This window comes from Lathamus discolor, chromosome 21 (assembly GCF_037157495.1).
Source record: "Lathamus discolor isolate bLatDis1 chromosome 21, bLatDis1.hap1, whole genome shotgun sequence".
NCBI lineage: Eukaryota > Metazoa > Chordata > Aves > Psittaciformes > Psittacidae > Lathamus > Lathamus discolor.
The window spans coordinates 1,399,502-1,510,939 of record NC_088904.1 but is presented as its reverse complement, the minus strand read 5'-3'; the positions used below and the strand labels follow the sequence as shown (position 1 = coordinate 1,510,939).

Genomic DNA, 111,438 nt, shown 5'->3' with positions numbered 1-111,438 from the left:
CCGGGGGGATGGACGGCATCCTCCTTCCACCGACTCCTCAAGGGGCTTCTTGCTGCAAGACTGAGGAATTTGTACAGGGTGATGCTTGTGAACAGCGAACACGAAGTGCTGCTGCAGATGCAGGAGTGGTCACGCAGGACACATCTTCAGTGAGCACATCAGACGGGAGATGCTTTCAGAGTCACTAAGATAACCCCTAGTGATGCATCACGCACGTGTGGTACAACCACGGGCCACGTTCATCAGAAGAGCAGTTTAGGGTCTCACCCAACCCAGGTGATGCCACGCTCCTGTTCGAGCAGTTCAATTCCCCCTTGGAGCGTTACTCTGGGCCAAAAGCAGTAACTTGGGCTTTCTCTGGTTTTTAAACAAACGCTCTGTCCGTGTCTATGCACCAGATACAGTCAATGTCACACAGCTTGTTCATCGGACCAATTCTGTACTAGCACACAGGTCTATGTTTAAAGCTGGAATGCTAGCTGCTGCTTCAACCATGAGGTTTGGGGTATTTTAGGATGAGCTTTGTGGCCAGGCTGTATCTTCCCATTTACTACCCTTTATTTAACACAAAACCAGTTTTTCTGGTTTGGAACCCTCTTTGTGTGAATGGCAGGCGCTGTCTCTTCATTCCGCAGCCACAGCCGCCACAGAAAGGCTGTCCTGCTGCAAGTCTGTCTTGGCCTGAAAGCCAGCTCACACAAGAAACTCCTCCATTTCTGTCTTCCCATCTTACTGCTGTACCTCAAAGTGAAAGGCAGGACACAGCGAAACCCATGGGCACAGAGCCAGGGTGGAAACGTACCTGGGTTCTGGCTGTATTGCTCATGGATGCTGTGATGCAAAGAGATGTTAGGGGGGTGGGTGGTGTTGGTTAATGTAGTTTTGTTTCTTTGAGGTATCTGACTCAAAAAAGTGCTTCCCCTGAATACATCCACGTTTTTAGGAATAGAATCCTTCTTATGGAATTAAGGAAGTTCGCTAAAGGCTCAGCATGGGAGAGATGTAACCAAGAACCGCACCAACACTTTACTTTGAGCATTATCATCATTACTTTCAGCATTTTCACTCAAGTTTGCTGGGGGATGCACATCAGATGCTGCGAGGGCTGGAGCAGCTCTGCTCTGGAGCCAGGCTGAGAGAGCTGGGCTGGGGCAGCCTGGAGGAGAGAAGGCTCCTGAAGGGGAGACCTGAGAGCAGCTCCAGTGCCTAAAGGGGCTGCAGGGAACCTGGAGAGGGGCTTGGGACAAGGGCCTGTAGGGCCAGGCCAAGGGGAATGGCTTGAACCTGCCTGAGGGGAGACTGAGATGAGCTCTTAGGCAGAAGCTCTTCCCTGTGAGGGTGCTGAGGCGCTGGCACAGGGTGCCCAGAGAAGCTGTGGCTGCCCCATCCCTGGCAGTGCTCAAGGCCAGGTTGGACACAGGGGCTTGGAGCAAGCTGCTCCAGTGGAAGGGGTCCCTGCCCGTGGTTGGAGCTGGAGGAGCTTTAAGGTCCCAAACCAGGCTGTGATCCTATGTTGCAATCATCAAATAAAATCAGCCAGCTGCACTGGACGTACCTTCACAGTTTCCTACAGATCATTAAGTTTTACATTAAGCTGATCAGGGAGGCTTTTAAAACACAAAATGCACGGCCTTGGTTTTTAATGGAAGTGATTGAACTGCCCAGGATCAGGGTCCGAACAGTCACAGCCAAACTGGCACCCAGGGTCATCCGATTTGTGCAGTACTGCAATAGTCACAGCATGTAACTCAGTACTAGAGTTCAGACTTTAACTGGAGATACTGCATCGAGGAGCTCTTGGAGTTTTTCCTCATTGCCTAACTAAAACCATACTTAAAAACACATGTGAAACTCCCAGAACCATAAGGTGAAGCACAATGCTCCAAGCAGACCTACCTAGGATGCAATGGGGATAAAGCAGCTGTTAAATGCCTACAAGTTAAATGTCATCCATTCTTCTATTTTAATTCAGTTCTAAACAACTGGAAGTGTTTCCTAACCCAACCCACAGCGTATGAGAACAAATGTTAAAACACACGTTCAAGTTGATGATAAAACTTAATACTTCATCATTAGAAAGCTACTGGCTTTTAGGTATATAAAAAGCTATTCCAAGTTACATTATGACCGAAAGACAATCAAGACAAGAAACCCACATCTTTGAGTCAGTCTCCGAACTTGTTTTCTTGCTCTTTGTCAAGTTCATTATTTAAACACAAGATTGGTTTCTTAGTTTAATATACATACTTATACAATGGCTTAAAGTAAGGCATAATCCAGCTGGCTGAAGGTTTCAGGAAAATGTCTCTGTTGCTTTTATTAGTAATAACTGGTTCAGATCACTGCTGGCAAGAGTAACATAGTCCATTAAAGAGGAGACTGAAAAAGAGCTCTCTTTAGTACTGTCTTCCATTGGGTGAGTCGAAGATCAGATGTAGTGCAGGCCTTTGGACTCAGGAAGCCTTTCAAGACATTCACCATTGAATGAACTTAGCATCAGGGCTTGAAGGTTTAAGCAGAAGCTGCTCAAACTCTGAAGCCGTAAATGTGGTTTTTACAGAAAGCATTTTGCATTCCAGAGAAAGGACAGTATCCACCCAACGTGAAGCACAAACAGGAGTTGCCATCCAAAAAGCCCAGGGTAAAGTTTTGGAAGACCTAGCCAAAAAGACAATGGCAGGAACTTAACAGCCAGCCATCACAAGAGAATCCGACTCAACATGCCAATGGAGACTTCCAAGTTAAAAGCATCACCTCTGACCATGTCACTATCATAATACTTTTGCAAACGACACAGACTCTGAAGAGTCTATCTTCCATGCCATTCTAGGATCCTACAATACTTCAGATTCCTCTTTCAGTTTTAATAGGAAGTGTTTGAGGCTCTCTGGGATTGTAACTGCAGTGTAGAACAGGCCAGGCACCTTTGATAAAACCAAATACCCTCGGATGGAACAAATAATCTGCAAATCGCATCATCCCTCTGTATGTACTAAGACTCAATCAAGTTATACAGCAAAATGCCCAATTTCAGGTGTATAAAACAAGACCAGATGCATTCCAAAAAGGTTTAAATTCACAAATTTAGTCCTTCCCAATGTCATGTAGCAAGAGGTGCAAACGAACAGCTCACAGCCTCATTCCAGAGCCTGACAGGTCATGCTTCGGCTGCTCTTGGGACAAAGACAAAGCATGACTGAGGCAGTTACTGAGGAGCAAGCAAGCTTTAAAATCACAACTGACTATAGCACTGTACGTGCTCCCTTGGGAATAAAATCACCAGATGATTTTCTTCAGAACCAGAAATCACAATTCCATCCCTCAAATGAGTAACAAGCAGCAGCTCAAACCCCCAAACACTGGAACTTCTACTGCTTTAACGTTTTCCCAGCAAAAATACTGCCTGTTAAGCTTTGTATAGTACTACTACCTATTTTCTTACCTATTTGGCTTGTGTTTTACTCCTGTAACATTAAACATTCCTAATATGCTTTTGCTTTCAGTGTCCCTGGAAGTGTTCACAAACCATGCAGACAAGGTCCTTAGTGACATGGTTTAGTGGTGGCCTTGGCAGTCCTGGGGTTAAAGGCTGGACCTGATGATCTTAAAGGTCTTTTCCAACCTGGTTTATTCTACGATTCTGTGATTCTATTTTCAGAACAGCCCCTAGAGTTCACACAAGTGCTTAGAAAGCTTCCTGGAGCTCCGTTCGTCCTGCCTTTTAAACTAAACTAGTAACCAACCCAGGTACCTGGAGTAAAAGACAGATGAAAACATTAAGAGATGCATTTAATGCACCATGGTAGTATAAATCCTTTCAGAGGCTGGTAATTAAACCATTCTCTGCATTTCCTGAATGAGTTTATACTAAAGCATTCCCTTATATCAATGGTTTTGACAAGTAGGGAAAAAGCAAAGGTGACAATAGGGAAAGTGCTAAAAAAACCCCCAAACCCTATCATGTTTCTCTCAATTAAGCATTGGAACAGACTTGTTCAATGCTTTTCCTCTGTGTGAACCTACACTATGCTAAAGCAGCAAAATAGCCACACAAGCACAGAGTACTGTGTAAATAAACTTGTAAATACTACCTTGCTATAGAGAAAATGGAACGGTCAAAGGCATTCCCTAATAAAATGAGCATTGAAATCCATACATCAGAACCCTTGTAGAGCACCATATTTCAGAAAGATGTTTGAATTGTATAGCTGCACCGAAGCCGGAGGCAGAACATTCTTTGTTGGATTTGATGATCAGACTCCCAGTGAAGTTCCTCAATGAACGCAAACACTACTAAACCAGTCCTACATACATACTGGTTTTACATGGATATGCTTGTGAGGGAAAAGGAGTTCTTATCCCACTGTTTATTCCAGCTGCTTCTGCTCTGTATTTACGCCTTTGCTTTCACCGTTGTCCTTATTCTGACCAGCTGGTTCCTCCTCACTCTGTGCAATAGGAATTTCTGACTGGTCCCTCTTTGTGGTGGTATCAGGCAGTTCCTCCGCAGGTGAGGTGGGGCCTTGCAGCTCCTTCACATGGAGGGTCGGATTGATCATTTGCTCTGTGTCTTGTTGAGAGGCTGGTACATTGCTGTCTTTGGGTAGCTCAGGGCAGTTGACAGGAGCTATCACCAAGGGAGGCTGAGGTAGGTCTTTCTGTAAATGGAAGATCACAGTCAGCAGGATGGAAAGCAAGAATTACCATGCCCAGGTATCAGGAGTGATGGCTGTACAAGACTAAGATTAAAGGTCCATCATCTCCGTTATCATTGCGGACACATGCATAGTTATCCCATCTTTGTGTTTTATAGTACACAAGGGGATTTTTCTTCCAGAAATGCGTTTAATTGCTTTCTGCTTGATTATTCCCTGCTGATTACACAGGAAGAGGCAAAGAGCACTTTGGCACTTAGTCACACTCTGGTTTTCCCCACACCTATACTCTCAATGCACAACAATAGAGGAAAGTTGTGAAGTTTATCATAAATAGTTGAATAACAAAATAAATACGATGGGGGGGGGGGGGGAAACCTCTAGCTTCATAGATTTGCCCTTCAAGTAATTATTCAGAATCTAGAATTATGCATCCCAATGGAAATTACTCTTTTTGGAATCAAATTAATTTCACTTCTGCCCCCAGCAAAACAAGGGGATAATTTACTATATTGAACTAGATTTCTACCTTCCTAAGCAGAAGACAAATATTTTAAGGATGTATTTAATAACAGAAATCATTATTTTAACATTTAATAATAATTTCAATATAGATTAAACGAGTAAAATTATGTCCCAATCCACAAGGAGAGATGAGATCTACTTTACTTCTCACTAACCAGTTTAAATGGCCATAAACATTAAACTAAACCTTCCTGAGGCAAATAAAAAGTATGTAAAAAAAGCAAAGAATCAAGCACAACAATAATCTTTGGGTTGGTTTGATAATACTGCAATATTTTACTCAACTTTAATTCTAGTTAGGTTTTTATAATATTAGTATTTCTTGAAGACACTCATATCAAACTGGTATTCACCGCAAAGCCGCTGCCCGTCCAGAACATTGCAAGCTCCTTTCTCCAAAAAGCCACAGCAAAGCTTGTGAAGAGGGTACAGGGCACCAAGTAGAGGAGAGCAGGTTGGCCCATCTGCATCATTGCCAAGGCAACAAAGGTCATAAGGAGGCCTATGCCATATGCTGAAGGGAAATAAAACGAGCAAAACCCCGTTATTCAGATATAGCTTTGCTCAAGAACTAAATAATGAGCTAGAGGAGCATTCTAACAGGAACTTTGTTCAAGTAATATGCAAAGCAATATCTCCAGTATTTTTTCAGTCACTTTTATACATACCTATGGTGCAGGCTACAAAATACACTCTGGATGACTGCACCTGAATATCAAATCTATGGCAATAGGCTACCAGTAAGCCTGGGAAAGGAAAGAACAATTACAACATGCTTTCAACCCATTCATGGCTTCAAGATACACAAACCCATCAAATTATCTAGGAACTTCTAAGACTTTCCCCCCCCGCCTTCCAAGCCTTACTTGGGCACCCCAGTGTTTAAGTATCATGAGAGCATCATGCAGGAGGCTGCACAGCCTCCAGAACAGGTCTCCCACAAGCCCAGTGAACAGAAGCACTCTAATAACCAAATTAAGATCTACAAATACACAGATCCTAAATACAAAACACCAGCCCATTCCTAATAAACAGCTGTAAAAATCATGTTCACAACAAGAATAAGGTTAAGTTAATCCCTTCCAGCTCCTACTAAAGACAGAGGAATTTATGGTTAATGTCTATGCCTATTGTAGATCAGAGGGGACACAACCAGGGATGACGCAGCTCATATTTCCCAAAGCCACAAAAAAATACATAATTTCACAGAAAAAAAGTGAAAGCCAGAAGGTGCAAACTCGTTTTCACCTGCAGTGATGCCAGGCAGGCCTCTACACACTAGCTAAAGCCAAAGTTGAGAGGACATGTGGTAGAAACTCTGGATGTTGTGTGACTAACAAAACGATGACACTTTGGGTGGTCAGGTACCTATGTACCCAAATCATGGCCAAATAGATAAATCTTTTCCTCTATTACCATACTACTAAATACATTTTATACTATAAAATTAATTGCTAAACCAACTCTGGAGATTTCTCTACATTTCTTGGCATCACTGCATGTGAAACTGAACCATAAGATTGATGTGCATTGAATTTGTTACAGGAAAAGGTGGCTAGTGCAGCAGTCAAATCAAACTGCCCATTTGAAGCAGAAGTACAAGAGGTACAAACTAGTATTACAGTGCAACAAGTAAAACTATTCACATGCTCACATGCTAAGCAAGAAATACCTGGAACTAAAATGTCTCCAAATCCTAGAAGAGAAAAAGGCCTGTCACACAGAGCCAAGGGTGAGAAGTTCAGGCGTGGAACCTTCAGGACCATGGGGAGCTTGGAATGAGAGACACATGCCTTATGAAAAGCTGTTTCCTCTACACACTGACACCACCTACCAGCATTTGTTCCTGTTGTAGTGAAACTGCAGACTTCAAAATAGAGCAAATGCCTCTTTTTTTTTTTTTACACTATAAATTCTTTGAATTTTATTTTCCTGTTTAAAATATTTTCTTAATGCTACCGACAACAATTAACAAAACAGATTTAAGGTACAAATAATGAAATACTTTCTAAAAACAACCCAAGGATATCAAAGCTGCTGTGATGAACCACTAAAAGCCTGATGGGCCCCCTGTGTTTGGTACAGATTTCCAGGGAGCTCAGGAGTGCTTATTTCCACATTAAATTCTTTTCAGATTGGCATCTCCCTTTCAGCTTTGTGGCCTTTGAATTCTAGAGAAGTCGCAAGTGTAACAGCTGGAAATTAGTGGCATGCTTTCAGTCTACATGTAGTACCTTTTCATGAGTGGAAGAATCAGTCGGACCTGCAGCCACCTCCACCATTATACTCTCCCCAGACTAAAGGAAAAAAAAGGGGAAATTAGAAATCAGCACTTTACTCAGCAGGTCTGGGATCATTCAGGAACACGCTGCAAGCAGCAGGCATTAGAGAAGTACTTCACTTACCTTTGTTAGAAAAGGTGTGATAAATACAAAGAATACATCATACACAAAAAGAACCAGGAGGAGCAAGGTACAAGCCTGAAGGAAGAGACCAGATACGTGGTATTGACATCAGATGCAACAGTAAACAGCAAAGAAATAATCAGCAACTTCAGACTATTCAAGGCAAAAAGCTAACAAAACCAAGTGAGCAAGTTACTTATTCCTAAACGTTTTAGATGGAAGAACTGGCTCTTGCATGCACCACAGAAAAGGTCATAGCTTGGAACAGTATCCACATTCCTTTAGCCAATTTGTACAGGGAAACAAACCTATAGCTGAAGATGACTTGAAACAGAGTTTGAAGAGCTGCCTAAGGGGCAACTAAATGACTAATCTGATTTTTATCTCAGGATACTGAGTAAGTTCTGGAAGGTTTGAAGAAAGCACCAGAATGATGCTTTTTGGGTGTCAAATTTGAGAACAAAAAAACCCCAACACCCAACAAAAACCAAGCCCAAACAACAAGCCTCCCCCAAAACCCCACAAATGAGCGTGTGGTGTGTGATTTACTGGTGCTCAACACTACAGGACTCCATGCATAACAATCACATAGCACTTACTGCTCTACATTTTAGTCATTACTTCACTCTTTTCCAAACCGCATGTGAATGGAAGTGCATTTCCAAGCCAATGTACCCCATTATAAGCAACTCCTCTGTTGAACTATACACAAGCAAACAACTTCTTTCTACACTTAACTTTTATACCTTAAATGTAGGCAGGCGAATTGTTTTCAACATATAAAGACAGAAAGCAATTCCTAAAGCATCTTGCAGAACCCAGGCCCACCTAAAGAGAGAGAAGAGTAACATTTTTGCAGGAAGCAGTAGGAAAACCAGACCAAACCTTGTTCTCACTAAGGACCTACTTGGACAAAAAGCTATTAACATCCTTGCTGTCAGCACGGATTCACAAATGGGAAGTTATGCCTGATCAAACCAAATACCTCCTACAATTAAATGACTGGTAGATGAGGGGAGAGCAGTGAGGATATTGTCTATCTAGACTTTAATAAGGCTTTTCAATGAGAATTTCTGCGAAAGTCTCTAATTTCTTTCTTATCACTCTACAGCCTGCCCAAGTTTAGGCTTCTATGGATGTCACTTATACTATAAAGCATACTATGATTTCTAGCCCAGATACTGAAGTATACACTTACTGATCTTCATTTCTGAAGACTCCCCAGACTACACTGACAGAGATACAAAACACTGCCAGCAGCAACATCCGGACCTGTGGTCGCTTGTGGAAATAAGGCAAGTTGTTGTTTGGGATTCTGAAAATGAAACACACCAAAGCTGCAGTTGTCTATGCAGTTCCCCTCCACCTTTAGAAACATTGTGAAGCCTGAAACCACTTTGTAAATCCCACAGCTCCCCAACATTATATAAAATTAATTCTGCCCATTAAAAATGCAGAAGTTGCCACATACCTACACTTTCCCAAGGGGAATCTTCTTACAAAGGGTGACAGACAACTGTAAAGACCAATTGATGCAGCCAGGCAGAATATTCCTATGATAACGTAGACTGGGAAGGAAAAGGTAGTAAGTTCAAGTAGGATAAGGTAAGAGATGCTTTTTTGCCATATGTTGACTGAATAAAGAACAGACAAATCAAAAAGCCTGAATGAGAATAAGGGCTTACATCTCACTAGGAAAAGTTGAATTCAGAGCCTTGAAATGACTGTTAACTAATCTATGCTTTTTAAGGATCTAATTCTAGCTCAGTTTACTCAGGTGTACTTTACGCAATAGCCACTTCAACAAATCAAGTGCTTCTCTTCTCATTATGAGTATACATGAGCATCATAAGGCAACTCTTAAAATCACTCAGTAGCAAAATGAATTAATACAGATGAGATGCATCTTTTATAACTTCCTTAGCAACATGATGGAAGTTCCAGTGCGTTAAGCTCTGAAGTGCTTTTGTCAATCAATTTAATAAGTGATCAGTAGAAACTTATCTTTATAACAATAAAAAAATTGACCCTGGATCCCATTACTTAACCTCAAATTGAACAATAGCATAAAGACCAATACAGGTGTGAGAATACCTTTGATAAAATGTCAAAGAAGTGATATTGAAGATGTATCAGTACAAATACAACTTTAAAAGTACCTAAGTGGTCATAGAAGAAATACAGGAGGATCAGCATTGAACAGCACATCACTACAAACACACAGATCATTATGGGAGTCACATCAACTGTTTCATCATCATGTTTCTCTGTGCCATCATCACGTTTGTGCTTCATGTACCGCCTGAAAGAGTAACAGAACTATAATCAGTCCATTCCTTCCGCAACAAGATGGAAAAGGGCACTGAACCTCCAGTGAGAACATGGGGTTGGAAAACATGACACAGCACCAATGCCTGTACACTGATTTCCACTCAAGTCAGTGAGACTCCACGTTTCACATGGATGTATGAACATCAGCTCTAATGTGATGCACAAACCAGTAAGCACTGCATTAGTTTAGCAACAGCACTATTTTTCATTCACTAAGAACTCAACAGAAACCCAGAATACTGCAGAATAATTTGCTGACTTCAGAAGAAATCCTCCAGTCAGGTCGTGTATATAAAGCAAATGTTAGAAATCAGGGTGGCACAGGTGACCTCCTCCCCTCACTGGCAAACAATAACCATCATAGAATAGTTAGGGTTGGAAAGGACCTCAAGATCATCCAGTTCCAACCCCCCTGCCATGGGCAGGGACACCTCACACTAAACCATCCCACCCAAGGCTTCATCCAACCTGGCCTTGAACACTGCCAGGGATGGAGCACTCACAACCTCCCTGGGCAACCCATTCCAGTGCCTCAGCACCCTAACAGGAAAGAATTTCCTCCTTAGATCCAATCTAAATTTTCCCTGTTTAAGTTTTAACCCGTTACCCCTTGTCCTGTCACTACAGTCCCTGACCAAGAGTCCCTCCCCAGCATCCCTATAGGCCCCCTTCAGGTACTGGAAGGCTGCTCTGAGGTCTCCAAGCAACCTTCTCTTCTCCAGGCTGAACAGCCCCAACTTCCTCAGCCTATCTTCGTAAGATTTCAACTCAATGCTCATAACAAACATAGCATGTATTACCCATCACTGTTATCCTTTGCTCTCCAAACCTCATTGCAGAGCTACCAAGTGATCTTAGAGAAATACCACATATTCTTTTTTTTCTGGGAAAGACACAGGAAAACTGACTTACTCCAATCCAGGGACTCACTTTTTAACATCTCTGCTTCCTGCCCAGTAGCCTCCAATTGCAACAGTCCCCACAGCCATGACAAATATAATCACCATATTATAGTCCAGCACAGGCTCATTTGGTGCATACAGTGCCCCTCTCACATGGGTGCCAAAATTCTGCAGAGGTAAGTACAAGTTATGAATCACTTCCAGAAAGTTACCTTAGCAAAAGTTCAGTTAGCTAGTTTTCACTAAGCAACCTCAGAATCAGGTTTTATTAGAACTACTTAAGAGTAATCTATTTGCTCTACTATTAGTGATATTCATTTCCAGCACCAGGCTCCAAGGTGAGAAATAGCCTCCCAAGAGATGTGGGTTTTTTCAATATATATTTTCAACATAATAATACAATCTTCATTATTACAGCACTCTACAGATTCAAAGCTCTTAAGATGGACTTCAAAAACTGTTGAGTGACTCATTTAAATGAGATAATACAAACCAGAGAATGCAGTATCGAGTTTACCTTGCGAATATCTAACATATCATCATAGCTGAGCAGAGCCACAGGAATATCAATCTCTTCATACTGACTCCTGTTGCCCCCAGGAGGAACCTGAAAGACAGTTCAGTCCAGGTAAGAATATATTCATTTCTTCTACTGCTTCCAAAAGGTTAAAGTTGCAAACTCCATTTCTATTAATTTGGGAAATATTCCAGAAAGGAACACAATGACAGCAAAAATTCAAAGTAAAAATGTATGCCTGCTTCCACTAAAACATAACTCAATAAAGACTGTAACAGCAGCAAATAAACTTCAAGCAATATCCTTTGCATATCAGACTTTATGACTGATGTGTGCACCTAGTATTGACTGGAGTATTCAAACCCACTAATTTTACAAAACATGCAGTGGTGATGCTCCAGCTGAATCCAAAACACTGGATTCATTGTGATCTAGATCTCATTCAAGGTAGAAGTATGAGTCAATAAACCAACCTCCTTCTTTGATTTCAGTATTTCACACGACAAGGATAATTCTGAGCCCTCAACTTGACATGGGCTCTACACAGCATTTCCTACTTAAAAGAGTACCCTCCTCCTCATTCTCCCAGATGGATTACTTCCATGCATAGCTGTGCAATGTATGTACATGCATAAACACACATATTATTTATTTTAAAGAGGATACCAGCATTGAGCTCTGAAGACAAGACAATATCTAACATCAGAGGAGGATCAGCAATGTGGGAAAGACAGAAGGAAGCTTACCAGTCTCTCCTTACTAACAATCAGCAGCCCACGAGCTCCATTTATCTGAGCAAGCCTCACTTTCTCATAGAAGGTGCAATTCCCTCGCATCACCATGGGGATTTGATTATTAAATCCCCCGTGAGGTACATCAGAAGAAGAACACAAAACAGATGCTGTCTGATTCTGTAGTTCCAAGAGTGACTGAAAAGAAAGAAATTAAATGCATATATATATAAAACAAAATTATAAAAGAAGTCAACAGCAGAAACCAGAGTTTCTAAAGGACAATTTAGAACTCTCAAGTAATGGAGTAATAGAGCACTCTGAGAAACCCAAAAGCTAAAACCAGTGCTGGCCTCTCTATTAGTCAGGGTCCTGCCCTGCTTCAAGTTATTGTACAGAATTCTGCTGGTAATAAGTTTTGGGTTCATGCACTCGCATTTGTTTTCTTCAGCACTGCTGCTGTTCTGATGCATGCATCCAGGATGTAGGAGGAGTACAGCAAAGCGCTGTAATTGCTAGGGTGGCACAGAGTTGCAGGCTGAGAGGATGTAGAGGTATGAACAGCTAGAAACACAAACACAGGCTGGGGTAAAGTACAAAAGCATGCCCAGGTTGGCGACAGCAGTTTTTGAATCAGCTTGGAGCTACTGACAGCTTGAGTCTTACATCAGTAGTCAGCTATACAGCCATCTCTTTGTACAAAACCTCCTTTCCAACGACAGGTAAGTGCCATTCTCATTTAATTGGTCACATAGCACAAAAGGAAGATTTTTGTTTTGAACCAGGAATAGCTATTACCTTAGCATGCTGTGTAGAAAAGAATATTGCCATCATAGCACTGCCTAGGGTGATCTTAACAGACAGAAATATCTTCTAAGTAGAGCAAACAAAGAAGTTATTTCAAACCCTAAGAATTCAAGTTAGAAATTAGAAATTTCTCTGTACCAAAGGCATTTCTGACCCAGTTCTTCTGCTTGGCCAGGTACTTACAGCTTTACCCAGATCCTGTGGCAAATGGGCCCACTGAGAGTTGAAGAGGATACAGTAGTCTTTTCCTTTGCTGCCCGGCATCTCTGAAAGGACATGTACCATCCCATACTCACAGTACACCTGAAAACATAGTAAAAGATTCCCAACAAGGTCACATGAAATAGAAGTGATGGGTGCAACTTGCTGCTGACTGCCCTGCTTTGTATCTGAAAGAAAAACAAAAGATTCTACAAAGTTTCAGTATCTGTGCAATGAGTACAGTGGAATTTGTTCTTATTTTTATCATACTTCAAACAAGTACAGATAAATTATGCAGATTCCATGTACCCACCGACCGGTTTAAGAATCAAATGAAACCTCACTGGATGTCTATCAGAAAACAAAATGCAAAACCCCCCAAAACAATCCCAAACAACACAGCTACAATGGTGCATGTAAGTATATAACCGGAGCAATAGTAAGAAACTGGATTACTGCAGAACACATAAGAGACCCGCAGTCCTGCCCCTGTGCTTATCAGAACTGAGGAAACCTTGCTCTGGAGAGGAACACAATGTAATATCCCTAACCGCTGCTGCTTTCGAATGAGGCAGAAAGTTGTGACAGACTAATCTGACAACATCTAGTTTAACATTCATAAGCTAAACAGGCTAATGAGTTGATAATTATAGAGTTACACCCTTACAGCTACATCTTACATATTTGTTTCTCCAGGCAGCAGCTGAGAAACAAGATGCTGAAGATGACTGCAGGCAGCACCAAAGTTGCATCTTGCTCAAAAGCGCAGTCAAAGAACCAATCACTCTCATTTCTCCCTCTTTATTTCAAACCCCACTACACACAAGTTATTCTGCACCCTGAGGAGACACTTTTTGGACACTAGTGTTCATTAAGTGCTCTAAAACATATTCCACTGGTCCTGAAGTGTGCTCAGCATAGCAGGTGACACAGTTTATTTCACTGCAGATTAAAGCCACTTAAGCCAAGTGCAAGTTCCCAAGATACGAGATCCTATTGTGTGTATGTGATAAGGAGAAAACATATTTAGCAAAACCCAACTACTTGCCAAGGCGGATTTTTTAACTCCTATCTCAGCTATTTATCCAGAGCACCTAAAACTCTCCCACCAAAAGGAACACACAGCAAAAAAGAAGCCATTATTATCATCATCTTGAATTTTCCAAGAGCAACAACTTACAGAGATCAAAATACAGACCCAGGCAAAAGACCAGAAGAAAAGCATTTCCTGCTTCTTGTTACAGGATCTGACTGGGCTTAAACAAACTCTGAGTAGCTTGGGTTCGAATATCGCGTGTATCCAAACTGCATCCAAACTCTTCAGGCAGCTTTGCAGGAGCAGCTCCCTGTGATCCAACACTTTCATGCATTTGAGAAACAATCAATCTACACAGCTAAAAGTGCTACATTTCTAAGATACAAACTACAGATCTCTAAACCAAGGGAGTAAGTACCGGGTGTGTTGCTACATTTCCATTTCAATAACCATCACTGGGACTCAGTAATAATCTCAAATGGAACACTGGGGACAGTAATACCCAATTATGCTTTCTGAGCAACTTAATGGATGTTCTTTAAAGAAGTATTAAGGGAGTAAAAGGTTCTTAATGTGAAATGTTCAAAGCATTTTAGAAGCTCTGTGTTTTCGTATGCCAAAAGCCAAGTGAAGAACTCAAGGATGAGAGGAATTAAGAGGGGATATGAGCAGGGCTAAAAGCTGAAGAGGGTGTACAGAGCTTTAGGAAGCCCCCAGACAACGGAGTCCATGGAGAATGTGGATTAACAGACATTGTTACAAAGCGATTCTCACTTAGCATCTAAGCCTACATCTGAAGTCTGTCAACAGCAGAGGTTCTTGTTTCAGTACCACAGTGCTTTGATGCTTCCAGTTTTGTTTTTCTGTACGGCACCAGGTAGCAGAGAACAAAAGTAAGTTCAAAACAATGCAGCTGATGCACTGGGATGCTGGCAACGTTTCTGATGGTTCTTAGCTCCTCGAGTTCATTCCATATGCTACATTAACCCATAAGGAAATGTGATCTGTGCAGACCCTGTTCCATGTTCCTAGAACCCCAAAGGGCATTCAGAAAACAGCAGCTCTTGCAACTATACGGTGTTTTAGGATACTGGCTTCTTACAGTACATAATAATGTAGGAAGCACTACAACAAGCTTCAATAGGAATGGGCTTCCAAGCCTTAAATAACAGAATTAACATCTCCCAGTTAATTAGGGAATTACCCGCTTCCCCTGCATGAATAAGGGGAGAGTGTTTGCAATTAAATAGCTCACCAACCAGGCATCCATACAAACGACAGCGCCCTGGCACCAGCAAGACCTCTGCAAAGCTGGAATTCAGTAAGAATGCCAGCTTTATGGGGACTGTGTACAACTAACACATAGCAAAGTGCTTTATATAAAGCTGCAGAAGGTTTTCACACAACACAAGTGTAAAGCACAACTTACCAGGGAACCGAGCCAATCTAATTGTGGCATTAAGAACGCACTTGTTTGCTCTGAACCTCACAAGACCCTTCCATGGCTCATTTAATACATTAAAACTGCAGAACGCTCCCTGGGTTTTTCTTACTGAGTGAAGTTTTTGGTGATATTGGTGAATTAACACGGCTCAAAAGTCAAGTTCTGGGGTTCGGAAGGTAAAACACGGAAGGAGATGGAGAGGAGGAATTCAGCTCACCCGCAGCTCAAAGAAGCTGCAGCGTGAGTGCCTGAGCCAACCCAGCGGCTCAATCTTGTCCCTTCCTCCCTGCCTCTGTCCCGAGCTCACCCCTGCGTTTCACTGGCTTTATCAACCGATTCAGGCACCGGACCCTCAGAGAGATTTCACAGGCGCAATGCGCTGCGTGCTTCGCAGAAGAGATAATCAGATCGGGGCTGCTCACGGGAACAGCAGGGGCTTGGAACTGGCCTCTTCCCACCCAAGCCATCCCATGGCTCTGTTACATAAACCCGCTGCCGAGCAGCGGAACGCGCGCAGACACAGGCTGCAGCCTCACGTCCAAAAGACGCCGTCTTCTTTCCAGCAGCACAAGCGGCCGCCACTCCACCATTGCCCCCCTCCAGCCCCCTCCTGCCGCCGGGCGGCCCCAGCTCTGCGCTGCTCCTGCGCACCGCAGCCGCCCCTCACACCGACACGCACCGCCCGGGGCCTCCGGCACCACAGACCCCGCCAGGGCCGCAGGACCAGAGCCGGGCCCGCACCCGGCTTTGTCCGCCCTGGTCCCCCCCGCGCAGCAGCAGGGCACGAACCCCCCGGAGCTCACCTGCGGCAGGAGCTGCAGGAGCAGCCAGACCCGCAGCCGGGGCCGCCGCGCCGCCATGCCAGGCCCGCCGCGCCGCCGCCCGCTTTGTTTCCGACCGGGCCTGGGCCGGGCCGGGCCCCTTCCGCACCGCGTAACCCAGCAACCCGTCCCGGAAGTCCCGCCCTGCGTTCGTCATTGACCAATGGGCTTCGCCGAGGTACGACGTAACTTCTGGCAGCGGCGAATGAAATGGCGAGTGGCGGCGGTGGCGGCGGGAGCAAGATGGCGGTGAGGAGGCCGTGGGGGGGTCCGGGGTCCGGTCCCGGTTACCTCAGCGCGGTTGGGCATGGCCCGGGTTACCTCAGCACGGTTGGGCCCGGCCCGGTCCGGGTTACCTCAGCACGGTTGGGCCCGGCCCGGTCCGGGTTACCTCAGCGCGGTTGGGCCCGGTCCGGTCCGGGTTACCTCAGCGCGGTTGGGCCCGGTCCGGGTTACCTCAGCGCGGTTGGGCCCGGCCCGGTCCGGGTTACCTCAGCGCGGTTGGGCCCGGCCCGGTCCGGGTTACCTCAGCGCGGTGGGGCCCGGGGGTTCGTGGCTGTGGGTGCTGCCGGGCCCGTCCCCCGTCCCTTCGCGGTGTCTGTACCCGCGCGGTAGAAAGGAGTGTGAGGGGTTTCTATGTGGGAGCGGGTGTAGGGAGAGAGCGCGGGGGGGGTTCTTCATTCAGGTGGGTTTTGCTCCTCTCTTTTAGGATAAAGAGAAGAAGAAGAAGGAGAGTATCTTGGATCTCTCCAAGTATATCGATAAAACGATCCGGGTGAAGTTCCAGGGTGGGAGAGAAGGTGAGGCGGGGTGAGGCGTGCGCCTCTGCAGCATGGAGCTCATGGGGCTTCTCCTTGTCTTCCGTGTGGTCCCGTTCCTTTCCTGTGAGGGCAGACCATCAGTGGGTTTTATTTGTCGTTATTTGCTGTTACCGGGGTAAAAGCTTCTCTACTTTGCCGTTAACCCCAGGCTGCGGTGTTATCGCAGTGTTTCGTTCCTGTGCCGTTCTTTCATCTCTCACTGTCTTCAGCTGTCGTGTTTCTTTTAGCTGGTTTTTCCACACTGCAAGGGTGCGCTTAGAGCAGCAAAGAAAGACTTATGGGTGCTACAGTTAACTCGCCTGTTATCCCTTTCATTTCTTAATGTGCGAAATGTGCCTGGAGCTCACAGAATCCCAGCCTGGTTTGGGTTGGAAGGGACCTTAAAGCCCATCCAGTTCCAACCCCTGCCATGGGCAGGGACCCCTTCCACTGGAGCAGCTTGCTCCAAGCCCCTGTGTCCAACCTGGCCTTGAGCACTGCCAGGGATGGGGCAGCCACAGCTCCTCTGGGCACCCTGTGCCAGTGCCTCAGCACCCTCAGAGTTAACTTCATCCTTGTTTCAATACATTTCCCCAGGCCTTCTCATCGCTTCCAAGGCTCTTATGTCACTGTTCTGCCTTCTCCTCCCTTGCTGTGTATGTGCAGTTGTCCATTTTATGCAGCTGGCAGTGCCACCTCATACCACTTGCTTGTCTCAAAGTTGGCAGCAGGCTGTTAAAACTCTGTTAAAACTTGCCTGGCTCCTGATGCTGACAAGCTTACTTGTCCTCCTTATTCATAAGTGGACAATAGTTACTGTATTACCCCCAGAAGTGGGTTTGGGGGTCGTGTGGTTTTCTTTGGTGGTGGTCTGGGGGCAGTTGTCAATTCCATTGAATCCCTTGGCTTAGATTTGCTTCTCAAACAATTCACACCAGGTTCTTTCAAGATGTTCATTGACACCTGGGATTGTAAATCTCTCGTTTGAGCTGGGCTGTTAGTGATAATGAAAAGGTATTTTGTCGTACTGGGAGCTCATTCTGTGTAGTCTTATTCAGTGAACTCCTCTGTGCACACAAATGTTAGTGTGTTTTGAAGAGCATTTTGAAGCATTGGTTAAAACCCCCTGTGAGTTCCAGTTGACCACACAGACAGAGTGCCCCTGCATTGGCACTTTGCTAAAGAGCACACTTGTTTCATGGCAGTGGTCTCGTTTGTTTCACAACCTTGATTGAAGGAGGGAACAGCACTGGAGAACTGAACCTGCTCTTCATGCAGTTGTGTGTTGCTGTATATCTGATTTTGGTCTCTAATCTTTGTTTTATGTGTGGGCTTCAATAGCAAGTGGTGTCTTGAAAGGATTTGACCCTCTTCTGAACCTTGTGCTTGACGGTACCATTGAATACATGCGAGGTAAGTAACCTGCTGCCTGTATAAAGCTCCTTCCCCTCCCCAGAATCATTTTCATCACAGAACTCACACAGCTCTGAGTGCCTTTTGTAGTTGCTGCAATTTGGTTTCTTTTCCTTATGCTGCCATTTTAACTGTGGATCTCTGTTCTTCAGATCCAGATGATCAGTACAAATTAACAGAAGACACACGTCAGCTGGGACTTGTGGTCTGCAGAGGGACTTCTGTGGTTCTTATTTGCCCACAGGATGGGATGGAGGCTATACCAAACCCTTTCATTCAGCAGCAAGATGGCTAGTGCTTGCTTTGGATTGTCTCTGATGACTTCAAGGGTGCAAATCATCAGAGAAAACTTATCAGTGTGTTGAGAAGCTTCCTGAGTTGGGGAAGGGGTTTAAATGTGGGTTTGTTAGTGTGAAAGAATGGTTAATTCTTATGTTTGTGGCTTGCCATAAATGATGCAAGGATGGGGCATGGCGTGTAAGAAGTACGTTCTGATTTCCCCCCTCCCAGTAAATGTGTAGCTACACTGTTCAGAGCTGCCAGGGGGTCACATATTGTCATGGAATTATCTGAGGCCCTCTTGATCTTGTGAGTTTCGAAACGACCACATAAAATTAGTAAAGAATGCCCTGAATATCGGTTATATTCTTTATGTTTTTAAATACATTAAAATGTATTTAAGTTAATCTATAGCCTAAATACATTAGAACATGGTTTTCTTCCTCTTAGAGAGCAGTACTCGGCTAAGAAGCAATATGCTACAGTCTTCCTGCTGTTCAGTTCAGTCTCTTTTGCCTGCTTGCTCCACATGCAGGAAAGCGACTGGTATTGTATAGCACCTTGTCATCACCTGTACAGGCTTTGTAGCTAAGAAGAACTTTTCTAGCACTTGTTTCAGGCCTTGGGGCTGGGATCTGTCCATCAGAAAGCTCCCATGTTTCTACAGGAGGACTGGACTAACTTCTAGGATGATTCTTGGCTAAAGGACATGAACCTTGTGGAAGTACCTATCTGATCCTGGGAATTTTAGGGGAAGAATATTTAAGATCCTAATGTTCAGTCGTAGGCAGCGTCTGGAAATACTGCGTATTTTTATATTGTGGCTATCCACTTGTGGTTCTGCTTGTTGGAACTTGATTTGTAAGTAAACATTTTTATTTCTTTTATACTGAAGAAATAACAGGATTTGAGGATTTTTTGAGTAAATAAATACAACTGAATCTGTTCCTAAATGTCTGGGCTTTAGTCTGAAAAGGTGCTTTACACCTGACACTGCAGTCGTCCTCAGCTATAAATCCAGTCACATTTGTTCAGGAGGGCTGTGAACACAGCAGAGTGAGGAGGGACCAGATCAGAACCTATGCACCCCTCTGAGATGGGAAATCAAGGAGAGATGACAGCATCTGGTCCCTTGTCTGGTGGGTATTTAAAGAGTGCTGAGTAGAGGAGGTCATAGGTTCACAGCCTGGTTTGGGTTGGAAGGGACCTTAAAGATCCTCCAGCTCCAACCACGGGTAGGGACCCCTTCCACTGGAGCAGCTTGCTCCAAGCCCCTGTGTCCAACCTGGCCTTGAGCACTGCCAGGGATGGGGCAGCCACAGCTTCTCTGGGCACCCTGTGCCAGCGCCTCAGCACCCTCGCAGGGAAGAGCTTCTGCCTAAGAGCTCATCTCAGTCTCCCCTCGGGCAGGTTTAAGCCATTCCCCTTGGCCTGTCCCTACAGGCCCTTGTCAAATGCATAAATCCAGAACAGCCTCCCTCCTTCTGCAGTGCTTTCCAGCCTGGAATAAAGGTAATTTTAGCCAGAATCATATAACCTGGGAACCTTCCTTATTTCAGGCTGAAATGATGCTGTCACTGGGTATGGCTCCACTCCAGTGGCTGGTTGGGGTTTGTTTGCTCTGTCCTACAGCACTAAGAGCTCATCCATCCTCCCAAAGGTTCTCTTGACACACATTTGATTTCTCATTTCACTCCTACACTATTTTCCAGCACTGATGCAACGACTTTCCTGCCTCTCCAAGTTGGGCAATGGACAGGGCACCACAGAGGTTCAAGGTCACAGCAGCCCTTTATTTAGCATCAACCCTGAGGTGTTTATGTACCATGCTAGCACTGACCACTCTTCAATGATGCCATCCTTATGCAGACACAACAGCTCCAGGAGCTTTTGCTTCAAGTTCATTTGCCAGGTAGCAAAAATAAGACAGTTATGAAAGAACAGAGCTGTTCTCCAGCTCATTCCTTAGCCCAAACCTGACGCAATCTGACTCCCATCAGCCGGAAAGCACTGGACTTTTTCTTCCTGGTCAGGCTGGATCTGGCCTGGCTCATGCCCTTGTATCAAATCTTCGCACAGAAACACATCCATTAATAGGAAGGGGACAAGGGAGCTTGTTATCAATGACCTGGCACATATCAGTGTAGGGATCAAAGAGGACTACAGTGGGGAGGGCACCGTTCCCCTTCCTCTGGCCAAGGAGATAAATTCGTCCATTCACAGTGCTGCATCCCATGAAGAACTTGCGGGTCAGGCATTCCTCATCCACCTGGGTCCATTCATCTGTCTCCACATCGAATCGAAAAGCTCCTCCTCCTATGGTGTATAAAGCACCATTTAGTGATGTGATGCAGAGATCATACCTGGGAGGGAAGAAACCCTTGATCAGAATCAACAGAAAGATCTGGCCCTGAAGCATTCAGTGGGACCTCGGTCCTCAAATCACGAGTCCCTTTTAATGGAGAATCATACAAGTGTTGGTGGACTTCTGCATTTCTCTTCTTGGAGCAGGAGCAACACTAGAACCTCTCCTCTCCTGCCAGGCCCCCGAAGGTTCTCTCTTACCTTGGAAGCGGGGAGAATGAGATGACATCCCAGCTGTCTGTCTCCGTGTTCAGCCGCTGCACTCCATCATAGACATGTCCGTTTTCATCCAGGCCGCAGACCACATAGATCCTGGTTCCCATGCTGACCGCGTCTCCCCTCTCCACAGGCTGAGCCATAGGACTCATGCTTTCCCACTCTGAGTCCACCAAAGCCATGCGCTCCACTGCTGGGATTATCCCTTCATCCGTGCTCCCTCCGAGCACGTACAGGTAGAGCCCTACTCCTACTGCACAATGGCTGTTGCGGGACTTCTTCATGGCAGGGCCTTCCAGCCAGCTGTTGTCCAAGCAGTTGTAGGTAAGAACCCAATCCACACTATACCATACAAACTCATCCCGGAAATATCCTCCTGTCACAAACAGGAAGCTCCCTGGAAAGACAACAGGGGAAGGTATCTGTTACAGGAAGGCTAAAAATGGCTCCCAAGAGCTACAGCTCTCATCTCTGCCTGGGCTGTACCAGTGAGGTGCAAGATGAGGAGAGAAAATGACTGCTCTTTCTATCGGTTTGCAGTATTGGAGTCCTCGCAGGAAGTGTCCTCCGAGGTCTGCTCCTGCTCTTCAACAGAAGCATGCAGACACTGCCTGCGAAGAACCTCTCGGGATCTGATAGCCAGGCTCCCACTTGAAGTGGCACCATCACCAGCACTAGATGAGGGAAGCCACGGCACTGAGCTGTCCTGGAAGTCTTCAAAGCATGAAGATTTCACAAAATCCATGGCAAGTTTAAGTTCATGGCAACTACAAATTGGAAGTCACCGTGTGTCAAAACCACCATGAAAGAGGGGGCCAAAAATACCCCTTCAGTGAAGTCGTTGGACTCACTGCAGATAACGCTAATGGAGGTAATGTATTAGGAAGAAGCTCTTCCCTGTGAGGGTGCTTGGAGCAAGCTGCTCTAGTGGGAGGTGTCCCTGCCCGTGGCAGGGGGTTGGAACTGGATGGTCTTAAGGTCCCTTCCAACCCAAACCGTTCCATGATACTCTGCTTCAATAGTTTCTGCTAAATGAAAAGCAATATTCACCCTTCTCTAACACGCTCCCAGGACTAAGGAAAACAAAACCATTCTTTGCCTGAATATAAGCACAAATACGAGTGAGGTTTTAGCAATGCTGAACAGCACCGATCTACCGGAAAAGCGACTGAATTCCCTACCCTTGGGGCTCTCAGCCTCAACTTCTGTCTGCATTTGCTCAGTCCCACTTCTCTGGGAGTTACCTACTGCTGCCACTGCGTACTGGGTGAGGTTCCTGCGCTGCAGTGGAGAACAAGCCTGCCAGGTCCCCGTTTTAGGGTGAAAGAGGAATAGTTCTTGCTGGTCCTTGTCATGCTTTCCTCCCAGCACATAGAGGGTGTCATAGCTCCGACCTGCATGAGGACGCAGTTCTGTGCTCTGCCAGCTGGGCGGAGGGGACAGCTCTAACTTCTTGATGAGGCTGGAGAAGGCGTCTGCCTCCCCAGAGCGCTTGCAGCGCTTCACCAAGAAGTCGAGGAAGGAGAGGCTCAGAAAAGCCACCCTGACGTGGCCCACGAGCTCCAGGAAATGCTCCTCTCTTGTCGCCGGGTCCTCCAGGACCCACCTCATCACACTGTCAAAAACCACATCTTCCCGGGAAACAAAGAGCTCATCGCTTCGTAGGAGCTGCAGCAGCGTTGCTTTGGGTAGCGCCTTGAATTCCTCCTGGCACACCACGTCCCCCCAGTGAGTGAGAGCCACGTTCATAGCAGAGGCGTAGAGCTCGACGAAGGCAAACTGCTGCGCGTAGCTCATGAGGCCCAGGCAGTTGGAAACGTGCAGCTCCCTCTCCAGAAACTTCTCACACAACAGTTTCACTCTGTCAAACTGGAAGAAATCGGCTGCTTCCAGTAAGCTGGTCACCGTTTCCTGCTCTAGGAGCACTTGGGCTGTGCGAGTGAACTCAAGCAGCGCCCGGAAGACCACGGCCTCGACCCCTCTGATCACAATGTGGTGCTGAGAGCTCTCTCGTGCTCCCCCGAAAAACATGGCTTCGAAATAACGGCTGTGGATGGAAAGTGCCCTGCGGCTGACCTGGAACAGGCTCCCTCCGACCTCCAGAACCGTGTCCGCAGCCGCTTCTGCCTGAGGCCCCAGCTCCTCCGGTTCTTGTGCAGGCTCCATGCTTCTTGACCGCCAGGCGGTTAAAATTAACTCAGCCTTTGCTCCTGTGAGGTCTCTGGAAACATTATCCCCCCCCCTGCCCGGGGTAAAGACAAGATAAGGCAATCTCGTGCTAAAAATAAAGTATGGTTTCTGCCCTCCTGCGTTGCTCTTCAGTCTTTCCTGCTGCCTTCAGAGCAGCAATAGCAGCAGAGCTGTATATCCAAAACCCCCCACTTTTAACTGGCACCTACCTCAGCCAGGTACGACCACAGTGAATCAGGCAAGCAAAGAGCCTGGAGGACAAGGAGGAAAAAGGAGGAATCACAGAATCCCAAGGGTTGGAAGGGACCTCAAAAGATCATCCAGTCCAACCCCCCCGCAAGAGCAGGGTAACCTACAGTACATCACACAGGAACTTGTCCAGGCGGGCCTTGAATATCTCCAGTGTAGGAGACTCCACAACCCCCCTGGGCAACCTGTTCCAGTGCTCTGTCACTCTTACAGTAAAGAAGTTCTTCCTGATGTTAACGTGGAACTTCCTATGCTCCAGTTTACACCCATTGCCCCTTGTCCTATCACTGGATATCACTGAAAAAAGCCTAGCTCCATCATCCCGACACCTACCCTTCACATATTTGTAAACATTGATGAGGTCACCCCTCAGTCTCCTCTTCTCCAAGCTAAAGAGACCCAGCTCCCTCAGCCTCTCCTCATAAGGGAGATGTTCCACTCCCTTAATCATCTTTGTGGCTCTGCGCTGGACTCCTTCAAGCAATTCCCTGTCCTTCTTGAACAGAGGGGCCCAGAACTGGACGCAATATTCCAGATGCGGCCTCACCAAGGCTGAGTAGAGGGGGAGGAGAACCTCTCTTGACCTACTAACCACTCCCTTTCTAATGCACCCTAAGATGCCATTTGCCGCCTTGGCCGCAAGAGCACATTGCTGGCTCATGGTCATCCTCCTATCCACCAGGACCCCCAGGTCCCTTTCCCCTTCGCTACTTTCCAGCAGGTCACCCCCCAACCTGTACTGGTACATGGGGTTGTTCTTCCCCAGATGCAAGACTCTACACTTGCCCTTGTTAAATTTCATCAAGTTTCTCCCCGCCCAACTCTCCAGCCTGTCCAGGTCTCGCTGAATGGCAGCACAGCCATGTGTGGCTCCTTTCTTCCAAGAAGAATGGCACCCGAATGTGTCTCCTTGTCACACATCCAGCAACAAGGTGCAACCGAGGCAGGTTACCTCCTGCTGGCGAAAGCAGCACAAAAGAGCCCAGACTCTCCAACCTTTCAAAAGTCATTTATAAAGACTGTTTACAATCAGTAGTACAAAATGATCCGCAACCATCCCTCCTGCACGCATCACCCGCAGAGGAGTGGCAGGGTTGTGGACTCAGATTAAAGGAACATGACGGGATACAGAAGATGTGCTTTAAACATCAAATTAGCTCAAGGCTTCAGAGAGAAACTATCTTCAGCAAATACGAATGTAAAGGATGATGCAGGAACAGATGCTCTCCTCCCAGAGCATGTTACCGCCCTGGAATGCCCCCCCACTGGAACCACTTTTCCCCCTGTGAAGGGATCCAGAGTACTTTACCTGAAACCCAAGATGAGCACATACAAGCTCAGATCAAAGCTCTCTCAGCCACATCTCAGGTGAACCAAGTGGGTTGCTGAAAACCCCCTTCTATGCTGTCACTTGCCTTTCAAACACGTGCTTCTGAAGTCAAGTGTTTCCTTGGTGCATGTCCTTCCCCAGTGAGCACTGGTTCTTACTGGACACATACAGGAAAGTGGCAGCATGGCCTTGGCAAAGTCCCTGCACTCATTGCAATGAAGCTGTAAATACTTTGGTTTCATAGAGTAATTGATCTATAAACCAGAAATTCATGTCATACGAATTTAACTCTTTTAAGGTATTACAGAATTCAAAGTCTAAGACTACACAGGATGTAAGACCTAAGACATCTAAAACTGAATCAGAACTGCATCATGACTTCATGGACTACTGCTTTAAACTTGCTTTTCTCGATCCATCTAGGCTAAGGCCCTAGAGTTAGAAGGCCACATTAAAGCATTATTCCATAAGGTTCAGCAGACCTTCTCTGGATCCTTTTTCCTCTGAGGACAGGGGAACTGTATTCCCTTCTTGCCACAAGCTGACTCTGTAAACATTTCCTGCTGGGCCAATCACACTAGGTGAAAACATGAGCACTTAAATCAGTGTGGACTTCTAGAATACCTCCTTTCTTGTCACCTCCCTCCTCCTGCTGCTGCGTTTACCTCCAAGGCAGGCTTAAAGGATTACCTGACAGTTGAGACACAGCTGTCTGGATTTTCCAGCTCTTCCAGCTATGATTTGGGTGGGCACTTTCTCAATCTGGCCTCTGGAGTTCACACTTCTGTGCCAATAATGCTGGTAACAGAAGAGGCCGAGATCCATGCCGTTACAAAACTGGTCACGGGGCACACACAGCAGCATTTCCTTTGAGAAGCAAAGGTATTCTCCTCTGTGTTTCCAAAGCTTCCATTTCACTGTGCTCAGTTTTAATCTTCTGTGTAGGGGCACCTGCCTTCTCAAAGGTTTCCCCACATTAAGATTTGGAGCCTCACACTTACTTGTTAGCCATAACCATTAGTGGCAATGGGCCAGGGCCTCCAGGGGCTGGTAAAGGCCCTTTCACACAGCATTAGGTGGTTCAAACTTGACGCTGTCAGAGTTTATCCACCTCTTTTTTTGTTTTTAGAAAGCATTCTTCAAGATTAACACATTTAACAACGAGTGTGGCACAGCCTAACCCAAGTCAAACCGCTTTGATCCCTTTCTAGCTGCTTCAAGGCTACCAGCTACAGTAAGCTTGTATTGAAGAAAGACCAAAAACGTCCTTCAACTATCACTGACCTTAAACACTTCTGTTTGCAGGAAGCAGGAATTCAGCTATGATACTGCAATTGCACTCCAATTTATCTATACAATAAGCAAAACTGTTTCTAAAGACACTGAACTGGGCTAACGCCAGAGCAGATCAGAAGCATGGGCGCAGTAGCTATCTTTCCTTGACATGGCCGTTGGTAAGATGGGTTCTGTTGTTCAGTGGCTCAGACCCATTCCTCTGGATGTAACTGTTGCTTGTGACGTTGCTGAAACACGTGATCCCGTTTTTCTCCTTTTCCCTAACCTTTTCTGTTTCTTCATCCTTGTCGCTTTCTTCTGTGTCACTTCTCATGTCCTTTTCCATCTAAAGAAACATATAAATGAGAAGCAATACAACATACAAGTCTGCACAAGAAGCAGTGCTGGCTGAGCCACAGGACGAACATTCATCTGCTGCCTCAGATGAATGCGTGCCTCAGCCTTTGGCACACAGTCCTACTGCGTCCCTTCAGCTTTTACATCACCTTTGGAAACAAGATTCTCTCTTGTCTCTTTGATTTCAGTCCCAGTGTAATCCTAGCTGTGATCATGGAATCATGGAGTGTTTTGGCTTGGAAGGGACCTTAAAGCTCACCCATTCCAACGCCCTGCCACGGGCAGGGACACCTTCCACTAGAGCAGGTTGCCCCAAGCCCTGTCCAACCTGGCCTGATAACCATTACAAATTACAGCACTGGCTGAGAAGCAGCATCAAAACACAGGCGGCCAGGACTGAGGACAGTGACAGGAGACTGAGGAGATCCATACTGCTGCTTTGGGCGTAAGCATTTGGAAGAAGGATGGGAGAGGCTCTTTCACATGTTGCAAAAGCGCCAAGGCAACAGCTTCTGACCACGGCTGGCCTGGATGGCTGCAGGTTGAGCACATCGCTCTGGCCAGGAATTAGGAAAACAGTAAAATTAGGATTAGGGAAACAGTAAAAGGGCATCTTCAATTGTGTCTTCATTTTCTGCCCGTGAAATGTGTGTTTCCTGGTTTGCAAGGAATTTGCTCTGCACAACCTTAAGGGAGGAAAAGGGGACAATATGGATGAAGATGAGCCTTTAATGCTTTTTCTCAGTTCCCATAACACAGAATTCCCCAGTTGGATACTAATAAAACAACTCATCTTAGGCTATGAGGTCAACTCCCACAAGGCCCTGACTTTTTACTCCTGGCCTGTATCTTCAGCATGTGGCCAATTTAAATGCCATTAGGTCACGCCTTTGATTTTGGGAAGAATTTCATGCTGAGCAGCAGTTTGGTCTCACAGCAAATGATGGGTCAGAAAGAGTGGGAGGCCCTTCCCTTAAGTTTATACAGCTGCATCTCAGACTTCCATCTAGGGCTGCTCTGTGACTTATGAACAGCACTACCTGGGTGCAATACTGAATGGATTATGGTCTGGACTTCTCTACTGCTCCAAACAGCCCAGACAGCTGGTTCAGACAGAAATATCTACTTGTAGATATCTACAGCACTGTAAGACAAGCCATATGAAACATGTATTAATGTTTTGTTACAAATGCAAATCATTCTGGAGCAAGTGCTGGGACTGGTGGCAAGCAGTCGAGGTGGATCCTCCCTCCCCACGTGATGCACATGGGACTACAAACCCATCCATACCGTGCCTCTGAGGATGAACATGTAGACCATGTGAATAATTAGGCAGGACCAGAAGACGTGGAGCAGCTGCAGAATTATCAGGAGAGCATTCACAAAGTAGTATCCGAAGAAGGGCTGGAATATCTCCATGGAGTAATAGTAGGTATTATAGAGCACTCTGCAAAAGAGAGGGAGTTGCAGTGGAGGGGAAGTATGTTGTTAGTATGGCTGTAATTAAGCCCTAGAAAGCTCTGGTCACAGAGGAAGTTTAATGGCAGTCACCTTCATATATATAACACATGTGAGCCAACTCCCCATTTCCCACCAGAAATAAGAGGGTAGAGCCAAGGACTCCTCCTCTGCAGCATTCTTCAGGACTTTAAGACTACTCTATGAATTCCAAGGCAGACCACCCTACTTTACCCCAGGGCAGCTGCAAGAGCCATGTGCCACTGTGGCCTGTGCAAAGGGCAGGGACATATGCTCAAGGCCTGACAAGCAAAGGCTGCAGCAAAAGATTCAGCACCCAGCTGAACGATCCTGTCCCTTTGAAAGGCAGCTTTTCCGTTTCCCTCTCCTGCAGCAGACTCACGTGTAGGGGAAAACGACCAGGCGGCTGATGAGGAAAACAGCTGAGAAGATCATGAAGAGGCTGTCACAAGTTTTTTTCCACTTCATGTAATTGAATATCTTGGTTGGCTGGAAGGAGAAAGAGCAATAAAACCGCAGGCCAAGACAGTGAATGCATCTGCACGTGCTCCAGCGTGCTAAAGAGCCAGATATGACACAATCTGCATGCAGTCAATCATGCCTCTTCCTGGCTGGTGGCAGAGCACCCTAGGCTGGGTCAGAGCAGTCCTGAGTTAGCTGGGAAACACCATAATGCCAGGCCCACACTGTGCTAGGTCAAAAGGCACCCTTTGGCTGAAGAGCACCGTTGCCTGGCATGTAAACTGTGGAGCTCACCTCTAGGAAGCAATCAGAAGCATCATGAATGATCATCACCAGGGTCCCAATGCGGATGTAGTTGGCACAGTATGAGAAGCTGATCAGGAAGATGGTTGCAGCATGATGAACTATCTGCTCCTTGAAATCCTGATGAGAAAGGGGACAGCAGTGAATAGAAGCCATAATGCACCTTAAATCTCTCTACCCAAATGACTAAGAAACCTCCACTATAAGGTATTACCCATAGAACTCTTTTACCAAACACATTCCAGAAACCCAGGCAGCCAAGAGACCAGTTTATGGTGTAAACCAAGGATCTTACAACAAAGAACACTCTCTCCCTCCCCCAGTAATGGTCCCATGATGATACAGATCAGAAGACAGAAGAATAAAAGCCAATGATTCAACATCAAGAGAGCTTCCTCTCCATCACAAAGCAGTGCCCCAGTTCCTACCTGTTTGCACAATCATTTCATACCCCCTTCTCGCTGGTGGAGACTCAATCTCTCTTTACAAGGGTATATTTGCAGCCTCAAGTGTATGTAACCATGCAGCACCCTCTCTGTGGGGCACTGGCACTAAGGTGCACATGCAGCTTAACTGGCAGAGAACCATCTCTTTTGCCCTTTCAGTGACCAGTGCAGCAAAGACTGAGAACTCTGCAGTACTTTGTGCCTTTCTGTGTCAGGGTTTGTATTCTCTACTTCCCAGAGGAGAGGGAAGCCAGTGACTGGGAATGGAAAGTCCTGGGAATGAGCAAGGAAAGAGTCCCCCAGCACCTCAGAGCAGCACTATACACTGCTCTTGAAGACCACTGTCCCCAGCGTTCAGCCTGTTTGTGCTTGATTCTTCCCTAAGCCTTGCCACTCACCTTCCTCTTCACATCAAAGGGCAGGGTGAAGACCAGTGACCAGTAGAAGGAGAGCTCCAGCATGTAGTACCAGAACAGGGAGGACTGGAGGGGCTGTGAGAGAGGGAGAGACCGAGAACTACCCATCAGATAAAGCAGAGCAAGGGCTGGAAGTGAAGGCTCCTTCCTAGGCCAAAGAACATCAGAAACCAAACCAACCAGACTGGTTCTTGCAGCTTCAGGGGGGAATACTTCCATTGAACAAGGCAGTTACTTACGAAATGTCATCTGTGATGAGGCAAAAGCAAATTGCTGGGGAAATTCCACTTTGCTGAATCATGTGGAACATTTAAGGAACCACCGGGAAGATCCTGAATATTTTGTGTGTTTCTTTAGCACTGTGCAGATTCCTGAGCAATTTAGCCCAGTGCTCTTTCTTTTGTCACTAGTATAACCTGATTTGCAATGGCAGTACACGGTTTATAACAGCAGTTTTCCCTCTTACAGGACTCACCTGCTGTGGATATCCTGTCCAGCATTCTCTATGGTCCCAAAGCCAAGGCTTCTGCAAAGAGAACACAACCTGAATGTGAGAATGCCAGAAGAATTCTTCTCTCATCACCCGCCTAACTCCTTCAGTTTTACTACTCCAAACCTCGCTGTGTTTTATTAAAGGCAGAGATGGCCACACTGTCTGGAACTCAGTTGCAAAGAGGTTTCCACAAGAACTTGCAGCTGCTTGTGACAGTACCAGTTTGTGGCTGTTGAGCTGAATTTTCACAGGCCATTCAGCCCAGTCCCAAATAAAATAGCTCAAAGAGGATTTATACCAACTTGTTCTACAAGTTCGGGGTGGTGATGTTTTGAGCCTATTAAATTACAACTATTTCATTAAGAATCTCTGTGGTTTGGACAACACCACTTAAATGTGGTAAAAAGGCTGAAAACTTGTGCGTCAAGAACAGGGTTCCTCCTCTAAATGTGAGGCTCATGCTGCAGTCTGTTAAGTGCTGAACCTCTGAGCAGATCTGTGTCCACACTTCATATTTAAAATTGGCAGTTGAGAACCTGACAACTTAGAAACTTCCATAAAACCATGGCAACTAAAGTCTCCCAAAGTTCTTCCTGCACAGAGCATGCTCTGACCCTTTGATTTGATCAGAGCATACACTGATGGAACATATTCTATGCTCCATCTGAAAGGGCAATTGTCTAGAACAGCTCTACAAGGCTCCAGATAGCAGAGCTAAGGAGGTATTTCTTCTCCCACTGAGCACCTCCTGGTGCATGAGCAGTACAGGAGGGAAGCAGTGGCTTTTACAAGCAGTGGTAATGAGGCTGTGTAGACACAGCCTCCTGCTGGCTGGAAGTAGGGTTGGGAGTAGGATTTACAGCAGATACAGGTACAGAACCAGAAGTGTGATATAGAATCAGAGAGGACTAAGCAAAAACTCTGAAACTATGGCACACTGTGTTACCTGAACTAGAAAGGAACCCCAGGTCCCTGAATTTCATCGTTCCTCTACTCTCAGCAAGTAAAGCTGTTTTCTGGTGGCCTACTGTGAGATAAGTAGGCCCAGAGGAAGCCACGAAGATGCTCCAAGGGCTGGAGCAGCTCTGCTCTGGAGCCAGGCTCAGAGAGCTGGGCTGGGGCAGCCTGGAGAAGAGAAGGCTCCTGAAGGGGAGACCTGAGAGCAGCTCCAGTGCCTGAAGGGGCTGCAGGGAACCTGGAGAGGGGCTTGGGACAAGGGCCTGTAGGGACAGGCCAAGGGGAATGGCTTGAACCTGCCCGAGGGGAGACTGAGATGAGCTCTGGGGCAGAAGCTCTTCCCTGGGAGGGTGCTGAGGCGCTGGCACAGGGTGCCCAGAGAAGCTGTGGCTGCCCCATCCCTGGCAGTGCTCAAGGCCAGGTTGGACCCAGGGACTTGGAGCAAGCTGCTCCAGTGGAAGGGGTCCCTGCCCGTGACAAGGGGGTGGAACTGGATCAGCTTTAAAGGTTCCTTCCCTGCCCAAACCATTCTATGGTTCTGTGAGTTCCTACTGTTGCCTGGTATTTCTGACTCATGGGACAGAAGTCTTCTGCTTTCAGCTGCTAAGATGAGCTTTAAATACTTGCTTTTTTCCTAAAGAAAGGTGTTCCAGAGGAACAAATGCAGGTTAAAATACTGCTCACATTACAAAGTAAACATGTAAAAGTCAGGAAATGTCACATGTAACTAAGCCCTGTCACATTCATTCTTTGTCCTTTTTAATGCAGTCATTTTGTTACAACCTTCGCTAACAGAATAACATGCTATCTGCCACACCATCTAAAGGTGCTGTCTGTAGATGCCTCCCTCTCTTGTGAAAATTGGAAGATGTGTACTGAAGAAAGACTTCTGAAAAGTGAAGATCTTTTCTTCCTAGAATGGTCAGAACATGCAGAAGAACAGGATTTTGCCTTCAGTTTGGATGTATGGATTCACAAAACACTACAATTGGGATTTAGATACTTCCACTCCTCTGCTAGCTCATAAGGTACCTTAAATTCTGACTTCAAAGTCAGTCTAAGTTCAGAAGTTCTTCACTTCTTACCATAATGAGAAGTCACAAGCATAGTTTGTGCCTGCAGGCTTGGGAGCTGCAGGTTTTCCATTCCTTAACCCCTCTGAATGTGCCAATGTAAAGCTCACCTAGGGAAGTGGTTCAGGAAGAGAGCCAGGAGAACTTCTAATATACAGTCAGAGGATGGCCAGTGCCCCTAGTGTCAGCTCACTGATCAGAGCATGTTCATGGCTTCTATTACCTCTTCTGCCTGTTGAGGCAGTTCAATTTGTGTTAAGAGAACTCATTATTTATTGGATTGGAGAAAAGGCAGAGGCATGAGCTTGAACCAACCACACCTTGGGCAAGGAAAAGAAAACCAATACATAAAATGATTAAATTGCAGTCCATGCTCCAAAGGAAACCTGGGGTTTTTTACCTTAACAGGTATCAGATACAACACACTACCAGGCCCTGCAGCTTCCATCTCAGGTAAGTGACCCCTCTCCTAGCCCACAGAAGTGTATTTTTACACAATCCCAATTGTCTTCTGCTTTGCCAGGAGAAGAGGAAACCTCTTGGGTCTGAGCTGGAGCGTTTAAAACGAGCACGGGCTGATCTGTGTGTGGTCTCATAGATGTGCTGTGTAGAGGATACACACTGACCTGCTGAGAAAACCTCTACGGGAAGGTCTGAAAGGACATGTTTGACAACACAATCTGCCGTTCTCGCAGGCATTGGCTGGGGAGAACAGCAGGTGGCACTGCTCGTGTACTCACATCGTACAGGACAGCGAGTCCAGTGATGAAAGAACTGATGTAAAATGTAAACCTCCAGCTACAAACGAACAAAACAGAGCAGGTTAGAACGCCATTCATTAACCACCCCCCTGCAGCTCTGTGCATCAACCCCACCCCTTCAAAGAAGGGCACTATTAAGGTAGACATATATCAATATGCCCGTAACAGGAGTGGCTCTTTGCATGTCACTGGCACATCCACCAGGTCACAAAGAGCAATTGTTCTGCTTTAAAGATGAAAATACAAGAATCCTGCTGACTAAAATGTCCCAGATAACCATTCCAAACCTTCCCAGCTCTGGCAGTCAAACAACACCAGTCTCTCTCCAAGGCTTTGGAGATAGGGCATGCTTAATTCATTATCATGTAAGTAATGAGTATGTCATGCTCGAGCTCAGTCAGAAGCTGGTAATGGTTTAACCACATCGAACCCACATACAAATACATATGAACTGCTTGCCAAGTTCAGTGGGCAGAGGCGGGTCACCCAATCATACACACGTAGTAAGGAATGAAGGAATTTCATCCCAATGGGATAAACAAGCCGTTAATAAACAAAACACATGAAACCTTCAAAGGAGTCCAACAGTCTAAACCAGTCCTTACATTTCCAAACATCTCCATAACAAATCAGAACTCCATTCTGAGAGCAAGACCCTACCTGCCAATGACACCCCCAGGAGCTCCAAGCCAGACATAACCTGTGCAAAGCCACTCCATCACAGACAGAGATTCCTTCTACAGACTCTGCATGGTGACAGAGGGCAGGTGGAAGGACTCCATCCTCACTGAGTCGAGTCACAAAAGTATTTACTGTTTCCTATTCATTGGAAGTGCAGGGAGAACTTAGATTGCATCTTCATGGAAGGAGATGAAGCAGATTGCTTTACAACTCCTTGTCCACAGATTTTGTATGTCTAGCTGCAACTACCTGGAATATTATAAATCAATGAGGGTTTTTAAGCAGGGGTTTTGAATGAGAGATTGAGTACTAAGTGGGGCACAAGGGGATTAGCTCAAAGTTGATGCCTACCCTTTGGTGACACACTTTTAGACAGATACATTTTAGGCAGAATACAATCTAGCCCACTGCCTGTGACTTCTGAAAGCAACAGCGTGCAGAACAGTTGGAGAAAAGATGCAGCAGAAGGAATTAGCTTGCACTGAGGCAAAGGGATGTCATGGGAAAGGCAACAGAAAGGCTATTTTGGAGGCAGCAAAGCGGCAAGAAGCAGTAAGATGCGAAGCAGTAGGGAGTTTTTCAGGTACAATTGTGTTTCAAAGCAGAATGCCGACTCAGAAAGTCAAACCCAGAAGTAGTATAAGGAATAAAGGTGAGACAAGAGTAAAAGGAGACTTGGGAGTGAAAATAAAGGGGAAAAGCAGCTCTGTTTCTGTAACAGAGAAGCAGTAGAGAGTTGCAGAAGAACTGCAACCCATGTAGGGCAGGGAAGACCCAGGATGCTCTCTGAATAGGAGTGGAGGGCAGGCTGGGGAGATGCTGGAGCTGGGATGCTCTCTGCATAGGGGTGGAGGCCAGGCTGGGGAGCAGTGAGCTGCCCATGGAACTCAGCTGTGGTGGAAGGCCCCTGCTGCTCATGGTTTGTGCTGCTGCTCACCAGGCCTCGCAAAACTTCTTGGACAGGCTGGGTCTGTCCGAGTTCCTCCGGCGCCGGAACCACCTCTCCACCTTCCTCAGTGGCAGGTCGCACTGCTTGGCCAAACCGAGCAGCTCGCCCTGGAAAAGAGGTGAGAAAGCAGGGTTCAGACCCAGCCTGGAAGGTCAGATGTGGCAATATGGGCATCCTGTCTGACCCAGCACAGAGCCCAGCTGGAGGCTCCTGGCAAACCCAAATCCAGTCAATCTGAGGCAATTTCAAGGCCAGGTTGGATGAAGCCTTGGGTGGGATGGTTTAGTGTGAGGTGTCCCTGCCCATGGCAGGGGGGTTGGAACTGGATGATCTTGTGGTCCTTTCCAACCCTAACTATTCTATGATTCTTTTGCAGCAAGCTGTTTGGTCTTAGTGTAAAGATCTCAGCGGAACATCTCTGCTCCTGGGGCTGGCTGGTGTTGGGTGGCCAGTGCTTTAGCGGTTCCTGCTGCTTTGTTGAGCTTCCAAATACGAGTGGCATTACCCAACTTCAGAATTCTGTGTGATGTTATCTGGCACAATAATAAGACACAAGGGCTAAACCTAGAGGAAAGCAAAGGAAGAAAGGACTTACCTCGCCCGGGTTCTTGCAGCGTGTACTGTAGAATGTTTCCAGCACAGGGTTGGGCTGAGCTTTTGGTCTCTGCTTGTCTCTCACACCCAGTTTGCGACTGAGGGGCAGGGCTATGGCTCTGCAACAGAAAAGATAAAGGCTCAACCAAAAACAGAACAGTGATTTCTGATATTGCAGCACTGTTTAAACATGATGTATTACATCCCAGCTGCCTCCCACAGTTTGAATTGAAGCACAAGTATCATGCCAAGCAAGTAAGATGGATAAAGAAACAGAGAAGAAAAAAAAACCCCGAATTTACAGCAAAAACAGTGGGACTTGGCCTGAGCTCTGTGCTCACGTAAGGTTGGGAAATGCTATATCCTGCTCTGTCAACTTCTGAAGCCACCGTGCTTGGTCATCCAGGATTATGGCATTAAGCCCAGGCACACAGAGCCAGCCACGATACCTATCAGTGCTCTCTGGCTTGCTTACAGCTTATGCACAGCTACATGTTGTTGATAAGGCCTTAATGATAAGGCCACTGCTCCATCTAAAACCCTGAACATACACAGCATCCACTTGAACTCAGGACTTGGCACAGGATCGAGATGGAGTCTCTATTAGATGTGTGATAGGAATGCAGAAGAAAGATCCTGCTGAAACAGGAGGTCACTTGGTCTCCACTGGAGTAACTTAGCTCTGTTTTCCTAATGCAAGTCAAACATAGGTTGTAAAACAAAGACATAGCAACCAGAAACATAGGCGCAAGGATGCTTGTGCTAGCTGTGCATCTTCAGCCCTTCACAGAGGAACAATGCAGGGCCAAAGTACTGCATAAACAGAAAATACCAAGTGGTAACAAAACTGGGCATGGAATTGCTGTGCTCAACAATTCAACTCCTCCATTACTCACACTCTTCTCTCCCTCATCATTGGTGTGAAGTGAGGTCCAACCAATTTTCCACTAGAGCAGCTTGCTCCAAGCCCCATCCAAGCTCTGCAGTAGGCCTTGGCTCTTACATTAAGTGGTTCCTTGAAGTGGGCCTGAGCTTTCGTTTTAAAAAGCAAGTCATTGAATACAAGCTTCTCTGAAGAAGACGTAACCAAGTTCCACTGCTGCAGAAGAACCTTATTGCGCCTTCTTATCAGTCCACATCAGGAACTGAAAGGTCTGAACTTTTCCAGACACATTAAAGAGAATTTTCCTGCCAGGTGTCAGGGCAGTTTGCCAATGAGCATTTTAATGGGAAAACTATTTCAATTCTTCGGACCAATTTCTTAGCTTTGTTTAATCCCTGTCTTCTCTTCTCCTTCCTGCCGGTTTGTTACGGTCATGGCATAAAATCTCACTATAACAGAAACAAGGCAGGTGCAGCTGATGAAGACAGGGTGTAATTAACCAAAGTTACAATTACTTTGTTGTTAAGGTTTTAACCATCAGTTATGGGACCGATCCTATTTTTATGACCATCATTAGGAAATCAAGGCCTGAACTTCTTCCTAAGGGACGTTTGTACATGTTGGATGTATGCTCTGACTCATTGACTCAGTTTTCATTTAAATCTGGTTCCAAGCACAAGCCTAAAAGGATGATGCTGGTACTGATTTCAACATCACAGATTCATCATCTCAGCTGCAGGGATGGTCTCATCATGGCAGCTTATCAGCTGTCTGGAAGACAGAAGGAGGAAGTCTGGGGACTCATCAGTACCACTGTCCACAGGTAGGCAAGGCAAGACACAAGAGACAATTCTCATCTCAAGCCTACTTCTCCACCAATGAGCTTCTTGCACTCCCTGGTTTACACAGGAAAGTTCACACTAAGCCATTTCATTCAGCAAGCACCAAAGAACAAACTGTCTCGTGCAAAACCTGCTCCAATTGAGACTAAATGGATTAATCAGGAAGGGGCATAAAGGATGCTCCCCCACCGTGCAAAATGAGGCCACACAGCTCCTGCAGAGGCTTCTGAGTTACCACCAGATACAAGAAATTACTGAACTCTGGGGAGTGGGGTTTTTGCCCCTCCCACAAATGTTTTTGAATTTACCAGGATGCCCCTCTGTAAGCATCTTCTAGTAGTAAGAAATGCAGAACCAGGGACAGCAGCAACTGGAACTTGTGTTCTTTGAAGTACTATCTCTTTTAGCTTCATGCTTGCCCTTTCAGAGGGAAGGGTGCCCTCTTTTTTCTTCTCATTCTGAGTTCAAGCATCTGTTCCTTGCAGATCAACAGTATCCCTTTCTTCCCTTGGTCATCCCATGGCTCATGTGCAGTTGCAAGCCTCCTAAGAGACCTCACCTGCTTGGATTCAAATTCACCCACCTTGGCTTTCAGTTCCCCAACATCCCAAAATCACTGGTCAAGTCTAAAATCACATCATTAAATTGTAGGTACATCCTGGCTTGCAACTTCCTGCTTTACTGTCCCTCAAAAGCACTCCAGTTCCCACATTTGCCTAACCATACAGGCAAGAAACACTCTGCAATGGAAGCTCTGCTTCCTTCATAATCGTGGCACTCCCAAGAATTTGGTTTTTAAAGAAAAGGGCCTCAAACATTATAGAAGAGAAGCAGGGTGGAGTTCTGCTAAGGTATATGTGCCTAAAACCAGCCTCCAAATCACGGGTGCAGGACGTATCACCTACTCACAAGCATAATCTGGAAACATCAAAGGAAGAGGTGAGGCTCCCAAATTCCAGGCCCCCTCTTTTGTCACGACATCATCACCAACTCCCTTGCTTCAGAGTCATGACAAAGACCACAGGCACTGCAGAGGTAGGAAGGTTTCTGCTCTCCAGCACTGCATGCCCCAGTTCTGCGCCTTCCCAGGAGCAAACAGCCTGCCAGAAGAGTTGCTTCACCCAAGCGTGAGCTGTTTCTTCTCCCCAAGGGCTGCACCCACGTCCCCAGCTCTCCCAGGCCCCACCCAGCTATCGCATGCCCTCTTCCCACAGCCACCACCTAATCCACAGCATAAATGATTCTTAAAAGGATGTCAGTCTCAGTTTATCCCAGTTCGGCCAACAGATGCCAAGGAGAAGGAAATCCATGCTCAAGGAAGCGGGGTCCTTGCAGGTTTAATCTCCAAACAAGGAAGATGGATCCATTGGCTAAACACAGTGGCTGATGCAGCTGCTGAATGAGGGATTGCAGAAAACCCTCTGGGCTTCTCCTCCTTTTAGTATTTTCCTGGAGTTCTGGCACAGATGAATGACATGAACACATTACAGTGTTTCTGAAAGCCCAGAGCAGGTACAAGCAGGAACACAGAGTGTCTTTAGAGAAAAGAAAATGCTTTGCATCCTTGCAGAGTTGCATGTAAAATAGGTGAGGGCAGAATAAACTGCCAGAGGCCAGGCTAAAACCACCAAACCCAAACTTGTATGCTGGTTACATACAACCCATTTTGACCTACAGACCAGATGTACAAAGCCACAGAGCCAAGGCCATTTACATGGAGAAGCAGAAATAACACACACAGTGTGCAATTCGCAACCTTTGTGCAGGTTGTTTTAAAGAGGGATACTGTCACTGTACACAGGAGGTAACGGAGCAACAGAAGACCTGGTTCATACCTCCCATTCACTAGGGGAAGCTTTCTTCTCCAGGATGAACTGCATATGACACAGAAATGATTGAGAATGAGAAGATGCCATGCTGAAATACATGACTGCAGAAGAGTTAGGACAAACAAGAACACAGCTCAGAACACTGGCTTGTAATTTGCATTGGTAAGGTACTGGTATGATTATAGGCTTCCTGGGCTTGAGATACTATCTTTTTCTAAGGGTGTGACAAGAAGCTTTTATTTAATGAAGTTTGTGAATCAAAACAGCTTTAAAATTAATAAGTAGTACCAGGCCTGGGGAAACTCTGCCAGCTGAGACATCGCCTGGATGGGAAAGCAAAAAGATCTTTGAACCTGGCCTCAAGCATCTTAAAGCAGATGGAAAAGATATTTAGATTGACTAGCAGCAGTGTGGCAAAAGGAAGGGGGATAAAGGATCAGAGTCACAGAAGCACAGAATCGATGCTGAAAGGGACCTCTGGAGATCACCCAGCCCAACTCCTGCTGCTCAAGCAGGGTCAGCTCCAGCAGGCTGTAGAGGGCTGTTTCCAGCTGGGTTTTGAGTATCTCCACAGATGGAGACACCATTCCTCCTCTGGGGAACCTGTTCCAATGTCTGACCACCCTCAAAGCAATAATACATTTTCATATGTCCAGCTGGAGCATCACACATTTCTGTTTGTGTCCATTCCTTCTCCTCCAGCCGCTGGACACAGAATCCCAAGGGTTGGAAGGGACCTAAAAAGATCATCTAGTCCAACCCCCCTGCAAGAGCAGGGTAACCTACAGTACATCACACAGGAACTTGTCCAGGCGGGCCTTGAATATCTCCAGTGTAGGAGACTCCACAACCCCCCTGGGCAGCCTGTTCCAGTGCTCTGTCACTCTTACAGTAAAGAAGTTCTTCCTGATGTTAACGTGGAACTTCCTATGCTCCAGTTTACACCCATTGCCCCTTGTCCTATCACTGGATATCACTGAAAAAAGCCTAGCTCCATCATCCTGACACCTACCCTTCACATATTTGTAAACATTGATGAGGTCACCCCTCAGTCTCCTCTTTTGCAAGCTAAAGAGACCCAGCTCCCTCAGCCTCTCCTCATAAGGGAGATGTTCCACTCCCTTAATCATCTTTGTGGCTCTGCGCTGGACTCCTTCAAGCAATTCCCTGTCCTTCTTGAACAGAGGGGCCCAGAACTGGACGCAATATTCCAGATGCGGCCTCACCAAGGCTGAGTAGAGGGGGAGGAGAACCTCTCTTGACCTACTAACCACTCCCTTTCTAATGCACCCTAAGATGCCATTTGCCTTCTTGGCCGCAAGAGCACATTGCTGGCTCATGGTCATCCTCCTATCCACCAGGACCCCCAGGTCCCTTTCCCCTTCACTACTTTCCAGCAGGTCACCCCCCAACCTGTACTGGTACATGGGGTTGTTCTTCCCCAGATGCAAGACTCTACACTTGCCCTTGTTAAATTTCATCCAGTTTCTCCCCGCCCAACTCTCCAGCCTGTCCAGGTCTCGCTGAATGGCAGCACAGTCCTCTGGTGTGTCAGCCACTGCTCTCCTTCTTCCTGTTCCTGTCTTGTACTGGGGAGCCTAGAACTGGAGAGTCCTGGTGAATGCAGGACACAGGGATTAATCTCCAACTTCACACTGCAAACGTGTCCAAGGCACTGACGGACAGTGAGTACCTGAAGGAGTCCTGGCTCCGGCCCTGTCTTGTGGGCCAGCAAGATGAAAACAGGAGTCACTTGTGTCTTAATGGTTACCCTACAGCACCCTGGTTCCCATACCAGTGGACATCTCTGTCCTTGGGAAAGTGCACGGTAAAATCTGTGGAATTCCTGGAATGAACACTTAACACATTGTTTACAAAGAGATCTGGATTCCAATTTTGTATCATTGTAAAATGATTATTTAAGGAATCATTGACGTATCTGTGTTTACAGAAAAATCCTGGCTATAATTGGGGTTTTCATTAAAACCATTTTCATCACAACAGAGCTCTGAAGCATTTCAGCTTCCACCAACTTTTCCAATCTGTCCCAGTTAGCACAGAGAATCTGCAGAAGAAACATATTCCTAACCTGCAGAGGTGTGCTTCCATCTGTTATCTTTCTTTTTAAATGGATGACATTTTCATTGTCTTTTTTTGCCTTTTTCTAAGCTTCAAACCACTGTAGATTTGACTAAACTATTTCAGATTACCTCTTCCATCAGCAGCAAGGAAGAGCGGATTTTTCAGTCCAGTGAGAACCCCTTTGAAGCGTATTCAGGATCATGAAAGGGGACTTTGCAGTCTTGACAATGGCTGACACTATGGTAAACCTCAGTTACCCACCAGCAAATCATATTGTGTTGCAGACACCATGCACACTATGGACTAAACTGCATAAAGCAACAGCACCAGCTCAGGATCTTTAAGAAACTCTGAGTCAATGAACCCTGCAGGATTTCTTTGCCATAGCCCCCAAATCTTCTGTGCTGAAGAGTAATGTGCAAAACACTTACATGGTTCTGCAAAGAAAGAAGCAGCTACAAATCTCTCTACATGGCTCTCCCAAGGGAATGACACTCCTGAACCCGGAGCAGTGGTCTGTGACATGCACACATTTGTGTAGCTGATCCTGAGGTCAGATGACTCAGCCCAATCTAGTGCATCCTACTGAGGCTCGTCTGTCAGATGCGATACCCCAGGTCCCCATTACCCAAGATAAAGGAGACTTAACTGTATTCGGGTAGTCTCAATACGATTCCCACTGCACTTGACCCAGAAACTGTCATTAATATGCAATAAAACACAAAACAGCTTGTCTGCCTTCTAAAACACAAGCATAAAGCTCATTCAGGGCCTACCTGTTTAAAGTGTAGGAACTCACATGGCTCATAATCAGACCTTAAAGGTAGGTTTTGTGTTCTATGTTCAACGCAATTCTTTAGCCAGTATACGTGGCTGAAAAGGAAGAGCTGAAAAATGTCCCTCTGCAGGCTTTATGAGCTGGAATTTCTGTGGACCTCTTCAGCCATACATTGGCCCAACCACTAAAGTCAGCTTTTGGACCTGAACTGCCAGCATTAACCCTAAAAATCCCCAAAGAGCACTAAATAACTTACCTTTCAAAGACACGGCGAATGACAACCAAGATTAAAGCAAAAGGGATACTGAGCAGGACATCACGAGGCTGAGGGTAATGGACATCTTCAGACTCTTGCATGTCCTCCCAAGTGATTCCTGGGGGCAGCCAGAACTCATGGTGCCAGAGCCACTCATACAGAGAGTGTGCCATCCTGGAAGGAAGAGAGAGCAGAATGAACCGAGGGCAGCCTTGCACCCAGCAAACCTGTCAGCACAAGCCACTGAAGCCAGGAAGGATTACACCCTCGCTGAGCTTGCATCTGGCTGTGAAAGCAGAAGAGGTGTGGATTGCACCAGTGCCCAAAGAACTGATAACCTGCTCCCAGATTTTTTATCAGGTGCTCCTTGAGTCCTGGCACAGAACCAAAAAAAAGGGCTAAAATGGAGAGAAATGCCTCAGAATTCAACAGGCTCATTCTCAGCAAGGTGTAGCTGAAGGTTTTCAGTTGAATACTGCAGCTTCCTCAGTTGACAGCTTCCTTTGTAGAGACTGACAGCTTGGTATCAGGAAGACGCAGCAAGTCTGCTCCAGGGCTGGCTGCCAGTTGTCCCTTCATATGCACATATCTGTGTTTTTTAGTCTTTGATCTTTTGCATTTGTTTCTATTTATACACTGTGGCTGCCCCATCCCTGGCAGTGCTCAAGGCCAGGTTGGACACAGGGGCTTGGAGCAAGCTGCTCCAGTGGAAGGGGTCCCTGCCTGTGGCAGGGGTTGGAGCTGGATTAGCTTGAAGGTCACATCCAACCCAAACCAGTCTGGGATTCTACAACTGCAATTCCACTTTGTGTACGTGTGCATGCATGATAACTAAAGTCATTCTGAAACTTCACCTTTGAAAAAGAAGAAAAGATCCTTATTTTCCTTGAAATGATTAGGGAAAATACTTCCAGGTAAGAATTTTTGTGCTACGTGGCGAGCTGGATTTGTAATGCAATTGCAAAGACCATGCCTGAAGGTGGGATTTACATACATGATCAGGGCAGCATAAAAGGCAGTGGAATGGGTGTAACAAAGAAGTCAACATGAAAATACTGTTGTGAGATAATTCTACCCTATACACAAGTATGAACTGCACCACCCTCCAACAGAGGCTGCTCATTCTAGCTGATACCAACAAATATCCCAAACACAAGCTCTGAACAGAAGCTTTGGGCAGGCACAGAATGAGGAAAGAGGAAACACGGGAATGAGATGCCATTGAGCTCATCTGAACAGCACACATGAAATGCTACCTTACAAAACAAAGGGGAAAAGCACGTAACTCAGCTCATGCATGTAATTGAGACAGCAAGTGTCTGACCTGAATATCACAAAGCATCTCACCTAGTGGAGGCCCAAGCCCTGGTCCATTTTCTGCCAGGAGAACTGTCTAACAGCCTGGCTGCTGTGCTCAACCTCAGAGCCTGGGAACCACGCTTACAGGATGTCCCCAGATCACCTATAGACTGTGTGAACACAGCTCTGCAGGTGCAGTGCAGAAAGTAGCTATGTCCAAATAAACTGTGCAAGTATGGGCTTATCCTACAACGAATTCAACACACCAGCACTACGAAGCATGGTGACAGTGTTCCAGAACGGCTCATGCTCTTCAGATACGTACTGGATATCAGCTTGGAGAAGTCAGGTCCCTAAAGCAAGGTGTCTGAATTACAAAGAGCTTTACAAGGCATGAAAGACGCCAACCTCAGAGGTGTTGGTAAACTCTGCTGTTAAAAAACTCAGCTCTTGTCAGGAAAAGCATCAGGAAAAGCATCAGGAATACCTAGAACCTCATTTCCCCCCCTGCTTCAGCTCTGCAGGAACCACGTGGTCAGTAGTCCAGGGTTCTCTGCCAGTGCAAAGGCAGCAGGCAGGTTAGGGAAAGCTGCCACAATAGCAAGCTTTGCAATTACACAACCAAGGAGTCTCCCTCCCGAACACGAGACGTCTGGCAGCAGCACAAAAAGCTGCAGCACATGCTCGGTAAAGCTGAACTCTGCCGAGGGCTCTCTGTGGGGAGGATATAAAGCAAGTCTTCCAATTTGCTTAGGGGAAATATTCTTAGACTCAAAGTGCTAAGGAAGTAAACAGCCATTATCTAATATACTCTCATCTGCAAACTATATATAGCCAGGATCACCTTCCTGGAAGACTTCCTTATGTCTGCAGCTATCTTTACACATGATGGAAGTACAGAGATGGCTTCATACAGTAAGGGCAGAACTTACCTTCTGCAATTCACCGAGGCCAAGTTCCGAAGTGGAGGCAGCTGGTTAGCTGAAGACAATGGTGTGTCTAAAATGTCCTTTGAGCACCCACAGCAAAGCATCAGCAGGCCCCTTGCTTTCTGCAAAGTTCTTTATGCCTCACAGAGCATCCTGTGTTATTGGTTGGAGCTTTGTAACAATACACAGCACCAAGCCCTCTAGCACTGAATGCAAGCGTAACAGAGACAGCCCCTCACACAGAGGAGTTCAGCAGGAACAGAGGGAAAACAGTGCAGTACATGTTCCCCTACCTGACACTGAACACATCAGCGTTAGGAGTTCACACAGTGCTCAAGGCCAGGTTGGACAGGGCTTGGAGCAACCTGGTCTAGTTGAAGGTGTCCCTGTCTGTGGCAGGGGGTCCCTTCCAGCCCAAACTATTCCATGATTCTATGACAAAGCTAAAAGGTATTGAAGCAATTGGACGTGGTGCAGCCCAGCAGCCCTATCCACATACTTACTTTGTTCATACTTGCCTTTCCTTTGTTTTTAATCTTGGGGGTTTTATCTGAATCCTTAGCGTTACAAAGGTCTCTGCTGACAGGCTGCACTGAGCTGCTCCAAGGAAGCAGGAATTTCCGTGGTGACCAGCAGGAATGCACCTGCAGCATCTGCACATTGCAGCAAAGAGCAGCACTGAAGGGCTTCCTGAACCCCGAGCCATAGACAGGAACTGGTAGTGAAGCCCCTTAGGGAGAGATTTATGTCCAGGTTCATTTTCAAAGCACAGTATCCAGCTAGAAAGGTCACTCCTTGTCTCATAGGGAAAATGGCTAAGCAGGTTTAGCCAGAAAATGTAACTGTGCTGACACGGTCAAAGAGTTATTCTGCTGATGCACTTAGAGAATCAATTCCCAAACTAAACATTAAAATATAGGCACATGAATACTCATGTGTATTTACATATGTGAATATTAGAGATAAGGGTGGAGAAAAAAGAGAGAGAAGACTGATGAGTCTTTGTGGCAAACTGGATAATCACCCTCTCACTTTTATGATGACCTGGTGTAGGTACCTACCCTGCAGCTTAGACTCACAGAGTGGTTTGGGTTGAAAGGGACCTTAAAGCTCATCCAGTTCCAACCCCCGCCATGGGCAGGGACACCTTCCACTAGAGCAGGTTGTGATGGTAAATTTGGTCTTTGCTGCAGGAATTCTCACCCCGATAGCACAGAGCTTCCAACTTCTCTCCAAATTCCAGCATAGCCCTCACTAAGTTGTTTCCTCATCCTTTCTGCCTCAGGAACCTGTTTATTTTAGGAACATCCAAGATATCATTGGGCCACTTTCAGCTGTTTGCTATGACAAGCAACAATGATCCTCTCATTAGGGGTACCAAGCTGTATTAGTGGTGTTTCTGCATCAATTGTTCATATTAGAAAGCTGTTCCTAAGCCCGCTAGTAGGTACATAATAACCCCAATAAAGAATTTGAATGAGAGGAGTGTCTAGCATTAAGATCCACATTTTTCATACAAAGCTCTGCTGTTAGTCCCCAAACACAGAACTTAGCCCACCGTGTTATTTCATTCCTCTTAGTCCGACTGTGAGGGCCTTCCAGTTCTTGATACCAGAGCTGGTCCATTGTCTGCAGGTGGATTATACAGGCTTGTGGGCGAACAATGCCACAGGCACAAACAGCTCCAAAGTGGCTCTGGGCCAAGCTTAGGCCTGCCAAGTCTTATTTAGCTTACGCACAGCATCATACTAATGACACTGCTGCCAGAACCAGCACAGGTATTCCTGCCAAAGACTTCCTGGTAAAGCCAGTTTTCCAGGACTTAATTAAGCACCAGCAGCACAGTGCTGCCATGGGGGAAATGCTCAGCTGATGTGGAAGCAGCCACATTGCTGCTCCATTCAAGTTGCTTTATGTTTGTCATGGGGCTAGGGCTGAGATAATGAAAACCCACAAAGCCACTTAGATCTTGATGTGCTGGAAACCACAACGGAGTGGCTTGTCCTATCTGTCTTAGAAGAAGCTGGGGTCAAGAAACAAGAGTCCTCTGGTTCTGAACAACCTGATCTAGTTGAAGATGTCCCTGCTCATTGCAGGAGGGTTGGAGTAGATGACCTTTGAAGGTCCCTTCCAACCCAAACTATTCTATGATTCTATTATATTCATAATGGTTCCCTGTTATTTCAAATTGGAAGAGCCACTGTATTCCAGTCCTTCTCTGGTCAATTCTCCCTGAACAATGTCCAAAGGCCACCGCTGAAATTCATTCACCAAGAAAAATGCCTCTCTAAGAATGTTCTCCCACGGCAAACAACCAAACCAAACCACCACCAAACCCAAACCCAGACCACTTTCCCTATAGTTCCAGCCCATGAATCACCCATTGACCATCACTCTTGTGGCATGCCTTCTCCTCACTCTGTCCAAATAACTTCCCTATAAACCCACCTCCATCTCTTTGAATGTCTTTTGGAGATGATTAGAAGTCTGTTTGCTCTGGCCATAAGCATCCCCAAAGACATGGATGGATTCTGGTATGAACCAGAAGGTGGGATTTACATACATGAATTTGGTACATACATGATTTGGGTACAAATCTCTCTTTACCTGCAGCTAATTCTACTTCATTTCTCTTCTGTTCCTGAGCTTTCTCATCTCTCTTGCAGTGACCAGTAATCTTCAACTTCCTGGCTTTCAGATGTTCGCCTCATCTAGATCTATCAGCTGACATTTCCTATTGATCTATTTCATGTCTGCTGCCCACCCATGCATCAATTCATTTTGCTGTTCTTCAACTGTTTCAAGGAGCTTCTCACCATTTGCTTACTTCCACCACCAGTCCAACAGAAGCTTGATTCTTCACTGCTAGCTTTAAAAGCAGAAAGGTGAAATTCACCTCCAAAACCCTTTGCCTAAGAAAACATCTCCTTTTAGCCCTCCAAGAGCTGGCTTGCTCTGCCTTGCTTCCTAGACTTCCCAGCTTTTCATCAACATTAACCCTACCTCACACGTTGGTGCATGCTGGACATGTCCTTCTCTGTTCCAAGGCAACAATTTTCATATACACCCTCTTTTGAGAGATCTTTGTCCCAGAGAAAGCATAAAATGCCCAAAACAAATGCTAGAAGCTGCAAACAAAAAGCCCATCGAGCAGGCAAACTTGCTTACCTAGCTCTGCAGTGACCATCTTCCTTAGCCAGCATAAAATACTTACGAACTTCCATACCTTGTGCCCTGCTTGGCAGTTCCTTTGCTGCTGGGTTGCTCTGCCTGCGAGTGTCTGACTCCCAAGCAGACTGCCAGGTCTGACCCACAGCGCAGGTGCCAGGCTGATGTCACCCATCCACATCAGGATGCAAATCAGACAGCTCTACTCATTCCATCATCCCTCACTGAAGGGGATGAGTACAGCTCCCTGGGTTTGCCCAGGAAAAAACAAGTACTGGTTTAACCAGTTAAAAACAAGAAAAGGCACCGAGTGCTTTCTGGCTTCACCATGTCCCTGGTCAGAAGGTACTCAGAGCAGCAGGCCAGAGTTCTCTTATCCTCCCTCTTACTGCAAATGTACTTTCAACAGGACCCCTTCTGTTTGCTCTTCACATCCCTTGCTCCAGCTGCGGTCTGGCTTTCCTATCTCCATTCTACACACAGGCAACACTTTTATATTGCTCCTGGCCATTCACCTCCACTTCCACCTTTCTGATACTTCCAACGTGTGTTTGAGCTCAGCTAACAAGTCCGTGTTCATCTCTGCTGGCCTCCTACCATTTCTGTTTGCCTTCTCGCATGCTGGGATGGACACCACTTGTGCTTAGGTGAGGCTGCCCTGGAGGATCAACCAACGGGCTGGGCCCCTTTGCCCACCACTCTCCCATGAGATCCCACCAAGTAGATGCCAGACCAAGCCAAAGCCTACCTGCCTGAAATGTTAGGGAGTACATTGGCCATGACTAGTGTCCAAGTAAGGCAACTGCGGCATCTGAAGTACCAGCTAGAACATCTCCACAAAATAAAGACACACATTCCCAGAGCTACGTGTGTACCTTGAGAGAGTACAAATGTAAAATGCAAGAAGGAGGCACCCAGAAAATCCAGAGGAGCTACTCAACAATTTCTCTGGGTATTTTCTTCCATTCTCTCTTCTAATGCCTGCTATTTCCTCCAGTCTTGCTGTAGCCTGGCTGCTATCACATGATTTAACTGAAGAAGAAAATGAAGTGATTGGTTTCAGGCCACAGCCAGCTAATTCAGGTAGCAAAATCACACAAAGAAATCAAGAAGGAGCTTACTTCTACCTGAACTGCCTATGTCTCCTTTGCCTGAGTTCATCAGTACCAAACTCAGCAAGAGGCAGGCAGCCCCAGTGAGACCTTCTCCTTCAGTTTTCACAGAATCCTAGACTAATTTGGGTTGGAAGGGACCTTAAAGCTCCTCCAGTTCCAACCACAGGCAGGGACCCCTTCCACTGGAGCAGCTTGCTCCAAGCCCCTATGTCCAACCCGGCCTTGAGCACTGCCAGGGATGGGGCAGCCACAGCTTCTCTGGGCACCCTGTGCCAGCGCCTCAGCACCCTCCCAGGGAAGAGCTTCTGCCTAAGAGCTCATCTCAGTCTCCCCTCGGGCAGGTTAAAGCCGTTCCCCTTGTCCCAAGCCCCTCTCCAAGTTTCCTGCAGCCCCTTTAGGCACTGGAGCTGCTCTAAGGTCTCCACTTATGGAGCCTTCTCTTCTCCAGGCTGCCCCTTTAGGCCCAGCTCTCTGAGCCTGGCTCCAGAGCAGAGCTGCTCCAGCCCTTGCAGCATCTCAGTTGTGACAAATGGAACAAAGGGACAGATGCCTGTGACTTCTCTGCCCCAGATTTAGCAAAGATATAATATCAAAGTGGAATTGGATCATCTTGAATGCCAGCACAGATTAGGAAAGTTCTTTATCGGTTGGGATGCATGTGGGAAGTGGAGGGAGGCATCCTGTACTACAACCGACTACACCTACACAATGCAGAGCAGGACTTTTCACACAGTCCTCATTTTCCTCCCTCCTGCAGGAAACACACAGGCTTTAATTACTCTGTATGAGCTGGCTGTGAATCTCAGTATCACCACTTCCATCAGTTTCCCAGGTATTTGCTCCCACAAACTCTCCAGCCTGTTCCAAAGCTTAGAGAAAATAAAGAAAAAGGAATTTAATCAAGGTTGGTTTTTTCTTTAAATTATAATTTTCCACCTGTCAAACCAGCACGTTTTCATCATTTTTAATTGCGAAACATAAAACCTTATCTGAGAATGACATCTATGTTCCCAACTATACTACAAATGCAAAACACATTCAAAACCATTGAGAAAGAAACAGCAACCAACAGAAAGCTGTGCCTTTCTCCCAGATCAAAAGAATTGTGACTCACTTTAAACAATCGTTACTGCTTAATGAGAAATGCAATCTATCGGATGATGATGATGACTTAAAAACAAATCTGGACGTGAATTAGTCTTGATTAGAAAGATAACGTGAAAGCCCTGTAATACTGTCAGGACCCGCGGGAGCAGGTCTTGGCAAACACGGAGAGCTTATAAAGCCGAACGTAACAAGTTCTTTCAGCAGGCACTGTCCTCCTCGTTGCTGAAATATTATCTAACATCAAAAGAACCTGTCTCCAACCGTGCTTTACCGCTTACATAAATAAATCACAATGGGACAGTATGTTATTTGTCAGGATATTGAAGGCTACAACCACACCATGGTTTTTACCCAGCAACTCCGGCGTTATGGGATGGTCTGTGGATGTGATGTACACTGGGATATCTTCGCAATCGCTCCTGCACCACATTTGTTCCACGCTGGGCCAATCTCTCTCCAATACATGGATTAATCCCTCTGCACTGCAGGCAGGTGTTTGGCCCTGCCTCAGCTGAGACAATCAGGCCTGCACCAGCTTCCGCCCAGAGCACAGGCCAGAGTGACAGCCACAGCCATTTGGATCCCCCTCACAAAGTCAGAACCTCCCAGCCCTGGTTCATGCTGGCTGAGCTCAGGGGTTATTTTTAAAACACAAGATACCAAGGATCACTTTCTCTTTGCTTCAATGGACCACAAATAACTTGACGAGAAAAATCACGCAGAAATTATGATTTTGGGAGTTCTGCCTTCGTGCTTTTACCTCAGCATCATCTCTGAACAGAAAACTCAACCTTCTCTTTTGAAAAGATTACACACACATTTTGACATAACATCTCAGACCCTCTAGAAGGAGGTGACCTTTCTTGTATGTATGACAAAGACAGACGAACAACCAGGAAGCAGCTGCCCCAAAAGCTCTGATAGTACCCCAGGAGTGAAAACACCACCACTTACTACAAAAACATCACCTAAGCACAGCCTGCAGTTTATCTCTTTAAAGTTTTTTTTTGCCTTATGTATTCTGATTCGAAGCCTTGGTGCTTGTGGGGCTGGAAGGCCACGTCATACATGTCACACCTGTGTGCGTGGCCATCTGTGCAACAACCTCCCACAGCAAAGTACTTGAAGAACTTCATAGACTCACAGACTGGTTTGGGTTGAAGGGACCTTAAAGCTCCTCCAGTTCCAGCCCCCTGCCATTGGCACAGACACCTTCCACTAGAGCAGCTTGCTCTAAGCCCTGTCCAACCTAGATGGGAGAGGAGCTCTTAGTCCTTTCACAGCAAGGATGCAACTGGTGGAAAGCAACACTTTGCACACCTCAGCCCTTCAAGGCAGCTTTGCACCAGACATCAGTCTGGCCTGGCTCCTAGAACTGATCTTCTGACAAAATCAGAATCTGCATTGTGTCTCCCAGGGCTTCCTGCCCTGCTGGGCAAGGATGCAGAGACCAGAGCACCAGCAACCACAGCAAGGGAAGAAACAGATGTGTTTCCCTTAAGAGTCTATCAATGGGTGGAGAGATCCACTACAATCCTTCAAATGAAACCGCTGCTCTTTCCAGTGTGAAAGGACTCCCCTGCTGAGATGTGTTCCTTATAACACAGAGCCAGTGTAAACCAACACTGCCATCAAAGACTAGAGCCCGGGCTCCACCCGTTCCTGGCCATCACTCCCACCTCGCTGCACACCCCCTACTCAACACAAGAATGTGTAAGGTTTCACAGAGAGCCAGGCTGAAAAACAGACTTAAACCTTGCAACTTCTTTTCTTTGACTTGGGGTTCATTTTACTCCCTGCTGGTTCCTCAGTGCAATTCGCTACCTGGCTTCAAAATCATTTGTGCAGGCTCAATGCAAGGTAAAAGAGAAAAGCACAAGTGGCTGCAGAAATGCAGCTCAAGCTCAGCAAACCGTTCTGTTGCAGAAAACACCTCCCTGAGCTCCAAGTGTCCAACTGCTACACCATACCTGGAAATATCCAGATTCATAGCTTCAAGTCTTTACTGGCTTCTGAAAAAGGCGCCTGAAAACAAAACACAAAATTAACCCTAAATGTATCATATATGCAGCCCCAGGCATTCTCTGAGTGTACACATGCGATGAAATTGCAGCGACCCATAGCATCACATCACAAAGAATCACAGAATCCCAGAGTGGTTTGGGTTGGAAGGGACCTTAAAGCTCCTCCAGCTCCAACCCCTGCCACGGGCAGGGACCCCTTCCACTGGAGCAGCTTGCTCCAAGCCCCTGTGTCCAACCTGGCCTTGAGCACTGCCAGGGATGGGGCAGCCACAGCTTCTCTGGGCACCCTGTGCCAGCTCCTCAGCACCCTCACAGGGAAGAGCTTCTGCCTCAGAGCTCATCTCAGTCTCCCCTCGGGCAGGTTCAAGCTATTCCCCCTTGTCCTGTCCTTACAGGCCCTTGTCAAGAGATCCTCATCAGCTGCCTTTCAGGAAGATTCTCAGCTGCAGGAATGATCGATATGGGTGTTTCGGTGTTTACTGACACTGCTGGGTCTATAAAAAATTGGCTGTTGCCATGATCCTGACTCTTCAGAGCTCAGGCTCTCCTTCAGACCCAACATCATTTCAGTTCTGCACTCAAAAGGATGCCAGAAAAGCCTTCGAAACCACAATAAGAACATCTTACATCAAGCTGGTGACTCCATGAAGAGAAAAGGGACTCCCTCAAGTGGAAAAGTTTTAAAAAGGAGCCTTCCTTAATTCTGCCAAAAAGAGTGCATGGTAAAAATGGGCCCTTTGAAATCTGTGATGATGTCTGCACAAATACAAAACCTTCAGAGTTTGGAGAGGTCCATGTCCCGAAGTAAACGTGGGAGGTAAGAGCAGAGAATTGACACATCCATAAGCAACACCATTTGTCCCTCTTGGTGGGGAAGGGTCTCCCCAGCCACTAAGAACATGGCAACAGAGACCTTTGCATTCCAATCAGAGCTGAAAGGAGCATTAGCTCCTCAAGCACAGCCTGTGGAGTTAGCAGCAGGAATCCAATCTTTGCCACATGTGAACAGAGAAGCCGAGTCTCTGAATCCCCTGTGTGACACTGTACAAGTCAACCCAGCTTCTGCAGATTCAGGTGGGCTATAACAGGAGGGCGATGTAATAACCACTTCTCGCTGTGTGTATTTGCTCTCCTTCTTGCCGGGAATGCTACCAGTCTGAGAAATTGCCACTTTATCTCCCTAGTAAAACTCTAACATGAGAAGGGAATGAGCTTTGTAAAAATCCACATTTTATAGGAATTTCAGAGTTTGCACAAGCTATCGGGGACTCCTCACTCAGCAGGTCAAAAGCACTGTGGGCTTAACATCAGATGCACTTTTCAGTGTTGCCAGCTTCTTCGCTGCTCTGAACACAAGCATCTCTCTCGCAAAGCCTGTTACCTTCCAGCACAGAGCCTCCAGTTAACAACACAGCAGCTTTTCCCTTTAAGTAACAAACACAAAACCCCCACATAGGAACTGGGGAAAGCTCCTCTGCATGTTTCTGTCTCGCTAAGTCTCCTGTATTGATAAACCTGAGCTTGGAAATGCATCAACGCCAGCACAGCCTCACATCTCGGAACCAGTCGTCCCTGTTGGCCACACAGGAGAAGACTGGTCCATCCTTTAGAAGACAAACATCACCACCTCTGTCCTCTCTAATGCACTTTCCGCCCGACTCCTGCAAAACTGACCTCAAACACTTTGCATTACACTTGTAAAACAAGGAATTACCTTTAAATGCTGATAAATGGTGTAGATTAAGCCAGCATTTCCAAGCCCGGCTAACTAAAATCCGGATGTCTGACTTCATAGAGCATCGGTGTCTATCCCAGGCACGCTCATGCTCTGATCCCTGATTTTATTCTTACTCTTCTTAAAACCTAGCATCCCGCCTGGCTTCCAACGATCCCAGAAGCGCAATTTGCCATCGATCACTTGGTTTTCTGGCAACTTTAACGTAAGAGAACGACTTCTGATTTATCCTCATGCTACCTGAACTGCGACCACGACACAAACCCGTTGTTAAACTATTAAACACGTTTTCTTCCAGCCTCACGGCTTCGCCATCCTGGCAACCGTTTTTGTTGGCAGCCAGAAAACCTTCCCCAAGTTCTTCATGCGAACAAAGTACTGAAGCCTCCGCTAAAAGCTACCTCAGGAGGACAGAACGGCTGCCCCTGAAGTGCCGCTGCGGTCGGGCGCCTGCCCTGACCTTCCTCAGCTCAAAGGCAGCCCGATGGAGCCCCTTCCTCCTGCGCTCCTTTCCGTACAAGAGCACCAAAGGGTTTTCCTTCCCCTCGAGGCTCCCACAAGACCCCCCCGGCCGGGCAGGGGGGAGCCGGCTCCTCGCCGCCCTTCCCTCGGTCCCGGCGCAGGACCTCCATGAGGAGCCGGCCCCCGACGCCCCCTCCCAGCGCGGTTCCTGCCGGCCGAGCGGGACCCCCCGGCCCCGCCATCCCCTCCCCGCCCCGGCCCCGCCCGCTGCCTCCCCTCCGCTCCCGCCGTTACTTCACCCGCTCACCTCCAGCCTCCCCCGCCGGGGCGGCGCCGACCCGGCCTCCGCAGCGCCCCGCGCCGTGCCCGGCCCCTGCGCGCCCCGGGCGGAGCGAGGAGGCGGCGGCCGCGGGGCGGGGCCGGCCCGGGCTCGGCTCCGCTCCGCTCCCCGCCGGCGCTGGCCGGGCCCGGCCTCTCCGCCCCCTTCCCGCCCGCGCCCCCCGGCTTAGGGCGGCCCGGCTGCGGGTGCGGCAGCGCCGAGGGCCCCGCGGAGGGGCCTCGCTCAGGCGGGGCAGCCCCGGGCCTGCTGGAGCCGGGGCGCTTGAGCCGGCCCGGGCCTCCGGGCAGGGGACGGGGCTCGCAGGGGGCGCGCCCACAGGAAGGGGAACGAGGCCTGGGTACGAACAGAGTGCGGTGCAAGGGAGCGTACCCCTCCGCTAAGGCCCAGTCGCCCCAAGCCCCGTCGCCCCTGGCCTTGAACGATGCCAGGGAGAGCTGGAAGGTACGGCCCACGCTAGGCCGTGGCTGAGGTGACACCGGTGCCACGGCAGCCCTAAATTCAGATGGAGCCCACACAGACTGTCACCAAAGACCTGATTTCCTCTCCCATCACAGCAATGTAATACAGCCCTTTACCCGGTGCCACTTAGAGCTGCTGCAGTAAGAATGAAGTGGTGATGAACTCACTGAGCGGTTACTTTATAGGAACCTTCCACAAGTGCAAATAAAACCCCAAAGGAGCTGAATCTTCTTCACGAGAAAGAACCACAGAATGGTTGGGGTTGGAAGGGACCTTCGGAGGTCATTTCGTTCCAGCCCCTCTCCAATGGGCAGGGACACAGTGAATTAGATCAGTTCTGGCTCCTGCTGCAATCCTGCCCCTGCTCTGCTGAACCAGCTTCTGCTCCTTTCCCTCTTGTGCAAGCTTCCCCCCTTGCTTTGTGCCTGTACCTTCTTGCACCACCATTACTCTGCTAAAGCTCTTTACAACAACTCTGCTACTTCCATGCCTGAGCACATGCTCTGTCTCTTGTATAACACCACATTTAAGTACATGAATGCATGCACACACTCTAAAATCCAAACATCACACATCAAGCAGGGCACAAATCAGCCTACAACCCCCTGAGTGGGTAACGCTGGAACCCATTCCTGCAGCTCCTCATTTCACCTTTTGCCAACAATGAATGGCTTTAGTTTAACTCAGGGTTTTCTCCACAAGTGGAGAAAAAGAAGGGAACAAAAAAAAAAATTGGGTCCTTGAGCAAATGGCAGCTGCTCTTTATATGGAAAAGCTGTTAAAGTACTACTTACTAGTTCAGTCAAAACAAGGAGCAAAAGCTAATCCTGTGGACCACAGCTCTGGAATCCCTGCAGCACAGCTGTGAGGAGTTCAAGGCCAGAAAAGAAGTAAGAATCTCCTTAAGATGATGTATTCCATCCCCCTGCCTTACATAGGCCAGAAAAAATCCTACCCCATCATTCTTGCTTTCAAGCCTCAGGAGGACAGGTCATGTGTACTATTATTGTTTGCCAGTGTGCAATAATGCTTTCCTGGAGCACTTAAGACTGTTCTCTCATCTTACTAAAACGCTGTCCATCAGCTCTTTATTTCCAGACTCTTCTAAAGCTGTTAGTCAGCACAGTTATAATAAGCATGGTTATAAATACCTGTGTGGCAGGAAAGGTTAATTTGAAAACAAATACAGTGACTTGTTCGAATTTTCTCGCTTACACGTTTCAGTCCCCACCTTCCTTTCCAATCCAACATTACACAATCAAGCTCGCAGCAGAGTGATGGCTTGAAAACAGTGTTTCTGCTTCAATAGCCAGGCTGACACAAACAGGTTGGTGTTGTGACTATAGTTGCTCATAGCTGCTTAGACACCTTCCACTAGAGCAGCTTGCTCCAAGCCCCTGTGTCCAACCCGGCCTTGAGCACTGCCAGGGATGGGGCAGCCACAGCTTCTCTGGGCACCCTGTGCCAGCGCCTCAGCACCCTCACAGGGAAGGGCTTCTGCCTAAGAGCTCATCTCAGTCTCCCCTCTGTCAGGTTAAAGTCATTCCCCTTGGCCTGTCCCTACAGGCACTTGTAAGAAATCCCCCTCCCGATTTCCTGTATGCCCCCTTTAAAGAGTCACCAGCACACTGCCCTGCAGCACCAAAGCATAGAATCATAGACTGGCAAGGTTGGAAGAGACCTCAAGGATCATTTGGTCCAACCTTTCTACTGAGTTACCATCAAGATACTGGTGCAGTTACTGAGAGCACAGCAGGAAGAGCTTCACTGGGGTGACCATTCCCCATGAGCTGGAGCAGGACCACCAATACTGTCTCAATGGCACAAGCCTGTAAAGCTCCCTCTAAGAATACAAAGCCTTGTTGAAGAGCCCTGAACCATGCCTGTCTTCTGTTGTATAAATCAACAGTTTTGATCTGTGACTGCTGAATATTGCCCCTCACTCCCACAGCCATAAAAGATAAGTTTTTTTGGATATGTACCAAGACATCCAAAAGGGTCTGAAACAAAGCTGGACTCAGTCCCTTAAACATCAGGCTTTAAGTTGTTCCATTAAATAATCCGGATTTTAGGTACTTAAAAAAACGTCACTTATTGTAGAACGTCGGCCTTTGCCAATGGGGACAGCACCCTCGTGTGGAAAACCAAAGTCCCTGCACACCCAGCCTGGCTTGCTCTGATCAAACCAGAGTACTTGGTTGTGAGAACATTTGTGCAAACAAAAAGGAAAGCAAAGACTGCAACAGCAAGCAACTTCAGCCCTTCTACATTAAGTTTAAACTGCAGAAGACTGTAAAGTTCAAAGTCCCAAATACCCACCTGGGAGAAAGGTAAGCATGAGAATTTGTGTTACCTATTGATACTCTAAATCCGGCAGCATTCTCTTTCTGCCCCCTACAGCTGTCTCTACAAAGCGTGGTTAAATATCCTGTTGGCAGCAATGTCCCAGTTCAGTACAGAAAGCTGTAAAGACAGAAAAAGTTCTGCAACTTCAGCTGTTCCTTATATTTGACTGAGTAAATGCCTTTTAGGAGCTGTACCATTTGCTACAGCCACATTAAAAGCAGGACTGTATGGATCCACTAAAGAACTCATTAACAGCTCAACATAAATTGCCATCTTTATCCCAGTTCTCCCCTGAATAAGCAACAATATTCACAAGGTAACAAAAAATAACCAAGTATCCAAGTGTAGAAAGCCCCCCCCACAAAACCCTTCCCCAAATCCCGTAATTGAGCAAGAAAGAGATGCAAGGGTAGGCCATGCACAGCCTCTCTGAGGACAGGGTAGGTGGCAAGGACATTGACTGCTGACAGTTATCATAGCAACTGAGCTTTCCAACTGCACTTCTGGCAGTTTTAAGTAAAAAAGTAATAGTCATTTTAGTTTGGGGAAAATCCTAATGAAGAGAATCATGCCTATGAAAATAAAGCAAACTACAATTAACATTATCCATAAGAGCCAGTTGACTGATTTCTTTGCGTGCTGCTCCAGGCGGTCAGATTCATCCTTCAGCTTCTCAAAGTTCTGGTCTGCCATCCTCAGAGAATGCGACAGTGTCTGTGGAGCAAAGAGAACAAATGGTCTCTGTCGTGGTTTGAACCCAACCACAAACCTCTTTTACTCACTCCCCCCCTTCTTGCCCTCCCCCTGCTCCTGGAGGGACGGAGAGGAGAATCAAAAAGAATGCAACTCCCACGGGTTGAGATAAGAACAGTTTAGTAACTAAGGTATAACATAGATCACTACTGCTACCACCAATAATAATAATGATAAAGGAAATAACAAGAGGAAAGAATACAACACCTCAACACCAGCTGACCAATAACTCGCCCCACTCCCCCCAGCCCAGCACCGACCGATACCTCCTCCAACCCTGCAGACCCACCAGCCCTTCCGGTTCACCCCCGTTACATCCTGGGCATGACGTGCTGTGGTATGGAATATCTCTTTGGCTAGTTTGGGTCAGGTGTCCTGTCTCTGCTTCCTCCCAGCCTCCCCTCCTCCCTGGCAGAGCATGAGGCTCAGAAAGTCCTTGGCCAGACCAAACATTCGAGCAGCAACTGAAAACATCCGCATTATCACCACTGCTCCAAGGCCAAAAGATCAAAACACAGCACTGTACTAGCTCCTAAGAAGGAGAAAAATGACTGCTGCTGCTCAAAACCAGGACAGTCTCCAACCCAGATGTGAAAGTTCTGACCACTATTTCTTCCAGAGGAGGAAAGGTTCACCTCCACTACAGAAGCAGACAGGTACTGCCTCCAAGTCTCCCCCCCTTCTCATCTCACCTGGCATCAAGTTATAGGTAGAGTATTTAACATATTAGCACTTAACCTTTGGGTTAGCCCTTGCGCATGCCCTACCTGGTTATCTTGTTTTATCACGTTCTGTGCAGCCAGAGTGTTGTTTTTGAGACTACGAGCCAAACTCAGCATTTCTTCAGCTAATTTCTCCTGCATGTCCTGATGATGCTGCAACATAGCATCCAGCTCCACTGCTGACTGCTTCTCATCAGACACAAGCCCTCTGCAAGAGCATAAAGGGAAGAAATTGGGATATTAGACTTCTTTGAGGGCTGATGTCCAAAGGTGTCCCCAGACTCTGCAACTCTGACAACAATTCCTGAGCATCAGGAATGAGGAATTCTGACTTACTTCCGCTTCCTTATGTTTAACTCCTCAGAATCTGGAGAAAAAAAAAAAAGAAATAAATTTGTGTTTTAGCACGTTATAAATTCCCACGCAACCACAGGTTGAAGAAACAAGTTTTCTGTAAGGGATTTTCCAATGTCCAAACCCTACTTGGCCCTCTGCACAAGGGAACATGGATTTCAAAGGCTCACCTGCTGTCCATAGGGAAAAGCCAACGCAAAACATCAAAAGCAGGGTTGAAAGAAGAAAAACCTCAGAGGAATCATATCGCAGAGGGCCTGCTTTAAGCCCATGTGCTTCACTGTTCCCTTTCAGGACATGTTAGGTTGGCCTAGCTCCAACCACTGCAATAGTAGCTACGGAAACTGCAAATTAATTCCTACCAGTTTCCTATGTGAATAACGTGGCTGTGTATTTAGGAGGAATCAAACAACACCTACTCTAAGCTCCTAAAATCACATGGAACACCATCTACAATAAAGGTAAATTGTCCTTGCTAATTCTGTAATTAGAATGCCTGTTCCTGTATGAGTTCTAAAAAAATGGGCTCCTACAAGGCCCTGCTACTACAGTGCTAACAACACTTGGGCTTTCATCTGTCAGGGGTTGTAGTTTTGTTTGGTTTTCAAGCCTGCTGTCTTGAATTGAAGTGAGCCGCTAAATTAAAACTACATTTTGGCCAAAGTCTAGTATGTGACCCTCCTCCTTCCCTCCTTGTAAGACTCAGGTTAACTAGAGAAAACAACTGATTAAACTTACCATCTATAGCCAAGGGGTCCTCAGAGGCAAAAAGAGAAACAAAACGGAGTATTATAAAGGGACAGTGATAACAGACAGTCCTCCAGGCCTAGCGTGGTGCCTGTGCCCACTATTTAAACTATCCAAACCCGAAAAAGGTGACTCCCCACCCAGCCTGGGGCACATCTGAGGCACAGCCACCAAAAGGCAGCAGGATGCAACAAGAGACACTCTAAAGCAGCAGCAGCAGCAAAACATACTGTACCAAGCAGCTCACTCCTCATTTTGCCTGTGCAACGAGCCTTTGTTTGCAGATGAACTGTTTTGGTAGCTGGGGTTCTCTCTTTAGTTGTTGTAGGGGTGCGGCCAGGGGCCAGGAACTGATTTGCCAGAGCCTTTTCAGTTGAGGAGGGCTGCGATAGGAAGAAGCAATGAGAAGTCAATGAATAGCACATTCTGCAGCATGAGGCCACTGCAGGGAGGGGGGGAACCACAGGGATGTGGGGAGCCCTTCCCAGCTGCTGTCCACAATGAGCTCTGCCTGGACCTGCACTAACTGCAGCACAGCTTGTGTGGCATTCCAGAGCCTGATGCACGAGGTACCATCCAAACCAGAGGTCAGGCCTCAAGGACAGTACCTGCCCCTGCATCACACACCAAAGAGGCGAGAGGGATGTAGGGAAGATGTACTTTGCTTACGAAGAGGAGGAAACAAGTTTCTCCTTTCATACCACACCTCCTTTCTAACTTAAAGCTGAATCCAACCTATCCATTCACAGTTTCACAAGGACTGCTGCAAAGATTTTATGAAGAGTTACTTTGAAACGTAAAATGAAGGCGAACGTACGAACCAGGCAACAGGGTAACCATAAACGGGGACCACAGGTTTTTACAAGCCAAACTAGTCGATCTTACCAATTTTTCCGCTTCTAAAAGCCCCTTCAGGAAGTCCACTTTGCGCGAGTATTCATTCAGCAGCTCTGGGGCTGGCTTGCTATCAGCAATGAAAACAGTCACATGAAAACCAAACGTTATGAGGATTTTATATCATTCAGGCTACTTTCCCAATAAAATAAATGGAAGAAAAGCCCCTATAAATGGCTCTTAAAGAAGCGTTTTAAGAACGAGCCCACAAGAAACCCCCCCCCCCGTGCCCGGTTCAGCGCGCGGCTCACCTGCTCTGCTTCTTCAGCTCCCGGAGCATGTCCTCAAGAGCAGCCACGTACTGAGGAAGAAGAAAGCTTTTAAGCGACGACATTAAGGCGAAGTATTCTGTCTGACAGAGGCGAGCCCGCGCTTCCATCCCTCCATAGCGCTCTCTGCCTCAGCCTATTCCGAGGAGCCGAACCGCGCCGCGGCAGGAGGCCCCCCCCCCCGGCCGGGCTCCCCGCCCCGGGCCGGGCCGCACCTCACCTTCTCCAGCCGCCACTCCTCGGGGTCCCGCCGCTCCGCCGCCAGCGCCTCGCACCGGCTCAGGAGCCGCATCAGGTTCAGCTCCAGCCGCGTCGCCGCCATCGCCAAAGGCCGCTACCGGAAGCGGCCTCACAGCCACTTCCAGGCGGCGGGCGCCATCTTGGGGCGGGGCACGGGCAGCGCTGGGCGGGCGCTCAGCGGCCTCACCGGGAAGAGCTTCTGCCCCAGAGCTCATCTCAGTCTCCCCTCGGGCAGGTTCAAGCCATTCCCCTTGGCCTGTCCCTACAGGCCCTTGTCCCAAGCCCCTCTCCAGGTTCCCTGCAGCCCCTTTAAGCACTGGAGCTGCTCTCAGGTCTCCCCTTCAGGAGCCTTCTCTTCTCCAGGCTGCCCCAGCCCAGCTCTCTCAGCCTGGCTCCAGAGCAGAGCTGCTCCAGCCCTCGCAGCAGCTCCATGGCCTCCTCTGCCCTCGCTCCAGCAGCTCCACGTCCCTCTTGTGCTGCTGCCCCAGAGCTGGAGCAGGGCTGCAGGGGGGGTGTCTCCCCAGAGCGCAGCAGAGGGGCAGGATCCCCTCCCAGTGTTGGTTTCTGGGCTCAAGCACACGCTCCTGGCACACTCCAACATGGAGCAGGGCAGACGGAGCACGGATTTCACACCAGTGCCGTGGGGGGGTTAGTGCAGAGCTAAAACACTTTCTGTATGGTGGCACCTTGCCCTCAGGGGCTGCACTGCACTGATGCACTTCAAAGCTTCCTTCAGAAGAGATGGCTCATCAGACGAGACAGGCATCAATAACCTAACACGCGTACTTTTAAAAGTGCAATGTATTAATAAACGTTTTTATATGGTTTGGTCTCAGTTAAGACTATTACAACATGAACAGTTCTGTAAACCACACAGAAAGTTGTCATAAAAACATACAAAAAAAATCAAGGCAACGCACACTGACCCAAACTCACTGTTGGTCCCACTGGAGTCCGTTGTAAGGCAAATGGAAACAGGCACGGCAGCAGAGTCAGGGGACTTTTGCTGTACACTCAACCCACGTATTTTACTCACCAGTTCCACTTTCACTGCAGGGTTTTAATTTAAAAGTGAGGAGTATTCTTTTGAAACAACCTTGCTTAACCCTTACAGTACTGTCTATTTCCAGGCCACCTTCGCAGCAGCCATGTAAAACAAGGTCACAGCCTCAAAGGGTTAAAGCCAAGGCTGCAGTCGACTTCAAAGAAGTCCAGACAGCATCTTTCACTTCTCTATACAGGGAGCGTGAGAGTACGGGTCCGAAAACCTCCGTTTGACTTTCGCTGTTGGTTCGTATTCATCCAAGAGTTCCTGAGCGTGGGCCACGGCAGACCCTTGTGCAATGTACACCGAGTGGATTTGATCAGTTCGCCTCGCTGGCTGCTCCCTTCGTCTCACCGGTAGCTGAGGCTCTTCGTTAGCTGAAATCCTGCCCTGGGATTCTGTACACTTGAAAAGGCCGGGAGGGAGCTTTATATTTGCTGTTGGTATGACTGGAGTTCGACGGGGCACTTTAAGCCTGGACAGTGTTAAAGATGATCTGTGTCTTGAAGGCAGGGATGCAGAGGGAGAATTTGAAGAGGTTTGCAAAAGAGAAGGCACTTTGCAAATGTCTTTGGCAGGCTTACTGGAGCTCTGAGTATGACAGCGTAATCCAGTAACTGCTTTAAGGAAACAAAATCCGTAGATACTGAAAGCATGTAACTTGATGCAAGCAATTGTGACCAGACAGCATTTGGTCACCTGGCTTCATGTGGTGAAAGACGGAGAATAAAAAAAGCACACACTACCTTAATACTGACCTTCGGTATCCATCCGTCCTGGTCGATCTTCAAGCAGGCTCTCTGTGCTCGCTGAGGTCTCAGAGTCTACATTCTCCTCATCGGAGCCTCGCTGATCGAGCTCGGGTAACCGGTAAGTTATATCTTCCCTGCATCAAAACAGAGACTGTAGCACTCTAAAGACAGCGTCTCTGATACGAGCAACTTTGTGCAGCTCATGCTCAGAGGTAAACCTGCCTGCATGCACTCATTACATATTAATTCTCAGGGGTTTTCCTCTCAGCTACTTCTTTGTACTTTCCTTTTCCCCTTCATAAAGGCCTATAGAACAAAATTAACTGGATCATTTGGGACAAAAAATATACTGCTTTACTACCTGTATTACCTCCAAGTGCACAGGGCATGCTCTGCAGAGATAAAGGGTCACTTACTTTTCTTCTTTTATTGACTGTAAGCGATCGATGAGAATCTCCTTTTCCCGGTTATCTGCTTCAGAAACGTCCTCCTCTTCATGCAACGAGTCCAGTTCCGAGTTGCCACTGTCACTGCCTTTGACCTGTGAGCTTTTACTCTGCAAGACAAATTTACATGTAACACTTCTCGCAAGTAATAAGAAGTCTTGACTGTCTACTGTTTGCAAAGTGGAAGACAAACGGACAGGCCAAACGAAAGGCTGATGGAATTGATGGGGAGTTGTTAGTTATCCATACAAACGCCTCAAAAAGCAACAGAAATTTTCCTATTCACCTGATTCCTGGGGTTTTTTTCTCTTTAAGGATAGCAACTTAATTTGCCAGCCTCAGATTAGTTTTAGTAGTCACTTACAAGTAATATTACTACATTGAATACATGTTACATTCAGAATGTCTATGACAGAACAGGTCAGCAGCCCTGCATGCAGGCTGGGGAGAAAGTGGCACCAATACATGCAGTCTTGATTGTTTAAGAGTATTTAAAACCAAGTGACAATATACGTAGTAAGTATTTTAGTCATGCAGTAGTACCATATGGAAAAAACCACCCCAATACATGCATTCTTAACACAGGCAGTGTACATACCAGCATCCCCTCATAAGGGGAAGAAAACCCAAGTTTTACAGGCCAGAGCTAGGGAGAGATCAAGACCAAATTCACTGTATGAGGCTTCTGATCAGAGTTTGGTTTGGTTTAAATCGATACAACAAAACCGAAAGAATACACATATCTGCCCTATTAAAACACAGCATATTTTTGTCCACTATCCACCTCAGGAGTGAAGGATCTCCTTTGCCATGTAAAAGGTTCAGCAATCTTAGTTCTACTGATTGAATTATATGGAATAGATTTTGACCACTACAAGAGCAGATCCCCACCCCTGCACCCTTCATTTACCAAACAGACTACAGTGCAGCTGTATATTTAGCTCCTACCTACAGCTTTGGGTAAGTCCAAATCCATTTTTTTCTTGCAATTGATCTTTGACTTACTGAATAGGACAGACAGAACAACTAATGTATCCGTTCCCAAGAAACTGGTGAGATGCTTTCTGCTTGATGGTGTGGCTTGGTGGTTTGTTTCAACACTTACCATGTTCTGCCGAAGCAAGGAGAGGCGTCGAAAAGCGATGCTCTCGGCTGCTTCCAGCTGACTGATTTCATCCATTTTTATCTTGTACTTCCTTATCTGTTCCTTTATGAGCATCTCTACACACCTGGAGAAAAGGCCTAGAGTTTATTGAGCAGCCTCTTTCTCTAAAGGCTCTGGAGACAATGACAGCGGGATGAGATACCTCTCCAGGCTTGGGCCACACACGCACACTGATGACATGTAGTCAAAGTGTCCCAATGGCATGGGAATGGGTTGAAGAGACCAACACATAAAGCAAAACAGGACAGACTGTTGAAGACACTGGCACATGGTCTTCCTGGGATAACCAGATCCTCTCATGCTGACTGTACACAACAATGGTAAGTAAACAGATATTACCATGGCTGCTAACTGCTTCTTCTGCCCATCTTCCCTGTGCTGCCACAGAGTGGTAGATACAGAATGACCCTGCAACTGCCCTCTTCCACCTCTGTGGCCCCATGGGTCAGGTAGAAGTTACAAAAAGCTGCAGTTTTTCAAACTTTGTTTTCATTGGAGACAGAAACAAGGCCAGCCATGCAGTGAGGATGGCGAGGAGCATTCAGAGAGCCAGAACTGCTGGAGGGTGAGAGGAGATCAAAGAGGCTCAAGGACTGAACCTTCTTCAATTCAAGGAACAACACAAGAAATAATCAGGGGTTTCTAAATATGCAGCAGGCAGTTTAATTCTATAGTCTACTGTTTATTATGGCTTGTATCTCAGAAAATACGTACGATTAGTGTACAATCCCCACAAAAGATTATCTTTATGTAAAATATGAACCTGCTATGTTAGACTTAAGTCATCCTACTTTATCCTTTGTGAACTTGAGACAGGTGGAAAGACTTGGAGAAGGGCATACAAATGCACAGCACTATCAGAGCCGGAATTTACCAACTCTTAACCTAGAGTTTCTCAGCTTGATATGAATAAGCTTGTAACAAACACAAATGGCCTTCCATCATATTTCAAAGTACTACTTTGCAGCAGACTGCTAAAACTTACATGGTTGTTTTTGAAACATCTTTCATGCTGGTTAAAGGGTCAGAGGTATCAGGACAACGCAAAAGGCACGGAGCAAAAACAATGGCCAAGGCATTGGGTGACATCCGGTTGACATCTTCTATCAAAGCCACTCTGAAAGTCAATGTTCAGGGGAAAACCAAAACAAAACAGATTTTAAGCCTTGCTAGGATAGAAGCAAACTGATCAAACTTTGCCAGAGTTCCCAAACAACATGTACGGAAATCTGTGGGATACTAAGTACATAGAGCAGTCCAAAGAAGTTTTAACATTAATTCACACTTAGGTATTCAAAGTCTTCTACATCTGAGAAAGGAATAGGAGCCATCCAGGCTAAGCTAATCTGGTAACCTCTTAAAGCAACTCTGGTGATTTAATGCCTCCTCCTTAAAAATACCTTTTCTCTCAGTTCAGAAGACCACCCGGAAAATTCTCAAGTTCCTTGGATAAAAGCAGCCACTTTACCAGTACCACTTATCCCTGCTCCTAAAACTAGTGTTTGTGCAAGCATTTATAGTCCTTATGCAGTCCCTACCAAGTACACTGGCATCCTTGGTTCACTGTGTACTCATCTGTATAAATCCTAGTGTTTAGGAAAGACTCACCTAGGCTTTCAGACCTACCCTGTCTTCAGAGTTGTTCTTACCTAATTTGATACAAACACACCAGATGGTACAAGTAAGCACAAGTATCAACTTCAATTCTTTCAGTTCTAGACCAGCAGCACAATCACTACACTGACACTTTGGGGTTTAAGATTCTAGGAAGCTTCCAAGAGGCACTCAATAACATCTCACTGAGTTTCTCTCCAAATGAAGTGATTAAATTCATTACTTGACCAGATGGAAGATGAGTCGCTCCAAGGTATTATGATTTGCTTGTGGAAGCTGTTCAAGGACACTGTAAATGGCACTGAGTTGCTCCTGCTTTTCTGGTAGTTCTGCACAAAGGGAGAAAGCACAAGATGATAATTGCTGTGCAACGCCAGCGAGAGGCACTTACTGACATTGTCTCAAACACAAGAGATTAAATTCTTAGAGGTCACACTGCCATGTCATTGTTATAACTGGGTATTAAAGTAACCCTCATGGCACTGCAATTTTCCTGCTTTTTCAGAGCTGCTGTGGCGAGCAATTGTCAAGTGACCCATCAACACCCCCAGCAATATTTAGAATGCCTCAATGAGGAGATATTCCCTGAAAAGTGTTGTAAGTAAGATGTCTAAAATCATTGCTGCAAGTACACTGTAAGGAAACTCTTTTGCCAGCATGAGCACCTTTAAAGTTTATTTCTCAAGGGCATGCTAAAGAGAAAACACTGCTTTGAACAGTTCTAAGACCTACCTACAGCTCGGAGGAAGTCATTGTACTGGGCAGATGTCATCAGGGGATCTGGTAACTCCCGGAGCCATTGTTTAAGGACGCCCGTGATAGTGTGAATAGGGTAATTCTCCAGTTTCACTGAGTTTGGATCTGAAAAGAAAAGGCTTTATTTAGAGCAGTTCATTCCTCTGATGTACAGAATAGGAACCCCAAAGTAGTAAGATAAGAAATAGTAAGATCCAAGTGGCGATTTGGAAGCAAAAAAACCAGTCTGCTGATAGTGACTTATATGTATTAAGCAGCTCTTTCCATCCAAATGGCAGGGAAAACTGCAAGGAAGTCAAAAGGGCAGACAACATTGCCTGACCTGCTTGCAGCAACTGTTTCAGCTCCTTCATTCGATTTGCTGATCCTGATTTCCTGTAAATGCCTTCTGTGTAGAGGCCGTGCATCTCCACGTACTCCAGCAACTTCTCCATGACAATGGGGACTGAATTTCTCTCACTGGTCAGGGAACTCACACACACTCCAAAATGACGTGGTTCTGTGTCCTGTTCGTTCTGCAATTGATACAGGTCAAGCATTGTGAATACCTGTTCCCAAGCTAGAAAATTCCATTGCTTCATGCTATAATTAGCTTATGCTTCCAGAAACAAAAGCCAAGTGTTTTATCCTAGCTGGCTACAAGCCTTTGATCACAAGGCAGATTTCCTGAGCTGCAGCAATGAAGAAGCACTGTAGTACACACAGAAGTATTTCTTTAACAGTTTTGTCCAACACAGCACACACATTCTAAGCAGAAGTTCCCAAATTAGCTCAAGTATCACCTTTAGAAGAGTGTTCTGTTGCTGCAGCTGCAGGGCCTGCCTCTATGTGCAGACAGAGAAGGGAACTGTTTAAGCAATTTTTAGTCAGTGCCTGGACATTCACCGTTCATTTGCTGAAGAAAAAAAGGCAGCATTTTGCATGTATCACTTATGGTATCACAGTTGGCATCCCAGATCTACAGTTCTTACCTTTTTTCCACAGGATGTACAGCTGCTCTGGATTTTGGACACGCATTTCTTGTGACAAGTCAACTTGCAAGCTAGAGGAAGAAGCAATTGTTACAAGCCTTCCAAATCACATTAGAGTATCTTGTTTTAACTTACTATATAAGCTGCATCTACTGCTCACTCATCTGTACCAGGCAGTTACAAACAATCTGCACATATTGGCAACTAAGTGACACTAGATGAAGTGTTTTAACTTACCACTGCAGAGGCAGGCCTTTTCCATGGGCCAGATGTAGGATGAGCAGTGCTCACACGATTGCCGTATGTTCACTTGGTAGTTTGTGAATACGTGGCCACAGTGTTCCACAATCTGGTGGGAGACGGGAAGGAACTCATGGACTTCTTTGCCTTTTAAAATTATTATTATTCATTTTAATCTATCCCACCTTATATTTTCCACCTTTATTTTATAATTACAGCTGATGGCTTTGACTTGAAAACTACATTTCACCTTATCTTACGGCAGTTGGGTTTGCTGGATTATTTTGTGATAGGTTTCCTGCCTTGGTTAAGTGTAATACCTTCATCAGTGCAATACCGTAGTATCAGCTCTAGTTTATTATTAAGATTTAGTAGTGTATTCCTTTAAACAGTTCAGAGACTGAGAAAGCCAGTAGGTTCAAAGAGATGCTTTGGACAAGGAAGGAAATGCTTGAGTAGCACTTGTTATTGCTTAAGCAAGATCTTTGATTTATGGAAACCAGTTTTGCATTATGTCACATCTTCATGAAAAGAGGCAAGTAATTTAGCATGCAAAATAAACAGAACTTCAGTACAACATCAAGCTCTTCCAAGAGTGTTTTTCTCTGTTCTGAGTGCAGCTGAGGCCTTAGATTATTACAAAAAGAAAGTACTCACTGCACGATCTTGTTTTCGTTTCTTCTTCTGGGCCTTGGTTTGCTGCAGTGGAACACAGAGCTGGCATTAGCCTTTGAAATTCATACATTCCATTCCTACTTTTTCCTATTCAGTTTCCCAGACGCTACTTCACCTCCAGATATTTGAGACACTATACATAGATATATGTATATAAGTATATACTTATATAGTGCAGCTTGGTATGAGGGCTGTCTGAGCCCAGTGTCAGCTTCCTAAAAATCACCTGAGCTCACTGCATGATGACAAAGCAATTCCATCCCCAAAAACTTCAGAGAACTCCTAACTTTTCAAAGAAAATGCACAAACACTTTAAGAGTCTGGAAATATTAAGACTAAATCAAACAATGAACAAGTCCAAGAGGTGTATCAGCATTCAGAATGTGTTATGCACATGATTCGCATACAGAAGGCGTTTCTCAGTTAATGAAGAATGCGATGGAAAAGGTTTCTGAGGTAACAGATGTTCCTTATCCTAGGAGAGTAACATTGTTTGCTCATCCCATAAGCCAGTAACAGAGTAAGTTTTATACCTTGGGCTGCTCAGATTCTTCTTTTTTGTTATATCCTCTGATGAATTCATCCAGAAGGGACTGGAAAAGATTCAAAACTAGCTTGACTTCTTTCTCTTCCCTTTTTTTGGCCAGATTTGTAACTAGAAGCTGGTAATTTTCCATTAGATCTTTGTAGCCAACATGGATTTGCCCATTCTAGAGAAGGAAAACAATGTTATTCGGAAGACAGTCTTCTTTTTGGATACCATTGAAGAGGTTTCATAATTTATGTGTCTAAGCTCACAATGAAAAGATAACAGCCCATGACAGAAACGAGTCAACACACTTCCCTACTACACTGCCGAAAGGCATTTGGCTGAGACAAGGCAGTGTTGGAAGAACATTGGAAAAGCTGTTGGCACCTCTCCTTGGTGTTTAAAGACAGCAGTATTAAGAGGCTGAAGACAGTAAAATCCATCCATTTCTAAAAATAAGTTACAGCTGAGTGAATGTGAAAAGGGAAACAAAACAGTCTAAAGATGACAGCAGAACTGCGAAATGTTCAAGTCTAACACTCAGCTTTGAATTCTACGCTAAGAATTGCTGAGTTCCTTTGTTACAGAGCTGTAGGTCAAGCATTTCAACTGCACACAACTCATTTATTTCCTACCAACTTTTCACTTTACTGGGGCTTACTACTTACAGGAGCAGAATACATGGTCTTGATGTTTCCTCGAAACTTCTCTGTGGCTTCAAAAAACAAGCATTCAACACCAGACTTCTGGGAGCGCAAGTCATTGATCTGAAAGGCAAATACACCTGGATCAAATTTCATTCAAACAGGAACACCCAACCAGTGTTAAGCTTCAGTTGCTGGGCTTGGTCATGTATGGCCTGTCCTGTTATTTACAACAACATTTCTTAATGCACTGTGATATGATACAAAATAGGAGAGTCAGGTATCTAGGCTCTAGAGAGCTCCATTTCCTTACAGCTTGTGCCTTTTTTAATTCAAGATGTGCTGCCCACTTGTTTGCAAACTAAGAAGTAACATGAATGCCATGAATACTTAATGTAATATTAAGGACCTGAAGGAATAGGAAGGGCCTTAATACAGACCTAATTCAGTCAAGCTATCAAATCAATCAAATCAATTCCCCTTTGCTTTAAATCACAAACTTGCACCTAGAAAAGTAGTCTTTAAGAATGCCACACAAACAAAGCACAGAGACTTGAATTTTTACCTTATTTAGGAGGAACTCATCAAGATGTTTCAGTTCATTGGCGTTTGCAATCTCACGGACCATGGAAGCTCGCCAGTTCTGAGATACACTGGAGATCTTGCTGATCTTTATAGTACGGTTCTTCTTTGTCTTACTGCTCTCTTTCAAATGGCGCTCCCCTGCCTGGTGGCGACTGGGCTGTCCTGAAGAAGCTGGGAGACATTAGTTTGTACATTAAAGCAGGATGATTGAATTCTGCAGTATTTGCTTCCTCAGTAGCCATGCAAGACATCACACGGAAGTTTGTACTAGTAAGCTGAGGATTAAGTCACACAAACTCACCTTCTGAAGCTTTCTGTGTCCCTCCTGTTTCTGGAAAGAGGACACACGATACAAGGGAGAGGCCTTCTTCATCAATCACATCAGGACTCTCCTTTGGAATTTTCTTGTCTGGCTTTTTGCCCAAAAGCCTACGCAAAGGACTTCTAAAAGCAGACCTGAACACAAAAGCAGATACAAGTTTGTCACATTAGTAATGGAAGCTGGTCCTGCTACAAGAAAAGGTTCTTTTAACAGCAACCCATAATAGGATTAACCTTTATTGTGGTTATTACTCTAAGGTCCAACCTAGAGAAAACAGAGCAGCACAAATAAAATGCAAAAACAGTCTGAAAGAACACGTGGATATTCTGGTATCTACTAGATTAGAGCACTATCTTCAACATACAGCAAGACAACAGGGCACACATCCACGACATCATTTCTGGCACACAAAGCTCCCAAGTTGCAGAATGGCAGACACGGGAGCAGGCCAGGTAAGCAGCATTACATGCTTGCTGAGTTCTTCAGCTTCTATCCTGGTGGTCTGATTTCTCAACCTGGATGACAGCACACTAACAAACCTTTGATCTGAGCTGCATGGTGGCTCTAAGGTTAACAAGAAACAGTTCAAAAGACAAGCACCCACCAGAGGAGAAATGTCCTCTTTTCAGTTCCCTAAAGGCAGGTCACTCACACACAGGGTACATACTTGGCGTCTATTTGCTGACTTGCTGCCTGCATGGAGCCGGCTGTGTCCGAGGTAGGCAAGAGGTCACTGGGCCTCTTTTGCACAGGATATTTCTTGTTGCCTTTTTCTTCTTCTATTGCATCTGGTGATTGCTACAGTAGAGAGAAAGAGTCAAAAAACCACATATTGAGAGAGATTCTTTAAATGGTTTTAAGAAATAGATTAGTAGAAAAAAAATTGCTTCATCAAGACAAAACCCTTTATCAAATAGATATTTGCTTATTAATGTAAGAGCCAAGTATATATAACACTTTGATCAAGGTTACTACAAATTATGTTTTCAAATTGTTGTATAGTATTTGCTAATGAATTATTATTCTGTGGATATCAAGTCAAAAAACTATGACCTGAGAGGAACACAGGTATCACCAGAGCCAGGTATTCACAAACCTTTAATACCTGTAAACAAGAATAATTAAGTATAAGTATGCACAATAGCATCAGTACCTGACTCATGACAACACACTGGGCCAGTATTGAAAGATCACTTAATGAAGATGAATTCCCCTTCTTTCTGCAATGGTAGAAGAATTCTGTTTCAGAATACATGTTTTATAGAAATCTGTGGCCTATTCATATTTATCACCTTTAAATAACCCACATCTCAAAGTTATATCTAAGAGATAATCCTGATCAACTCTTCAACTCAGTTTTAAATGCCAAATGTACTGGAGAAATAAAGCAAATAATGGATATGCCAGATTTCCTGCCATATCAGAGGAATGATGCTTGCAAGCTGCAAGTCACTACAACTTTGTTTCCAGTGAACAAAACACATATGGAAATAAACTCCAGACACTACTTTAAACCCCCAACTCTCCATTTGAATTCAGCAAGACAGGGTTTGCATCTTTCATTAGCTTCTGACAACTTTCTACCCATACAAATTCAACTGCAAGACTGATGACTAGGAGCCAAGAGAAAGAGCAGTTGTTCATAGCTGTATTTTCTCTCACCACATGGCCAGATAGACAGGCTCTCAGGAGCCCTCCATCTACTTTCTAACATTAAAGATACCTGTTTTCTGACAAAGTCAAATAATTAGGAAGCTGCCCTTACTCTAACTGATCCTGAGGAGACTTATCCACACGCGTTCTTTCATCCAAAGACTGACTCAGCATATCATTATGACCAGCATCTGACTGTCTCTTTCCTTTCCACTTCTCTCTCTTGTACTTTAGCTTCCCTGGGTCATCCACGTATCTCTGGATTGGGGAAGAAGTCGGACTATCCAGATCTTTGGCTGCCTTCTGAACAAGACGTTTGTTTTTATCTGCCCAGCATTCAGATGGAGTTTGAAAGCTCCCAGTAGCAGATAGGGTGTTATGAAGATTCAGTGCAAGATTTGTCGGTCTTTCAGGGCAGTTAAAGCTTTGGCTACCTTTTATCTGGTTATTTTGATTCCCTTGGGTTTTCATTCTATCAACTGTCTTATCTACTTCTGATACAGGTGGTTGCTCAGGGATAGAACTACTTTCTTTTAGCTCGCTTGACAGTGCCATGTCTGAAGTAACTTTTTCTTCAATTGGACTTCTCTCCCCCTCCCTGCTTCCTTGAAGAACAGGATCTTCTGCTGTGGATTTCTCTTGCATTGGAACAGTTCCCAGGGCCTCTTCAGAAGAGGTCTGTTCCTCGTGGCACAGTGAAGACGGTCCTTCGAGGGAAAGCAGGACATGCTTATTCTGTAACTCGTTATGTTCCAGCCCCCTCTGCCGGCGAAATTCCCGTTTCTCCCTGTTTGTTACTTTCTCAGAGGCCTCTGTCATGTTCTGCGGAGGCAATGTGGCTTTTTCAGATGAGGTTTCAGACTGCTCATTTGGAGTTTGATCTCCATCCCCAACCGCTTGATCCAGCTCTGACTTGTGTGTCTCAGGCAACTCATCTCTTGCTGGCTCACTGTGCTCATCCTTGCTCAGATCACTGTCTTGACCTTCCCGTATTTCTCCTTGCTTTTCGTCAGCTTTCTGCTTTTCTAGCGCCATTTTCTGAAATCTGTGAAGAATTCGCAAGATGAAAACGCAAATATTTTAATGCCCAGGGGTTAAAAAAAGTACCCAACTGTTTAAATGCAGCCTCAACAGCAATACTGGACACAAAGTACAAAAGCACTTACAGTCCCAGCAGGACTGCATGGAGGTCTGCTTGTTAGGACTCGCACGCATCAGTGCAGCCTAGCTGAATCACGCTTGAGTATGAAGCACTGAACCAGCTTCCACACAGCACCAGCCATTTGATACTGACTGCAGCATCACAGGGTAATAACTCTATTTGTTTACTAAGTCAATATATCACACAGAAACTGAGCTTGGCAGGTGAAGCCAAGTAGCAAGCAGTGAAAGGGCATGTTTTCGTATCAGACTGCTCCTCTTCCTTTACCTCTTACGCTGTAGATGCCCTCTGACCATGGCTTGCAGGAGACAAATCCTCCTCTTCTGCTGAAGGTAGCATTTTCGCTCCCTGTATCTTCGCCACACTGACTGAATATAAATGGCAGCATTATTCCTTTGCAGTGCCATCCTAACACATCGGGAACGCCAGCAAGCCTAACGAAAGAGATTTCTAACGTAAGGGAGAGGTACTCAAAGGCTGACTGTTACCCGAGTGTGTTGGTTGGTTTCTTAGGCAAAGGTGATGCACGGTTCTCAGATACCTGTAAAACAACGGCTGCCTGCCGTGTTCGGAGAAAGCGTCTCCTTTCTAAAACCATCCTGAGCCAGCTCTGAAGGAGGATTATTTTCCTGATCACTTCCTTGTGTAGTGTATCCTGTAGTCTCTGCCGTTCAGCCTCTTTCATGAAAACCTGCTCAGTTGAAGTTCATCAATAAACAGTTAACAAGAGCCTTGCAGCCCCCACTGGAAGTTACTCTGCGCGCTAAATAATGGCTAATGAGAATGCTACTGAACTAAGTTTTATCAGCTGACAACACATCCCAAAAGTCCTTTTGTTTTACCAAATCTCAGTGTTTAGATTCTTAAACATACAACTGTACCTGCAGCCTTCAAATCACAGAACTCTTGTAAACTGAATGCCAATAGCAGCAATTCCCTAAAGTAATACCTGTATAATACAGAATTGTACTGGATTGCAAGATGACAGGCTGGCATCAAAACCAAGGAGGCAACTCCTAATGTCTGCAAGAGTTAATTTGCAAGACTTAAAAAACCTAATTTAAATGTAAAATGCAAAGAGCAACACCCATAAATGAACTGCAGTAAACTGCATGTACATCAGTGCTTCTTACTGGCTTACAGGAATTTTCACAGACCTTGGTCTTCCCTATTTGATAGTAGTTCTCATCCAGTTTTAGTTTATTCAAATAAACACCAATGTCTTCCTTAGAGGCTTTGGCATTTTTGGGCAGTAACACCTGAAACTGGTCTATGAATTCCTGTGAAAAACAGAGACAGAAAAGATCAAAGTTAGAAGGCAATGCACAGGTTTTAGCTTTATTTTAGAAATCTAGATGACATCTAAGCTGTCTGGGCTTGAAAATATTTATTTCTCACTCCAAATTGAGCTACTTTTTCCTCCCCTGTAAATCATAGGCTTCATTCAGCCTCCAGTTAAAGATCACCCATATGTGATCTATAAAATTAATTTACAGAAAACTAATTCGACATATGGAGACAGTAACGTGCAGCACTGGTTGCTTGTAATTGCTTATAACAGCAGAGTGCTTTCTTTCATTCAACAAAGAGAGCAACTTAATGGTACATGACTCACACAGGAGATTAGACTACAACTTGTTACCATGCAGGCTCTAAGAATTCACTGTAGTTTTGACACAGTTCATCCCAAGTTGTCATGAGCTTCATACGAAGAGACACAAGACTGAGACAATAGATTTTTTTTCCCCAAGCCAGGTATTTCTGATAGCATAATCCACTTCCAGTTCCTCACGTACCTGGAATGTGTATTTGGCACTGTAGCCAGATCTTCTGATTCGCACAGTTTCTAGCATGCCAGTGTATCTTAACTGTTGAAGCACCAAGCTTTCATCAAAAAGCATCTCTTTCTGAAAAAGATCAGCAGACAACAGCTAATAAATGCCTGAAGAGTCCTATTACTGTCCAGTACAGAAAGCACATTGTGTTTTCACACCCTAGTTACCTTTCACCTTCATACAGAGTAACAGCAAGCAAGTCAAAAGAAATCTATTACAGGCCTAGAAGACTTGGGTCCTCAGCAGTCAGCTCAGCTCTTACCTTCTCAGCATTGGAACGGATGCAGCGGATGAAGAATGGCTCAGCTTTACCCAGTGTCTCCAATAACTTATTAAGTGAAGTCTGAAATGAAATATTCAGAAACAGTTTTCTTCTCCAGATATCAGCATTCGACAGCAGTACAGCTTCTTCCTCAGAAATAAGGCTGTTTCAGGTCTGACGGCCATACAAAATCCTAGTCACCTACCTGGAACTGTGCACTTATGCTAGGGGGTTTCTTCTTTTTGTGTAAGTGCAAGAGGGATTTTGTAGTTCGATCATGCAGAGTCATGCTTACTATGAGCTTCAGAGACTTGGAATCCAGTAAGTTCTAGAAGAAAGTTTCATAATCAGCAAAGCGCAAGTCTCTTAACTAAAGAGGAAATATTTCTGTCTGCATCAAAATGAGTAAGAAGGAAGTCAACCACCTAGAGCTCCACATCCAGTGTTGTGTTACACTTCTATTTCGGCCCAAAGCATTTTCTTTCCACTGCCCCATCCCAAGAGTGTAAGGTGGGATTTACAGTGAATTGCATCTTCACTGTGCTTGCTCTCCATGACTTCATTAGAAATACCTTTATGCACTTACGGCACCTCTAGTCCAGTAAACAGATGCCAATTCACACTTTTTTCCTGTTCAGCAACTCTTATGAGGGTGAACATTTACCCATCCTTCAGATTACCGAAAAGGAAGCTTTGGGGGATAAATGATACACCTTTCCTACACTATGAAACAGTATGTTCTGGAGTGAGTTCCGTCAATCAAAATGAATGTTCACAATGAGAAAAAAACCCCAAACTCAACAACCAAACTCAGACCAAAACCCAAGAGAATTCTACCTTTATGGAATAACTTTACCTTAGGAATGATCTGCTTTTGTTTGATACCTCTACTTTTCCTGTTAAAATATGAAAGAGCATTTAAGAGAAACAATACACATGATTTTTGGTTACTTCAGCAAGCCAGAAGTTGGTGCAATTTATAAGGCGAGAGGAAGGACAGAAGCAAATGAGCACAACAGCATCAGGATGTGTTCATGCACACCTCTTACAAGTGATCAATGCAAGAAATGCAAACTGCTTCGCAACAAGAATTACTCTTAAATCAACTCTGTAGGTATTGGAAGCTTTCAAAAGTGAAACATTTTCTCTTAAAGCTATTAAAACCTCACTGTTGCATAGACTAGTTTGGGGCAGGTGATTCTATGTACCAAACTGTCCCATCATTTGGCTCTCATCACAACACTAAGGCACTTTCAAATACACAAATACTTGATTCAGAAGTTACTGCTGCTTGCACCAGAACCTCTGTTGAAGTACTTAACTGTTCCACAGAAGGACAACACATGCCCCAGTACTCCTGAGGAATACAATACTGATAGGTCTGAGATCATCCCCAGAGCCTCCTGGGGCACTACACAAACTTCAGGTATAGCTCTCATCCACACACAGACCATAAAGCCCTCAGAAACAAGGCTGTGGTTCACATCCTCCTAATTCTAAGCATGCTACCTCCATGATGTAAGGCATGTTCCAACTCCATGCCACCCAGTTTACAGTTTTTTATTACACAATGGACCACAGACTGATTTTCTTACACATGCATAGGTGGGCGCATGTTGAATTTTAGCCCAGGAATATACACAGCATTAGCACCCTGAATTTCAGGATGTCATTAGTTATAATTTGGGAGAGATTTCATCGTCCAGTGTTTTGCAACAAAAAGCTTGGCATACTTGGGTTTTACAAGAAAAGCAGACTTAACTTTCAGCTAATGCAACAAAACAACACATTCTCTATTGCCTTTATATTTTTTTTAGAAGGAATTCTTTAATTCTTAATCGCCTTGTTCAGTGTTTTGCAGTAGATAAGCATTAAACTTGGGACCAGTGTATTTTTTTATGGACTAAAATAACTGCTTGGTTATTGTTGCACTTTCAAAGCAATACCCAGAGCACCAGAACTCACATGAAGTGGGAGCGGTGTTGAAGTCGGCTGAGTGACCGAAGCAGCTTACAAGGATCATCTCCCTGCCAGGGAAGTCCTTTTATACTTGCGATGATTTGTTCATGCATGTCTCTAAAGTGATCCCCAGCAAAACAAAGATGGCAAACAAGGACACAAGCCATGGGAGAGGGGAAGAAAACAAAAAGGAGTTAAAATCCCAAGAGATCCCATCACCAAGTGTGCTCCAAACAGTGGCAGGTCAATCCCAGACTACTTTTTCCTAAGCATGAACGATTCTGATGTCAAATGAGCACTTTATACATTGTCAGCATCCTAAAATTTGATTATCAGGGTCTCATACAAAACTTAACTCTTTCATTCTACCTTTTAATGTAAATCCTTGGAATTTACAATTCAGAAAACAGAGGGTACTTAATGAGCATGGAATCTTTCTGCTAAGCTAAGTAACCTTTTCAGAAAGATACAAGCTTCTTTATAATCAAGCAGTAAATACTTTTAGATATAGATTTGACTACTAAAATGAGGCTGCTTAAGCAGACTCATGTAAGAAAAGTTAAAAACTAGCTATTCTAGGAGAACTTGGTTAAATTTTGGTTTTCATTTTCACTTCAAAACTTATTCATGTGCTTTGCTTTTCAAAGTAAGCCTGGGATGGTCCCTAATGTGTGGCAGAGTCCATAATTTAAGCATGCACCGTGCTTGTGTTGTGTCTTGGCACAGAACTTACCTTCTTTACTCTCCAGAGAGGCACAAACCAAAAATAACAGAAGCATGAGAATCACTTCCAACTGTCAGATGCTATCACCATTCTGAGCTGCTTGCTGAGGCAGCAACATTATTATAGAGAGTTGCTTCCTTCCCTTGGTACCTCTGACCATTTTTGAATGCCAGGACTTTGTTTTAAGCCATCACAAACAGGTATGTTATGCTATAGCCAATTCTTTCACCCAAATCATATGTTTTGTTGTTAAGTTGCCACAAGTGACAAGAGACTGTTCAGGCTGAAGTAATTATGAAGCAGCATGAAGCCACTGCTTTATGTAACTGCTTCATGGCTTCATTTTTACACAGAGTGTGCTCAGAAGGTCAGTCTGCCCACGAAATGTGCCTCCCTGGCATGTAAGAGCAAGCCTACTTCTTACTTACTTCTTTTCATATAAAGAAATGATGTCTTCAAAAGCATTTATATCGAAATCCTCAGAACAATCAAATGAGAAATCAAGCATTGAGCAGCTGTAAAAGGAACATGTATAAAACCTAAACACTCCATAGGAAGGCAAAATACACCTGTACAGAGCAACAAGAGGAGGTAGTCCCTACCTCCTAAAAGGCTGTGAAAAACATCAATGCTCCTACAAATCCTTCAGTGACACAGACTGGTTGCAGAGGAATACACAATGCTAAAAGCAACATATATCATGCACAGAGAGAGAACTCAAAAACCCAGTGGTAAATGGAACTGGAGCTACACCACCAACACTTGGAATTGCTGGGTCTTACATTAAATAAGCCAGAGTATTGCTTTTGTAGCATCGAAACAAGACAGAAATAAAACTTGCTGTCCTTGTGGAAAGATCAAGTTGACACCTGATATATGAAACTGTGAATTGGCAATTCAGGTTTTTCCCTGACAGGGGTAAAGTATGTGTTTCTCACCGATAGACTTTTTCTACTGGTGTGTTTGACCTCTGGAGTTCTCCAAGGGGAATTCTGGGTCCTTGACGTACCACTCCTGTTATGAAATAATCAACAAGTTGGATTTTGACAAAGATATGAGCATAACAGACCACAAAACCTCCAAACCAACAAGGGCCTGGAATTTGGGTCTAGTACTTCAGCTGTTGGGCTAGACCGCTTTGTATCTCAAACTCCCTACTACTAAAAAGCAAACTTCAAGAAGATCAAAACCAGTGCTAAGACAAGAATCCATGTTAGAACCACTACTATCTTCCCCAACTTTTACAAACAGGACTTCAAATCTGGCACAGCCAGGAGGCTGTGCACTTACTGAAGGAGGAAGCCTGAATGATCCCTGATAAGAGTGACAAGTCTCTTTGGTGTGTGAACGTGAAGCCATTTTCGAAGTCATTTTTGTCCTTCGTACCAGTTTTGCCATAAACTAGTTCCATCAACAAGCACTAACCAATTGTATGGGATTTGAAAGGGTTTGCAGAGCTTTTCTCATCCAATACCTGCAGTCTTCTGAGCTCTCTGGCGTCCAGCTTCTGCAAAGACAGCCATTGCTTGAATAGCTGCTCGCAGAACAGCCCAGCGGAACACAGCCACGGGGTCCATTCCAATCAGCTCCCGAACATAAGCACTGTCACTGCTTCGTAGTAAAGCAACAATATCTGGTCTCATGTAATCCATATTTTTCTCTCTGAAATCCTGCAAAACAGACATATTGAGCCACTAGCTCTCATGAAAGCTGTGTTTTGACCCAAAATATACATAATCCTTATATATAAGCGTTACCCTCCAAAGGATACCAAAAACCCAAACCCAAAGTGCATCTGAGGACACATCTGATACAGTCCAACCCCAGCAAGTTTTCTACACCCTGACAAAAACAATCAGAAAACAAGGAAATTTTGAGGGGTTCTGGGCCCATCAGATCTATCACCTACTTTTATCTGGTATTTCACTTTCCCAGCAAAGTGTCGAATAATAAAAGCAGGCTCCATCACTGGGGTTCCAACAAAAAACTTGTTCTCCTCATGCTGCTGTTTGAATTTTGCAAGAAGAGTTTGGTTCGTGGCATGTGGAAAACTAGGAACACAAAACAGAGTAAATCAGCTATTACATTTACTGAGGTGCAAGGTGACGAACACCTATTGATCCTTGGGGAAAGTATGGTACTGTCCAAGGCCTCTACACTTTAATGGAGACTTACACCCCTGCTTTGGAACTTAGAGTTGGGCCTAATTTCTGGACCAAAACCAAGCAGCTCCACTCACTGCAGAATATTGAGGTTTCAAGTGCGTCAATGCTTCCTCCCACTTCACCAGTCAAGTATGCTTAGCACCACATTAACTATTAACCAAATTTGCTACTTAATGTTCCAATGACTTACAGACATGCATTTTACTTTAACTGGAATGCCATGGTAAAACACAAAAGTGAACATTTCTAAGTTTGCTTGAGCCAAAGTTCAATTTTAGCATCAATTTATATCACCACCATACTGGAGTCATTAAAAACAAACTACAGCATAGGGAATAGTCACCAAGATGACTCTTTGCTTCCCACAACATTCCTCCCCATTTTAGAGTGCTGTATTTCTGTTCTCTTTTACAGTCCTTCCCTCCTCCCTGCCACACACTTGTTTTCAGAAGACATTTGTTGCTTACTTGCTTTCTTCATCCAGAAGATAGAAGAGGCCAGTGGGCTTCTTGCTGATTAAGTGAATGCAGGCCACATTATCAGTATAGTCAATATTGTGCCAAGTGATCCCTTCACTCTTATATTCCTCCTGTGTAGCTCAAGAGAAGTCCCTCATCAGTACAGTGCCCTGACCTTTCATGTCTTTTGGTCTAAGCACTTAAAATACATCCTTGGCAAGTTGAATTTGTTAGTTCAGGCAGCAGAAACAAAAACAAGGAAGATTTATAAATAAGAACAGAACAGCAGGAATACTGGGGCAGATCAAAGGTCCATGGAGGCAGGACACTCAACAGCAGATGCTTGGATTCAAACTATTTAACAATCAAAACAGCCAAAAGAATGTTTTGCTGTGCCTTCCCAGCAACCAGCAGCCTACAAACGTGGAGGCAAACTTTACATCTACATCATTAAACCATAGGTAGATACATATTGGAGGAATTTAAGTCTATTTTTCTCTTCCATCTTTCTTGCATTATGAGAAACAATGAGTATTTAATAGCAAGTTCCAGAACTGCTAAACTGCACTTTCAGACAAAAGAACAGAAGTTTCAAAAGAGGCAGTTCAGCCCCACAGAACACCAACAGCAGAACTTCCCTAAAGAAGCAACATGAATTGCTTAGGTTCAGAAAACTTAGAGCTCTCTTTGAGAAGAGATTATGAAGCTCTTGTGCTGAAATGACAATGCATCAAATGCTTGACAGGACAAGCTTCCCATTATGATATGGAACCAAAATATCTGGTTTTCCTAATGCTGCAAATTCCCATCAGAAAAAGAAAATTATAAGGTACTAATGTAAAAAAAAAAAAAAAAAAGAGTCAGACAGAAAATTAACTAAGTTTTGTGTTCAACAAAAGACAAAGAGCAGTGCTCACTATTCTATATGATGATGATGATAAGAAATGGACTACACAGTCTGCCTAATGACAGGCTGCTCAGTGTGCATGCTGAATTACAGACCCCAAATGCCATTTTCCACACACAAAAAAGCCTTTCTTTAAAAAGATATAGACATCACCCCTGGGGGCCCTCAGGCTGCAAGAGATACAGGAAGTGGATCATTCGGGGATTAAGCTTCTTTGGAAAAAACAGGGCATTAGAAAAAAGAAAACAGTGTCACTATTTATCCTAGTTAGCCTGGATAGCCACTTCTGTCCCAAGTTACAAAACAGGGACCTCAACATTGTGTTTACATACCAAGTTTGCATGTTTGGCCATTTTCTCCTCTTTACAATGCTTGTTTAAAGTTATCTACATGCTGCTGACAAAATACCAAGTTGCACAGAATGACTTCCTTCTTTCAGCTGAGTGACCTGAGAAGAACCTTTTAGCACAAACCAGACAGAAAAACCCAAGTCTAGTGCAAAAAACCCCCAAACCTCAGTCAAGAAACAGGATCTGTTAAGAGCCTGCAGCACTCAACGGGCTCTGTAAGAAGATAATACCATCTGCAAGCAACTAAATCAACATCCTCCAGTAGGATCAGGATTTCAGAACTACTGCCAATATCAGCATTCAGTTGCATCCCTTAAACGCAGTCAGGTCAAAGAGGCAACGAAGATATTTAATAACCAGCAATAAATATTTAATAGTTAGTTATTAAATATTTAGAAAGTAACAAAAATTAAAAATCGTTTCTGGACCATGAAAACAAAACAAAAACCTGGAACAAACACCTCAGCTACAGACTTTCAAAGTTTGCAGTTTCATCTGATTTCTGGCTGGTATCACCTGAAGGTCTTTTTAAGTTTCTTACAGTTATGCAGAAACATCATACTAGCCCTCTGAAGAAAGACCCTGCGGTCGTTAGGACACGTAGAGCACTAAACACAGCAAAGTTACAACCTTCAAACAATAATAAGCAGTAATGAGGCAAATTAAAAAGAAGTCTTTTGGAGCTATATTCAAGCAGTTATAAAAATTATGCCTTGTGGTTTTGCAGAATAGTAACTAAGTTTACATAATAGATGATAAAAGCCAGGTTTTGTTTCAGCAACTTTCATTTCTTACCTGTTCCAATTTGAAAATGTGCTGATTGAAATAATACTGAAGCTGTTCATTTGCATAATTTATACAGAACTGCTCAAAACTGTTGGTTTCAAAGTCTTCAAATCCAAAAATATCAAGTACACCAATGGACAAACACTAAAAGAAGATGTAGAAACCTAGTTAAGCAATCTGTCATGCAGTGACTTCACCCGCAGCTAACCATTACAAAAAGCACTTTTGCAGTTATGTCTATGGCAGAACCAGATGATTAGATACAACCATGGACTTCAGAAGAACCAAAACTTATCCCAGGTATCTGAACACACCATCTATAGCATTGCCCGTTAGCTCCAAGTACACAACTGCCTACAAAGACTGGCTTTTGTGAGAAACTTACTGTAACAGATTCTTCCATGTCCTTCTTATTAAGGAGTGCATGATTAATTCGCAGGACAATCCAATCAAACAAAGCACTGTATAAGGACTTTGCCATTGAATCACGAGCTGTTATTGCCTGCAAGTGAAACAGTGTTCAGAACTTGGGTTAAAAAAGCATTTCTAGTTGAGACCAGTATCAACTCAAAGGTTGCAGTCCTAGCAGAGACAGAGAAAACCAACATTTTCCTTTAAAGCTAACTTCTAACTTTCCAAATGGCCCGCACTAAATGTGAGGGTGTACCACCTTAGCTTTTTTAATCCAAACATCGTAACTGTAGTTAGTTAAGATCATTCTACTACTATTCTTTTACTCACCTCATTGAGACTATATGGCAAAATAAGCTTATCGTTAGCAGTCACAGTTTTTCTTTTTGTTAGCACCTCTACTAGAATTTCCCGTTTAACCTTTAAAAATAAGCAAGAACAAGAGTTATTGTCACCACCAAACTCCCAGTGAGCAATGTGATAGCAACAGTGGACATTCAGTTTCCTCAGAGAAGCCCAAGCTTTTTGACAACAGCTACGTTTATCATTCATCAATAGCTTTACAAGTCCTTCAGCATCTTTAGTTATTCTCAGCTTAGATTCATTCAGAAGTTTCCCTATGGTGGCAAAGAACCCATCTCCACTAAATTCATTCCTGCTCAGCTCTATGATAAGCAAGTAAACAAACTCTGTTTCCATGCTATGGGCTATATCCCATCCCTAGCCCCAACAATTTCACCAATTTCATCCATTTCCCCACCCCATAAGCTTTGTGGAAGTACCATAAACCAGATTTAGATACAGCAAACTAGGCACCAAGATATCCAAGTAAAATGCTGAGGCAGAGCATGATACAAAGGTGGATCAAACATGAGAGCTAGAAAGAAATACTCTACTTTCAAAAGCTGGGAAAGAATGTCCAACACTTCTGGAGGTCCCACTTCCAACCCTTCATCACGACCTGTAGCTTTCTTCTTGTATGTAACGTTGCCCAAATAAAGAATAGCTGAAAGTATTGCAAAAATCCTAAGGAAGAAAAGTTGAATTTTATAAGAGTTTTTTCTTACAAGTTCATTACAACAGGTTTGCTTTCAAGAACTTGCCTGCAAGTCCTCAAACACTCAAGAATCATAGAATAGTTTGGGTTAGAAAGAACCTTAAGATCATCCAGTTCCAACTCAGCTCACCTTGCTTCCCACTGGAGTAAATGTGACCCCAACACGTATGCAGTTTATTGCAATTTATGGACATTAACTAGCCAGCAGTAACAAAAGCTTAAACAATTCTACTTACTGTTTTTTTGTTGCTGAAAGGAAGCCAACCATCTCCATGGCTTGTTTTAATCTTTCAAAGTCATGTCGGAGATCTTCCCCGTCTTCAATTTTCAAGTTATGCTGGGAAGAGAGATCCATACTTAAAGGCAAAGAATGAAGCCCAAATATCACGAATAAAACAAGCATAATATGTTCTGTTGTCTTTCACCTTTAACACAACAGACAGACAACACTTACCAATGCATGGGTAAATCCCTGCCACAGATTACCTGATTGAGGTAGAAATAATCTTCAGGTTGCTTGAGGTGAAATTCTTTACGCTCTTCCTCATTGACTCCAAGTAACAAATAATAAAAGACATGGTAGTTCCTACAAAGACAGTAAATCTCTCTTTCATGAACACAGAATAATTTGTCTTTAATTTATGTACGTTAGATGATCTTAAACTCTTGCATGGATTGTAATTGTGTTAGCAAATTGTCTTGATTTCTTACCTTTCATCTTTTTCTTGAGAAACCAGGCGAGATTTTTCAAGCAGGTATTTTTCAACAACAGCCCTAAAGAGCCACAAAACATGAAAAAGGAGCATGAGGGCAAAAGAGAAGACCTCCCAAAACATCACACAGCAACTACCAAGAGAGTTCAAATAATGCAATCTGTGCTAAAGCACACAAGAGAATAGCTTAGTGACTATCTTCAATCTAAACCAAGAATTTCAATATGCAGAATACTGTAACTGGAACAAAGAGAAACACCCATTTCAGGTGCTTGGGTTCAGTAGTCATAACTAGGGAAAGGCAGACAAAGCTAGGAATGCCCTGATGAAAAACTGGTTGCAAAACCAAGTATGTAGAGTGCTAACAATATGTTATCTACTCTGAGATTTAACAGTTATCTGACAAGGAATGCAAAGACTACGAGAACCCAGAAGTATACTGGATAACTGATTCTCCATCTAACAAATGTTAGATGTTTTATGACAGTATATACGTCAGCCTAAAATGGAAGCCAGCCAGAAATGCTACAGTTTGACAAAGTAATCTCCTAAATGATAATCTAAACTCCTTGACATGGGATACAGTGAATGAGGCCAAAGTTGAAGCAGCTTTTTCTCAGGATGAAGACAAAACAAATGTATCCAAATTGTACATAGTTCAAAGCAAATGTGGTACAGGGTTGCCAGTCACTTCTGGTATTGCCATTTGGTAAACTGCAAACACCAAGATGACACACCAGAGCACACAAGTCAGTGATAGCTAGTGACACTCCAGAGTACAGCAAGCTTCCACTTCAGGCAGAATTCCATAGCAATATTAGGTATTACGGCCTTGCACCTGAACTAGCCCAGGTATATCTTGACAGTGGGGTAAAAAACATTAATAGAATTTTAAGACTCAAGTGTGACTATCGTATATTTAAAAAACGTAAGTATAGAATATTTCATGTTTGACCTTCAGAGAGAAGCACACATTTCAACTAAGTCAAATAAAACCATAATTATGTAGTCTCCTTTATAACTGGTGTTGAGATTGTTCTTTACAATGGCTTCCTCAAACCTATTTCACTTCTCCCAGTTCCCCTTAAAAATGCAGATCTTCTGGTTTTAATTGCAAAATGGAAATGACAATGGATGTTGTGAAAAAAGCCTTCATTTAAGCATGAAGGTAAAGATGCAGCAGCAGTTAACTTCTTAACCTGATACGGTCATACAGCAAGGTAAGAACATTATCCATCACCTGATTATTCCACAGCTCTCGGTTTGAGCCTTGAAAACTCCACAGCAGCAAGCTATTCTCACAAGAGAACCACCTCAGCCAGGCAATATTTTATATAAAACAGTCTTCACCAATTCCTAAATGCACAGAGATCAACCCCAGCACCACCTCAGACTGTACTTACCCTCGGACAATACCATTCTCTAAATAGTTGACTTGAATAAACTTCCCAAAGCGACTGGAGTTATTGTTATGTGCTGTTTTTGCATTTCCAAATGCCTATAATAAAGCAAAAAGACTTAATTTTCAGTTAAGCAAAATATGCTAACACACAGCTTTTCTGTTCATTGTTCAGCCTCCTGTTAGCTTGCAGAATAAACATGAAATACTAAGGCCATGGTAGCATACAAATACCAAAAAGGCAATTTAAGAAGCCTCCACTATTCCGTACAGCTCTAAATGCATTTATTATTTGCCCCATGCAATAATATTTGATGGACTGAGGGAGGGGAATAATATATTTAGCTATTTCTCAGAGTACAGGAAAGGTAATCACAGCTGGAGTGTGTAAATCACCCTCAATACTAACAATTATGACCTTAGAGAGGCTATTCAGTAGGAAGATGACAGCACAATTACCATGAATTTGCCTCTCCCAGTCCACAAACTACATCCTATTCCCTAATGTATTGCTCCCACTCAAAAAATTCACAATGAACACAGTTTTTCTTTAAGTGAGAAGTGAACACGAAGATCTCATTTCTAAAGTCCAATGAATTTTCAAAGTTGTGCATTCAAAGAAACAGGAAGAAGACAAACAGAAAGCCTTTGGTTTACAGAACCACGTCACTCACTGGCCCGTTAACTCCACTATGTGCCACTGAAAAATGGAGTTTCATTCTGAGGCATTAGGAAAGGGGAAAAACTAGGGATGGCACAGATCCTAACTGTGCATCTTTAGTACTTCTGTCTGCATCATAAGCCCTCTGATAGTTGCTAGTATACATGAAACAATATCCTTTGCATGAGCCGCATTTAAGAACTGTAAGGATAACTTATTAAATGAAGTAGTCCAATAGAATTAATTAGGAATGTCCTTAATTCTATTAACTCTTAACTACGCATTCTTAGCTTCAGAGACACTTCTGATCCTTCTAACATGCAGGAGGCAATCCAGCATATTGAGAAGAAAGCCTGTGTAAAATACAATTGTCTGGAAAACTACACTGCTTGGTGCAGACTATCACCAGCAATTCCTGCCGCAGATATTTCCTCTTCAAGCTCCAAGCAATGAAGGCCTCCATTAGGAAATCCGCTGCCCTTAATATAGAGCATTCATGGAATGATTTCACAAAAATGCCACCCTCTTCCTCCACACACACATCCGGAGAATGATGGACATGAATACTGTACACAACACTGAACTGAACTCTTACACACAGAACCGGCCCATTATGGTGTATATCCTGGGGAGTACTGTTTTCATGACAGTCAAAAGTCTGTTTATTGAAACTCTTCCCTTTTTTGGAGGGGCATTTTGGTTTCTGGGTTTTTTTCCAGACTACCTTAAGGGCTGCAGTGTGATCCTGGGTCACTATTACTAAAACAGGTTCTCAGAGCCCTATTACAAGTAGATTTCTACTGGGGGCTGCCCAGTGTTCAGAGAAACTGAGAAACTTCTTATGAACTGGGAGAACGGCCAGAATTCTTCAGACAACTGCTATTTCTGACCTAGAGGAAAGAGCTAAAGGAGCTCTTCCTGTGCAGGGTGCAAACCCACAGGGTGGTTTTCTGCTGTAACTTCAGGAAAGTCAGTGGGTTTCTAAAGAGACAATTTATGTCCAGCACTGCTTATACATGACTGAGGCCCAGTTCATCCTTCTACTTTCTAGTGACTGGGCTACACATGACACGATGCAAAGAGCATCTATCCCAAATTACACTTTCAAAGCATTGACCAGAATCATCAATATCTTTTTATAGCTACTATCCAGCCAGTTATCAGCCAGATGTGGTTTTCAGAGCCCATTTTGCATACATACGCATATTAATGTATGCATAAAATCCAAGTCAATTCCTAACAGTTACCAACCATCACCAAACCAAAAGTGGAAGTCCAGTAACATCAGCATAGCAAATATTCTGCTTTGCAAATCAAAACCCAGTTCCTCCCAGCTGTTGCTCTCTGAAGAACATCAACTTCCCAGGTAGTGGGGCAAGAAACCTGTTGTAGCGAATCTTGCCAGGCTGCAGAACAGTGCATGTGCAAAGTGACTCCAGAAAAAGCTTCTTGTTAGAAAGTTGTTTGAACAGAAGGCATCAGTTAACTCTCAGTTTGCTAGACACAGCAACCAGTATAGCTGAATTTGCTACATTAGGTTTTAATAATAAACGTTTGGCATTATAGAGTTAAGAAATCCCAAGCCCAGGCTTCCTGAAAAACTTTTCTTAGTGATTACTCATGTAAGTAATGAATACAGTTTAAAACTAAAGGCTCTTATGATCTCATGTGTCTGGTATTTAGTCAAAGCATACAGCAAATTCTTAAAAGCTGATCTAATATTAACAGTTTTAGGAAAGTTTTCATGTACTGAATGGTTTTCTCATAAGAGCCTTTGACATCTACAACTCTTTAAAGAACATTCCAAGTTGCTTAACAGTTTGGGTGGGGAATTTTTTTGGGGGTAACATTTAACTTTAAACTCTAATCACTGCTACCACACTCTTTAATATACTTTGAAAAGTTAACTTTATAAGAAGTGACATCCCTGCCTAAATTCGGAGAAGTGCCAAAATCTAATGTGTTAAATGGCTTGATAGTGGTTAAATATCTTCACCCCACTGTAGCTTTATCCTACGAGAATAAAAGGATTACAGTGAAGAATGAAGCTCCCATATTACCTAGCTATTGCTCTGCATGGAAAGCATCTTTCCCAGCTAATTCTAGGCAGGTACTCTATATACATAGCTCAGATTCAAATGGAATATCTCCCTGGTTTGCCTTTACAGAGCCACATATGCCTTTACAGAATAAATTCAGAAGATGTGAGGGGACAAGAGAATTTCAGCTAAAGAGAAATAATAATTTCTATAACCAAACCCATTTACTATTTTCCCATGTGAGTACATGAGGAGACAGGTAAGAGTGAGAAGCTACATCTAAACCTCTCCATTGCAGAACACTAGGCTTACATAAAAGAGAGTGAGTCAAAAATAGCAGCCCAAGGCCAGAGGAATAAGAGTTGGGATAACCTATTCTGGGAGTCAGGAAGTCATCCAACCCATCCCTCTTACCTTGGAATGCAAGAGGCATAAACTACTGAAGTCTGCTACTTGCAACTCCTACAACAGTGACAGCTTTGAAAGTATTCAGCAAAATGCCAAATTCTCCTTTTATTTGCTGTAAAAAGAAAACCCTAAACCACACACATGCTTCTATCATGGAGCTCAGGAACACAGCTAAAAATCTCACTCCATTCATTCGCAAGAACTGCCAAAATCCAAAAGCCATCAGAGTTCCTATGCAAACCACCCCAATCCATGGCAGAAAAGCCACTGCATAGCCCAATCTTTCAACGTGCCAAATGACCTCCAAGACTCAAATTGCACACCATAGAAGAGGAAATGACTGCTTCAGAGTTGAACTCATTTTAGTAGTGGTCTTAAACATGCTGCAAAATATCTGCTCATCCACACAGAAGTTGCAGTGTTCATGGTAATTTTGCAACTCTGCATGTTGTACGATGCCCTGGGGAAGTCTCAGCAATCCACACAATACAACTGCATGAAGGACCAGGTGATTCCCCCCCCCACCCCCCCCAAGTGATGTGTGCAGCAGGGAGAAGTGCGCAACAAATTTCTACCAAAAAAACTTAGTAACTGGAAAAAGGAAGTTCCATTCCTCCTCTATGATTCTTAAAACAAACACAGGCAGATAATAGCCTCAAAACAACTACTTTCCCTTAAATAGAACAGACTACACCCACTAAATATATATATGCAGACTTTTATGGTAAATCCAAATGAAAACCAGAGTTGAAGCACCATTCAGCTTAAGTCTATCTTATACCAAAACCACAAGCACAACGGGACTGTAATAAAGAAAACAGAGCTGACAGCAGATTGCTTTACTCTGTTTTCCATAGAAAGGTAAAGCATAAAGGTTTACTTTCTACAATTTAACAAGCTTTTTTTTATGCTGAATGCTAGAAAAATCTCATCCCCACCTGATTATGCTGACAACATTCAGATTTACAACTGCCTTCTTTAGAAGAACACTTAATGAATGCTTCCTGTTGGACTTTCCATTTTATCTGGGTCTTAATTCTTTCTAAAGAATGGTTCAGTGCCATTAGGAAATCTTTAAGAACATACCCAAAGAGATAAAAGGAATGCCTATTAAAATACTACATGTAAAAGTTATGACAATGCCTGTGTTTCCACCTGTCCCTCCTCTCCTCAGCTTCCACTGCAGAGGGAAATGAACTTCCAGCAGGCTAAGAAAGTAACTTCTGTCATAAACACAGTATACTAAGGGTTAGTTAACAACAGACAGAAGCCAACAGGAGCTTTCCTGCCAGAAGAGGAAGCTCCAGTTCCCTCTTATATGTCCCTTGCCACATGCTCCCACCCCCTTGCTCCATTTTCAGCCATTTACTAAAGTAATTGGCTTGAAGAATCTAATCAGTTCATTTAAATCTCCAAAGTAAGTTTAGTCTTAGACAGCACACTGCATTTTACACTTGAAACATGCATTTTAAGCCATTTTTCCTTAACGAAAGGAAAATACAAACTTCTCGGAAACTTCTGAAGTGTGTATGGAAAGGTTCAATTCTCTCATTTGAGACTTCAAAAAACAAAGGTTTGATTCATTATTCCAAATTTTACCCAAATATTAGTTCCCAAATATAAATTCCTTCTCAGGACTTCAACTGTGAGTAAACTGAACTTAACGGTTCATACCAGAAGGCAAAACTCCAAGTCAGGGAGTTAGACTTTAAGCACTAAATTTAGAAGAGGATGAAAAAGTCAGGAATATCTTAAAACAGAGCCTATCTTTATCTTCCTGCCAGTTTTAAAGCAACTGCTCTTCATTTGAGATGATTTATGTCAACTTGGAGAAACAATTACAACTGAAGTCTGAGAGCAATTCCTGTAGAGCCAAGGCAACTGTATGTCACATGAACAGTTGAAAACCAGAATAGACCACATCTTTAGGCTGTGCTGAAGCATCACTATCCATGGAACAAGCAGCTAAACTATTAACAATGGCTTCTCTTCAAGTTACTTACAGATTTGAATACAGATTAGTTGGCCAACTCAGAAACAGGATTCCTTAAGAAATACATTTCTAAGTTCTCTATGTGCAGATAAAATTCTAAATCCACCTCCATAATACACTAACAGTGCTCACCTTTCTGTGCTGGAAGTATTTGCTTTAGCTACTTGATCTTTTACAAAAGGTCAGCCTATAAGTAGATATACTTTACTTAGGTCTAAAGAAAATAAGAGGTCACTAAAAAGGGGAAGTTCTGAGACAAACTGCAACTGGCTTTTATGATGTAGAAGTCAGGGGAACAGACTTTAGTCAAGAGTAAATTTTCATCTCTCATAAGGTCTCAAAACTTCGGAATGAAACATACCATTCCCCAGCACTTCAGGCACTACAAAACCCTTCATGCAAAAATATCCCTGAAACATCCATTTAAGAAAAATTCCCCTGTACCACTTTAGTTCCCTTAAGTAAAAACCCAAATGAATCACCACAGTTGGATTTAGAAGTGACAAAGATCTAACAGAAGAGCATCATCAGTTTGACTTCCACAAAGCAGAGTATGCTTCCCGCGCATCCCTCCCCAAGATCAAGATGTGACTTGGGTTTGGCTTTGTAAATTCTGCTTAGTGACTGGAATTGCACAGGAGCATCAATGCTGGGAAACATGGAAGCTGCCCTGTCAGCGGAATCACTCTGCTGTATCCCAAGTAGGATCGCTTGATTTCACTTCTCTATGCTCCATCACTTCTTGATGCGCACTAGTTACACAAACAGGGAAGTCTCTTCCCACTACCAAATTTCAGAAGAGAGCCTCACATTTTCAACAGGATGCACTCTAACAGCCATGTTGGAATCCATCTGGCAAGTTTGAGAGCTAAGCTTTCAATCATCATACTTCCAGCTAGCAAGACTATTTTCTTATGCATTACTGAATGCTGAGGGGAAGTCTGAAGAAGTTGTGGTACTTACGACAACCAATCCTACTGCAGAAAATCACCAGTATCTCTTCACGAACATTCCTAAACATACACAACATAGAATCATAGAAAGGTTTGGGCATGCTCATTGGCCATGGGCAGGGACACCTCTAGACCATGACACCCAAGGCTCTGTCCAGCCTGGCCTTGAACACTGCCAGGGACAGAGCATTCACCACTTCTTTGGGCAACCTGTCCCAGCACCTCAGCACCCTCAGAGGGAAGAACTTCTCCTTTATCTCTAACCTGAACCTTCCTTGTTTCAGTTTAAACCCATTACCACTTGTTCTGTCGCTACAGTCCCTGACGAAGAGTCCCTCTCTGGCATTCCCAACTTCCTCAGTCTGTCTTCATACACCCATTCACGACTCCAGCAAGTTACTAATTTTGATCTTCAATCTGAGGATACGTGCATTTCTCATTCAGTGGACAAACTGCAACACAAGATTTTGTGTCTCTTCCTGGTTTGACACAGCTGTATCACATCCGGAGACTAGGATGTGAAACAGTTAATTTTATCAAAGGCAGAAAGATCAGCTGATCAGTGCTTTCCACAGTGACCCCTTCCTGTTTTCTGTGTAGAACTGCAAACTTGAACTCCAGCAACCAAACCTCAATTTTACTTCTTCTTTCAAGCAGCAGAAAGCAAGACAAAATAAGAACTTGCATGTATTCCTCATTCTTTACAGACAAACTTTCAAATCATTTAAAAGTGTAATGCATTTTAAAGTTTAACTTCTATTGCTTTTTCACATTTTATCTAAAAGCTTAGGAAAAAAGGGTTTTTTTTTTTAATGAAAGTGTTGTAATTTATACATTTAAATAGTCTAACATGTGACAACAGCTGCACTCAAGCTCCTTGCTGTTTAAGATTTTATTACAGGTGACCATTACATTCATCCAAGCATTCAGAGTTTTTCCTTTCAGATGAGAGCACAAAAGGAAAAGGCTGAAGTCTAAAAGACCAGTCTAAGTTCATAACCTAATGCAAGACCAGCTGTACCCCCTCCTTCTCACATGTTTAGCTTTGCTTTCTGTTAGAAATGCTTTAGTAATTACAAGCCAAAACCAACTCACATTTTCTCCCCAACTAACAATGCTGCTCTCTTGAAAATGAACAGTTGTAGAAAGGAAATAACTCCCTCAAAAAGTGAGTTCATAAAAATGCTGCAGGACATGCTTGCACATAAAGGCACGACTACACTGAGCAGTTCATGTTTAAGTGGAAACGTTCTTTTTATGAAAACGTTTACTTATTATTTGATTCAAATGCCATCAAAACTTTAACATGGAAAACACAGGTAACCTCTGTCCCAGAATATCAGTTCTTAGTAGTGGAAAGTTAAGTCAAATATAAATTAAGAGCAACAGGAAGTCAACTGAACGGAAGGATGAATTAAGGAAAATCAATTAGAAGCAGTCAAGCAACACAGCCAAGCACCAGTGCAGCCCAGTGATACTTAAAGTCTAAACCTCAGGTGACCATCAAACATTCAACAGCAGCTATTGGAAGTTTTCAAGAAACAATCTTTGCAGAAGGCAATTTTAGCAGAAGAAGTTTACCTCCAGAACTGGCCCAGCTCCTAGAATAGTTCTCTCCACACCACTTGCGTACCCTTTCTGGCTCAGTGCAGTGAGGCAGTGAATTAAGAAGTTTGTGCTTTGAGTTTTCCCAGACCCACTTTCACCCGATATAACTATGCACTGATTAACATGCTTTTTAAGCATTGTGTGATAAGCCACATCAGCAATGGCAAAAATATGAGGCTCCAACTTCCCAAGTTGATGATTCTCATACATCTTGACATATTTAGGATTATAAATGGGCAGGAACTTGAAGGGGTTAATTGCAATCAGGATACTTCCTGCGTAAGTGTAAATTTTGTGTTTTAGAAAGCGGCACTTGAGATCCTCTAGGAGTGTTGTCTCTGTTAGGTTGGGAAGATTGCACAAGTCATCAAAGTCCTCCTGATGCCATGGAAGAAATCCCCTTTCAACCAAACGCCGAGCATCTGCCTCCTTGGAAAGCAACTGCATCTGGACATATTTGATGGTCCCATCAGTGTTCCTCTCTTGCAAAAGAAAGTAGTACCCATCCTTTTGTGGATGTTCATCCTGAGCGCGACGAGGCCAAAGTAAAACCCTATGAACTGGAGAATCATTTATATCAAGTACCCATTCTTCACCACCCGATTCTTTCACCTCCACAAGCACATAATGTTTCGAGACATCCAAGTTTAAGATATTAATCACATCCTTGATGACATCTGAAGATGTGCTGTCCTTGGTTGCTGTCACTTTGCAGCAGGGAGCACTTTCTGTTGAGAGTTGGGGGTAAATATGAAGATTATAGGCTGTCTTTGCCTGGCAAACTGCACTGTCAGCATCTTTTAAACTCATTCTGTCCCCAGATGGGATTCGGTCTTCTGCCCCTGCTTAATATGCAGTGCCCATTGTCTAAAAAAGAAGAAATAAGAGAGAAAAAGAAAAAAGAACAAAGTCAGGTGTTTAAAACAAAATGTGTACAAGAGATATTAAGTTATTTTCTGGAGGATGGGAATGAAGTTACGGAATAGTCAAGTTATTAAAAATCAATCCACTATTAACATACATCAGTGCTATTGTTTCCATCTACTTAGCCTGCCCCATAGGACTGATAACTGCACAGGATCTATGCTCTTTTCACTCTTCATTCTATTTCCAGGCAATCCCTTCCTCCCAGTTAAGGTAACGAGAGCATTCTTATATCTACAAAGCAAGCTGAACTGGGTAAGAGTCCAAATTCAAACTTCCTTGTTTCCCCAGGTTAGTTTTAACCCAGGTAATTTCCCTGGCCTGGTGCACTGTATGGCTACACAAACATTTATTTATCCTCCCACACAAACACTCCTTTAAAGCTGCACAAGCAGCCTGAGGTAGCAACAGGGTTTGATCACTTCTTAAATCAGCAGAGACAGTTCAGAGCAGCCACGAACTATAGCAGAAGGAATAGTGCATAGGTGCCAGAAGGAAGATGGTTCTGATGCCGAGATCCACACTGCTTTTCATTTCCCCCAACTGACCTCATTTCACAAGAGGTACAGACTGGGAACAGGATTTATCCACTCAGCTGTAAGGAAAGTGCCTATAGCTGACCAGAGCAAACACTGCCATCAATGTCTCCTAATCCTGCACACCATAGTGATTTCCTAAACATGCATCATTTACTCAGACAAAAGATTGCTAACTTCACTCGAGTGAACCACATCCTTGCTGCAGAAAGGTTTGAACGCACTTTTTATCTTCCATTTTAGGCAAAAAAGTAAAACCGGTACTATTGCGACTACTTTTCAGCTCAACTAACAAGATCCCAAATAACACACTTCACTTACAACTCTTTCCTCACTGGGTTTCAGTGACCTCATGCATGAGTTTCCAAAGATCACACATTCTGATTTCTTTTTCCTCCTTTCATCCTTGATGCAGGCCAGAAATCTAACATTAACCTCACAGAAGTCAACCTCCTCCTTCCTGCCAAATTAAAAGCCTCCTGACTTCGTAACTCCATGCCTTTGCAGGTGATTTTTCTCTCAAGTGAATTTGGTACCTCCACATCACCGGGACTAAGCTTGCTTACATTGCTTAAATTCAACAGTTTACTAGCTTATCAACAGGGAGCAAAAGGAGAAGGATAATGAAGTATCCTTCATTAGTAACAGTCTGTACAACTGCATACCCAGAATATCAGTTCAATTTTTGTTCAAGAACAAAGTGTTCTAATTATACATTTACATGCCAAATATATATTAAAAAGGGGGCAGAGAAATGCCAGTGAAGTTGCTTTTCGCCACTAAACAACTGCACAGGAACTTGCATAAGGCCACAGAGAGCAATCATTTCAAATTAAGACCAGTAGAGTTGGAAGCATTTAGCAGCCACTTCCACTGCAAGTAATGAATCACGGCACAGAAACATATGACATAGTTCTGCACAGAAACATATGACATAGTTCTGCCTCATGAAAAGCCTCAGAGTAGAGAACTGTTCTTTAAGGGAACTCTGAATAGTGAGCTTACAGAAGACATTGCTGTGCAAGCTGGATCATTTTCAGCGGCTACTCATCAAAAGGAAGGCTGAGCAAGCCACAGACAGCAAGACAAACCACAGCACATCTCTGGGCAAGCTGTATGATCCCTCAGAGAATGAGTTTTTCCCCCATTACGTTTCATTTGTCATTCATTAAGGAAAGCTTACTCCAAGAACTTGGTCTTACAGAAGAATGGAGCAGTGAGCTCAAAGCCTCTTCTCCATTTCCTGTACTTATCACTGACCAGTAGGTAAGTCTGAAGGACCTCTGCAATTGTAACCATGCAACTATAAAGCATTCTTAATCTATAAAAGCTCAAACACCTTAACATACAGTAGGACCTACAGGAGACTGCTGCTCATGGGGAAGATGAATCTGGAGCACAGACAAAAAGAACAGTGACCATTTTCCTCTCAAGTTAGCCAGCCAGTTTAAGGGAGACAGTCTTGTACAGACTTCCTTTTTTCCTCCCAGCAATTAGTTTCAGCCACACAGTCTGGTACAATAGAGGAAGTCCCCTCAGTGAGCATTTTTGCCAGAACAGCACCCTAAGAAACCCAGCACCAACTTTCTGCCCACACATAAGAGCTGAACATAGGTGCTGACCTCTAATTTTACCAACATGTATTTCCTAACCTCATCTCATGTCATCTACCACAATGTATCTGGCACATTGCTCAAGACTCTCATATTATGCTTTCCAAAGAGGAAACCAGAACACATATGGCCTCTTCTCTACAAGTGAAAAATCCAGGGGAATTACAGCAAGCAGCAACATGATGATAGCTGTTAGGGTCTGCTCAGGTGTGCATGACTGAAGAACTAGAAAGAGCAAGACCACTCGTCCTGAAGAAGGCAGATTTCTGACAAAGCAACATGCAGACATCACCTTTATGTATTTATGCTACATACAGATTTCTAAATTATGCAGTGACCATACAACTTGGTGGAAGTTCAAGCAGGCATCCATCACTCTATTGCCTACAGTAGAAAGAACTTGCTGACAGTCACAGCAGCAGCAGCAGCCAGCCAGTCAGCATAACATTGCTCCATCTTAACCAGGTATGAAATCCAGATATTACTTGCTTGCTTTCAACACCACTGAGCTTTAAGACTGCTTTCACTCAACAACTTAAATAGATATGCTACTTCAAATCATTTAATACTGATTATGAGTCCCAGTATTCAACTAAGGACAGGCTACCATCAAGCAACAGGAGGATTAGATTCTAGCAAAGGTGAATTCTTGGCATCAAAGTAAACATCACAGAAAAATCAGAGCAAGTAATCATTTCAATATGGCTATTCTAATATAACACCACAAGCATGACAGTGAATGTATTCCCCAGATAAATACTGAATGACTATCTTGTTAGGCAGCCCTACTACCCTCATACTTAGAACCTATGTGACCAATACTGCATCTAGAAGATATCTAAAATTCAGTTAAGAACCTGAGATAAGAGCAGCAACAACAGCAACAAATCTGTTGGAAAATACCTTACTGCAAAATACTCTAGAAGCTTTGTCTATGAGAAACACCCAGAGGAGACTGTTATCAGTTTAAGTCCTTGCACAGGGAACTAGAGTTCAGTAACAATCACCAGTCTGGAGGACAAAGGTACAAAACAAGCCAGTGGCTGGAATTCAGAACTAGACAAACTCATGGTAACACAAGACAGAAATGTCACCGGAAGGCTCTACTGCACTGGAGAACCTGAACTGACACTAACCCTGAGGCCTGACTGCTAAAGATCAGCCAGTCCCGAGTTACAGACATGCCTGTAAATCAGAGAAGTGAGTAAGGTACCACCCTCTTACTAATGTCAAGAGCAGTCTGAGCAGATGATTACAATGATTCCTTCTCATTTTATGATCTCCAATTATTTAGAAAACTTAAGCAATTGAAATATTTATTCAGTGTAATTTGGCACAGGGAGGAAGCACAAGCCTGACTTCAGGTGCACAGAACACTGGAAGAAAAAGGAGAAATACAAGAGTAGAAGGTAATAATGAAACCATACTGGTCAGCATGCAAAACAGCAAACTTGAGAAAACAGCACCACTGTAGACAGAAATTCTGCAAACTTACTTTCATTTCTTTCTTATAAGAAGCTCCTGTTCAATGCATGTGCATTAGAGTTATTAAATACTCTTAAGTGGGAGGCAGAAGCTGGCACTAGGTGCACATCAACTAATTTTAGACTTCACATTCAGACTCCCTCCTGGTTTCCTTAAAATGTTTTACTTTTCACAAGCCTTTTGCAGCACAAGAAATACATCTTCACAGTACTTAGAATTTACTAAGGACAGCCATCAGCATCTACAAAACACAGCAAAGCATTTTTTCACCATAGCCCTGTTTTACAGATGCAAAGAGAGTTAGGCAAGCTGGGCAAGCAAAGTAAAAAAAGTCTGACATGCAAAGCTTTTTAACCTTTTATTCACAAAGTTGCACTGTATTAATTCTGTGGGCATGAGTGGCAACAGCTACAGGGGATTAGTGTGTTAAAGGATATAGTGATATATGATTTGCACCCTTGAGACAGTGGTTCCTTTGTGCCAGTGTAACAGACACAATTTAAGGTACTTGTATTTCAAGTGAGATTGAAGACAAGTAAATCTGAAATAGCGCTAGGCCAACTTAAATACAAGGTATCAGAGGCCACCTTTACTTGACTGTCCTAGAAGGATAATTCCAACAGGACTAGAAAAACGGAAGCAATTCTAACCCATCTAAAATCTTTTTTCAGGGTTTTGTTACCTTCCCCTACCCCATCCTCCATAAGATCTACAGCATATTTGTTAATAGCACCAACATAATCAGCTTATAAAGGCAACAGTCTAATGGCATATTTCTTTTTATATTACGTATCAATTAATACTTTCATTTGCTTAAGAAAATAAGTTTTTGCAAGTCTCTATCAAGCCAATTAATTTTTAATATGCATTAAAGCCAACATCATGCACTTAATAATGTGGTAAAAGGCCAGAAGAGAATTTCACCCCAATCAGCACAGGGTATCTGTTTAGTTTAAATAAGGCTATAATTTGAAGCCACATATTTAGTCAATGAATCATAGTGAAGCTAAAAAGGGAAAGCTACCATTACAGCAAAATTGGTGAGGATGAGCTTTAGAATATTCTAGTTCTTCATATTTTCATGTACATTTCCAGCACTGCATTCCTCAAACGGAATGATTCAAGCTTCTCCCATTGTTCAAGTCATTTTCAACACAAAAGTAGAATCACATCACAAGTGCCTGATCTAATCTTCTAGTACCTCTAATCTTCTGCAATACCAGAATTGCCTATGACCATCCCTAAAACAGACCTTGTGTCTGTCAAATTGAAAACTTACAGCAATTTCAAAAACTTTCAGCTGTTAATATCCTTGATTTCCAAAGCAAGGAATTTCCAGCAAAACAGGCTACAGAGACACTCTAAAGTTTTCACAATTAACTGCATTACAGGGAAGGCAAAGGCCTCAACTCTTGTCTTATCTCCTGTCACAAGGACATACAGCTGCTGTTGAGCATAATTAATGTTATTTCTTTCTTCTCCAGTATTCCAGACATTTGTGGACACTACCTCAAAATTGTTTAACATTCTGTTAACACTTCGGCATTTTTCTTGGTCATAAAAAATTCTCTTGCACTGAACTTCAGATCCTTGGTTTAACTAAAAGCTCTTGGCTTTTTCTACTCCAAAAGGAGTGGTTCTGAATGGGGCATGCAAATTTACAACACGTTTGTTACTACTGTTTGTAATAAACCCTACCAGAGAAGTTACTACCACAGACTTCCTAACAAAGGAGAAGCTGGACTGCAATGTAAGCAATGCAACGTAACACAGGAAAAAGTCAAAGAAATTATCTTTGTTACAAGCAGTTCCTCTTTACCTTCTCTCTATTCCCTCTGGCCCCTGAGACCCCAATCCCAATCTACACCCTTGAACCACCTAAGATACAGACCTCTACTTCCTCTTAATGACTCAGATGCACAATTTAACCTCAAGACAAGGATACCTTATCACGCTTATGGCGACATTAAAGATCTGTAACATGTTATTACCTTACAAAAAGTATGATATCAGAGTTACAGATGTATGCTTGAGTATGATTCAGAGGAAATGAAAATGTGGCTCTGTGAAGAAAACAAGGAATGAAGGAAAAACAACTGAGAGTGTTAGAGGCTAAGAACATAAGACAGAATAACCCTGGAGACTATACTACCATTTTTTGTAGTTTTCTTAATTTTATCCTTAATAGCATTACAGCTGTCAACAAAGGAAGTAAAAATTTCACTGGTCTAAGGCTGCATTTACACTGATAAATTTTCTTCAGAAACTTCAGGTTGCTCTTTTGTGTGAATTACCTGGGGGTGGGGGTGGGGAAGGGTACATCAGCTGAACGTGCGCTTGTCAAAAATAGTTTTAAAACACACTTTTACTGTTAAGCCTTGCTAGTGTTTAAAGGAGTAGCATATTTTTCTAGGATTTGCATTGAGTTTCATTTTGTAATCAGATACAAACACCACAATAAAGCCTAGATAAAAGCAACTCTGCAAGCCCCACTCAAGTCATTTGATACATCAAGAAAACATGATATACTAGAGACAAAATCTCTGAACTTTCATTTTCTGAAATAAAGACACTCCTGGTCCTTTCAGAAGGCAGATATCTATTAAAATAGCTGTCTATTGAAAAAAACGAATCCTTATCAGCATTTCAGGCTTTACTTCTCCTTGCTAATAGGTCTTGTTTCTTAGAAATGTGATTAATAAATGCCTTCAGATTCACAAAAAAGTACTGAACCACAAACTTACTTTTGCATCATAATTTTCCACTCTTCTCCTTGACTATTGAGATAGCTTATACTGTTGCATCTTTCAGGAATGTTTTCTTTTTAAATGCCCCTGATAAACAAATCGTGGTATTTGACCATCCAGTTAAGGAAAGGCCATATTTAGCTGAAGCAACATTGAACTATGCGCGTATGAGTCAAACAGTTATTCATATACAGGATTATTCAAGAGGCCTAATGTTTGAATCATTATTCGTCAGAAAACTCAGTCTGTACAAAGCATTAGCTTCTAGGTGAACCTAGTTTCAATTTTTTATCAGCTGCATTTACTCTTCCTAAATTATTCAGTTCTATAAGCATTTTAGGTTCCACCAAAACCCCACAAATCTATGGTCTTTTTTTCCTACTGATTAGACTATCCATTTGGACAGATAGCTGTCCTGTTACTGCAGAAACTGCAACACTCAACTACTGAAAAAGCTTTTGTTGAGACAAACATTCAAGCAGGGCAAAAAAAAAACCAACTGAAAACAACCAGCAAACAAATCCCAAACAACCCAAGTAAGTACAGTTCTACAAAAACAATTGTGTCACATTACTGCATTTAACTCCTGAATTTATGCTAATAAGTAAACACTAATGGTTAAGGAAATGGCCTTAGATGCATCATCCTGGAAAGCACAATGTTAGCGGACTTTAAGTCCAGAGAAGGTAGAAAATCTCATCATTAGTTCAAAGACACAAAGAACAAAGATTCACTCTTTTCAGAAAAGAGCCTCAATGAATCTTGAAGCCAATATGAATATATATGTGCATTAAAAGTTCCCCATATTGCTTCCCCTCCATCAAGTGGACTTGTTTCTGACAAGACTAAGTAAAAGACACCAAAGACTTACTAAAACTTGAGGGGTGTGACACTAATACACTACACCGGAATGCAGGATTACCTCACTGTTACTTTAGGGCAAGTACTTCAGCCATATATTCCAGCTACCAGACCTGGAATCAGAGAGCTTCTAATTACCCATGACAAACTCTTATTTGCAAACATCTCTGTAGACGAACCGATACCAATCCACCTCTAGGCGCAACGTGGGAGGATGCTGATGACATCTACGAAAGCCTAATTGTATTTGCCAGAAGCCTGAGATCATCTCCAGCCCTTTGCTACACTGCCACCCATTTCTAGAAGGTGAAATCAAAGAATACGGAACTCCTTTACATCCAAGCTACTTCTCACTTTATACAAACAGGACTTGCAAGCGAAGCTTGGTAAGAATTTGCCAAAATACTCATGAAGTAACAAAAAACAAGGCTGGGAAGTCATCTTGTACTAGGATTACACATACCTGTACCAACCGTGTGGTCACAGCAGTCATGAAGCAGGACAAGACGCTGCTACTTTAGCCTACAACCACATTACAAAAAGATGTTCCCAGCTTGCACAAGTTTTTCCTTTTCAGAGATTGCAAAACCAAACTTACCAAAAAGACGCAGCACTACCAGGACAGAGCTAGAGACATGTATCTGTTAGGCAATGATGGTCACCGTGATAAAGCACTCCCTCAGTGCAGTAGCAACACTGACATCGTCAAGAGTCGCCCAAAGATAAAACAAAGAAACAAAAGAACCCAGCGAGTATTTTCGAACGATGCTGAGGTACTCATACAAAAGCTCACCGGCTGCTCACACCGAGACTCCGAGACATCACATGAAACAGCAGAACGCTGCGCGGTTAAGAGCAGTAACGGGCGATGGAAGTTAACATCGCCCGAGAGACCGGAGGCACCGGCGGGCGGCGCGGAGCGCTCCTTCCCCTCGGGCACGTCCAGCTCTTGGAGCGCCCCGCACGCAAAACGAGCGAGCCCCCAGGCAGCTGCCCCCCGGCCCTGAGGAGCCCCCTCAGCTCCAGCCCGCGCCTCCCCCGGCCCCAAGCAGCGCCCTCTCCAGCGCCCGCCGTCCCGGGCCACGGCTCCCAGCGCCGGGCTCCTGAGGGAAGCGGCAGAGCGCAGCAGCTCCCGCCCGCCGGACACCCGCAAGCCCTCTCCACACACACTGGGCTCCTCCGCCCGCCCCACAGCGCCCGGGTTTGGGGGGAGACCCGGTCCCGCTGAAGCGGCACCGCTACAGCGCTCAATCACCCGTAGAAAAGAAGAAGAAAGAAGGAAAGAAAGGAGAAAGGAAGACGAGAGGGCACCCATCAGGGAGCAGGGGCGCGCCCCGCCGCCCTTTACCTCAGCCGGTGGGTGAAGCGCTGGCGACCAGCACCGCCTCCCGCCACAGGCCCCGCGCAGCCACTTCCGGGTGCCGGGGGAGGCAGGGCGGCGCCCATTCAGCGCCGCGTGCGCACAGCGCAAGCGCCGCGCTCAGGGCGGGCCGGGCCGCGCCGCGCCGGGGCGGGTGCATGCGGAGCCGCCGCGGAGCTCGGCCCGGCCCCCTCCGCAGCTCCCGGTGCTCGCCGGGCGCTTCCTGAGGTAGGAAGCGAGGAGCAAGAGCGGGCGGAGCTGTGTGAGAGCCGAAGAGCCGCAGTGCCGGGAGCGTCACCTCACGGTGCAGTGGGGGTCCCGCTGTGGCGCAGGGGGCGGCTGTGTTGCTCACCGCCCCTCTCCAGCCGTTTCTAGGAGCCCCGGGTCCCCACCGCCGTGCTCATGAAGCTGCAGAGAGCAGCCTCCTCCCGCCGAGGCTGTGGGGAAGGGTTTGGGGCCCGCGGTGCTGTCGGCGCTGCCGGGGCCCCCCCATGTTTTGCTTCCCCCCTGCGCTGCGGCAGCCCCGCGGTGACCCCCCCCCGACTCGGAGGCTGATTCTGTTCCTCCGCGCCGGCAGGGGGCGCGCTGTCTCAGCCGGAGCGCGGCCGGCGCTGCTCGCGCGGCACCGTTCGAACGCGGCTGAGGCGGCGCGGGGCGGAGGCGGGAAGAAGCGTCCCGGTGTCGCGGTTGGCGTCTCCCGCTGCGCCCCGGCAGGATGTCCGCGGGGGCGGGCGGCCCCGAGGGCGCTGTGGCGGGCGGAGGAGAGCCGAAGGCAAAGAGGAAAGGTGAGGGAGAGGGTGAGCCCGCTCCGGCTGAGGCAGGAAGCTGAGGCGGGCCCGCCTGAGCTCCCTCTGCTCCTTCTTCAGGAGGAAGAATGGTGAAGTCTCGCTACCTGGATTACGATAAGAAGGACGCCAAGAGGCATTCGGATTCCTCACTGGTGAGCTTAGGTGCTGTTCTGCAAAGGGTAGAAACGAGGGCGGCTGGGACCTGTGGCAGCAAGACTGCTGGGGTTATGAGGGAGTTACGGGTGACGAGATGCAGACGGAGGTGGGAATCTGGGGCAGTGCTCCGGTGACTTGTAAAGCACCAAGACGCCCTGGGGTTATAGTTGCTTATTGTCAGCATTCAAGTGGGGGGTAAGACACAGTGCTGGTTGCAGTCGCAGCGTGCAGTTCAGTCTTACCTGTTTCTTGATTGTCAGGGTGCTTCAGCAAAGTCCGCTTCTAAACCGTCATCTGCAGCTACATCAAGATCAGTTTCTTCTCGGAAATGTAAACCTCCTGCTGGTGAGTTTTACCAGAATTTCAGAGCTGTTCTTTTGTGATTTTGTATTTCTGACCTGTGGAACTCTTTACCAACTCTAAAATGTTGCTAAGAGGTCGTGCTTTGCATTAATTGCACCGCTGCCAGTTATCTGAATTAATTAATTTGATGTGGGATTAAGAGGTGGAAAGTGCATTAAACTCGTCTGGATCTGGAATTGCATCATTTGATTGTTAAAAGTAAGCATCTCTCATGCCTTCTGTGCATGGCTTTGAACTGCTCTTTTACTGTGCCCTCACCATTGCTCTGCTTTTCTTTTTTTTTTCTTAATATTTTCAATAAACCCAGTGTAAAGGACTGAAAAATTCCTCTCTGCAAAACAGTTTTTATTTCTTTGGATTGCAAAAAGCTTTCTGCAGGGCCTTGACTTGAAATATCCTGAAGAAATAACATTATTCGCTTTGTACATCTGAGTGTTGTTGACCTGTATTTAAGCCAATAACAGTCTGAACTAATTTATCTCTGTGTAAGAGAGGGAGTATGCTAATAATGTGTATAAAGTACATGCGTAAAAACTTGTGTAAGGTTGCCACATGTTACTGAAAGAATATGGAACTGTGAACTTATACAGAACCTGGTTTTAATACTTTTAGTTTGATAACAGCTTCTTTCCACAGATGTTGGCTCCAGCTCATTAAATAAAGGTAGCTTTGAGAAATGTTACTTGCAGTCCACTTTACTAGATGAGGCTAAAGCTGATCTACCGGACATAGATCTTTCAGCTGTTAGTGGTAAGCTTCCACTTATGCTCAGTTCCTTGTTTCATTATTTTTGTTGTATGTGCTGTAACTTGTGATAAGTAACCCTTGTATTCTTCCATATTCACAAAAAGATTTTGTTCAATAAGACTAATGTTATTTCAAGTGTCTTTAAGTGGAGGTATTAAGACCTCCAGGATTTAAATTAACTCAGTTTTAAATATCTTTTGTGTGTTCTTTTTGTTTACAATCAAGTATTAAAGGACAAAGTACTCTGAATGTAACAGATGGATGTTAGATTATCAGCCCTTCTGAAAACTGTATCACATCTGTCTGTAACTGTCAATTAAAGCTAAATGCACCTGTGCTCCACATCTTCTCATGACTACCATCAGAGCCAGCAATAGAGCACAAGTTGTCTTTACTGCTACACATAATAATTTTGAAATTATCCTTGCCTTTGAAGAACCTGATGGTATGCTGTTGTGCTTTAAACCAAGCCGGTAACTCAGAACTGGGTGTCCTATCTCTGCTTCTTCCCGGCTTCTTGTGCCCCTCATCACTGGCAGAACATGAGAGACTGAAAAGTCCTTCATCAGAATAAGCATTATTTAGCAACAGCTAAACCATTGGTGTGTTATCAGCATTGTTCTCAGATTAAAGCTGAAGCACAGCACTGCACCAGCTACTAGGAAGGAGAAAAATAACTGTTGCAGCTGAGCCCAGGACATATGTTAACCCATTGTGTATACCTCGGTAGAAGAGAGCAATAACTTTTCGGTTGTGATTCAGATAAAAGCATGCGCAAAAAGCCTCGTGATTCAGAATCTGCTTGCAAAGAAGATACATGTCAAGACTCTGAAGCAGAGGTGAGTCACTGCTTTCATTTGTTAAGCACATGTATTTTGAAATGCATGAAATGAAGATTTTATCTTTAATTTTGATAACAACTGGGATGATTATCCTGGGATGACCTGAAGTCAGAGGATAAGTCTCTTCTACTGATAGCAGTATTTGCTTTGCTTATAAGGTGTTCTAATGCTGACTGAAGCTTTGCTTACATTTCTTGTGGTAAAGAATCTGCTCCAGTTGTAGCATCCCCTCAAGTGCCTTGTTTAGGCATCTCATTCAATGTAGCACTGAAACTTCAAGTTCTCTACCAGTGTTACCTGCTGAAAATGCTTTGAAAAGTGGTGGAACAAAGAGGTATATTTAATTAACATGTTGTTTAAAAACCCAAGCTTTTTTCACTGAGCTGACGGTTGTTGATGATGATTCTGGGCACAAATTGGGCTTTCAGTAATTTATTTGAATATTTAATTGTTTAAATACCAAAATTGATCTAGTATATTCTGTTCTTTTTTGAAGGAACATTATTCTGGTAATGCAGTAGAAGAACTGGAATCTCAGACACTGCTTTTAAATTACCTAAGACTAAAGGTGAGAATCAGTCAAGTAGTTGGTGTTTCAGGTAGAAGAACTTGATATTGAGGAATTGTTTAATTTCTTGTCTGTGCTTTCTGATCCTTAAAAGCTGCATTTTGAAACTTTCTGTGTTGATGGTTGTAAAATTGTAAGACTTGCTTTGAAAACTCTTTGAATCCAGTGTCAGTTTGTTAAACTGGTGCTGGTTCTTCATGAGGTATGGATGCACAGAAGTTTTGGGAACGTCACGAGTGAGAGTGTTTGGAGAGTTGTAGCAGTGATTTTGTTCGCTCAGTGCTGTGCATGTTCACTTCTCCTTTACAAAAACCATTTGCAGGGGTGGGGGAAGAAGATGGCGGGGGTAACATACTGTGCTCATTGCATGAGGTCTGCAATTCAGTAAATGAAGCTCTTTGACCTGGTCCAAGGCTTACATTTGTTTATTCAGAATGTGTTAATTACCTGGATATAGTATTAATTTAGCTGTGAATATTTTTTTGAATGTAATAGGCAGAAAAAAACCTTTCCAAGCTGGAGAAAGAAGCAGAAAAAAACTTGTTAATGTTGCATGAAGAAAAGGAGAGAGAATATAAGAAGCTCTGTGAGTTGAAGCGTGAGATTCTACTCCAAGAAAGAGAGCAGAAACTTAATGATGCATTAGACAAACAGGTAGGCTTTATTACAGTTTATGCTTCTCCTATATTTAAACAAGCTCACTTATGAGGTGAGCTTCATTTCCTTTATTCAGAGATTTTTGTGCTTCTGTGGCCTGCTGGGGTACAATTTTACGCATCTTAAACAGAATAAATACGTACTTCCTGTTGCGGCATGTAGCGCTCTCTAGTAACCTAAGTAAATGCCTTTGTCCTTGTTTTGTTCTCCCTTGTGGATAGTCAGGAAGGAGAAATTAGAACTGTCAGGCATGCAACAGGCAAGCACTGATTGTCAGAGCAGTCTGCAGTTGGTGCATAGGAGATGGGAGTATCATAAGCCCCATGAGCATCCTGCAGTTACACAGTTGTTTCTAGAGCTGAGCTGCTAGCCCTGAGATGAGAAGTGAACATCTTTATTTGTCTTATATTTAGATGTCAGACAGCAGCAGGTCTGGCCTAGTTGTAAGAAAGCAAGTTGCTAATGAATAACGAAGTTCTTTTAAGAGTTAATTTTCAGAACTGAGCCTGTGTTTGCTTTTGAAGAAATGTTGGTTTCTCATGTCTTTTTCAGATGGATTTACTTTCTTCGCTTCTTCCTGTTTGTGAAGAACTTCAAGGGGAGTATAAAAGATTTGCAGTTTCCCTGGATGCCACTAGACATGAATTACCCATAAAGAATATTCACATAGAAGGAGATATGCAAACATACCTTGGTATGAAAATTTGATTCATCAAACTTGCTTTTAACTGTATTCATGGCTTTCCTCCTCCTTTCTTCCCGATGAAGTAAGAAAGTTGCTGAAGTACTGTTACCTCTTATTTCGCTGTTAGAGGGGTAGATTTGCACATGTTTCTTGCAGAACTAATGCTTGAATGCATTATGTGCTGTCTAGAATCAGAGAATGTTAATAAATTAGTACTTGTGGTTTGTATTGAAGTCTGGACAAAGAGTTACAGTTTTAAACTGCTGGTGGGTAAGAAAGGAGATTCTTGGCAACGACTTAACCTATTGGTGTGTTATCAGCACTATTCTGAGACTAAAGCCAAAACACAGCACTGTACCACCTACTAGGAAGAAAATTGCCTCTACCCCAGATGAAACCACAACACCAGGGAATTTTGAATGTTTAAAACTTGTTCTTTCTCTTGCATTTGTCATAAAAATCTTTGACATACTCTAAATGAGAGCTTGATTAGCCATTTTAGTAGCCTCTTGCTGGTCACAATAGCTAAAAATAATTTGTCTTTCACAGTTTTCTCATGGTGTGTTTGTGAAAGCTGAAGAAACAGTAGGTTTCCATTGTCTTATTCACTTGTCTCTGTAATTACTACAGCTATTATGTAATCTTGTATTAACTGATGCCACTACTTGCATTTTTTAATAGTATCTTTAACATCTTCTATTGTAGAAGAACTGCAAAAACAGTTAAAGATCTCAGGGGAGCTTCTGACAGAACTTACACCGAGCTACTCAGAAGAAAGTACAAAAACATTTAGTGTACTGAAAGAGCTTAAAGAAATGTCTCAGGAACTGGATGAAGAGCTTCAAAGGTATTTACAACAATCAGCTGAAGACTCATTGGCTAAATATTCAGAGGAAAATCTATATATCTTGCCAATATAGATCAAGAACATATATTGGGGAAGGATGAATTGAGGGGATAGTACCACTAAGTTTAATTCTGTTCAGTTCATAGTGGACGCCCGTATTTGTGTCCCTACCTTACCTATGGTCAAAGGTGGTTGTGTTTTTTCATTTGTGTATTTTAAGCAAACTGCTTTAGTGTGCCACTCTCTGACACTTTAGCTGAGAAATTTGGTGAGCAAGAATAGCCCTGATAAAGCACAAGTATGTAGGAGAGTGGAGAACTGCAAGACACCGAAAAGTGAACTTAGAAGCACTCTGTCTTGAATAATAACTATGCAAATACCTATTAGGAGGTATGAGGAGCACAGAAAAGGTTGGTTTTTTTTCCCCTCAGATACTGTGTCAACAAATAAAAAGTATTTCTGAGAGTGTAAAGAAGAGATGAAGCATGATATATTTTCTTTACTTTCTTTGTTGCCCCCGAAAAGATTACAGCTAAAATCTTAGCAGATTGATAGACTGTAAAGCCACACGTCCCCCCTCCTGCAGACTGCCCCTCCTCTCCTCCAAATTCTAGCCTTTGGGAAGAAACTTCATGGTTTACCTTTTTTTTTCTTCTGGTGGCTCCTTGGCAGAAGAGTGATGCAAATGTCCAGGCCTTTGGGCTTAAGCAGGAGTTGTTACCCTCCAGAGTAGCTGATGTAACTTGCTTCCTTTGTTCCAGGAGCTTCACAAGAATGCTGAACCTGTCCTCTGAAGTTAGTAAAGAAGTTTCTCTGCATAACCAAAGAAAATGTGAAGAGAAGCATGGACTAGATGTTATGAAGCGCTTGTACTTCAAATAAGTTTGTGTATTGTTTTACTAAGTGGGGGGTTACTAAGTCAGTGCCAGCAGATTTGTTACTTTTTTACTTCTTGTATGAAAGTATAACTTGTCCAAATTTTCAGTTATACTAGAATATGAAACCAGCAGCACATGTGCTTACTGATAAGTAAAAAAGGAGTTTTGTTCTACATGCTGTCCCATGAGGAGACTTTGATTTTGAACGTGAATTTCTGTGACCCCTTTCTCATCCCTTTCTGCCTTGACAATACTGAAAGGTAAAGAATAAGAAATGTTATTGGCAAATATAACCTATGTATTATAAAAGTTCTTGGTTTACTTTCTTTTACTGGTTTCGGGGACACTGATTTGCATCTCTTTCAAAAGTAGTGTTCCTTACAGGACAACATATCAGAATCTAGATGTGGAATTGCGTATGTGGTACTGTGCATCTGCTGATCTTGTCTGGAGGTTCTGTAGGGATGATAATTGGTCCCTCTATGAGCAGCTTTTGGAGGAACACTTTATTGTCCCTTATTTCTGGATTTGCTACGTGGGTAGTAAGTAACGAGGCTGATAGTTGGAAGGAACTCAAGTGAAAAGTTTTGGTAATTTGTTGCCTAATTGTCTTGGAATCAAATCATTAAAATCATAAATGCTTTTGTATTAATCTGACTCCTCTTGAAGGAGTTTAGTCTTTTTAATAATAAAGACTGTTTTCCACTGCTGTATCAATAGCCTTAATGTTTGAGTATCTTAACTGATCTCCTACAGAAGCTTTTGGTTCTGTCTGGGCCTACATAGGGCTAATGCTACTTGATATATGTGGCGATGGAGTTACAAGCACTAATGAGCCCCAGTGGCAAGCCAGGACCTACTGGCAGAGTGCTGAGGCCAGAAGTGCTGTGAATGTTCAGAGAAACCTCAAACCTAACTCCTGAGTAAGTGCCGGGGGGTGAGTGGGGTCTGTTACGAACATACATGCCAGATGTGGTGTGTTTTTTCAATGTACTTTAAATTTTTGCACATGGAATGCATTTCTCTCTGAAAGACATGC

The 111,438-nt window shown here is 44.3% G+C and overlaps 7 protein-coding genes across 19 annotated transcripts; 2 read left to right on the top strand and 5 right to left on the bottom strand.

Annotated features, from left to right (window-relative positions):
• Window positions 1-1,944: 1,944 nt before the first annotated feature.
• On the bottom strand, window positions 1,945-16,496 carry SPPL2B (signal peptide peptidase like 2B). 2 transcript variants are annotated; one of them, XM_065699728.1, is made up of 15 exons: window positions 16,358-16,496; window positions 13,057-13,176; window positions 12,082-12,264; window positions 11,336-11,425; window positions 10,847-10,986; window positions 9,745-9,887; window positions 9,057-9,153; window positions 8,784-8,900; window positions 8,332-8,413; window positions 7,586-7,660; window positions 7,415-7,477; window positions 6,853-6,952; window positions 5,849-5,926; window positions 5,534-5,694; window positions 1,945-4,658 (listed from the first exon to the last, which is right to left on the bottom strand). In XM_065699728.1, exons 1-15 carry the CDS (start codon window positions 16,412-16,414, stop codon window positions 4,368-4,370), a joined length of 1,797 nt encoding a protein of 598 aa, XP_065555800.1. In that variant the 5' UTR covers window positions 16,415-16,496; the 3' UTR covers window positions 1,945-4,367. The 2 variants fall into 2 exon arrangements, with proteins under 2 accessions (XP_065555800.1, XP_065555801.1); XM_065699729.1 differs by having other exon boundaries at window positions 4,574-4,658; window positions 5,466-5,694.
• Window positions 16,497-16,517: 21 nt separating this feature from the next.
• LSM7 (LSM7 homolog, U6 small nuclear RNA and mRNA degradation associated) lies at window positions 16,518-19,820 on the top strand. Its single transcript, XM_065699730.1, has 4 exons — window positions 16,518-16,624; window positions 17,085-17,175; window positions 18,517-18,588; window positions 18,741-19,820. The coding sequence occupies exons 1-4, from the start codon at window positions 16,586-16,588 to the stop codon at window positions 18,881-18,883; spliced, it is 345 nt and encodes a 114-aa protein (XP_065555802.1). The 5' UTR covers window positions 16,518-16,585; the 3' UTR covers window positions 18,884-19,820.
• Window positions 19,821-20,639: 819 nt separating this feature from the next.
• On the bottom strand, window positions 20,640-23,683 carry LOC136024423 (kelch-like protein 24). The gene is made up of 3 exons (XM_065699738.1): window positions 22,629-23,683; window positions 21,433-21,844; window positions 20,640-21,230 (listed from the first exon to the last, which is right to left on the bottom strand). Exons 1-3 carry the CDS (start codon window positions 23,611-23,613, stop codon window positions 20,918-20,920), a joined length of 1,710 nt encoding a protein of 569 aa, XP_065555810.1. The 5' UTR covers window positions 23,614-23,683; the 3' UTR covers window positions 20,640-20,917.
• Window positions 23,684-24,879: 1,196 nt separating this feature from the next.
• Window positions 24,880-54,348, bottom strand: CERS4 (ceramide synthase 4). Of its 3 annotated transcripts, XM_065699919.1 has the most exons (12): window positions 54,279-54,348; window positions 51,721-51,775; window positions 42,133-42,306; window positions 35,464-35,581; window positions 34,857-34,975; window positions 33,218-33,275; window positions 30,430-30,480; window positions 29,937-30,029; window positions 29,084-29,212; window positions 28,710-28,816; window positions 28,139-28,295; window positions 24,880-26,837 (listed from the first exon to the last, which is right to left on the bottom strand). In XM_065699919.1, the coding sequence occupies exons 2-12, from the start codon at window positions 51,738-51,740 to the stop codon at window positions 26,646-26,648; spliced, it is 1,218 nt and encodes a 405-aa protein (XP_065555991.1). In that variant the 5' UTR covers window positions 51,741-51,775; window positions 54,279-54,348; the 3' UTR covers window positions 24,880-26,645. The 3 variants fall into 3 exon arrangements, with proteins under 3 accessions (XP_065555991.1, XP_065555992.1, XP_065555993.1); XM_065699920.1 differs by lacking the exon at window positions 51,721-51,775; XM_065699921.1 differs by lacking the exons at window positions 51,721-51,775; window positions 54,279-54,348 and adding an exon at window positions 42,471-42,492.
• A 2,903-nt stretch (window positions 54,349-57,251) lies between these two features.
• USE1 (unconventional SNARE in the ER 1) lies at window positions 57,252-61,263 on the bottom strand. Of its 2 annotated transcripts, XM_065699993.1 has the most exons (8): window positions 61,076-61,263; window positions 60,838-60,887; window positions 60,578-60,656; window positions 59,923-60,075; window positions 59,684-59,702; window positions 58,928-58,958; window positions 58,637-58,799; window positions 57,252-57,830 (listed from the first exon to the last, which is right to left on the bottom strand). In XM_065699993.1, the coding sequence occupies exons 1-8, from the start codon at window positions 61,175-61,177 to the stop codon at window positions 57,648-57,650; spliced, it is 780 nt and encodes a 259-aa protein (XP_065556065.1). In that variant the 5' UTR covers window positions 61,178-61,263; the 3' UTR covers window positions 57,252-57,647. The 2 variants fall into 2 exon arrangements, with proteins under 2 accessions (XP_065556065.1, XP_065556066.1); XM_065699994.1 differs by lacking the exon at window positions 59,684-59,702 and having other exon boundaries at window positions 59,928-60,075.
• Window positions 61,264-61,878: 615 nt separating this feature from the next.
• MYO9B (myosin IXB) lies at window positions 61,879-103,933 on the bottom strand. 9 transcript variants are annotated; one of them, XM_065699596.1, is made up of 41 exons: window positions 103,857-103,933; window positions 94,316-95,209; window positions 86,685-86,779; window positions 85,280-85,342; window positions 85,055-85,154; window positions 84,805-84,905; window positions 84,408-84,537; window positions 83,842-83,931; window positions 83,486-83,602; window positions 83,110-83,244; window positions 81,067-81,188; window positions 80,344-80,485; window positions 79,909-80,104; window positions 79,373-79,448; window positions 78,863-78,949; window positions 76,608-76,647; window positions 75,957-76,079; window positions 75,752-75,832; window positions 75,451-75,561; window positions 74,812-74,934; window positions 74,196-74,345; window positions 73,922-74,088; window positions 72,605-73,537; window positions 71,993-72,059; window positions 71,507-71,637; window positions 70,819-70,973; window positions 70,498-70,688; window positions 69,957-70,055; window positions 69,293-69,469; window positions 68,742-68,783; window positions 68,082-68,193; window positions 67,845-67,915; window positions 67,196-67,388; window positions 66,850-66,978; window positions 66,341-66,446; window positions 65,489-65,620; window positions 64,444-64,567; window positions 63,937-63,984; window positions 63,309-63,448; window positions 62,899-63,026; window positions 61,879-62,760 (listed from the first exon to the last, which is right to left on the bottom strand). In XM_065699596.1, exons 2-41 carry the CDS (start codon window positions 95,150-95,152, stop codon window positions 62,321-62,323), a joined length of 6,504 nt encoding a protein of 2,167 aa, XP_065555668.1. In that variant the 5' UTR covers window positions 95,153-95,209; window positions 103,857-103,933; the 3' UTR covers window positions 61,879-62,320. The 9 variants fall into 9 exon arrangements, with proteins under 9 accessions (XP_065555668.1, XP_065555665.1, XP_065555667.1 ...); XM_065699593.1 differs by lacking the exon at window positions 78,863-78,949 and adding an exon at window positions 77,717-77,827; XM_065699595.1 differs by lacking the exon at window positions 78,863-78,949 and adding an exon at window positions 77,717-77,827 and having other exon boundaries at window positions 61,879-62,757.
• Window positions 103,934-104,023: 90 nt separating this feature from the next.
• HAUS8 (HAUS augmin like complex subunit 8) lies at window positions 104,024-111,112 on the top strand. The gene is made up of 10 exons (XM_065658771.1): window positions 104,024-104,653; window positions 104,735-104,808; window positions 105,073-105,157; window positions 105,812-105,925; window positions 106,685-106,761; window positions 107,261-107,332; window positions 107,828-107,986; window positions 108,542-108,683; window positions 109,380-109,521; window positions 110,283-111,112. The coding sequence occupies exons 1-10, from the start codon at window positions 104,584-104,586 to the stop codon at window positions 110,401-110,403; spliced, it is 1,056 nt and encodes a 351-aa protein (XP_065514843.1). The 5' UTR covers window positions 104,024-104,583; the 3' UTR covers window positions 110,404-111,112.
• Window positions 111,113-111,438: the final 326 nt, after the last annotated feature.

Bases quoted from the DNA above. Each gene is read 5' to 3' on its own strand.
- SPPL2B (XM_065699728.1), bottom strand. From the start codon at position 16,414: ATGGCGGCGCGGCGGCCCCGGCTGCGGGTCTGGCTGCTCCTGCAGCTC. The intron at 9,888-10,846 runs GTGAGTCCCTGG...TTACTCTTTCAG, and splicing joins GGAAGCAGAGATGTTAAAAA to GCGGTACATGAAGCACAAAC. The intron at 6,953-7,414 runs GTACTACATGTA...TCTCATTCCAAG, and splicing joins ATTCTTCCACTCATGAAAAG to CTCCCCATGGTCCTGAAGGT.
- LSM7 (XM_065699730.1), top strand. From the start codon at position 16,586: ATGGCGAGTGGCGGCGGTGGCGGCGGGAGCAAGATGGCG. The intron at 17,176-18,516 runs GTGAGGCGGGGT...GGGCTTCAATAG, and splicing joins GTTCCAGGGTGGGAGAGAAG to CAAGTGGTGTCTTGAAAGGA. The intron at 18,589-18,740 runs GTAAGTAACCTG...TCTGTTCTTCAG, and splicing joins TACCATTGAATACATGCGAG to ATCCAGATGATCAGTACAAA.
- LOC136024423 (XM_065699738.1), bottom strand. From the start codon at position 23,613: ATGGAGCCTGCACAAGAACCGGAGGAGCTGGGGCCTCAGGCAGAAGCG. The intron at 21,845-22,628 runs GTAGGGAATTCA...TTGTCTTTCCAG, and splicing joins TGAGGCTGAGAGCCCCAAGG to GGAGCTTCCTGTTTGTGACA. The intron at 21,231-21,432 runs GTAAGAGAGAAC...CTTCCCTCCCAG, and splicing joins TCATTCTCCCCGCTTCCAAG to GTATGATCTCTGCATCACAT.
- CERS4 (XM_065699919.1), bottom strand. From the start codon at position 51,740: ATGAATCTGGATATTTCCAG. The intron at 30,481-33,217 runs GTGAGTACACGA...TTCTCTTTGCAG, and splicing joins GACTCGCTGTCCTGTACGAT to AAGCCTTGGCTTTGGGACCA. The intron at 28,296-28,709 runs GTGAGTCTGCTG...TCTCTTTTGCAG, and splicing joins CTGGTCGTTTTCCCCTACAC to AGTGCTCTATAATACCTACT.
- USE1 (XM_065699993.1), bottom strand. From the start codon at position 61,177: ATGGCGGCGACGCGGCTGGAGCTGAACCTGATGCGGCTCCTGAGCCGG. The intron at 60,657-60,837 runs GTGAGCCGCGCG...CATTGCTGATAG, and splicing joins GAGCTGAAGAAGCAGAGCAG to CAAGCCAGCCCCAGAGCTGC. The intron at 58,800-58,927 runs GTAAGTCAGAAT...ATGCTCTTGCAG, and splicing joins TTAAACATAAGGAAGCGGAA to AGGGCTTGTGTCTGATGAGA.
- MYO9B (XM_065699593.1), bottom strand. From the start codon at position 95,152: ATGAGTTTAAAAGATGCTGACAGTGCAGTTTGCCAGGCAAAGACAGCC. The intron at 76,648-77,716 runs GTGAGTTCTGGT...ATATTTTAACAG, and splicing joins CAACACCGCTCCCACTTCAT to GAAAAGTAGAGGTATCAAAC. The intron at 72,060-72,604 runs GTAAGGGCAGCT...CTACCATTGCAG, and splicing joins TCTCCTCAGGATCAGTTAGA to AAAGAAGGGGAATTCATCTT.
- HAUS8 (XM_065658771.1), top strand. From the start codon at position 104,584: ATGTCCGCGGGGGCGGGCGGCCCCGAGGGCGCTGTGGCGGGCGGAGGA. The intron at 104,809-105,072 runs GTGAGCTTAGGT...CTTGATTGTCAG, and splicing joins GGCATTCGGATTCCTCACTG to GGTGCTTCAGCAAAGTCCGC. The intron at 106,762-107,260 runs GTGAGTCACTGC...TCTTTTTTGAAG, and splicing joins GTCAAGACTCTGAAGCAGAG to GAACATTATTCTGGTAATGC.